Source organism: Acanthopagrus latus, chromosome 1 (assembly GCF_904848185.1).
Source record: "Acanthopagrus latus isolate v.2019 chromosome 1, fAcaLat1.1, whole genome shotgun sequence".
Taxonomy (NCBI): Eukaryota; Metazoa; Chordata; class Actinopteri; order Spariformes; family Sparidae; genus Acanthopagrus; species Acanthopagrus latus.
Window position 1 is genome coordinate 32,286,742 of NC_051039.1, and position 144,179 is coordinate 32,430,920.

General features: G+C 41.7%; 6 protein-coding genes and 1 long non-coding RNA gene across 14 annotated transcripts in view; 2 read left to right on the top strand and 5 right to left on the bottom strand.

The window, feature by feature from the left end:
* Positions 1 to 6,070: 6,070 nt before the first annotated feature.
* Positions 6,071 to 49,893, bottom strand: wdr17 (WD repeat domain 17). 2 transcript variants are annotated; one of them, XM_037092645.1, is made up of 32 exons: positions 49,195 to 49,889; positions 32,028 to 32,156; positions 28,298 to 28,481; positions 27,954 to 28,184; positions 27,625 to 27,735; positions 26,984 to 27,124; positions 25,668 to 25,790; positions 25,122 to 25,309; positions 24,810 to 24,978; positions 24,015 to 24,106; positions 23,614 to 23,696; positions 23,393 to 23,479; positions 23,119 to 23,283; positions 21,863 to 21,978; positions 18,566 to 18,652; positions 18,195 to 18,344; positions 17,978 to 18,108; positions 16,599 to 16,724; positions 15,216 to 15,371; positions 14,539 to 14,603; positions 13,905 to 14,037; positions 13,587 to 13,675; positions 13,301 to 13,400; positions 13,022 to 13,161; positions 12,035 to 12,146; positions 11,771 to 11,912; positions 10,914 to 11,016; positions 10,658 to 10,759; positions 9,701 to 9,799; positions 8,170 to 8,237; positions 6,830 to 6,927; positions 6,071 to 6,743 (listed from the first exon to the last, which is right to left on the bottom strand). In XM_037092645.1, exons 2-32 carry the CDS (start codon positions 32,148 to 32,150, stop codon positions 6,624 to 6,626), a joined length of 3,834 nt encoding a protein of 1,277 aa, XP_036948540.1. In that variant the 5' UTR covers positions 32,151 to 32,156; positions 49,195 to 49,889; the 3' UTR covers positions 6,071 to 6,623. The 2 variants fall into 2 exon arrangements, with proteins under 2 accessions (XP_036948540.1, XP_036948545.1); XM_037092650.1 differs by lacking the exons at positions 6,071 to 6,743; positions 6,830 to 6,927; positions 8,170 to 8,237; positions 9,701 to 9,799; positions 10,658 to 10,759 and having other exon boundaries at positions 11,771 to 11,893; positions 49,195 to 49,893.
* Positions 49,894 to 52,371: 2,478 nt separating this feature from the next.
* hmgb2a (high mobility group box 2a) lies at positions 52,372 to 55,166 on the bottom strand. The gene is made up of 5 exons (XM_037092813.1): positions 55,011 to 55,166; positions 54,125 to 54,284; positions 53,584 to 53,732; positions 53,327 to 53,501; positions 52,372 to 53,116 (listed from the first exon to the last, which is right to left on the bottom strand). Exons 2-5 carry the CDS (start codon positions 54,269 to 54,271, stop codon positions 52,931 to 52,933), a joined length of 657 nt encoding a protein of 218 aa, XP_036948708.1. The 5' UTR covers positions 54,272 to 54,284; positions 55,011 to 55,166; the 3' UTR covers positions 52,372 to 52,930.
* A 3,710-nt stretch (positions 55,167 to 58,876) lies between these two features.
* pmm2 (phosphomannomutase 2) lies at positions 58,877 to 66,658 on the top strand. The gene is made up of 8 exons (XM_037092799.1): positions 58,877 to 59,203; positions 62,234 to 62,345; positions 62,445 to 62,521; positions 62,732 to 62,823; positions 62,991 to 63,090; positions 63,798 to 63,873; positions 64,056 to 64,171; positions 65,931 to 66,658. The coding sequence occupies exons 1-8, from the start codon at positions 59,129 to 59,131 to the stop codon at positions 66,033 to 66,035; spliced, it is 753 nt and encodes a 250-aa protein (XP_036948694.1). The 5' UTR covers positions 58,877 to 59,128; the 3' UTR covers positions 66,036 to 66,658.
* On the bottom strand, positions 66,267 to 82,964 carry LOC119016654 (myotubularin-related protein 7-like). 2 transcript variants are annotated; one of them, XM_037092707.1, is made up of 14 exons: positions 82,709 to 82,964; positions 81,571 to 81,696; positions 79,989 to 80,151; positions 79,651 to 79,808; positions 78,286 to 78,414; positions 77,869 to 78,003; positions 77,347 to 77,479; positions 77,137 to 77,246; positions 74,734 to 74,859; positions 74,550 to 74,599; positions 73,819 to 74,019; positions 72,896 to 73,030; positions 72,317 to 72,443; positions 66,267 to 70,239 (listed from the first exon to the last, which is right to left on the bottom strand). In XM_037092707.1, exons 1-14 carry the CDS (start codon positions 82,730 to 82,732, stop codon positions 69,865 to 69,867), a joined length of 1,992 nt encoding a protein of 663 aa, XP_036948602.1. In that variant the 5' UTR covers positions 82,733 to 82,964; the 3' UTR covers positions 66,267 to 69,864. The 2 variants fall into 2 exon arrangements, with proteins under 2 accessions (XP_036948602.1, XP_036948612.1); XM_037092717.1 differs by having other exon boundaries at positions 70,025 to 70,239; positions 72,271 to 72,443.
* A 10,021-nt stretch (positions 82,965 to 92,985) lies between these two features.
* LOC119016612 (microtubule-associated tumor suppressor 1 homolog) overlaps positions 92,986 to 144,179 on the top strand; it is a 106,465-nt gene continuing 55,271 nt past the window's right edge. For 3 of the 5 annotated variants that reach the window (XM_037092630.1, XM_037092590.1, XM_037092611.1), the window contains exons 1-2: positions 134,061 to 134,232; positions 143,998 to 144,179. The exon at positions 143,998 to 144,179 is cut by the window's right edge. The gene's annotated coding sequence lies outside the window, so the exon portion shown is untranslated. Of the gene's footprint in view, positions 93,128 to 134,060; positions 134,233 to 143,997 lie in introns of those variants that run through there. The other 2 variants (XM_037092601.1, XM_037092621.1) reach the window with 2 other exon arrangements.
* On the bottom strand, positions 108,681 to 111,349 carry LOC119016674. 2 transcript variants are annotated; one of them, XM_037092780.1, is made up of 3 exons: positions 110,805 to 111,349; positions 110,145 to 110,774; positions 108,681 to 109,999 (listed from the first exon to the last, which is right to left on the bottom strand). In XM_037092780.1, exons 2-3 carry the CDS (start codon positions 110,424 to 110,426, stop codon positions 109,346 to 109,348), a joined length of 936 nt encoding a protein of 311 aa, XP_036948675.1. In that variant the 5' UTR covers positions 110,427 to 110,774; positions 110,805 to 111,349; the 3' UTR covers positions 108,681 to 109,345. The 2 variants fall into 2 exon arrangements, with proteins under 2 accessions (XP_036948675.1, XP_036948683.1); XM_037092788.1 differs by having other exon boundaries at positions 110,145 to 110,756; positions 110,787 to 111,349.
* LOC119016700 lies at positions 132,267 to 133,559 on the bottom strand. Its single transcript, XR_005074237.1, has 2 exons — positions 132,705 to 133,559; positions 132,267 to 132,458 (listed from the first exon to the last, which is right to left on the bottom strand). It is a non-coding gene; the product is annotated as an uncharacterized LOC119016700 (long non-coding RNA).

Here is a 144,179-nt window from a genome sequence, read left to right on the forward strand (position 1 = left end):
TTGCTGGCATTTATGCATAGGTGGTTCAGTTCACACCAGGCAACAAAGTTGGGGATGACCTTCCTGTACTCCAGATCGTTCCCCACTGTCACACGTGCAATGATGGCTGTATCCTCAGAGAACTTCTGGAGATGGCAGTTGTCAGTGTTATAGCGGAAGTCTGATATATAGAGTGTAAAGAGGACAGGAAAGAGCACTGTTCCCTGTGGAGCTCCCGTGCTGCAGACTACCACACCAGACACATTGTCGCGGAGCCTCACATACTACTGCCTTGGTCCTCCTCAGCTCCCTCACCACTTGATCAGCTGCTATGGAGAGGCTGAGTGTGCTAGTGGGACCATGGAGTGACTCCTGTTGAGAGAGGTCGGGGGTGGGGTGTGTGGACAGAGGTGTACTGGGGGGAGAGGCGGGTGGTGGTGTGACAGCACAGTAAGGTATGAGCTCTGGTGGGTGGGGGAGGGAGATGTGGCACAGTCAAATCTGTTAAAAAAACAGATTCAACTCATTTGCCCAGGCCTGGTCTCCAGATTGAGGGCCCCTCCCGCTGTCCTTTGTGTGGCCAGAGATGGATTTCAGGCCTCTCCAGACCTCTCTGGTGTTGTTTCCTGTGAGGCGCTTCTCCATCTTCCTCCTGTAGTTGTCTTTGCCTCTCCTTATCCCCTTTTTCAGGTCCTTCTGCACTCCTCAGCTCTTCCTTGTCCCCAGATTTGAAAACCCTCTTCTTCTCCTTAAGCAGGGCTTTTAGCTCTGGGGTCACCTAGGATTTATTGTTGGGGAAGCACTGCACCTTCCTGGTAGGCACTGTGTTTTCCAGGCAGAAGTTAATGTAGTCTGTGATGCAGGTTGTCAGGCTGTCGATGTCACCCCCGTGAGGTTCACACAACACATCTCCAGTCTGTGGTGTTGAGACAGTCCCTCAGTGTAATACTGGTCTCCTTACATACTTTTTGCTGGGTGGTTGTTTGTTCACCATAGGTATGTAATCAGGGGACAGATGAACCAAGTTGTGGTCAGAAAGGCTCAGTGGGGGGAGGAGTGAAGAGATGTATGCGTGTGTGGCCTCGTTAATATGGTAGTTTTACAGTCTTTCTTGGTCCCGGTGCTGCTTTGAAGAGTTGTAAAAACTGTCGGATGGTCGCGTATATGTTATCAATTAGTGTAGCACCATGTGTTGTAATTCTAGTAGGTCTTGTGATTGAGGGATATAGACTCGCATTGTACATTTTGTTGATGGATTCTGCTGTTGGATTATTTTCAAATGTGTTAAACAGATCAATATTGAACAACAAACAACAAAAAGCATTTTCTTATTATTCATGTCAGCATACAGTTCCAGTAGAATATTGTGTATTCTTTATACACAGCTTACAGATTATCTATAGCAATTGATGTTTTACTCACTAATGTACTATTATAATTTCTGTCAATGTATTGAGCTACTCCACCACACTTTTTCTTATTCCTTCTTATTGATGCAAAACATTATCATATCCCTCAAGCTCAGCCATAGCTGCTTGCACCTCATCAGTGGTGGGCCAAGGTGTTTAATCAGAGCACTGCTACATTGTATTGCCAAGTATTTGTTTATCTTTTTAACATAGGAATCACATATCAATGACGCAAAAAAAATTATGGCAGAAAGCAGTATTTTATGGACACACTGTACTATGAATTGTAATGACACTGCTTTGCAAATGACCTGAACAAGAACAACTTTTCTACATCCAAAACCTGATGGTGCAGTACTTGATCCACATGGATCCACTTGCTGTCCCTCTGTTCTTCTCTCTGTCCCTGTATGTTTTCTTCCTCCTCACCCTCTTCTTCCTCCTCACCCTCTGGAATATCCCTCTCTGTGTCAGTGCTCTCACTTTCATCACCTGCCTTCTCTCCAACCTCCACCAACTCCTCTGACTCTCCCTCTTCCTGCTCCTCAGCTCTCTAAACACCTTATATATTTCTCTCACTTATTTATTTACTGGGGCAAAAAAGGCTGCAATGTTGAGCAGATTACGCCGACAGGAAGTCAGAGACACAGGAAAGGCATAGAGCATCCGGTCAATTTTCAAAATAAAACACCCTGTACAGACTCCTGATTGCATTATAACAAAAAAATGACCAAATCAACAAAAGTTTTCTATTTATGTTCTAAAACCAAAATGTTACTTTTTGTTAGCATTTCTAAATATGTCTCTTCAGAACATGGTGGCTTACGTTATGTCGCCATTTTGTCATTTTTGTTCTGGTTTATAGTTTAACCATTACTGCTTGTAGTGTATTGTGAGAAACATGAGAAAAACCTTCCTGAATAAACTTAGTCCACAACTACAATTTAAAGGTGTATTTACTCATTACTTTAATACAGTTATAAAAACACAATTGTAATAGGGAGAGAAGGAAGACAACTGGATAAAATAGAATTGTAGAATAAGAAATGTCACAGTTATGGTTAGGGTGTCCTGCAACAATATCATTTGGGAGGTGTACATAGGTGTGTCAGGCCAGGATGGTGCTCCCATATTATTATTATTATTATTATTATTATTATTATTATTATTATTATTATTATTATTATTATTATTATTATAACTGTAGAGCCTCAACAATGCAAAGATTTTAAAAAAGCTTATATTTAATGCTAAAGATATACACTTATTTACATGTATTATTTTTATGTTGAAAAGTGACAAATGTTTTTTTTAAAAAAAACACCAACAATTAAAGAATTAGGAAAAAAACAATAAAACCTCAGATTACAAATGTGATTTTATACATCCAAATAATTATGAAACAAAAAAAAAAGTTTTTCCCCTATGACCATATCCTCAACACTGATGATCGTTGCACCCCAAACTGTCCCACTGTTCATGTCATGCATCAATATATTTTTGTCAGGTGACGAAGGCTGCTGTTGGTTGTTCCAACATCATCTGCTGAAGCTGAGAGCAGTTTCAGCGCACTGAGGATGTTAAAGACCTGGCTTCGCAACTGCATGAAGCAGAAACGCCTGGACAATGTGGCAGTTTGTCACATACACCAAGAAAGGGTTGACACCTTGGACAGGAAGAAAGTCTGCTAGGAATTTATCTCTGCCAATGATCGAAGACAACATGTGTTTGGAAGCTGTGGATGAGTTGAATATGTTGACCCTTCTGTGGTCATTGGGTCAAATTGACCCTTGCTCACTTTGCAGTTACATCCAAAATAGGATTTTCTTGATTGATTACTTGACTACTTACACTGAATTATGGACATTATATTCAATTTCTTCCCACCTATGATATTCCTGCCAGTTTGACCTGCCCACCACTGGGCGGTGCTATGTAAATGAGGTCTGTTTACCGTATATTCCAAAAATAAGTGTAAAATAGGTGGTACTGAATTGGAGTGAAGTTGACGAACAAGGTGAAACACAGAATTGGGTGATCATGTTTTGTTACATGCTTTACAACCAGTCAAACCAAAAAAGGGAACAATAAACTTAAAAGTAGCAATAGAAAATTAGAAGAACTACTTGAAAACACAGTGAACTGAAAGAGTTAGATTTTTATTAAAAATACTTGCATCCCTCCACCTTGCTTATGCCTCTTCTGGTGATCCGTTCAGCTTTATGTAGATTTGCAGTTTGCTGTCCATGTAGATTGGATCCTCTTCTGTTTCCTCAAGAAACGTGCTGTTTTGGCAATGTGCGCATTGATTTTTGTCAGGTGTTTGTTGAGATAAACGTCTGACCCATTTTTGTGCTTTATGTTCATGAAGCGCATTCTTATGGCCGGTTTATCTGTCTTGTTTTTTTTTTTATTTTTCGGGGAAAAGGATGACATGCTTCTATGCTGTTATTGTCCTCTTCAATCCCCTTAGACTGAAGCAAAGTTGTCACCTGTTGCTCCATGGAGAATAGGTCTTGTTCCATGATTTCCTCACTGTTTATCATCCGCGTCACTGCTCGGGCATAGCGCCCGAGGTTTTATGTTCAGTCTGGAGACAATGATATCATTCATCCTCGTGTAATGCTCCAAATCAGCCAAACTATTTGACTGATCGCATAATGGAAGAGATTCTTCAATTCAACTAAAATGCAGCTGGAGCAATTTATATATATATATTTATATATATATAGGTCTATGCCTAGTGGAAATATTTGTACCAAGATTATTTAGTTTCTAAATTAAATTGATAGGAGTGTTCATTTGAAAATAAAGAAGGATGAATTATGTGCCTTCTGAAGCAAGATTATGCAATGTTTTTACTCTAAATTATTTATTATTTTGATGGTTCAGTGTCTTGTTATAGGGTGAATGGTGTCCCTGGAGTTTAGCTGAATGTTTAATAAACACATTCATTTAAGAAAGCCGCATTTAACTAAACCAAGCACAAAAAGTAAGGAAATTTGTGTTGGGTAGATTATTTCTTTGTTCCAACAATGCTTCATGCAACATTTGATGGGTCTGGATAGGGCCTGTAAAATGGTACAACTCCAGCTGGTGTTCCGCAAAACAAAGTTGCAGTATTATTTGGAGTGAGCCCTAGTACAGCACTGTATCAAATCCACATCAACATGTCAAATGTAGTGTTTCTTTACACAAATTCTGATGAACTATGAGCTGTGATACAATGTCAGTCAGCCTAAGCCCTTCAGTCAGTGTTGACATTCCTCATAACTCCATGGCTCTTTCCCAAACCAGTCTCTCTCCAGGAAGCAGTGTGACCTCTACAGCAACATTTCAGGTGCATGACTACAATAATAGTTTTCATGAACGTAACGAAAATTTTGTTTGACATTTGCTTAACAGAGATTAAAGTTTTGCATGTCATCAGGGATGCACACCTCCTTTCATTTACTGATAATTGATTTTGAGCAGGGCAGTGCGGAGGTGCAGTGTTCAGCACTGCTGGCTCATAGCAGGAAGGTCCTCTGTTGGAGAGCTTGCATCTTCTTCCCATGCCCACGTGGGTTCTCTCTGGGTACTTCTGCTTCCTCCCACGGTCCAGAGCAAGTGAGGGTATTTGGTCATAGGTGTGAATGTGTGTGTGAATGGTTGCTTGTCATTATATGTCAGCCCAGTGATGAACTGACATCTTGTCCATGGTACCCTGCAGCTCACCCCATGACAGCTGGGATTGGCTCCCGCCCCCCGCAATCTTACAAAAGATAAGCGGTTGCCAGTAACAATTGAATGAATTTGAACATAGAAAAATCCTATTGTCACAGAAATATTTTTACATTAGACTATGGTATAAAGGCATGTAGGTATTGGTGCCACCCACCAGGCCTGTGCTCCACCAGAAAGAAGCCAAAAGCCAGCTAGATATATGCTTCTGCGAGACATATTAGTATAATGTGTTGATAGTTTTAATTTGACTCATATTATCATATGTGATGCTGCTGTGAAGGTCTCATCCACCTGGATACACATGCAAAATCCAAACAGAAATGGGAATTCAACAGTGTGCTTAAAGGAAATGTTCAACTAAATATCAAAATGTTTATTATTTTCTCATCACATCACTTCAGACGTGGGTGTCTAAAGTTTAGCAGCTACAGTGAAGATCTGAGTTTTAAGAAGGGTGTAAATAACTTATTTAACAAGTAAAAAGTTTCAGCACCCTGTAAACCACACATTGTATCTTTTTGTGTACAAATGAAAAAAAAACAAGATGCAGTGTGCTACACAGTGAGCTTATGAACTTTGAACAGTAAAGCCATGCCAGCTGTTTGCCCTGTTTACAGTCTTTAAACTGACCTAAGCCAATCCTCTGCTGGCTCCAGTGTCCTATTTAGCTTACAAATATAAGATTGGTTTCAATCTTTTATCTAACAAGTTAATAAATAGGCATAGTCCCTAAAAGGCCGGACTGCTCCTTTAATCAATACACTGTTTCACATATAACAATATTAGCTGAAGCTAATAAAGTTACTTTATTTGGGTTTGCCACTCATGAAAACATGAATACTGCTGACTGTAAGTAGCTGTTATTGAAGCATATTAGCACTGTATGCATCTGCAATGTAGCATTTATGTTGCTACTGTTTTGTAGCAATATGGGTGGAACACAGTCAAGTCTCCAATAAATCTGCAGTGATTGCTTTATTCCAGTATCTTCTGTTTTTACAACAAGACAAGAAAGTCATTCAGATTTATACCCTGTATATACATGCTCATACTTTGAGAAATTGTTCCTGGAGAAAAGAGGGAATCCTACCAAACAAATCACAGACCTCATTCAATACAAATCCCTCTTCAAAAAATAAGCATGAAGTTGATGTTGCTCATTTCTCATCACGTAACAACTAAGCTAACCAATGTCAAAAGCTACCAAAACAATGAGCTGTTTTGAAACTAAATCATCCTCACCGAATTACAAATATTGTATATTTGATGTCTGCACATCTGTTGGCTCAGTAAATTATAAAAAGTTTACTGATGAACAAAAATGTAATTTGCAGCCCAGTTTTCTTTTACTTTTCCATTACGACACTTCACTCTCTGGCTTTAGTTTCTTCCTTCCTTCCTTCCGTCCTTGCAATATGTGAACCCTTCCCTTGGAATGTCCTCATTCTTTGTGTGTGTGTGTGTGTGTGTGTGTGTGTGTGTGTGTGTGTGTGTGTGTGTGTGTGTGTGTTAGAAGGGGTTGATGCGGAGTCCTGTTCCCAGAGGGGAGAAAGGGTTGACTTTTGCCCACATCAGAGCATCATTAAGAGAGATTGCTGATTTGCCGTCCTCCAGCAAAAACACTGGACCCTGCACATTAAATGAAGGAAAGTCACAAGTAGTCCCAATTTTATCAGTTTAGATACACACAAACTAATTAAAATCAAAACACACACCTGTATTCTGTGTCCAGTGAAACAGGACAGCTGAACATCCGAGTGGCTTGGCAGATTAGAGCCTGTCACATAATCAGCACCACATAAGACTAAGGCAGCTGAGAGAGAGAAAGAAAGTATGTTTAATGATGGAAAATTATTAGGGCTGTCAGTTTAACGCGTTAATTAGATTAATTAATTACATTGCAAATTAACACGTTATAAAAATTAACGCAATTAATTTTGAGATTCTGAGTGGCAATTCAATGAGCAAGCATTTTAAATCTGGCCCACTGAATGTCCCGTAGGCTACTTGGCAGAGGCACGTCACGGTACCTCTAGCACCGAGGAACTTGTCCGGACGTGTTTGTCACTTCCCGCCTGCGTCGCTAGTCAAAGCAGGGTGACAACAGACATGAGCCGTTTTTAGACAGAGCACCAAGCTGCCATGTTGCCCGTCCTTTTGGCGGCTCGGTCCGTGGTTTTAGACAGAGGGCAGCAAATTGGGGGTCTGTTTTGATTTTCCGCCTCGGAGGGTACACTTATTTCTGCCTCGCCTGCTGTCTAAAAACAAGGGGGAAATGTGCTGGCCTCTGCGTGAGGTGGGCTGAGGTGACTTTGACCTGCACTGCTGTGTGACCCACAACTGAGGAAATTGTACATCTGTTGTATAAAATAACACAACAAACGTGTGTAGTCTCACTGTGTACGACAATAGAATGTGGCGTGTGCTCTACACATCTGCAGTTACAACAAAGAGTCACTAGATGGCAGGTAACCCTCAATGACTTCTCTTCTTTTATTTACAGTTAGTTTCCAATTGACTGGTGAAACAAGTTATTGTTGTGTTTATATTGTTAAGAAACTATTTAATTAAAATAAATAATAATATAATGTAACACAATATAATATAAATAATATATGATAATATAAATAATATAATATAATATGATATAATATAATATAATATGATATAATTAAAATACAATAAGGCATCAGTGTGGTATGCTGCAAATAATGGAGATTATATCACTCACTACAACGGGTAGACCATATTTTAAAATAACAATTAAACCTTGACCTTAAAATCATTCAAATCAAAATCAAATCAAGGATTTGGGGAATCATGCCACCCCTAGCAGTCACTCACTAATCAATACTGATTTACTCTTTATCATCCAAAGCACCTGGGGCTCACTGCCTCCAACTCCTGATGCTGATTCCATCACTAACTCAATATCTCAGTCAGTCTCAGTTGCTGATGGATTAAATATACACCAAACGTTACTATATGCTTCATGAGCAGTGTTTGATGTCCATAAATTTCCAAGATAAACTGTGTTTACAACTGTTGTATTTACCGGCATCTGTTGGTTGGACTCTCCTCTCTAGGCAGCTGAACTCCTCTCTTTGACACTCTGATGGAGGACTGTTGACAACAGACAGAGATACAATGTAGAGATATAGTAGTGATGACAATAGTTACTGTCACTTGAGTTATGCCAGTCATATAGACATATAATAGTATGCACACAGATGTAAATCTATGCTCAATGTGTGAGTGTACAGCATATTTCTGACAAGAAAAGAAGTGGTCAGCAGCAAAGACAATGCCTATATCTGGTCCCATTGATCCCCTGGGCCACTTTCTATACTTCTTTGGGAAAGGATGTAGATCTGCTGCTCAGAGCCTCAAGCTCTGGAGGAGGGAGTTGGTGCAGATCCAGACCTTCTAGAGGAATAAACACCTGGAGTCACATCAGATTCTGCTCTGATTCAGAGCCATTTAACAATGCAAAGAAAGCTCAGAGATTACTTTTTTACTTTTGGTTTTAAAGGGTGGATTTATCTTCAGTCCTGTTTATCAATATGACTGCAGCATTGAATCCACGGAGGTGACCTCCATTGTCGAGTGTTTATGTCCTGTAATATTGACCTGCAGGTAGACGGGACATGTACTTTAGTATAACCAGAGGTTGACATTAAATTCACATTGGTGTGGTCCCGTTCTCTGACTTCCTTTCTCACTGTCTGACTCTCTCCTGGAAGTAATAACAACAGGCGAACAAATTAAATGCATTGTTACTTTAACTAAACTTGTGGATTTGTCTGGATTGTTGGAAACATTTAGGATAATATGAGAACAGAACTCAAGAAACTACATTGGGTGCAGTTGTTGTTAGACATTTTAATGCAGAAATATGTTTAACTCTGGCCATTTTTAGTTTGTTTCCTACACAGACATAAAGTCTGATGGCTCTCTGGCAAGATACTCTAGCTTCTCTGTCTTGACTGATTTTAACATATCTCCAAAGCTCTCGATCCAGTCTCTCCTCATCAACAAGTCATTGATACCTAAAAGAGGTTATCTTCAGTCACCACACCTGTCAGTCAGGCAGCAACATCACTCAGAACGACATATCTGTCTCCCCAGAGGTGATTAAGCTACACTTCACGTATCTCTAGTCAGCTTGACTCTCTCCTCTCCTGTGTTGCCATGGTAACAGGCCTCGTTGTGGCCGTAGCTTTTGGCTCTACTGGTCAGCTGAGACTGAGCATGATGATAAAGCAGACAGTCGTGACAGTGACAGCATCCTCTCCTCCAGCTGCCTCTTTAGTATCATTGAATCATTTACAGTAAATAGATGAAGAGGAAGTTCAGTTACGTCACCATCTTCCTTATTTCTTATTAAATCTCTTATCACAGCGGTTAGTGTTCATTTGTCTGTTTTTTTTTTTTTTACACTGTTGTACTTAATGATGTTATAATTAACATTCAGTTGTAACAATATAATATTGGTGTGTGTGTGTGTGTGTGTGTGTGTGTGTGTGTGTGTGTGTGTGTGTGTGTGTGTGTGTGTGTGTGTGTGTGTGTGTGTGTGTGTGACCTACTTGCTGTTACTTTGTGTGCAGGCCCTCCAGGCATCCAACTCCACAGACAGCTGCTCAATCTTAAGAGGAACACACACCTCCCTCCTCTTCAACAACTGACTGAGAAACACAGTAGTTAGAATGACTCACAAATTATTAATCCAATGTCAAACTGACTATGGCAACTACCCAAGTGCAAAACCGTTGAAGGAGCAGATTGTCATCAGGCATCAGATTATCATTGAAAATACAGAGCCCTACATTAAATAATCCTCCTTCAACACTAACCCTATTTCAATCATAGAGCAACGGTCGACTCGTCCTTGCAGACTCATTATCTATTTAATCACACTAATGCACTGTAAGGTGATGTTAATGTTAATTTCAACTGATATTTGACATTTCACTAACAAAGTCTCAAAACAGCAAAAATAAAGATAGGACTGTCTGTCTGTCTGTTCTTCACACATCTGGAGAACCATCCATCCAACATCTATATCTATTTGGATGTTACATTTCAACTTTGGTGCACAGTGATTAAAAGTCATAGAACTTAAGTATCTACTAATCATTAAGTTGATCTGATGGCTAATGTGTGTACAACACCATGTGCATTAAACTGGTTACACAGGTAAGAGGAAAGCGACACATCATCTGACAAAGTTACAGCTGTACCTTACATGGTATGTTATTCTTACTGCATACATATGATAAACAGTAGAATAAAAATATAATACAATAAAATAGAAATATTGATGATCTGTCTTTAGATATGTAGTCACAGTCATCTGATCAGTCCTATGCGATTAGAATAAACTACTCATAAACTTGGTGACAGACCACAGACCAATCTGAAGAAAATATACTGAAGGTTTTAAATTAGCACCACCTTGACACATTTAAAACACCTCAGAGATGCTGTATTTCAGAGTTTAAGTTTAGTTCATGTAAAAAAAATTAGCACACCAAGTTGCCCACCTGGTGTATTCGTAGAGTGCAGGTACGATGCTGGAGTACTGTCTTCTAATGGCCAGCAGACCTCCAATATAACCACACAGGATCAACAGCTCACTGCGACTTCTACACACACACACACACACACACACACACACACACACACACACACACACACACACACACACACACACACACACACACACACAGTGTATGGAAGCTTAATGGGGAAGGATAAAATGAGTATTAATATTAATCCTAAAGTCAGAATTTTTCTTACTCAGTCAACTTGGCCATGATAAGGCGGTCAGTTCTAATGTAACTCATCAGGTCAAGGATTGGCTGAACACTATCCACCGTCCAATCAGATCCAGTCAGCTGTTCTGGTGAGCAGGAAAATGAAAGAGCGTTTTACGAAGCTTTGAGGAATTTGGCAAATGTTTATGTTGTTGACACAGTTTGCAGTGCACATGTAAGCAGTAGGAAGTTGTTTTTCTTTTTTTTATCATAAAAGATGTATACCTGTGTAGTGTATGTATGAATGTTTTGAATGTAATACATTGCATTTTTACATCTTATTGATTTAAAAGTGCATTTTGAAATGTAGCTCACAGATTCATGCTTTAACTGCACTCGTGTCTATGGCTAAATTGTATAATACTGATAAAAAATTTAACAAAAAAGTATATTTTAAGAATCTAATTTGATAACCGTGTTAGAAAAATCTTGTTTTTAATCACACCAACACTGACAGGGTGTCAGAATGTTAACAGTCATGATGTACATTCATTGTGGGGTGAGCACAGGCACAATTTGCATTGGTTCAGGGAGCTCACTGAACTTCCTGGTGACCATAGCCAAAAATGCATGTAGGGTTTACAAATGAGATCAATATTTCTATAATAATGCAGAACTAAAAATCTATTGTAATGCCTTAGTGTTAATCAATAAAGGGTAACTCTTATTATATTAAGTGTTTATGACTGTGACAGAGGAATCTCTCCAGAGGAAACAGAATCAAAACGTTTAGTTTTCGAAATATTTTTTTGCTAAGGATTGATGGGGATCAATAACTTACTTAAATGTGCAGATATTACTTTAGCTAACCACACACAGACACAATGAAGTTGTCACTACCTTTGACGTGATCGATCCCTATCTGCAGGGAGTTCTCGGGTTCAGAGCTCAGCAGGTGGAATTTAACTGCTGAAAACAAATCTCCTTCACACATGGCTGCTTCTGCCAGGGCCTTACACTCCTCTAATGAAGGGAGACCACACTTGGATGACAAACAACACGTAATCATTGTCACTACAATCATCGTAATTGATAATATCATCAACATCATACATAGTTTTACCAGTCCATGTCTTAGATTTAACTTAATGATAACCTACTCACCCTTTCATGTAACTGGTTGATATCCGCTGTACTTCCTGGGTAAAATGCACACAGCTTAGCCAATAAAATGTGGTTGTCAGGAATCATTTGCAGTAGGTCAGCTGAGAGCTCCCTAAATGTAGACATGGTAAAGATATAAGTGCTTTGCACAGACAACACCTCAAGCAGCCACTGTAGATGTATAGCTGTGCACTTAAACCCTAGCTCCTCTTTAATAGTAGCTCCTCGCTCATCTGCAGTCACTTAAGTGATGAAGTAAAACAACAAAGAATATGAGTTGGCAACAGTGTTTCACCCTAAAGTTTGAGAAAAGAAACTTAAGCAGTGGTTGCAGTATTTGCCAAAGCAGACTGTGGACCTGCTAAGGTTCTTTCAGCCTAGATGAGACATTTTCAGTGACAAGTTATAACATCCCAGAAAATACACCGGTATCAGTGTTATAGTGCATTTGGCAAAAGATTATGAGCCTGCTGAGATTCACATGCACCACTTTCCACAATCATGTGCCATGATGCAAAGTCAAAAATAGTTCGTAAATATATCTCTACAGTCACCAACACCAAACCAAATGATGGCAGTCTCAGTTAACTTATCATATCAAGCTGATTATCAGCCAGCTTTACATTTACATTTAGCAGACTCTTTTATCCAAAGCAACTTACAGTAATTCAAACATGCATCATACACATACATGCAGACCAGGGGAATCAAACCAGCGACCATCCGATAACAAGAAGACGCTGGCTGTACCCTGAGCTACAGCCACCCATGTTCCCAATGTACATGTGCCCACTGTACATGAGCACATTTATAGTAGGGTTTGCAACATGAAGAGATCAGAATCAAAGTAATTAAAACTAGGAAAAGCAAGTTTTTAAAGTAAAAAATAGAAGCCAAAATTCGACCTGTGTTAGGTGATTTACTTTCAAAGTTTCCAAAACAATAATAGAATATTCCCTGACTGGATGTTCATGGACGGAAACATACCATGTAGGTGTGGTCATGTACTTCTTTGCCAAAAGTTCAAGGCAGTATGTGGTGCTCTGACTGGCTGCCTCTCCTAGGACGAGACCCACACAGGCAGCCAACTCCAGCTCATTACCTCGGATCAGACTAGACATGGCTAACTAAAACATAACATGCACATACACACTTGAATTAGGTCATTTTTTCTTCTTCTTATTATCATTAATGAACAGTAATGACAAAGTGGAGACATCTGAGACTATTGTGCATAACTAACGATGACGTGTGTGTGGTGTGTACCTTAATGTTGTCCACAGCTAGGTGGCAGCATGCTGCCAGGACAGAGTATCCTTCCTGAAAGTACCACTCAGCCAGTTCCTTACACACCTTATGGAGGAGACTGGACAGAAGAAGAGCAGATAGAGCCAGGGACTGTGAACAAATACATCAACTCACCAATATTCTGGGATTCACTAGAAAAAGGAGCAACATGAACCTAAAATGTGTGTGTGTGTGTGCGCACGCGTGCGTGCGTGTGTGTGTGTGCGTGTGTGTGTGTGTGTGTGTGTGTGTGTGTGTGCTCAACCTCTGGTATCTTTGTCTGTTATCCACATCATTTGTCATGTGGTTGACTGGAGAACTTTGAGGTGCACGAATGTTGCCTTCACATGCTCCCTAAAACAAAAGAATATTAGAATCATTTTTTATATTTTTGATCAATATTATCACAACCATCAACAATATTCAAGTACTTCTCTCTGCCTTTGCCTCCTGTTACATATTCCTTCACCCCTCCTCCTCATGCACACATCATGTAACTATTCATTCAAAATGTAGCATCCATCTGCCCCTAAAGAAAGCTTCTGTGACTCCATCAGTGTATGTCCCCTGTCAAAGTGTGTACCTGTGCTATTATTAAGGCTTCCAGCAGTTGTCCTCTGCCAGTGAAGAAAGTTACAAGTTTTTTTATGTCTCCTGTGGCGACACAGTATGGGATAGCATCATCATTGTCCTCAGCCATTAGCTGGTCAGCTCTCCTGCAACATGAGCATATTTACATTACATATTCCATTCAATATTTGTATTTCTATATTCATCATATGATAATTATTATACTTTCATACTAGAACGTTAAACATTAAACTTAAGCTATGTAAGAACCAGTCGTGGAGTGCAACTTAATTTACTGACGTCATGTGAGCACATTTTTAATCAAAACATTCCATTAACAGTTGGAAAACATCATGATTATGATGATTAGAAACATTCTGAATATGAATATCGGAGCCAATAATTAACAACCAAATTCTGATACTCCAGTACATTTATTGTCACATAATTACTTTTGAAACTTGATTACATTTATACTTAAAAACTTTTACTGATGTTCTATGTGCGTGGTTGACTTTCACTTTCACTAAAGTTATATTGTAACACCATATCTTTACTTTTACTAAGTATGACTTTCACAACACTGGTAATAATTCTCGATCTGTGAAGTGTAGTATGGTTTGGTTCAGCTCTTCAACATGACTTACCTCTGCATGAGTTTCTCCCAGTACTTCATGGACACTCCTGGTGCTACAGATAATGCTTTCTCCCACTGAAAGAGAGAGATCCATTCACTATTAATCTAATGACATTATCAATATATAATCTTTTATTAATTTCATAACCACTGTTTTCTTAGAATCATTGGAACCACAACTGTGACCACATGTCACATGTATGCAGCTGTCTGTCTGCCCCTGCTGTAACCCTCTGTGAGCAATCCACAATAACAGACCATTGTCATCTTTTCATCTTCTTTCACTTCCAGCTGCCACTTGCAGGTACCTGGGTTTCCATTGTGACAAGCATAGCATTTTGCTGGTTTCATTGGCTCCATGATTACTGAGACAAAACAAAGGCCCAGACATCAGAAACAACAGTGTTTTAATGACTGCTAGGAGACCAGCCTTTGTGCATTTGTTTTTCCTTTGCTCAGTTTTTTCCTTGCATAGTAAGAGCAAAAAGGGACTAAGGTGGAGCCTGCCAATGTCACACTTGTGATATTTTAAACCACATGACCATGAGAGTCAATCATTAAAGAACATGTTAAATATTGAATTAGCCACAGACAGGATCGCTAGTATTGAGTCATGCACTTTCTTGCTAGAAAAATTAGTATTAAAACAAACACACATGCATACACACACACACACACTCTCTGCACCTGTCCCAGCTCCACCATTAGTTCACAGTAACGTTGAATCTGTCCCAGTCTCAGATGGATGTCTGCTGCTTCTTTCAGCCTCTCCTCTTTACTTGGAGCTCCAATACCCCCTCCAAATTTAGACATCTTGACTATAGTGAGCTCCTGTGCTTCAGACTGAAAGAAATAGAACAAGAGGATGAAATAAAAGTGAGGGCAAATATTCAAAATGGACTTTGGTTGAATAGAACTAGTTAGTCTGTGAAAAAGGGTTGACTAGAAAGCCATATTCCACCTGCAGTTGGTGGGTAGGTGGTATAACAACCAGCAGTCAGCATGTTTGTTGTAGAGGTGGACATGAACAGTATCAGCATAGTTTTTAATCAGTGTGGGCCGAATGTAGTAATGTACACATCTACGTCATTCTGTGTGACAACGTAAGGAATATGAAAAATAACAATGGATGACGGCCCGCATACTTCAGCTGGCTGTACTCGAGGATCTGCTGACACAGTGCAGTGTCACAGACTCACCTGCTAACACAAGGAAGGTGGTAAGCCAATGTTGCAACAGCATATACAGAATAAGAAAGAGCCATATGAAATATTTTGTTTCAACAAAATAAAAAACCTATTAAGGAAGAGCTTGGATGCAGGTGCTTTTTTCCAAATGCAGCTGGATTATCCAGGAAAATATTAGTTAAGGCTACGCATCGGACCAGGACTCCGTATCGGCATTTACTAAATATTAAAGGACTCAGATCAGGATCGGGGCAAAAAAACCTGATCGAGACATCCCCCAAAAATACTTTAAAAACATATATTTTGCAACATGCTTGTTCTTATTTCTGGCCAGATTACTCTGCAGAGGTTTGTCAGGGTCAGGGTTAGGGTCTTTTGTTTTTTCATCTTTACTGCTGAAAACAAGTATACCTATGACAGAATTTAATCTAACAACACTGGAGAAGAAAGCAGCAGACTTTGAGATGATCACTGCTCATGGCACCTTTCAACACCTCTGAGAGGAGAAGAAAGAGATTTGAGATGGAAGCCATGCTAATCCAGCTTGGTTTGAGGCTGCTCATGGCTAATGTTTAGTCCCAGGAGAAGGAAATGGAGAAAATGGGACTCCAGCTGGCCAGACCTGTCCCCTCCACAACATCCAGGATCAAGCTGTGTTCAGAGCCGACAGAGCGCAGGATTACGGCTGGATGAGGTGGGGTGGACTCTGTGTTTGTAACATCACTGCTTGATGCTCACACTAAAGTCAGGTTATTTGCAAATGTATGCACTGCTCCTTAAGTGAAATACAGAACTCTGAAATACACTTCTTTGCCTCAGTGTCTGCTGCAAACCTTAGTTCACAGTGAGCTCTCTCATGATGATCTGTATAAGAGCTACGTACCGTTTTAAACTTGAGCAGGTGTTTCATGTGCATCACTCCTTTGCTGTAGCTGGCTGGTAGCAGTGAGTCATCCTGGCCATTGATGACTGACACCAAGTCCCACACGTTACTGCTGCCTCCTGGAGGCTGGTGCAGGATAAGGCATACACAGATGTATTCAGAAACAAACAGAGAACACACAGGATCTGAGTTAGACCCATTAAACTGATCTACAACATGCAATACCTTGTTAAAGGCTCTGTTATTGTTGCTGTGGATGCAGTGTTCCACCACATGCAGCGATCAATGTTGACAAAGATTTAAAGACATAAAGTGATCTAGGAGAGATGGTTGGGAATGCACTTGTACACATTGTGTTGAGCATTTCTAGTTCAAATCAAACCTAAAAATTCAATGGGTGGATCCATCCACCCGCAACGTATTGTGAGGATGGATGGTGGTGTAACACAATACAGTTCTATCAACAGAATGATTTCTACATGTCGTTTTAGTGGAGAGGAACTGTATCTGTTGTTTCAAAAGTGTTGGAGCTTCTTAAAAATTATGTTCACTGCCATTTCTCATTCAAGCCGATCATATTTACTGATTTAAACACGGAAAAACTGTTACAAGCAAGGAAAAACAACAACAGCGACATAAAAGTACAAGGTGAAAAAAGAAACGAGAAAAACAGATCCGTTACTTAGCAACAATAACATTCTTTTTTAGCAACTAATGTCTAAACGCTACACTGGCAGAAGACAACACAACACATTCATAGTTCAAAATAAAAGCATTTGTTATTGTAACCTATTATCCTATTCATCAGAAAAAATATTTACAGCAGTATCAAGCTTTATCTTTTCTCTTCTAATCTCTGTGTTTAATGTACATTTCCTTTAAACAAACGCGAACTAGTGTGCAGGAGAGAGCCATCTGCTGAATCACCTTTAAATGACATTCAGAAGTTAAACATTTAACGTGAGCCGCATGCAGAATCAACAGAGCTGCACTTGTGGTTGAACTCTAGGCTAGGGACAATGTGTAATATTACTGCAGTAATGTCAGTTAACCTCAATCTCACAATTGATACACATACAGTTTGTTCTTAGCTATGAGAGCGCCTTTCAAGTGAACATTAAGAAAGCTGCATTGCTAATATATCGGAGACATGTAAGCTTAAAAATGCCTTATCTATTATTACTTATTAACAATTTTATATGCTCTGAGATTTTACAAGAAAATAAAAGCCTGAAGTTGTGACATTTGCCACAAGAGAGAAACCACGACATATTACCGTCGATGGAGCAAAACATGGACATCACTCGATGCAGAAAGGCAGTAGTAGTAGATGCCCTTTAACATCAGCAATAATAAATGATAATTCAGAACATAGTTACCGAAAAGCATTCAGAAAACCAGCGCAGTTTCTTGGCCCTGATGTCTATGCTCAGTTTATCCAACTCCTGCTTGATGTCTCGGGACACTTTCCCACAGAGCAGCGGCGGTGAGCCAGGAACCATCGCTGTGTCTGCAGAAAGCACATAGCCAGCATGCTTTAAATGAGGTTTCAGAACAGAGTACTATGAAATACAAGACATGAGGAGTGGTTCTCACCTGTGTTTCCTATGATCTTTTCCCAAGGCTGCTCAGTGAGGATGTTCAGCAGCAGTGGAGAGATGAGGGGTGTGAGAGACCACAGCCTCACTGTGCTGTCTCTGCTACAGCTGGCCATGGTGAACGGACGACTCTGATGACATGTCAAACCTACAGACACGTACACAGACTTGTAAGTACAGCATTTAGAGGGCTCAGGTACATAAAACAAAATGTGTTTACTGTATGTTAAATTTGACTGTACAACACTTCATGGAACATTTTGTTGCCTTTTTACAAGGCCATTCATCACACACTGTAGGTGACCACCCGACATATATCAGCAGTAATGATAGTTTCATAGTTTGTTTGGTTCTATGACTCTGTGTTACCATAGACATCAGCTCCGTGGTCATAGACTGTATCTAGACATGTTCCATCTCTTGTGTCCCACACTCGGATTGTATAATCCCAAGAACCTACAAAAACACAACATTTTACAACGTCAATGCAACATAGTCTGACAGTACAGCCCCATCACTTTAATGTGCAGTCTATTCTACACCATAAACCTGCCAAAGGGCCAGCAACCTAAAGTACAATACCATACATCACATATAGAACTGGACTGTGAATCAAAAAACGGAAAAATGGCCTTTCTTAAGTGCCATCAAATTTGTATTATTGTTTTAATGTTACAATTATTTGTATTATTATCAGCTCTATGCTAATCTACGGAGCCCCAGACATGACATGGTCAAAATTAAATTAAATTGTGGTCACAATATAGCTATAACGTGCGCACGAAATACTAATGTGTGGCCACAAAGTAGGTATAATGTGCACACAAAATACTGATTAATAATATTAAAATGATTCCTGGACAGCTGGGTAAGCAAATCAAGTGCACCTTCTCTAGAACCTGCAATAGCCTACATGATGTCCTTAAGGTGAGGGTCTTTTCTTATTCTGTTCTAGTCAATATCTTGTTATCCCGCAATTAAGCAGTAATTTAATTAGGGCAATGATTGATACTTTGTTACACGAGGTAGCCTATCTGCTGACATCTCACCTGACTTTCTATCCTCATCCTTTGTTTTGTTGTGCTAATCTGTAGTAAACTCATAAACTCATTTGTGTTTGCAGGAGCTGCTGCACACAAATGAGTTTACTACAGAATAAGAAAAGACACTCACCTTATGGACATTACGTAGGCCATTGCAGTTTCTAGAGAAGGTGCGCTCGATTAGTATTACAACAGTATTACAGTATTACAAAGTATTACAAATTATTTTTTCGTGGCCAAGAATTGGTATTTTGTGCGCACATTAAGCTATATTGTGGCCACAATTTTTTTTTGACCATGTCATGCCAGGGGCTCCACACTAATCATTTTTTATATAAACTCAACTGAAAACAGTACAAAGACAATATATCTGTTTAATGTTTTATCTCAACAACTTTAGAGATTTTTTTTTACTCTAAATTTGATAAGGCAACATGTTTCAAATATGTTGAAAGACGAGCAACAACAGAAGAAAAAATAACAGAAGTTGTGGAATGCTCCAAAAACACTTGTTTGGAACATTCCACAGGTTCATTGGTGACAGGTGATATTATCATGTTTGGGTACAAACGGAGCATCCTCAAAAGGCTCAGTCATGCAAAAACAAGGTTCAACACATGATTAAGTAAAGGCGATGACTACCTGTAATCCAAATCACTTTGTAGTGCTGTAGTCAGTCAAGACAGTTCTTGAATGATTACATCCTGTTTAATTTTAATTTCTTTTTTCACACAGTATTTAACCTTTTTTATACCATGGTCTGGGGAATACTCGATTCTGATTGGCTGCAGGGTGTCCATTAACCCCTGATATATGGACACCTACTAAGTAGTTCCAGTCAAAGTGACTGTTCACCGCTGTAAATCAATGTGATAGCTGGCATATCAAATCTGAATATTTTATTTCCAACACTGAGTGCAGTCGTCAGTCCTTCAGTATCCTCTGAAAACCACAGGCTGGCTACTGTAATACACAATGTGCAGAAAGTACACTTCCCCTCTAAACTTACGTGAATAAGCTCACATCCCGTTCGCTGTTCAGCGCTCTACTTAAGGCTGAGGCCACAGTAACGTTACACACGGCCAATCATTTATTCGTGAAAATCTTGATATTGATTTGTGGACCATGACATGACTGGTTAGCTAGCTGGTTTTGTTAGCTAGCATGCTGTCAATTATATTTACTGTTTGTTAACCATACTAAATATTATTGACTTTGAATCTTGCTAGCATAGCGTTAGCTTTCTGGGTCATCGCTCAGCAGACTAGAATATCTCCCGTTGCCAAGTTGTATCTATGGTCCATCCTATTTACTGGAGGGGTGAACACCGCTTCCGTTGCATAAGAACCTTACGGGAGGTAAATGATTGTTCCAGGTTCTAGTCAAACCATCAGGCGTCTTAATTTATTTTCTTTGGCAAGTGACCATGGTATAAGCGGGATAATGCCCTTCGAGGTGTCCATAAACAGGAGTTAATGGACGACACAGAGACCTAAGAACCGGTTGCCTCCGCGAAGACCCTCGTCAGGCATTATCCCTTACTTAAACTAGGGCTGTACAAACATCCACAAATTCTGTAGCTGTGCCTTCTCTTGTCATCAGTCTCAAATCAGGTTAAAAAGGAGGTAAGTACATCCATGAAATGCTGTATGTGAAGCCCAGTATCTCTAGCTGTGACCAGTTTGATTACCATGTCTCTGAAAGAATTTGTATGCAGTAAGGTGTGGACTAGTGTTATGATGTAAGATACATGTAGGAAACACTGCTATAATGTGGGGGTAAAGGTCTCCCAAGAATCCCTTTTTGAGTATAATTTGCTGTTAACACTAATGATTACAGAGAAGTCGTTGCAGTTTCCTACAGCTGTCATTAGATGTTACTAAAGAGGGACAGACAGTGGGAGCAATAAGAGTTCGGTTCCATTCCGTTTTCTTTCTGCTGATGGCAGCCACCGCCATCATTAAGGGTCCTGCGATGAGCTGGTGACTCATCCAGGATGTACCCTGGCCTACGCCCATCGAGTGAACTGGATTTGGCCCCAGTAAGCCCCGCAACTCCTTAGGGGGAAAAAAGTGGCAACATCCCGCGACCCTCACAGCAATAAGAGTGTAACTTTTAAATCACTGTAAGTCATTACTTAGTAATTTCTTTATCAAATGTTACATTGCATTTTATAGAGGTTATCAAAGAGTACTGATATGTATAACAACATTTCAGATGTAGGCACCTTCTTTCTTAGCATCAGGCAACTGTGATAAAATCACTGACAGCAGAGCTACTGGCTTTCTAGTTCCCTTCATGCAGCTCTCTTATACAATTTTAGAGAGCCAGTCGGTACTACAGATAAACCTCAAACCCATCCACATCATAGACATGGAGGTCACTTTCTCTGTGCTCTGTTACTTTGCGAGGCATTGTAAAAATGATGACAGCTGTTATGTCACTGGAAATCAAAGATGTCAGTGTACAGTATATTCACACAACAGCAGTTTTTCAATTATCCGTTGGCCTGTGTGGAATTCATTGGATAGACAAACAAGAGCACAACAGTGTTGCTCAACAGTATAGACAATGATGAGGTGCTGATCACAAAGATGTCAAACAGTACATGTTGTGGCATTACCTGAAATGAGCAGGTAGGGAACCTCTGTGTTCCACATCAAGCCTCTGACTGGAGCTTTATGACCACCCAGCACATTGATACATGCATCCTGTGTGTAGTCCCATATACGAACGGTACTGTACAGGCAGACACACAGAATATTTTTTTAATTAATTTGAAATGATGACCTCAAGGACAAATGCATGTTTTTTTTAAACCATATAATCTGCATGTATATTAAACCAGCTACAAGGAACTTTCATTTGTTGTTTATTCTGGCACCCCCTGCACCTTATTCTCCTGCAACTTACCTCAGCATTTTATTGCATTTACCTCAGTATTTTATCTAGTTTTTTAACTCTTACACATTTTACTGTATATAGTACTTTATTGTTTTTTGCATATTGTATATAGTACTTTATTGTTTCTTATTGTTTCTATCTTTGCCCGTATATTTTGATTGTATGTGCTGCTATGATGACCTAATTTCCCCTCAGGGATTAATACAGTCATCTATATATCTATCTAAGAGCACCACCACCTCATATCATAATGGTCTTGATCTAGCTAGCATGTGCACATGTTGTCCTCAAAAAACTGAACACTGATTTACAGTAGCAATGAAAAGAGACTTAGGATCTTTCTCATCACGAAATGTTCCAAACTCACTGCAGAGTTCCAATCCATTAAGTCTTTGAGAAGATATACATTACATGCTTCATAAATGCCAATAAATTCCTACAGGCTGTTAAAACACAATGGGCCTCATTCACCAATATCTTTTTAAAAATCTTCTTAGATTGTTTCTTAAGAGATTCCTTAAGAAAACCCTACGTCAGATTCATCAACGCGTTCGTAAGCCTCAGAATTGTTAGCAGCTGTGTTCCTACATTGATGAATGCCACCTCCTCATAAATTGAGAGTGCGTGCCAGGTTACTAATTGATGGATTGATTTCCAATTGACTTGATTAATGTTAAATCAGTGGCACATTTAATTTATTTCAAAATTTTAAATTCTCTGTAAATTACCAAAAATATGAAATGAATAAATAAATGACAGAATTATCACTGTAATATTGTATTTCATTGAACTGCACAAGAGAAAAAAACACAACCATGCCAACATGTCGGCAGTGAAATGTGCATTCGAGTACTCCTGAGTGTTCGTAGGATTACGAGTACATATTTGTTTGTAAGAATGGCACATGAATGAGGCCCAATGTCCATCTCATCTTGACCAGCCTGCATTGCTCTAGCCCTCTGTGTCTGCACTCACCCGTCATCTGATCCAGAACATAGTATCCCCTCTCTGAGAGGAGACCAGCGAACATGGAATACTTTAGCCAAGTGCCCACTGAAGACCTTCAGAGGCTGATCAGAGCTGGTGGCCAGGTAGTACACACGGACATTCTTATCCTCACAGCCTGTCGCGATCATATCCCTACAGGGAACGAGAAAGGCAGGAGGTTATGCATAAAACTGTGGCCATGTGTGAGCAACTACCAGATGACACAACACTTTTATTTTGTGTGTTTGTGTTGAGGTCTTACTTGTTGTTTTGGCTCCAGTCACATCCAAATACAGCAGCAGGATGTTTGTACTTGTGAAGAATTTTACCATCAATGGTCCGGATGATACTGTTGTCAGTACAATAAAAAATTTTTTTTAAAATAAATTAAAAAAATCCAAGACTCTCTATAAAGAACACATATTGTGTTTTCCTTTAAAATAGAACAAACTCAATTACAAAGTAGAGAAGATGAGAGCTTACCAGAATCCATCTCCACTACAGGTAGCAATCCTCTTGGAATCTTTATGGCTCCACGATATACAGAATATACCATTCTTACCATGCTGGGGGATGACAGAGAGGTGCACATTTTTAGAGTCACCCAAAAATTTTAATTATTATGAAAATTATCTCCTCCCCCCTTGTAGATGAAAAGTCAGGTGAAGTTTCGTAGTCCACAAAACATTTTGGAGAAACACTTAAAGGCCCCGTTTCTCTAATTGGTATGAAAACAACAATTTGATTATTTTAAACTGACAGTATAAAAAACATAGTGACAACAGCTACATTTTAGCTCATACTCTGATTGAGCTCAGTGCTACACTGGTGATTTTCACAAAGATTTAGTGTAACAGAGAGTTTGGACTGATGGTCAAAGTAACCTCATTAAAGCGAGTGATGATCTTTCCTTTCCTGACGTCCCAGATGAACGCTCCATTACGAGATGTCGCCCCTGCAATGCAGTTCAGGTCTCCTTCAAAACACAAACCGACAGACAGGTCAAGTTTCACATGATGATACACTTTACTGAGATGTTGTTGCTGGGATGGGACGCATTTTTTACAATGTACCTGACCAGGTTGTGTCACAATAAAAGATGTTTTAAGTATTTTCAAGCATTTCCAGCACCTTAAGATGAGGGTTAGGGTTAGCCTACAATACATTTTGCAATTTAAACCTGCATTTTGAATTCTAAAAATATCATAAATATACATCGCTCATTTTTTGGGCGGCCCCCTAAAAGTTCTCATCTTAGTTTTCTTTCCCTAGCTGTTACAGAAACGAAGGGGAGTGTGAGGCCTTTTCAGTCTGCTGGTTGCATTTATTTGCTTTTTTATTTCTTTATTTAAAAGTTGAACTATTCAGTCAGGTGGTGATTTTTTTATGAAAGTAATGCATTTAAAATTTTTAAGCAGTTTCAAGTACTCTTTCAAAAATCCAACCACTTTTCAGACCTTTTAAACACCCCATTAAAATTAAGTCTTTCAAGGATTTCCAGCCCAAGTATGAAGCCTGAGTTCTTGTCTTTTGTGGGTTGGAGTGTTAAGGCTGCGTTCATGGTTGTAATGCATATTAGTCATTCCACAATTCTTGGTTGCAAAGGTTTCGCACACCATTTTTGCATGTGCTGTATGCTTGCATGAGCTTTTGTGTGTGGATGTGTGGAGTGAATGTACCTGGAGCCCAGGACAGGGAGTATACCACTCCTTCATTCCCAGGGGAGGTGTAAACAGCTGTTAGTGTGTTTGTGTCCCAGATTTTGATGGTTCCATCAAAACTAGCAGTGGCCAGCAGGTTGGGATCATCTGGCTTAAATTTACAGTCGAATATAGTCTCTACATGACCCTAGAAACAAGATAAAACACAGAATGACATTCCTGAAATCACAAGTTAAGTTACCACAAAGCAAGATATGTTCTGTTATTGGTTTATCCATTCAGTCATGTGAGAGCAGGTGTTGTGACTTTAGAAAGGATATTATAGAATACCAAGTCTCGTAGAAAGTCCCACTTTTTGGCGCCCATGTCATAGAGTCCCACCCCTCCGTCCATGAAACAGCACACAGCATGGCCAGGAGGCAGAGAGAAGGTTCGGCTCTGTGACAGGGTTGGTGGAGGTACTGCCTCACTGGTGGAGCTAGTGTGCTGACTTTTACTGGGAGAACAGGAACTCTGTGCTGTAGAGAGAAAAAAATATTGTAGAAATCTTAAAAGAGTGAATCCTTACATTTCTTAACAGCCAGTTTCAAGCTTATTTCAGGTACAGTGTGATGCTGAGCTCTTTAAATGAAGACAAGTACTTCTGGTCTCTAACCCACACAGCTTACATTCAAGAAGAAAAAACACAAGCATATTCAAATTTCTTCTGTTATGTTCTGGAGGCTGACACACACACGCACACACGCGCGCGCACACACACACACACACACACACACACACACACACACACACACACACACACACACACACACACACGCACACACACACACACACACTCTGGAGATGTGGATGTTGTGTAAATCATCTTGGTTTTACCTTTCTTGGCAAGAGGGGAGTTAAAGACATGCAAAGCATGAAATCCAGTCTTTTTCAGTTTAAAGCTGTCCAAAGGAGTGGAGCGAGACACATTCCACACCCTCAACACTCCAACCTGAGAATCTGACAGACAGACAAACACGAACAACTGAAAACACATCAAGGTCTCTTCCATAATGCAAATGTGATGAATATTTTTCTTGGTTATTAAAACTTTTCCTCTCAAAACACATGGGTGGTATTACTATGAACTCCATGTGCTATCTTAAAACACAATATTTCCGCTGTTAGGGTTTCCTGGTCAAATCAGAACAAAGGACATTTGATGAATGTTGTGTGGGGTGCGCCAAGCAGAGCTTAAAACTCGAAATATGCCTTTTTGAGGCAAATATGTCACAGTGCAACTGTGGCAGTCTGGATGTTTTTCTGTTTTCTGAGTTCAGGTCTCCTTATCTGCCTTCCCCCCTCCTTTCTCCCTCACCTGCTCCTTCCCTGTGTGTGTGTGTGTGTGTCTGTGGGCATGGCAGCAGCAGCAGAGTAGCACCTCTGTATTGGATCAACTCATCAGCCTCCGACTTTACCCACCTGGTCTCTCCACCAGTTTTTCAAGACACTGAGTATTTCATGTTTTTGGTATTTTTGCCAATTGCACTAATACCCTTGTCATTGGCTCCAGCTTCCTGCTTGCCTGCTCTCCTGAGTTTCTCCTTTGTTCTCTGCATTTGGGTCCTAACAAAAACCCACCGTAACAGAATAAACACATGCACAAGCAACGGCAATTAACACAGATGATCTCGTGGTCAAATTGGCATGAGAAATGCCACGCTTGTAGTAAACACACTATTAAACAACCACCACTGCCAGTGAGATCTATTAATGTGACTCAAGCACGAATGTTTAGACAAGTTAGTGTTTTAAAGTTTTCTCCACATTACGTGTAGTCTCATTCTCTGTCTCACTTCCTCATTCACACTCTGACTCTCTGAGTCTTACGCATTACCTTGGGTAAACTTGTGGATTTCTCTGGTTTTAACATTTTCGGACACATCTGGAATAATTTGAGAAGACAACTCAACAAAGTAAAGAACAAAGTTAGAGTTGTTTTTGGCATTTTAATGCATAAATCTTACATAGTCATATAATACAAAGTATTGTGGTTTTAAGGTGCCAAATGTACTCTTTAATATGCCAGTTAGAATCCATCTATACACAGAGGGCATTGTGGCAGCCATATGTCTCACATACCAGCAGGTCCAACCTGTAGTGTTAAACATATGATGATCACACATCCTCCACAGAATAAACACAGACTTTACCTCCGGTGATGAACATGCCTGGTGCAGAGGGGACCCAGGCCAGACACTGAACTGATGCAGCAGCTGAGGGGAAGCAGAAGGACGTGATACAAGCCAAGGCCTCACTGTCCACCAGCCTGATACCATTATGGAGGTTAGACACTGTGAGAGAGAGTTCATTTAGTTATTATAGTCACACAGATTGTTAGAACCAGCAACTGAATGAGTTACATAAATAGACAGGATTCAGTGTTTTGAAGTGCAAAAATGACATGTGAATGCAGCATGTGGTGGCTGTCGTGGAGTTAAAGTATCCTGATAGAGTGGTGGGACTGTGCTTTCTGTTGTCACCAGCAAAATTCATCGCAAAGGAATGGGAACATTTTTTTTTTTTTGTCTTCTTCGTTTACTGTTTTACCAGCATTTACTGTATGTCAGAGTGGTTAAAGTGGTATTTCAGGACAATTTGGAAACTGTTGAGTCTGAGCCCTGACTTTTGACATTGAAAGAATTGTCTCACATCTCATCTGTGAGATTTTTACATGATATCCATTTACGAACATGTACATGCTGGAAATAATCTGTGTGTTCTGGTGAATGAGTTATGAAAAGAGTAACATTAATTGCATCAATTGGTTCAAAGGATAAATAGTTTGTCCAACCTAATAAATAGTCTGTCGACAAAAGGTCCCACTCCAGAGCACTGACTGGGTCCTCTTCATCCGTCCCCTCTAATGCTTCTGGACGCAGCACATGCTTTTGGCTTTTGCTCCCTAAACAAGACAGGACAGACAAATTCATGAAGATGTGTGTGTGTACATGCTCACGTAACCTGAAGAGAAAAACAGTCACATGAATCTTATAGTTAGGAGTTTATGCTGCCCAGAAATTACTGTTATTCAAAAAAAGTGTTCCACCAAATATACAAATGTACGAGTAAGAATGTGTTTGAATTAAATAGAATTGAATGAGCTGAGGAAAAAATCCACACCTGGCTGGAAAATAGACAAACTTCCATCTGTGTGTCCAAACACCAGTTTGCCCTTTTTGGTAGGGTGCCATCTGAAGAGACAGATATCAGATAGGAAGGAGTGTGCGTCTTTATGCACTGTGACCCCGGGGTCGGGACCTCCATAGACCCAGATATATAGTGGACCACGCTGGGAGACAAATGCCACCCCGTCAGCTGAGTTCCAGCACCAACTGACTGACGTGGGGACACCTGAGAGAGAAGAGGAGACGCTGTGATACTCGACAGGAGGTGAGGTCATTACAGTAATTTAACCTAAACCACTCAAGTGTGCCAATAAAACCTGGTGTAGATCATCCATCCACCTTTAGTATTGTCCAGTCTTGCTACAGCCTTTTGTTCTGCTACGTTCCATACGATGAGCAGGTTATCAGCAGAGGCTGACGCAAACAGATCAGGGTTGTCAGGACACCAGCTGATGGCTGTAATGGTCTTCTTGTGTTCTGACATGATGGATCGCAACTTAAATTCATTATACTGCTGGTCCAACTACAACAAAGAGACAGAGAAAATGACAAGAAACTTAACAAAGGAAGATAAACAGCTCTGATTTGGTCCTGCGGTTGGTTAAACATACATTTTGTTGGGACATGATTTTATGAAACCTCTCAGCAGTTATTACAAAGACTGCAGCATAATATCTGTGGGGTCTCTAGTCTATCAAAACAAAACAGAACATGTGTGCCAAGTGTTTTATGGGGAGGGCTAGCCGGGGAAAGTGACACACATACCAGCTGTGCGTGCTAGTTTACAGATTATGTACATGAGAATAAATGGTCAGCTGCAAATATGGTTTGACCCTGAAAAAATTCTAACAAAAGGTTTCTCAGTGGTTTACAGTAGTATCAGATGTACTTAAAAACATACTAAAAGTTTACCAAAGTTTGACTCCAAGAAAGGCCCCATTTTCAAAATGGTGTCAGGTCCTTAAATGACCGTTACTCCTTTTTATTCCTCCTAGACCAGGAACACTGGTGCCTGATACATGTTTTACCCATGTAATATTCTAATTAGCATATTTGCATGATAGATAAGTGATTATAAGTACAGTTATTATGTTACTGTCAAAAGAGGATTTTACAACTTATATGAAGGCTCATTTAGAAACCTTTTCTGAGGTGCACCAAAGCAGTGCAATGTGCCCATTAATAATATGGGACACACTGAAGGTTTATGTTAGAGGATGTGTAATTGCCTTTTCCTCATCTTTAAAAAAGGAAACAACAAATGAGATGAATTCCATTGAACAAGACATAGTTAATTTGGAAAGGCAACACTATTTAACCAAGGACCCTAATTTACTAATGCAGATAGATGATCTTAAATTGAAATATAACCCCATTAATACATGCGCTAGCGAATTGGTATTGAAGAAATCAAGTTATCTTATTTAGAACAAGGGGAAATGGCAGGCAAATTACTAGCTAGACAGATAAAAAAGGAATCAGAAGATACAATTATTAAAATTATTAAAAAAAAGATGGGTCCATCACAGTGGACCATCCTCAAATGAATGGTGTCTTCAAATCATATTATCTGAATTGTATACCTCTACATCATAATCTGAGCCGGATGAGTGTAAATCCTTCTTGGATAATATTTTGCTATCTATTTTAACACAAGTTGATAGACAAAGTTTAGAAAAAGATATATCTTCAGAAAAACTCCTATCTGCTATGGCAATACTTCAAAAAGGCGAACCACCAGGTTTAGATGGCCTGCCAATTGAGTTTTATAGTCAATTTTCAAATGATTTATTGCTTCGTTTTCAATGCCTGTTTTAGGAGAGGATGTCTCCTTTAGTCTTTATGTTTGACATCTATAACCCTTCTCTTAAGGAAAGATAAAGATCCTCTCCATTGTGTCTCTTATAGGCCAATTTCAGTTATTAATGTAGATTACAAAATTGTTGCCAAGGTTCAAGCACTATGGATGGAAAAGGTTTTACCTAGTATTATTCATCTAGATCAAACTGGGTTTGTTAATGGTTGAACCTCTACTGACAATTTACGCAGGTATTTTAATATTCTTTACCATACAAATGAATTAAATTCTCAAAATGTTGTTCTTTTTGTCAATGCTGAAAAAGCATTTGACAGAGTTGAATGGAAATATCTTATGTTTGTCCTTGGAAGGTTTAATTTTGGTCCTAAGTTTTGGCACTGGACATTAACTCTTTATAGTTTTCTTATGGCCATTGTAAAGACAAACACCAACTATTCTAAACCATTTCTGCTCTCAAGGGGCACCAGACAAGGTTGCCCGATGTCCCCTGCATTGTTTGTCATTGCTATTGAGCCATGAGCTGCAATGATCAGCTCTCATGATCATATTAAAGGTATTATGATTGGGAGGGATCAACATCTCATATCTCTGTTTGCTGATGACATTTTGTTACATCTCCATGACCCCTTAAATTCTATGCCATTTATGTAGTATCTATTTGAAACATTTAGGAAGTTAACATGCTACAAGGTTAATTGGGATGAAACAGAGATAATGCCAATTTCCAATTTCGGCCAAACTTTATCGCGGAACCATCTTAATTGGAAATGGTCTACTAAATGTATTACGTATTTGGGTATGTTTATTACGAGAAAACCGGAAGACTCCTTTAGTTTGAATTATCTTCCATTAGTTAATAAAATATCAGAGGAATTAAAGAGAATCCATCATCTCCAATTTCTCTGATTGGTAGAGTTAACATAGTTAAAATGGCTGTGTTGCCTATGTTTTTAAATTCATTTCAGAATCTTCCGACTATTCCAACACAATCTTTTTTTAAAAAAGTACATAGTTTAGTGTCTCCCTTTATATGGGATAATAAAACCCCACAAATTCGTATGTCAGTGTTACATTTGCCATATGAGTCTGGTGGCCTGAAGCTTCCCAACTTTTACAACTCCAATTTAAGTTACTTTTGGGTGCAATAACTTTTACATTGAATGTCAAGTATGTGTTTTATAAAAAAAAACAAAAACAAAAAAAAAGCCAAAAACTACTGAGCAGGAGTTACATGACATAGGCTAAATTGTTTACATCTCTGGTTCACCCCAAACAAAGATAAAGCTTTACAGTAATCTCGCAAAATCATGTATTCAATAAGTATGTAATCATGTCAGTGCAATTTAGACAAGTCCAATGGATTCATAGACCCAAAAAGCATGGGGCTGGACACCAAGATTACATGGCTAGGTCAAATAATGAAGGACTTAGGATATTTTAAGGGCTTCCTGCCCATCTTGGACACCATCTGGAAAATGACACCTTTCTAGTGGTCAAACTTTGGTAAACTTTTAGGATATTATTAAGGACACCCAATACTACAAAAAACAGCTGTGAAAACTTTTGTTAGAATTTTTTCAGGGTTAGATGTTTTTTTTTCACATATGCAGCCGCCTAAAAGGCTGTTGGGGCAAATAAACATTTGCACACGTAATCTAAAGTAAATAATCACCTTACGAGTGGAGATCACACTCTTAAACAACCACCATTGCCAAAGAATATCTATCAACTTGATGTTTGCAGACATGGTAATGTTTTAAAGTCTGCATATTCAGGAGCGGTTGAGGCTCAGGATGTAGAGCGGGTCGTCCAGTGATCAGAGGGTCACTCACTCAACTCAGCTTCCCTGGCTGCACACAAAAGTATCCCTGAGCCAGATACAAATTGCCGCTGATGAGCAGCACCTTGCATGGCAGCTGTGCAAGTGTGAATTTCTCTGGGTCTAGGTTGTTTTTAGACATCTTAATGCAGAATAGTTTGTTATTTATATCAAAGGATTTTAGTTCAATTATTCAGTTCTGTCCTGAACTGTGGACACTACAAACAAAAGGACTAAACCAAGAAAACAATTACATTGAACTAAAAGGTTGCAGTGCACTGTGTGTTAAAGTTTTAGAAATTCTGCTTGAAGATTGGGGTTCATCACATTGTTTTATGAACACATTGTGTCGGGTTTACAGTATCCAGAAAACATGTATCTTGTTCTTACTGCTGGCACACAATGCACAAGTACACATACACAGAGTTTACCTGGTAGATGTATATAGCCAAAGTAGCACAGTAGGCGAAGCGGTCTCCACTAGCAGCACACACATCTTTATTCCAGGGCTGACATCCTGCTGCCAGCAAGCCCACCTGCTTCACCTTGGCCATCCTCACCTAGAGACACACAAGCACATTCTTCAATTTACTTTAAAAAAAAAAAATTACCAGTACAATTTTCAGGTAGTTTACTTGAGTATGTCCATTCCCTGCTATTTTAGACTTCCTCTCCACTACATTTATTTGGTACATTTAGTCAGTAGTTACTTTACAGATTCAGATTATTCACTGCTGTTAGGCCATTAATTGTGACATGTTACCATTCAGTTAGTGTTGTGGTTGGAACATTGTGTGAGAGGAAGCATACCAGCAGCACAAGTAGTACATTTTTATATCAGTTTATTCAATCTTACCAGCCGCCCAGGTCAGCCAAATGGGGGGCAGTATTTCCCCCTTACTAAAGGTAAACCCTTTTTGCCATTTATCTTATATATTTAATTGTGTCCATGCAAATTCATTGCAAGTTGTTAATATGGTTAAGACTGAAATAATGACCACTATGTTTATGTAGCCATACAGTATATTCACCATTGCTTAATTGCATTGGTCTGTAACTGCCACAGGAAGTTGGATCTTTGTCCTTCATGAGATGAAGCACTATTTTTTAAAGAAAAAGTATAACTAAGTCTTCCATGGGCAATCAAAATGGCGACCCCTCATCTTTTTTTCACAGGGACCAGCAACTCGAACTTCAAAGCCCCTATATCAACTGTAAGCTCTGCCTACAGAGAGGGGGACTGAGCAATAGTACTGAGAGAGGCCCTGGTTAAGGCTTGTTCACCAGGCCACATTTGTGACTGGGTTGTAGTGCGGCCTTTGCTGCTCTTCCCAGAAATTCTTACTTAATACAACGATGAACAGATTCAAAAAACCAAAAACAATATGAAGCATGATATGGCTAAAAATAGAGTTAAATATGTGCTTAGAATAGTCATGGATTGGTACATTTCACAGAACTTGGTCCTTATAAAAGATAAAGACAAAGCCGAAATAAGAGGTAGATACAAGAAAGAAATACGCGTACTTAACTGAGAGGGCTAATTGAAGGGAGAGGTGCTAAAAAAGTAGGGGTGGGAATCTCTTGGCACCTCACGATTTGATTCCGATTCAGAGGTCAATGATTCGATTCTAAAACGATTAATCTCGATTTTTTTTTTTTTTTTTTTAATGTACATTTCCATGTGTGATTTTAAATTTTGTGAGATAACACACATACATACATATATATATACACACACACACACACACACACACACACACACACATTTTAGTTTGGTCCATCCATCCATCCATCTTCTACCGCTTTATCCGTTACCGGGTCGCGGGGGCAGCTGTCTGAGCAGGGACGCCCAGACTTCCCTCACCCCGGACACTTCCTCCAGCTCTTCTGGGAGGATCCCAAGGCGTTCCCAGGCCAGCTGGGCGACATAGTCGCTCCAGCGTGTCCTGGGTCTTCCCCGGGGTCTCCTCCCAGTGGGACATGCCAGGAACACCTCCCGTGGAAGGCGTCCCGGGGGCATCCGAAACAGATGCCCGAGCCACCTCAACTGGCTCCTCTCAATGTGGAAGAGCAGCGGCTCTACTCCGAGCTCCTCCCGGGTGACAGAGCTCCTCACCCTATCTCTAAGGGAGCGCCCCGCCACCCTGCGGAGGAAACTCATTTCAGCCGCTTGTATCCGGGATCTTATTCTTTCGGTCATTCTGTCCATGAAAGTAATGAACAGAACCGGTGACAAAGGGCAGCCCTGCCGGAGTCCAACATGTACCGGGAACAGGTCTGACTTACTGCCGGCAATGCGAACCAAGCTCCTGCTCCGCTCGTACAGGGACTGTACGGCCCTTAACAGGGGGCCCCCGACCCCGTACTCCCGGATCACCTCCCACAGAATGCCACGAGGGACACAGTCGAATGCCTTCTCCAAGTCCACAAAACACATGTGGACTGGTTGGGCAAACTCCCATGAACCCTCGAGCACCCTGCGGAGGGTATGGAGCTGGTCCAGTGTTCCGCGGCCCGGACGAAAACCGCATTGTTCCTCCTGGATCCGAGGTTCGACTATCGGCCGAATTCTCCTCTCCAGTACCCTGGAATAGACTTTCCCAGGGAGGCTGAGGAGTGTGATCCCCCGATAGTTGGAGCACACCCTCCGGTCCCCCTTTTTAAATAGGGGGACCACCACCCCGGTCTGCCAGTCCAGAGGCACTGTCCCTGACTGCCATGCAATGCTGCAGAGACGTGTCAACCAAGACAGCCCTACAACATCCAGAGACTTGAGGTACTCAGGGCGGATCTCATCCACCCCCGCTGCTCTGCCACCGAGGAGCTTCCCAACTACCTCAGTGACTTCGGCTTGGGTGATGAATAAGTCAACCTCCTAGTCCCCAGCCTCTGCTTCCTCTATGGAAGACATGTCAGCGGGATTGAGGAGATCCTCGAAGTATTCCTTCCACCGCCCGACAATATCCCCAGTGGAGGTCAACAGCTCCCCACCCCCACCGTAAACAGTGTTGGTGGAGAACTGCTTCCCCCTCCTGAGGCACCGGATGGTTTGCCAGAATTTCTTCGAGGCTGACCGATAGTCCTCCTCCATGGCCTCTCCGAACTTTTCCCAGACCCGAGTTTTTGCTTCCGCGACTGCCCGCGCCGCCGCCCGCCTGGCCTGCCGGTACCCGTCAGCTGCTTCAGGAGTCCCCCAGGCCAACCAGGCTCGGTAGGACTCCTTCTTCAGCTTGACAGCATCCCTTACTTCCGGCGTCCACCACCGGGTTCGGGGATTGCCGCCACGACAGGCACCGGAGACCCTACGGCCACAGCTCCGGACAGCCGCGTCAACAATAGAAGTGGAGAACATGGTCCATTCGGACTCAATGTCCCCAGCCTCCCTCGGGATCAGGTCCAAGCTCTCCCGGAGGTGGGAGTTAAAGACCTCTTTGACAGAGGGTTCTGCCAGACGTTCCCAGCAGACCCTCACAATACGTTTGGGTCTGCCAGGTCTGTCCAGCTTCCTCCCCTGCCAACGGATCCGACTCACCACCAGGTGGTGATCAGTTGACAGCTCAGCCCCTCTCTTCACCCGAGTGTCGAAGACATATGGCCGGAGGCCAGATGACACGACCACAAAGTCGATCATTGACCTCCGGCCTAGGGTGTCCTGGTGCCATGTGCACATATGGACACCCTTATGCTTAAACATGGTGTTCATTATGGACAAACTGTGACTAGCACAGAAGTCCAGTAACAGAACACCACTCTGATTCAGATCGGGGAGGCCGTTCCTCCCAATCACACCCCTCCAGGTAACACTGTCGTTGCCCACGTGAGCGTTGAAGTCCCCCAGAAGAACGACGGAGTCCCCGGTTGGAGCACTCTCCAGTACCCCTCCCAGGGACTCCAAGAAGGCCGGGTACTCTACACTGCTGTTCGGCCCATAAGCCAAAACAACAGTGAGATACCTATCCCCGACCCGAAGGCGCAGGGAAACGACCCTCTCGTTCACTGAGGTAAACCCCAACACAAAGCGGCTGAGCCGAGGAGCTATAAGCAAGCCCACACCAGCTCGCCGCCTCTCACCGCGGGCAACTCCAGAATAGAAGAGAGTCCAGCCTCTCTCAAGGAGTTCGGTTCCAGAGCCCAGACTGTGCGTAGAGGAGAGCCCGACTATCTCTAGTCGGTACCGCTCAACCTCTCACACCAGCTCAGGCTCTTTCCCCCCCAGTGAGGTGACATTCCATGTCCCCATGGCTAGAGTCACCATCCGGGGATTGGGTCGCCGGGGCCCCCGCCCACGACCGCCACCCAGATCCTACTGCACCCGCCCCCTCTGAACCCTCCCGTGAGTGGTGAGCCCACAGGAGGGCGGGCCCACGTCGCTCCTTCGGGCTGCGCCCGGCCGGGTCCCGTGGGCAAAGACCCAGCCACCAGGCGCTCGCCTGCGAGCCCCAACCCCAGGCCTGGCTCCAGGGTGGGGCCCCGGTAACGCCAATCCGGGCGACGTAAACTTCCTTGATCTTGGTTCTGTCATCAGGGGCATTTTAGTTTGGTCAGATTCTTAAATATGAGTTTGCTACTCAGAATTTGCAAATCACTTCCTACTATTGTGTTGATTATTAGAGAAAGAAAAACAGATGAATTACCTTCTCTTTTTTTATTAGAGAAAAAGCTTTTCATTGTCACAAGGGTCACAATTATGACTTTGTATGAACAGTGCAATAATCAATTCAGCTTGCATTTCAACACATTGTGGTATAAAAGTAAACAGAAATAGCATAACAGTGCTAAATGAAATCATGGCAGTGCAACACAGTAAAGGTGCTGAATACTATGCACTGTAATTTAAGAGAAAGCTGCTCTTAGTCAATGATAAGAATAAGACATCAAACACAAACTCCTCCTGTAAAGCTTTTCTTGGTCACAAACATGACTTCCTATGAACAGTGCAATGACCAATGCAGCTTGCACTTCAAAACAATATGGAAGTATGTAAAAATGATAATAAACAGATTTGTTTTTCTTTTAATGTCATTAAAGAAAAAGCTGTTTTTAGACCGAATAAGCCTTAAAAACTTAAAATCCTCCTCTTATGAGGTAATAAGCAACATGTCCCTGAGACAGAACAAAACAACAACTTTATGCTACACAGTGCTACCCTACTTTATGCAGCTTGCATTTCAACACATTGTGGTAGAAAAGTAAACACAAATAACATAACAGTGCAAAATTAAATCATGGCAGTGTACCATGGAAGAGCAACATAGTAAAGGTGCTTGTTTTCCAGTTAATAAGTGGTGGATGCTCATGGAATGTGCAAGTTCCTGGGCAGTCACAATATCCCCTGCAGTAGAGAAGACTCTTTCTGCAGAGACACTGGTAGGTAAAAACAACAAGAACACATCACCACAGCAGCCTCACTTTACAGTGCCACCTCAACTGGCTCCTCTCAATGTGGAAGAGCAGCGGCTCTACTCCGAGCTCCTCCCGGGTGACAGAGCTCCTCACCCTATCTCTAAGGGAGCGCCCCGCCACCCTGCGGAGGAAACTCATTTCAGCCGCTTGTATCCGGGATCTTATTCTTTCGGTCATTCTGTCCATGAAAGTAATGAACAGAACCGGTGACAAAGGGCAGCCCTGCCGGAGTCCAACATGTACCGGGAACAGGTCTGACTTACTGCCGGCAATGCGAACCAAGCTCCTGCTCCGCTCGTACAGGGACCGTACGGCCCTTAACAGGGGGCCCCCGACCCCGTACTCCCGGAGCACCTCCCACAGAATGCCACGAGGGACACAGTCGAATGCCTTCTCCAAGTCCACAAAACACATGTGGACTGGTTGGGCAAACTCCCATGAACCCTCGAGCACCCTGCGGAGGGTATGGAGCTGGTCCAGTGTTCCGCGGCCCGGACGAAAACCGCATTGTTCCTCCTGGATCCGAGGTTCGACTATCGGCCGAATTCTCCTCTCCAGTACCCTGGAATAGACTTTCCCAGGGAGGCTGAGGAGTGTGATCCCCCGATAGTTGGAGCACACCCTCCGGTCCCCCTTTTTAAATAGGGGGACCACCACCCCGGTCTGCCAGTCCAGAGGCACTGTCCCTGACTGCCATGCAATGCTGCAGAGACGTGTCAACCAAGACAGCCCTACAACATCCAGAGACTTGAGGTACTCAGGGCGGATCTCATCCACCCCCGCTGCTCTGCCACCGAGGAGCTTCCCAACTACCTCAGTGACTTCGGCTTGGGTGATGAATGAGTCAACCTCCGAGTCCCCAGCCTCTGCTTCCTCTATGGAAGACATGTCAGCGGGATTGAGGAGATCCTCGAAGTATTCCTTCCACCGCCCGACAATATCCCCAGTGGAGGTCAACAGCTCCCCACCCCCACCGTAAACAGTGTTGGTGGAGAACTGCTTCCCCCTCCTGAGGCACCGGATGGTTTGCCAGAATTTCTTCGAGGCTGACCGATAGTCCTCCTCCATGGCCTCTCCGAACTTTTCCCAGACCCGAGTTTTTGCTTCCGCGACTGCCCGCGCCGCCGCCCGCCTGGCCTGCCGGTACCCGTCAGCTGCTTCAGGAGTCCCCCAGGCCAACCAGGCTCGGTAGGACTCCTTCTTCAGCTTGACAGCATCCCTTACTTCCGGCGTCCACCACCGGGTTCGGGGATTGCCGCCACGACAGGCACCGGAGACCCTACGGCCACAGCTCCGGACAGCCGCGTCAACAATAGAAGTGGAGAACATGGTCCATTCGGACTCAATGTCCCCAGCCTCCCTCGGGATCAGGTCCAAGCTCTCCCGGAGGTGGGAGTTAAAGACCTCTTTGACAGAGGGTTCTGCCAGACGTCTCTGCAGCATTGCATGGCAGTCAGGGACAGTGCCTCACTTTACAGTGCCATATAATGTCAATATCTCTAATCCTAACCACATAAGAATTGATAAATTTAAATAAAACAAATCAAACCATAGATTAAGCTACCTATCTGTTCAATATTGTGTTGTATTATGCATTAATTGTGTGTTCTGCTGTCAAATGTATCAATTCAACAAAGCAAGTCAGTGAGCCTAAAATCTTGTTACATACAATGTTACATACAATAAAATAACATTTACCCCAAGTGATGCAGCTTCAGCAGCACCTCTTCCGAATGGTTCCACTTTATCCTCCTCAGAAAGGAAAGGCAGTCCCTTGAATCTCGGGTCTAGAGCAGAAGCTTAGCGAAGTGTTCTTCTCTCTAGGTCAGAGGTGTACCTTTTGTAGTCGATGACTCTGCAATGTTGTCCGTCATTTCCTACCATGTTAGCAGCATTGTCTGTGACTAAAATTAATCTTGCAATGGACTTAGTAATCCGTTTTGCCCTCTCCGAGTTCGGTGGCAGCTGTACTGCCTGATCAGTTGTCCTCTGGCTGGCATCAGGAACGGGTCCCCTTTTTTCTGTCAACTCTGGATGGTATCGCGAAATGTGGCTTCGCAAATTCTTTGTATTTCCGAAGTATTTGATTTGAATTTCACAGACCTTACAAACGCTGTAAGTCTTGTCCATCTTGCCTTCAACCATACGGCAGCTTTCAAAGAAGCCAGCCGGTGCAGGTCGTATGAGTCTGGCCCTCGCCATGGCAGCCATTTTATCGCCGCTTAAACTTTTTTGCATGTAAACAACTCGCACGTGTGTTAAGTGCGCATGCGTGTAGAGCAGAGACTCAGCAGGCCAGAGAGTAGAGTTTTCTGTTGAGCTATGAACTTATTTGAAGCGAGACATAATCGTTCAAGATAGAATCGAAATCCATCGGAGAATCGATTTTTTTTCCCACCCCTATAAAAAAGAGACCCATATTCTATTATGCGTGTCAGGTTTTCTCCTGACATTGTACAGCATTTTCTCTGGAGTGCAGTAGGATGAAAGTTCGTTCAGCCAATGCCTTTCTGAGGGTAGATTTTCTGATTTTCAGTTCACTAGTATGATTTTTTTCCCAGCTGTGCTAGCTAGCAACACAACATATTTCTTATGTTTGGTTACCTTAAGCATGTTGACATTTCCCAAGAGCCAAATTTTTGGGTCTTCTGGGATTTCAGTCTCAATAACGTCTGAAACAGTGGCTACAACGAACGTGGCTACAAGTCCAGCACATATGGAGTAACTTTCCCTCCTTCACCTTACATCTCTGGCACATGACAGAGACATTCCTATTGATCTGATGGAGTCTGTGTGGGGTGAGATGAAAGATATTAAATTGCATTTGTCTGTGTTTAGTGGAAATTAGTACTGTTTGGGATCTTTCCAGTATGTTTTGCCAGTCGACATCTTCTTAGTTACAACCTAGGTCTGCCTGCCACTTGTTTTTAATCGATAGTCTATCATAAATTGGTAGGTTTCTGATCAAAATGTTGTATATAGAGGAAATCAGTCCTCTTGTGGAGGAGAGTCGTGTATCAAGCAGGTGTTTCTCAAAGGGAGATTCATCTGGCAAATTTGGAAAGTCAACAGAGTTATCTTGGAGCCAATGTCTAATTTGCAGGAACTTAAAGTGGTTGTTCTGTGGTAGTCTGAATTTAGAGGATAGCTGCTGGAAGCTTGATAGTGTTTTGTTACAATATAAGTCACTAACTGTTTCGATCCCTTTCCTTGACAATTTCTGTAGAGTTCCGTCTGCTACAGGGTAAGGGATCTTGGGATTATTCCACAAGGGGGTCTTTCTCAATAAAGAGATATCTAGTCCCAACAGTGTGTGAGCTTCTTGCCAAACCTGAAAAGTGCTCAAGATTATGGGTTCTTTTGTTATTAAAGAAAGGGTTTTCTTTGATCCCAAGAAAGGGATATTTTTTAATGGAGTAGCTTTCAATATATGTTTCTCTATAGAGAGCCATCTGATGTCACTACTCTCAGAGTGTAACCAACTCCATATTGGATGAAACTGAGAAGCCAGATAGTAGCATTTAAAATTAGGAAGGTTTAAGCCTGGAATATCCAAATCCTGTGTGTTTAAGGGCCGGACTTCGCTTTTTTAAAAATTTATTTTGTATCCTGATGCTAAACTATACTCTTGAAGACAGTGGAAGAGTGATGGGACTGAGTCGGCCGGGTCCGTTGAGTGGATCAAGATGTCACCTGCGTATAGAGAGATTTTATGCTCAGAGGTACCAAATTTGACGGCGGAGATGGCAGCATTAATTCGGATGTCATGAGCAAATGGCAAGGGAGAATAATAACGGAGAGACACAACAGCCCTGCCGGACCCCTCTAGATAGTGAGAAGGTGCTCTACAGGACTCCATTAATTAATATTTGTGATTTAGGTGACTTGAAAAGTGTTTTAATATAGTGAATGAATTTTACACCAAAATTCATAGCTGCAAGTATTTGAAATAAAAAGGTAGGTTTGATCCTGTCAAACGCCTTCTCTGCGTCCATTGATATTATCAGCATAGGCTCCTTTGTCATCTGTGCAGAATCAATCATATGAAATAAACGGTGGACATTATCTGACCCTTGCCTATTCCTGATGAACCCAGTTTGATCTGGGTGTATTATTTTTGGGATAATGTCCTCTAATCTAGTAGCAAGCAATTTAGAGATAACCTTGTAATCAGCGTTTAGAAGACTCAAGGGCCTGTAGGAGCTACATTTTTGTCTGTCCTTGTCAGGTTTTGGTAATAGTATGATGGTAGCTAATTCTAGAGAGCCAGGCAGAGTCTGATTATCCACAGCTTCCTTGACCATGTTTGTAAGTGGTGACAGCAGCCTACCTGAAAAGGTCTGGCCTTGTTGTTTTGCAGAGATTTCATGGCCAGGAGAACCTCTTTCTCAGTTGTATCAGCCTCTAACCAGCTTTTATCTGCAGTATTAATCTGTGGGAGATCAAGACGTTCCAGAAATCGCTCTGCTGCAATGTTATTGGTGTTATATTCTGATTTGTATAGTGTTTCATAAAAATTTTGAAATTCTGCATTGATCTCCAATGATTCAGTCAGAGACCTGCCATCATCAGTAATTATTGAATGAACAATTTTATCCGAATCTTCCTTCTTGATTTGCCATGCTAGTAATTTGCCAGTTTTATTGCCATACTCATAACAGTGGTAGTTGGTCCTAGCCAAAGCTGCTTCGGCCTTGGTAGTGCATAAATTATTATACTGAATTTGTTTCACAGTCAAAGAATTTAAAATATCCAATCTTTTGGTTTCAGAGTGTTTTTGTTCAAGTAATCTAATTTCTTCATCTAATTTTGTCAATTCTTTTCTCCTTTCTTTTGATTTATATGTACTGTAGGACAAAATACAACCCCTCATGAACACCTTAAGGGCATCCCACATAATTGAGTTAGAGGCAGAATTCACATTGGTTTCGAGGAACAGATCAATTTGAGCATTCATATATGTTATGAATTTTGGGTCTTTCAGCATAAATGTTTTAAATCTCCATCTTTGCGGGGATGGCTGTACGATTAACAAGGTCATCTTGAGGGGAATATGATCTGAAAGTGCAGCAGCCAAGTATGTACAATCCTTTATCCTGTTAATTATCTGTTGAGGGGCTAAAAACATATCTATTCTGGAATAGGATTTATGATCATTAGAGTAAAAGGAGAAATCTTTCTTATTAGGATTGAGAGTGTGTCAGATATCTCATAGCCCCAGCTCCTTTATGCCATGGTTCAGAAACACGGCTGCCTTTGTTGGCGTGGGAGATTTAGGCAAGGAACGACCCATAGTTGGATTAAATACCAAATTAAAATCACCACCAACAAGGCAGTGTCCCTGACCTGCAGCAATCTTTAGGAGTAGTTCATTAAAAAAAGGAGGATCATCATGATTGGGGCCGTAAACATTTACTAATGTCACCCTATTTGCATTCAAAACACAGTCAATGAGCAAGAATCTGCCCGATTTGTCTTTTTCAACTGAGTTCAATTTCAGCCTTATGTTCTTATTTATAAGCACGGCGACCCCTCTAGCATTAGATGTAAATGAAGAAAAAAAGACATGACCGACCCAGTCCGTCCTAAGTTTCAAGTGTCTCTCCATTGGAGAGATGTGTTTCCTGAATGAATGCAATACTGGTGGATAATTTCTTTAAATAAGTAAGATTTTCCATGTATGTGTGCGATTATTTAAAGTTAAATGCTGATCATATGGTACAGGCCTATGTGTTACGTAACCTGGATAAATTGGAGAGCAAATGCGTTCAGTGTACCAATCCATCCCCCCAAAAAAACAGCCTATCAACTAACAAAAATGAGAACATGAACCTCCATTATGTTAGAATTACCAGGCCAGGGAGCTGAAAAACATGTATAGCTCCTAATAATGAGCGAGAGAGGACATAAAAAAAAATAATAAAAAAAGACAGACGGTGACAAATAGTCAACAAAGCAGTCCCATAACTTAGCAGATGTGGCTGAGCTACAAGCCATTGTTTCACATCAGAAGTAAATAGTCCAAATAAAATAAAAATAAAGTAAAATAAAATATGCCATCCTTAAATATTGGAAGTTATTATATGGAGCATTAAATGAGATCAGAGGATGGCAATGACTTACTCAGTTGCTCCATTAAATAAAGCACAAGTCCCGTGGCCTGAATTTCCAGAAAATTATCCAGTAAATGCAGTGACAGCACATCGACATCTATTTCTCCAGTTGGTGCAGCAAGTCCATAACCTCAGCAGGTGAAGTAAACCACTTGACGGCTTCCTCGTGAGAGATGCGAAGCCTGGCTGGATGGTGCAGACTGTACTCGAAGCCCTTCTCCCCGCAGCATCTTTTTCACTGGCTTGAATGCGTCCTTTTTCCGCTGTGTCTCAGCGCTGCAGTCGGCATAGATGTAGATCCTTCTGTTTTCGAGGAAGATTTCCTTCATTTCCCTGGCCCGACGAAGCACCTTTTCTTTGTTTTTAAAGTTGAAGAATCTAGCTATCAGTGATCTGGTTTTGTCCGTGGGTTTACCGACTCGGTGACATCTTTTGATGACAACAAGTGTGTCAAAGGTAATGGGATGAAGGATCTGTGGGATAATCCGCTGGAGGAAACCAGTGGCATCCCAGCCCTCAGATTTTTCCAGTATGTTGAAGATTCGTATATTATTTCTCCTGCTCCTGTCCTCGAGATCGTCCAATTTGTCTTTTACATATCGCAGCTCTTTCTCTGATTTATTCAGCCGCTTGAGAGCGTCACTCACGATGTCCTCGTTAGCCGCGATCCGTCCTTCCATCTCCTCAACTTGCTCCGACAAAGATGAAAGTGATGTTTCAATCTTCAAGAGCGTGTTTTGGATATTAGTGGTCTTGGCGTCAATCTGCTTGGACAAGTCCTCTTTGCTTTCTCTAACTGCCATCATCACGGTTTCAAGCGAGAGGCTTTTGTCTTTTCCGGCTGCCTTTATCGAAAGAGACTGTTTGGACCCATCGAGATTTTCCAGTCAAAGTAGCTTTCTCCCGCGAAGTTTGTACTGTCCCCAGCACACCAGCATTTTATCTGCAGTCTGACAGAAAAATCCTTAAGCGATAGTCGGAAAATGCTGAATATCGGCCCTGATATAGGTGTTAGGTGCACCAACTGCACTAATCAAAATGAAATCAATTTGTTTTTCATTTCAGTTAGCTAATAATAATAATAGCTTTAAACCAAAATAACCCAAAAGGATCTTAAGCTTCATTAAACCAATTCATTATAACTGCATTTAAGTAAGATGCTCTGAGAGATGTTAATAGATTTATGGGCATCTCTGACCCATCCAAAGGGATGAAGAGTGTCTTAAGTCTACAAACCAGCACAAAGAACTGGGACCTTGGGAACTTGCTGTAGTTGATTCCATGTCACTTTTTTGGCTTTCATTAAAAGACTTTTTGAGACCAAATGACTGATTACCTCTAATGGGCTCGTTCACCCAAACAGAGAAACAGGGGAGCGGGGATTTTCAATCAAGGCTTATCTTCAAAAAGGTATTGACCAGTTAGCCTGTAACCTCTTCCTGTTAGATGCAAATGGTCTCATTTACATATAAATTTCTCCCCAGCGCTCTCTTTATGATCAAATAATGATGCGACCAACTAAACAGTAATGATGTGCAATTTTCACAGTAATGACTACACAGCACTTTGATCGAGGAAAGTTATGCAGCAAGTGGACTTCACTGGGTAGCCAATAATCACATTTTTCTTGTAGCCTTTGAACCAAGATGAAGGTTAATTTTCTCTAATGTCACAATGTGCCACATCTTGATTTTTTCATTTCTTTTGCCTGCTTCTTGTAGCGTTTGGATGTAGATCTTCTTTCAAGAGAATTTATGAGGCTGAAGAGATGTCTCACACAGGACTGTTCACTTGATGACAACACATGCATTATTGTTCCTACTTATGAAGCTTTAATGAACAGCCACCACTTGATTTGAAGCTGAAAGGCAGCATTAAACTACAACCAGAGTGATTGAATCAATTTAAAAATGTTTACTCATACTTGTGTTTGCTTCAGTTGGTGTGTTACTCTGTGATAACAACTGAACTTAATATGGTTGTTCAATCAGTGATTTGTCTATTGAATGGACTATTATTAAATTTTGTACCCACATTCATGTCCCCCTCAGAAAATCTCTTAAACGTATAGAGCCTGTACAATATATCAGTTTGCCTATATTTTTACTTGATAATGGCCCAGAGATTATAATACTGAAAAAATATGCTTGGAATAATTCATTACAATAATTCCCAGTGACATTTACTGATGTTATTTTAGACAATCAAGTTTATTGTTTAACTGTAAAGGATCCTGCCTCTGGTTAATATCTTTGTCAATGACTGATAACCACATTTGCAGGATCATTGCAAAAAAAGAAAATGTGTCAACCAATATATTGATATTGGACATTTTTACTTCCTAGTATCAGAATCAGTCCCCTAACTGATTTTTGGTCAGCCTCTACTTCAGTAACTCCTTTACTTTCTCTAGTGCCATCATCAGATCAAACCTTTAATTTGTCCAGCATTTTGGTTTATGACAAAGCACAATCAGGATGAGAGAGCAGAGGAGTGCAATGTCCTGAACAGGATGAAAGTACACATGCACACGGGCATATTCGTACCTATGATGCAAAAAAGATACTTTAATGAATAACCAACATTCCTCGTAATAGTCATCAAGGTACTGAGGGACAAAACAGCTCACAGGACTCTGATAGCACACAGGCGTGCTCTATCATATCCTAAATTACATTTACCTATTGCAGGAGGAGCAAATAGCCATCTTATTCATATCTAATTAAATAGTCTTAAAGTCTTAAGTCTTCAAAAGGTCAGCAGCTAAAGTTATACAGTATCAGTGTATCAGTGTACAGTGTATCAAAGAACAACATCCCTAAAAACAGTCAACCACCATTCTTCATATTAATGACAAATAAATCCAAACTATTACTTGATTATTATAACTGATGGTACACATAGCTGCTTAGCACTGACTTCAGGAAAAATCACCCCTACAAAGCAGTTCATCAAATCCAAAAGTGTGTATCTGTTTGTGTCTCTTCAAGGTTTAATCTCCAACAGTGTCAGGTGTCAGCACAGTATAAGTCTTGTAAGACTGATTGGCTAAAATCTCTCAAAGAATTCAGTAATGCACTGTGTGATATGAATAAACACAAACACACACACACACAACCATACAATGTGCCTTGGACATAGGTGTGCTGCGAAAAAAATGTTTTCCTGACGCTAATCAGATGATTAGCGTCAGGAAAAAAAACGTTTTCGCAGCAATATCAAGCAATGTTTTACATCCAGAACTGGTGGGCTCAATTCATTTCCTCATCTTTAAAAATGCATTGTTTGACAGCAAACATGCTGACTTACTGCAGCAGGAAGGCATAGGTAGAACCACAGACATATATATATATATATAGACGCCTCATCGAGCGCTGGACCATACGTCGACGTCGACGCCATCTTGGAGGAGGCAGATCCACCCCGTGAACTAATACAAGTCAATGGAGTGAACTTTATAAAGCTCACTTCTACAAAGTGCCATAAGTTAATGCCTCTCATTTACACATTCACACATGTACGGATATATTCAGGAAACAGATATGAACCAAAAACAACATCTGTACGTTCTCTGATCATTATAAACATGAACTACTCCTTATATGTTCGGTGTAAAGGCCTGCACCAAACCATTTTATAATGTTTTTACGAGTGTTTATAGCTGCTAATGTATGTAACGCTGTTACTGTGATGATACATGACAGTTAAATATTTAATCTGTGTCCGCAATAACCAGATCCTGACATGTATCTGTCGACCATAATGTCAACTTGTTTCATTAAATTTAAGTTTTAATATGGAAAACTGACTTCATAACATATGAATCAGAATCAAAAATACTTTATTGATGCCCGATGAGGAATAGCAGAGTTACAGAGACTCCCGTTCAAAGCCAAGAATATGCAGAAAAATAGTGCTACTACCAATAATAATAATAATAATAATAATATTTTTTTTTTACTACCATTAAATATTATTGTATACATTATCATATGTTATAATGTTCTGTCATGGAGTATATCTCTATACTGCTGAAAAAAAGAAAGCAGGCTCAATGCTGCCTCTGTTTCTTATCTTGATTTGCAGACTTTGTTAATTTTTTTGTCACCATGATTTTTATTATTAGTACTTAGATCATCAGAAATCACTGTATTTATTAAAGCAACATTGGTGCATTTTATTCACACAGATGTCACGTTTACATGTCAGGATCTGGTTATTATGGAAGGATTCAATATCTAACTGTCATGTATCATCACAGTAACATCGTTACATATGAACGTTACAGATGTTGTTTTTGGTTCCTCTCTGTTTCCTGAATATATCCGTACGTATGTGAATGTGTAAATAAGAGACATTAACTTATAGCACTTTGTAGAAGGAGCTTTATAAAGTTCACACCACTGACCTGTATTAGTTCACAGGGCGGAGCTGCCTCCTCCAATATGGCGGCGACGTTGACGTATCGCAGCAGCGGGCCACGAGGCATCTATGTATATATGTCTATGGGTAGAACCACTAACTAGGTGACAAAGGGCATGGCTTCTTCAGGGCTGATTATTAATTTGCAGTAAGCTAAAACTGAAATGCTTTGGGTCAAAGTTTCAAACAACCAGTGATGGACTGAACCTAAGTAAAATTCAGTCAAGTACTGGCCTCAAATTAAGTTTTCTGTTACTTTACCTGAGTACGTCCATTCCCCGCTACTTTAGACTTCCTCTCCACTACATTTATTTGATACATTTAGTTAGTAGTTACTTTACAGATTCAGATTATTCACTGTTTACAGGCTATTAATTGTGACATGTTACAATTCAGTTAGCGTTGTGGTTTGAACGTTGTGTGAGAGGAAGCTGCATCAGAGCCAAAGTAGAACATTTTAAATTGGTTTATTTCAACAGCAGTCTGACAGAAAAATGACTGATAGCGATATTTGGAAAAATGCTTAAAGTCTGCCTAGGTCAATAATCTACCAGGTCAACCCTAACCCTAACCCTAACCCTACCAACATTAACAGTGACTCTGTTTCCATGGTCCACTCAGCCTGCATGCACAACAGCACGACTCTGGTCCTGGCTCACCTAGCCTTGGTTAATATTATAAATCACACCAGTGTTTTCCCTGCCTTGACATGTCAGACAAGCTGTCTGTTCTGAGACAGGTCGGTTAGAGCTAAATGTTTTCCTAGGAAAACAGGATTTCCTTCAGGACTTCCTCTTTAAAAGGAAATATTCCCTATACAATAAATTATCCCACAATCAGCCAGTGCACAGGCGGTATTTTGCTATTTTCAAATAATTGAGCTGTCCCTTAAAAGTGTAGATCTGAGTAACGGGGCTGTCCAGCTCCTTCAACATGGCCGGTCATCGTTAGACTCGGGTCCTCTCCTCGGGCAGTGGTCCGTTCAGCTCGGTTCGGGTCATTTTCAAGTGAGACAACTGTCGAAGGTAACACACGAAGTCTAAAACCTGACTGACATGTTGAAGTTGTGTTACAGGTCTTTAGCAAACCTGCATTTCACCTGCACTTATTTGAAATCTTGGAGCTCATAAAGGACCGGTTTTAACCCAGACAACAGACGTATTTTTCACATGCAAATCACTAAGACTCTGCCGTTGGTGTGGCCAACAGTGGACCGAGCAAGAACCTGGCTGACAAAAAAAAACCTGATTTTACACATGACAATAAACAAGATATAAACTAGCCTAAAATAACTACTCGCCTGGTGCCCTGTTGAATAAATAGGCTAATCCTGACTGTAACCTGCTAGCTGTGTCAACCCCAGATTGTGCCACCACCCGTCGCTGGACGCGTCATTTCTCTCGGTCCCCTCTTGTGTCTCGCTGGTATGTAGACGGCATCAACAGGTTTCAGCTGCATAAACTAATCCGTGTGCAGACTGACTGTTTTTGAGACACTTGAGTGTCGCGGTTCCGTCGGAATACCACAGAGCGACAGGTCGCTGATACCGAGCCATTAGCGGGATTCACACGTATGTCTTGTGTGTGCTGTTGCTGTAGTGTCGTGTTAATGTTACAGCACTAACAGGCATGGTGTGTCTGTGCTTTTTCCCTCTTACCGTCGGTGGTCAGTTGGCTCGTGTTCAACGGACAGCTCCCAGGTGCTGAAATGCTCCCAGCTTAGTGTCGCCCTGCGTGAGACGGGACGGAACGGCGGCTGTGATTGGTCCGTGGGAATAATCATTGTGATCAGCTATTGGCCATGCAAGATGTCAGTAGGACCGTTTCTGCGTAAATTCAGGGGAATGTGGACAAGAAGCTCCTCTCTGTACAGTGTGGTGCTGTGTGTGATGATCCAGGGTTCACACGGTGCTGCACGAGAACAATCTGCTGCTCGGCGCCAGCTAAACCAAGGAGAACCGAGGAGAAATAAGGGATGTCTCAGATGTCTGTGGGGCTTCTGACCTCGTCCTCAAAAACATATTCGCTAAAATAGATGAAGCGTGAGCGTAGGCGGCTGTAGCTCGGGGATAGAGCCAACGTCTTGTTATCAGAAGGTCGCTGGTTCGATTTCCTTGTACTGCAATGTTGAAATTCGCTTGAGTAAGTTACGAAAACTTAAAATGCGCCTGGTGGTGTTACCACGTGATTGACATTATATTAACCTCATACCTTGTATTTGCCTGGGTCAAGATTGTGCTTTCATGTGAAAGTAAAAGCGTTATTAGCACAATGCACTGAGTGTGTTGTGTGGAGTTTTAAGTTAAGAACAACGACAACAACAACAACAAAACAGAAGGATTGTTTACATTGAGTGTTATGTCACTCAAACACACACACACACACACATTCCTGAGGTCTAACAAATGTGAGGAGATGATTTCCTCCCTGGTGTTTATAGAGCCATTTTAAAGGATATATCTTGTTTAACTATGCTGCATATCTAGGCATGTCACCACCTGCCAATTGAAATGGTGTGACATGATAGACCATATTCACACTTTGGCCATATTCCTCTGTGGACATTAGGGTGGTAAACTCAAGTCTGATACTGCCATGTTCCAAGTCTAATAAGCATAGGCAGAAGTACAAAATGTTAGCATTTCATGCTCCCTGATTGATCAGCAACTAAAAGGGCAATAGATCAGAGGGGCCATATTTCAAGATTAAACCGCATAATTGATAACCCACAACCTTGCATTAAAAAATAATTAAACAATTAAACGATGGTAAACATTAACTTTGATATTTTTACATGAGAGATGAGAAAAGTGTAAAATATCAGTACACAACTTGTGTAGTGAAGTGTTTTAATTCTGACATTAGCTAATGGGTTAGCCTAAAAAACATGTTTTATCTTTAGCTATGGCCATCTGTCCCTCCAGACTGTCACTATCCATCCATCCTTGAGGCTAACTAAAGTAAAACCACCAGTTATGACTCCTTTTAGAGAGGTACTTATGTTATAGTCAGTGGACAATTTGAGGAGGGATGCTATGCAGTACCCCATTTCAGCAAAATAACTCTAAAATGTATCCCCCTGGTTAACCTGCTATGCCTCCTCTCCATCCCATAGTAGCAGAGAGAGTGTGGGGACAGTTGAATATGTTAGTCTAGTCTGCCTGACTCATTGATGATCTATGGCCCTAACCATGGCTTTGAAACCAAAAGAAGCCAACAACTTGATTGGATTTTAACAGCTTTACAAAGTATTGAGCTGATTAACCAAAAACAACAGTCTCGTGATCTAATTGTGAAGACAGCTATTCATTATTTTTGCAGTGCAGTCAGAACACAGTATTTCAACCAGTTTTTAATTTGAATGATCATCTTCAGGATGTTAAGAAAAGTTCGAAATTAGCGTGTTAAGTCTTAAAATGCCTTGAAACAAGCTATGTCTGCTGACATTAAGCCCAGCTGGGTCATGATATAATGACATCTGACAGCAGACATTAGGTAATTAGAAAATGTGTCACAATCATTTTCTTGTAATTAAATATGGCCTGTGTCCCAGGAATTTTTTATTTGACCAACGACAGAAAAACTATAGTCAGTACACATAAAAAGAACAGACTACACATCTCGACATGTCCCAAAACACACCAGTGGGCCTCAGCACACCATTTGGGAACGTCTGAGCTATGGTATATTTTCTAATTAGTCTTTAGCTTTTACATATCGAAATGCTGGCTTTGGTAATAAGTACATTTAATAAATAAGGCAATTTGAATTGCATTCATACCAGCAATGGTAAACTACAATAGTAGCCACAGCTGCCCTAGGGCAGACTGACAGAAGCATGGCTGCAATCCAGCACCTCCAGCCCCTCCGACTACCACCTCAAACATGCAGCAGTCAGACACATTCACACGAGGCAAGGTGGGTGAAGTATCTTGCCCAAGGACACTACAGCCATGACATAAGTGGCAAGGGCGGGATTGAACCACCACCCCTCCCAACACTGGCCAACCCCCCATTCAGGCCAGTAATATTGTGGAGGAGTTGTATTTGTTTCACTTCTTTAGACCACGTTCTGAGTTACAACTGCCCATTAGTTCCAATGATAGCCCATAATATGGGGGTATATTTGTCAGTTTGTAGAATGCAGCACACCGCTATACAGGAGTCAACAGGCACCACACTTTGTATTTCTGATTGTGTTATCTTTTGGGGTTAGGGTATGAAGCATCAGTGTTAAACTAACACACAGAAAATAACAAAGACCAAACATATTTAGATTTTAAATGCAGGTGTGGGTGCACCTTTGAAAAGACTCAAATGGTTCATATGGAGCATGTAGTGAGTGAGTGGTGACAAGGGGGATGAAGAGACAGGTGCAAGTCTGGACAAGATATATGGATTATGAATTAGACATCAACTTTAGCTTTGTAAATCTATTTTCTGATTAATTCTTACCTAGTCTGCTCATTAAGTGCATATATTTGAAAGTGTGGTGATGATAAAAATGAGTAACCCTATTTGACTGACTACTTAATGTAGTGGGACAAGGACAAGTTATGTCATAGGCATGGTACCAGTGCATTCAGAACTTAAATAATGTGCACATTGATCCTGATTTGTATTGTCTCAAACAAATGTCCCACTTATTTCACCTTTAAAAAGCCACTTTGGCAACCAATTAATTTATGAAAAAATAAATGTATTGATGTGTAACCATGTCTGCCTAAAACAAAAAGGGGAAAGTAAAAAAAGGCTGCCCGTATTCTAGAATACTCCAGAATTATACTCCAGTTAAGATGCACACTTATTAGCAATTTTCTTTATGAAGAGAACACATCAATATACAAAATTTTATTACAAAATGAAAATTCGTTCTACATGAAAATTCCAAAGTTATACATTAAAATTGCTGCAAACCTCTTCAAAACTACAGAAAACCCCTGGTAGTAAAAATGACAGTGAAGAAACTGCACCACTAAACAGAAAACATAAGCAGTGCTTCCAGAAACAATACATTTTTAAAACTTTAACAATCTGCTGTTATCCACTGCCTCTACAGGAATTTAATCCCTTCGTATTATCACAGGAAGTCCACATCTGGTTGCCTATTTAGATAGCAACAAGGATCAAAGATGTAATAAAGCCAAGCTGGGCATAAAAATGTTTTTCAAAAAAAAAATAAAAAAAAAATCATGGGGGACTAGGTGACAAAATAAAAACTAAATCCCTGAATTTGAAAAGGAACCTGTTGATATCTAATAGAGGCAGGCCAATGGGGACAGTAGGCTACACCTGTTGGAATCATCCACACACACACAAAAAAAACAAAACACATCTGGAGTTAAGCTGAACAATGCATTGCAAAATTCACATCCTTTTAACATATATAAACGCTTAGTCATCATCTTCATCATCATCATCGTCCTCATCGTCGTCCTCCTCTTCCTCCTCATCGTCATCATCATCATCGTCGTCATCATCAACTGGTTCGGTTTTCTTGGCAGAGGGCCTGCCTGGGCCGCTCTTCTTACCCGCATCACTCTTTCCTGAACCACATTTGGCTCTATAGACAGCAACATCCTGTTGAGGAAAAGAGAAACTTTATGCAGCCTCTTTACATCAGGGTTAGGGTTAGCACAGTTGGACATTAGACAATATAAACTGTTTCTCAACCTTCCCTATTAGCATGACAGTAGCTTTAGAAAAAAAAAAAAAAAAAAAAAAACCATCAAGTTTTAGATAGACCATGTTGCCTGTTGGTGCAATGCATGAATACTAAACAACTTATACCTTGTCATATTTTTCCTTCAGTTTGGCAGCCTTGGCAGTATATGGAGCCTTGTCTTTGGGACTCTGTGTAGACCACAACTCGCCGAGCTTCTTGGCAATATCACCAATAGAGATGCCAGGGTTCTCCTCCTTGATCCTGGGACGGTGGTCAGAGCAGAACACAAAGAAAGCAGATCTGGAGAGACAGGGGCTGTGTTAGTTACAAAAATTCAATATCCCCCCCCCCCCCCTTTTTTTTTAAAGTCATCAAGACTTACGGTGGCCTTTTGGGTGCATTGGGGTCCTTCTTCTTCTTCTTGCCCTTCTCACCTTTAGGTGGGACGTATGATTTCATCTCTTGGTCATAGCGAATCTTGTCGTTCTTCGCCATGTCCTCGAACTTAACCTTCTCCTTGGGTGACATGGTCTACAAAAACAGAAACCATAAATTTATTGTCCTAAAGAGACAGACTGTGAGAAGACTTTCTATTCAGAAGACATCTGGAATGATGTCTGCAGCTCAAGTTGCATTTATGAGACAACCTATGCAAAACTGAGTCCTTATGAGGGTGCCTGCACATAACATTTACAAGTTTTCATCTCCCTACTATCAAATTATGGACATGGAAAATGACTGATTCACATCAAGTTAATATCCGTGTCTGTTGCACTTTTGTTGGCCAACTGCCTCGCTTTACCGATTCACCTTTATTTAATTAAATAATAAGGAAGCCCATCACAAAAAAATTGAAACAATTCAAAAGCTGTCAGTAGCCTTCATGACACTTTTTCGTAGTCGCGAGGCTGATGTCAACTTACCTTCCATCTCTCGGAGCATTTCTTGGAGAACTCGGTGAAGGCTACAGCAGCACCAGGGTGTTTCTTCTTGTGCTCCTCGCGGCAGGTCGCCACAAAGTAAGCATAAGAGGTCATCTTGCCTCTTGGTTTTTTGGGGTCCTTTCTCATGGTTCCGATTGATCTACAAACGTTCCAAAAATAAAATAAATGCCAATATACGTTCAACCTTTAGTTTAGCCTGACATTAATATCACTTAAATATGTAACTTTTCGTCGTAGTTCTAGTATCGCAATAACATTACTGGGACACAAACCGGGCAAGCAGACGCCAAGGGGTGTTTTAAGGCTCTAATCGGATTTCTACTTCACCGGGACAAAAAGACTGGCCACCATTTTGTATCTTCCCGCCGAAACTAAATGCGCCTAGCGATTCTCCAACAAAGTTACAGAAGGCCTTTACTTTGATTATATCCGATCGCTATTCTGTCTTAACTAGAGTAGAGCTGACGATGATAGTGAATTTAAACCAAATGGCTATTCGTTTCAAACTTGTGGAAGCATGCGGGAGCTATCGTCGTGTAGCAGGCTGAGTTACCAGACCAAATGGCGTTGTAACGTTAACGGCATGCTGCGCATATTGTGAGACACTCTCGGGTCACTTTAACGCTATCGAAACAGACATCACGGTTTAGAGCACTACTGTGGGCAAACCAAACTCCGACAGTTTTCTTCTAGCCGACTTTTAAAGAAAGTTGTGATTTACGATTAACGACAGAATAGGCTTTACCGGTAAAATATATGCATAATTATGACATTTTGCCTTCGCCAACAAAAACGCCTATGAGCACACCACTGACTTTTACTGGCAAAATCAGTTCAGTACAACAGCAAATCAACCAAAGCTTACCTGTTCTCAGCAACACAACCCGTCAACGACTAAATGAGGAAGAAGGCGCAACTGTTTTGTCAGTGTCTGAGAGGCCGAACTAACTTAACTACAAGTACTCTCACAACTCCTCCCCTCAGTCAGCGGATTGGTCAGATTTATTGGGCATTTATGTTTGAATTACGTGTGCCGGAAAGACACAGCGTGGTGATTGGTTGCAGTAATTGCCATCAAGGCATCAAGTTTGTCTGCATTAATAGTCTCCTGATTGGTTGGATTGGGCTTTTAAACATAGGGCGCGAAAGGGCCTTTGTTTGCTACGAGTCAAAATATGTTTATCAGTTGGTGTGTGGCCGGGAATTCGTGTGTGTTTGTCGTGCTTGTTGTATAGATGAGACTGTCAGCAGCACTTTAACAACCATAGGACCCCCACCCCCACCTTTTTTTTTTTCATTTTTCAAAAAACACAACTCAAACTGTACTTCTTTGTTCAACTTAAACGTCCTCATTTGTTTACTGCATAGATGACTGGCTGCTAAACTGAGATGAGCTCCTGATGTGGAATTTCCCTTCCATTTACAACAATGATCAAAAGTGCAAAGTCGAACTAATTATGAGTACTACTATGAATTTTTTGCATTTCTGAATATACATAACTCACAATATATTGAAAACCAATAATCAATATTATGAAGTCCAATGATAGATAGTGTGATCTACAATCTTTTGGGGAAAATGTAGACCTTTTCATATTGAGACAGCCTGTATTAAAAGACAGCAAGTTCTTAGTATTGTTTCTTTGCTGCAAATTATTGATTTGAGAGTTTGAAGATCTCTGGGCTTTGGATTGTTTCTGTGTTAAAATGAAGAGACTCTTGTAAATGGAGGAATTACTCACTTTAGCTCAATTACATCATGGTTACAGTTGTGACTATGCACCACACATGAGGAAAGGTGCATTCTGGATCAGCAGTAAACTGAGTTTAGTCTCATGTTCATGGCTTGAAAACTGTATTGCATAATTGATGTGGTGTCTTCTACCCAAATCTGTCCTAACTGATAAATCAATCACCCAGATATAATGAATCATAAATATGAATCCATGAACAACAGCAACAGTGTTTGTTTTTTTCATCATTGATATGACATAATAATGCAACAACAATTAAAGTGTTCACAGCTGTTGCACACATTCTGATTTCCATTGCAATAAAAATACAGATTTGCAAAAACACTACAGCTCCTGTGTGTTGGTAGGGTAATAATGATTTATATCTACTGTCATCAGCATGAATATAGACTGTGCCATGTCAGTTGTGCTGAGTGACTGGATGTGCCAGAATGGTTGAGGATAGACGTATTCACTGGGGCTGCTTGGCAATACAGCCTGAATATTATGACTCATGTACCTTCAGACTTGGGCTCGGATAGAATTGAAACCTCCAAGCGTTTGTCGGCAGGGAGAGCAAAACATCCGGGATAGAGTCTTTTTTAACGGGGGTCCGGGAAATTTTGAAAATTGGACTGTTAAAGATGCAAATTCAATGTAGGAAAGGAAGGCCAAGCGTTGGGGTCCTTTTGGTCATATTTTAACCACATACAAAACTAGTATTCCCTCACTATAGGCCTACAGAGAATGTTTGCGTTAAAGATATTATAGCCCGTAATAAGACCTGTGCTGCGTGCATAGGCTATTAGAGCAGGTAGAACATTCCCTATTATAATTTCTTTGCCTCATTGTCTATCTGCATTAGGCCTATTGTAGGCTTTGTAGGGTATTAAGAGAAAATAAATAATCATTTAACAGAGACTACACACCTAGACTACACCAACGACCACAATTCTGATTTGATTTACCACATGCACCTACTCTGTGTCAAGGTGACCTAGAGGTTGAATTCACGGCGGGACTGCTGAATCTGGGCAAGCAAGCTAGCCCTGCTCCTCCTCAGGGTTTGGGGGAGATGATGTCTCACTCTCCACGCCTTCTTGTTCTGGGTGCAACTTTTTTTTTTCCAAAGAACCTCTGTATATCCATAATAACTAACTACTATAAACGCTGCAATGGTACTAAACAGTAGGCTAATAGACATTATATATAAAACTATGGTTAAACAGTTGTGGGTGGTGTTGTGAATAGTAACTACAGGCTGTTGTAGTCGCGGCAGGTGTCGTCATCAAGAGGCGTACGCGGGAGCACAGCGACGCATGTGTTGGGGGTTAAGCTCTACTAGAGTCATCGGCAAGTGCAATGAGCCCCGATCTTACATCATGAAGACAGGCAACGGTGCAGTGCTGCGACGCAATAGAAGACATCTGCAGGCAGTTCTGGAGTCTGCTGATCATCCAGACCAGCAGCAGCTGCCGCCTGAGGAACCTCTGCTGTAGCTGCCCAGCAGCCCTCCTTCTGCGGCTAGACCCAGCCACAGAGACCCTGCTTATGTCCAGAGACTGAGAGATCCACCCGTGGTGTGTTCACCTCCCCAGTCACCCCCACACAGGGCTGTGACACTCGCCTTCACACTGTTCCCTGTTTCCTAAGTAATTCTGTTGTGAGAGATAAGTGGAAAAAAAAGAGTAACATTATATTATGTTCCTTGGTTAAAGTTATGATCCACATGAATAGAGTGTTATGTTTTGGGTAAAATCTGATAATTGACAGGATGAATAAGAATTGTATAAGCGCCTGAAATCACAAAAAAGGTAGTGCTGATGTAACACATCGACCACCCAGAGACTGCTCTGCAAACTGTTCACACTTATTATAGGAACAGCAACTGTTGAACACAGAATAATCCCCACGTTGCTGCGGACGGAGGGCAGTCTACCAACAAAGTCCAAGAGTGGAACTGTTACGTTCATGTTTATCTTTAGTTGATGTGCTGTACATCTTGTTTAATTGTTGAGTTTCAACCTTTTGAAAGGGGGAGATGTTGTGAATAGTAACTACAGGCTGCTGTAGTTGTGGCAGGTGATCATCAAGAAGCGTACGCGGGAGGACGGCGACGCATGTGTTAGGGTTAAGCTCTGCTAGCTGTAACAAAAGTAATGTCAGTTAATAAACCAGCTCATTCTCAGTAAGACGGCTCAGGTCCTTCTCTTTTCAACATTGACACATGACAGGTAGTTTCAAATTTAGAGCGATTCAGGGTTTGATATTGGATTAGGCTTAATTTAATCAAAAGGGGACTGGTGGGAGGTACATGCTTTACTGTGCCATGCTAGTTTGCAAGTTTTTCATTAAAGTTTTTTATGTTGCCCTAAATTTCACAGTATCCCTGTGATGGAATGTAACTAAATAGTACTGTACTGTAAGTACTGTACTTGCATACATTTTGAGGTACTTGCAGTTGACTATTTCTATTTTATGCTACTTTATACTTCCACTCCACTACATTTTGGAGGCAAGTACTGTAATTTTAACTTCACTGCATTATTTAATAACTTCAGTAACTGGTTACTTTACAGCTTACATGCTGCATCAGAGCCAAAGTAGCACATATTCAAATTAGTTTATCAAGAAAAAGAGATTTGGAAAATCTGAGACATTCTGAATATTTAATCTGTGTACAGTGTGTGGTATATGGCTTATATATACACATATACATACATGTATCATTTACATATAACCTTATTTTGATACTGAAGTAAGCCTACATTTAATGTCAAATAGCTTCCTGAAATACTTTTACTTAAGTACTAGGCTATCCGTATGCATTACTTTCAGTTTGCCAAAGTAACATTTTACCACGGTTTCTGCTGTTTTACTCAAGTATGACTTTTGGGTACTTTCTCCAACACTGCCATGTCCTCAGCTGACACTTTGTGCAAACCATTGTGCTGCAGAAGAGGGAGAGGCTCTCTGTGGCCTCACCACGCTCCGGTGCAGCAGGTGGCGGCATGAACCTCACGTTTTTGCGTCCACTGGTACACGATGCGGACGAAGAAGACAGTGTACTTTGGTAGTAGTAGTTGGCCAGTTGCTGTTCTCAGCGGTTGTGCTGCATAGACGAGTACTGGGAGAAAGAGGGGCAGACTTTGGACACACGCCGGGTGATCAGTGCTCACTGGAAAGAAAGAGGGACTGTGTCCACAGCGAGGGACAGTGAGACGGCAGCATAGAGACACAGACGGACAGGATGACTGACTTCACTGTGGACACGAGCACGCTCTGTCTTTTTGATGTTGACGGCACGCTCACTGCCGCGAGACAGGTACTGAATGTGTGTGTGTGTGTGTATGTGTGTGTGTGTGTCTAACGTTACACCTAACTCCATTCATACTTGCAACTAGCAACATCCGGTTCCACGTTGTTATTGTAGTCCTTCCGAGTGATACTGTATTCCGCTGAAACTTTTACTGAGAGTGGTTCCGCCCTGACGCATGCGTGTTGTTACTTGTCAGGTGACGGTCTGAGCGCTCACTTGAAGAGATGACAGTCACACATGTTAGCTATGCGAGCTCACTACTTTGGTCGCCTTTCACACTCGAAACGGGAAGTGCCCTGCTGAACGAAAAGCTTTTTAGTAACTAGATTTAACAGTTTGTTTGGTTTTGCTGTTAATATTCATGTTTACTATAGATCAGTGGCGGCTGGTGACTGAAAAAATTGGGGAGGACAGGAGGAAAACCAGTCCACGGTGTCATGTTATTAAGTCAACAACTTATCCCTACTTTTTTTTTTATAGTCAATGAAAATTAAGCAATAAAACAATGACTTTCAAGACTTCTTTAAAAACATTTTATTAAATGGCAAAAGGCTGCTGACATCAGGACCATGAGATGTACACCGGGCCTGTGTGGCAGGTAACTGCTCTACCCACTGTGCTACTGCAGCTACTCAATATACATACTTGTATAGCTGCATGAATCTGATAAACAGCATCCAGTGATGACAGGCAGTGGCTGAGTTGCATTGTGGGTAATGTAGACACCATGTTTTGAAAATGACAAATAATGTGTGGAATGAAAAGGGGACATTTCTGGTTCGGATGTATTGATTTTAATCTTTTGTTTTAAAACTGTCCATAATGAGTCCAACAGTGTTATTAAACTTGCAGACCACGTTATCCACAATGCAATGTAGCTAGTCAGTGGCATCACTGGAGGCAGTTTATCAGATTACATTCAGCTCCCTCTGGAGCCACAAAAGGTTTTTTAATACTTCCTTCAAACGTGGTAATACTCCCTAAGACCTGTAAATACAGTGTAATGTGTGAACTGGTTACCCACTGATCTTGTGTCCCTTGGTTCTGCCTATCAGTACAATCAGCTTCACATATATTCATTTTAAGTTTTGTCTTGCCTGAACTGTGATCATTACAGCAAAGTTGTACTTATTACATTGAAATCTGCAAGCGAAGATTTGAACGGGTATCATGACTGATATGTTGCAAAGTTTACATTGCAGTGTAATTCGTAACTACTAAATTTAATTTATTGATGACAGTTGGAGTAAAAGAAATAGAATGATGTTGATGTGTTAATAATATTATAGTAGTGTCAAAAATAGAATGTGTCATTAATTAATTACATTTTACTGCAACAAATTATCCTGTCAGTGTTAGTCAGTGACTGCTTATTAATTAGGACCCAACAGACCACATTTTATCCTCCTGTGCTGATGTGTGTTTTCTGAGTTGGGGATAGTGTGATTGTGCATTACTACAATATGTGTTACTATGTTGGGAGCATTATTACGAAAAAAAAATGCACATTGCATCACAAGAGGGTTTAGTAAGCATAATTGTGCAACAGGTGAAAAACAGAATGACCACACAGGTGATTGTACTATGGCTAATGCAGGGGGGAACACACGTAAGGATTTTCTAAATCTTAAGAGATATTTTATCTGTAAAGCCCCCACACACGAAGATCTAGAATCTAGTCCTCCGAGCCAGAAATATCGCGTGATCAAACGTGATCTACAGTAACCAATAGCAACAGTCCCTCCGGGCTCTTCATTAACGGAAAAGAGTATAGACTGTATATATGAAAAGAGTAAATAAATGTTTTAAAACATGAAAGATATGGAAGATATAGAAGAGGGAATGTGAGCTTTTCTGACAACACACAATACTTGCATTAACCATCAGTATGACAGTTGACATTAGCGCTGACGCTAAACCCATTAGAAACATTAAAATGGCTGATTCAAACACCCCCATAGGAAAAGTTAGATCTCGCCTCTGTTTTTATTTACGTCTGCTTCCGTGTTCCTCAGTCAGCTGGTTGGCTACGTTGCGTTCCACGTCACATTTCACAGAGTAGTGACTCAGGAGTCGTCGGCTTCACCACACAAAGATTTTACGTCGTAAATATCAAACAAGTTTAACATTTACGATTGTCGGCCGCCACCCGTTTCCGAGCAAATTATGGGGACAAATTGCCTCTGAACACACCACAGACCTCAGGATAATCATATAGGATAATCTTGTGAGACAGAATATAATCTTCCGTGGTCAGGAAGGGGTCAAATCGGAGCCTGATTATCGTTATCGTGTGAACCCCCCTAGTCAACTGTGAAAGGCTGAAGAATAAAGTGAGCACAGGTTTTTATTTAAGTGGGAAATTGAAAGAATGAAAAGCATTCTGACTGGAAAATCATAAAGTAGTGTGGTTCATCAGGACAGGAAGGCTCTACAGCAGGTGATTCAAACCACCAGAACATCACTGGTACCATCCACAGAGCATCAGTGACACCAGTGAAGTGAGATGTCTGCACAGAGCCCAAAGATACTGAAAGACAACACCCACCTAGACACAGTCTGTTCACCCAAAGATACAGAAGTATCTGCTGCCATCCAACCAGACAAATTATTATTATTTTTTTTTGTGATTTAGCATGAAGGGACTATTTCTTACAATTCACTGGACAACATTGTGTCGTAGAACAAATTAACCTTGGATTATATGTGACAGCTGTCATGAATGCAGGAAACTGAAATGCATGCAGACTTTTGAGTTAAATAGTCTTGTGCTAGGTTCACCATACAAAAGCTGATTGACTGTTCTGATGATGACTGGAGACTGTGATACAATAGTCTTGTTTCTGTCATTGCTGTTGTTTATCCCATTATGTTGGTAAATGTAAATGGTGACTGGAGAGGATGTAGGAGAGCTGTATCCCTTCATGAAAGAGCGATTTAAGCGAACAAGTGGAGGGTGGTAAACACTGTCCTGGTTCCATAAACTGCATATCTGGCTCTGAGATGGTGTGTGTGTGTGCATGTGTGTATTTACAGCGTGTGACTCCAGAGATGACGGAGTTCCTTCAGAAGCTGAGGACTCGTGTTCGAGTCGGCGTGGTGGGAGGTTCAGACCTCAGCAAGATCAGAGAGCAGCTGGGAGACGATGGTGAGACACATCTGTAACCCTGCAGTAGACCAGTTATACATCCACCCTCAAGTTTAAATCAGGTAGACTCTCTGGTCTTCTGTTTGTTCATGTGTGCAGTGATCCAGAGAGTGGACTATGTGTTTGCTGAGAATGGCCTTGAAGCCTATAGGAATGGACAGTTTCTCTCTGTCCAGGTAAGACTTACTTGATGGGTCCAAAGCACACAATTTTTTGCAAAAGCTTTAATAAATATAAGCTGTTATATCAAAGTTTTTGTCATAGTTTTGTCAAGTTTTTATCATAATCTAATACACAAACAAAACCAAATACAAATACCTGAACATGAGGATGTTACCTCCTGTGACCGACCCCGGAAGTTTACAGTGTCTGCCTGCTGTTGTCAGTCCATCCAGGCGCACATGGGGGAAGAGCTACTGCAAGATTTTATCAACTTCTGTCTCAACTACATGGCCAAGATCAAACTGCCCAAGAAGAGGTACAGACATGTCAGAGTCCTGATCTCAATGTCAAAATGTATTTGATTATTAGAATTATAGTATTGTGGTTCTGATGTATTGGGCATTTAGGAGTACTGAAGCTGTAAGAGTTGTGCTGCATTTGAAAGTTGAACGAGACTAAACTGTCATGTGTAATGTTTTACAGGGGGACATTCATTGAATTCCGTAATGGCATGTTGAACGTCTCCCCCATTGGACGCAGCTGTACACAAGAAGAGAGGAAAGAGTTCTATGAGCTCGATCAGGTAGCGCTCACACATTCATATTAAGAAGTGATGACACCATGGAGAACTGTCCCCTAACTCAACAGTTCCCAGCAGCTTTCTGGACCGTCTTTCAGCTCACCAACTGTATTTGTTAATTTCCACTGCTTTCAGCTGCAAACGCTCTGATTAACCCACTGCCTGCTACCTGCTCACTACCGAACATCAGTCAGAGGCTACCTGGTAAACAGAGTGGCACATTTAGCAGCTCAAGTTTCAGATGTTTTTTTCAGAATTGATGGAGACCAAAACTGAGATAAAAGGAGAGGTGAAATTCCATTTGTCTGGTGGCCAGAGGTGCAAAACCAGAAACTCCATACAATGTATCTTTTAATATGATAATATATAAAATGTCTTTTCTGCTTGTGATGCTGCTACCCAAAGGCCAAAAATGAAGTACTGCCGCTTTTACAGGGGCTCTGTTGAACCTGTGTGTTGTGTTCAAAGTCAGCCATTAAGGTTCACTTTAGTAGACTCCATTTCTGTTTAAACGTTAGCCACTGTTGCTCTCTGTTGGCGGAGTGAAATTGTTACATTGTTAGCAGAGAGAAAGATTGTGATTGAACGCACATGTAAAATTGTACTTTTCTCTATTTAGCATTGCCTCTATCATTGCCAGCTTGAGGCAACGCTGAGAATGACTGAAATCTACAGGGCTGGAATTTTATTCTTTTGTTTGCTTCATACAGAAAGAGAAAATCAGAGAGAAGTTTGTGTCCATATTGAAGGAGGAGTTCAAAGGAAAAGGACTGTCTTTTTCAATCGGTGAGTAAACTGCAGTCATGGCAGTTATACAGATTTCAGTCTGCTGTGTCACTGCATCAGGAGCTGCTTCACACTTGTGTGCTGTTACAACTCGTCAGGTCACTTGAGTGTGTTTCTGTGTCTGTGTGATGTAAATCCTCCACGTCATCTCTCCATGCCTCTGGGCTTTTGTTTCTCTGCAGGAGGTCAGATCAGCTTTGACGTGTTTCCTGATGGTTGGGATAAAAGATTCTGTCTGGGCATTGTTGAGAAGGACAACTACTCAACCATTCACTTCTTTGGAGACAAGACCAAAGCTGTGAGTATGCTAACTACTGCAGGACAGCACAACGATGCCTGAGTACATGTAGATTGTTCCAAAGACAGAATACGAATAGAGCTGCCGGATTCAACCAGTGGAAAAAAGACCAGAGCACATGCTTCATGCAGTATGATATGTGTTTGGTGCTTTGGTTAATACCTACAGCATCTACGGCCTTTAATCATTATGCTGCTGCACACCAACCCGGCTACATTTCAAAGCCCAGCCCTTTCCCTCAGTTGTTGTCACCTGCCTCGCTGAGCTCTAACTGGTTTGTCCAGTCTGAACTTCTGAAATGTTTGCTTTGGTTGTGAGCCACTTTGAACAAGACCAAGATGGCTAAGAAGTAGTGTTGTGAATTCAGCCACAGTGTATCACATGTCGTAAATATACCTGCCTCACACTGTAGTTGGGATATTCAGCTGTTTTCTTGTTGTTTTGTTTCTTGTCGATAGGATCTGTGTGAAAAAAACCTGAAAACATATTTTCTCATACACACGAACACTATTTGTAAAGCTTAGTGTGGAGTTTAAAGTGGTTGTAAAGGTAATTACATTTCTCCAGTTAGTTTATCATACACTCTCCATGTCTTCAATGTGGTTTAAAGGCACACTTCATTAGTTTCTTTTTTACTAGAGAATGTCCATGGCTGTTTCATAAAAAATAGCATTAACTCTACATTTTGGCCTTTCAAAGTTTTGGAAAACCTGTTACAAAGTGATCTTTCGGATAATTTAAAGTATGCCTGGATGGGTTAGTGTGTGTTGTGTATGCGTTGACAGAATAGATGTTATATAGTGCATATTTAGAAAGACAAACACAGAAAGAAAGACACAAGGGCCCAAATCGTTATAGTATTTTCTGTAACCAGGCTACCCACCAGAGTGTACATCCTGCCTCCTGACACCAGCACACGTATGTTCAGTGTATGTAAACAGCCGTGTGATAGGGGTTTATTTATAAGTGCGTTACGCACAGAGACGATGAAACCTTCATAAACCCTTGTCTGAATGCCATCTTTCTTTGAAAACGTTGTCTCCAGAAATACCTGAAGCCCAGAGACTGGAGAGTCTCGGCTCATTCCTGATGGTTTAAAACTGTTCAAAAACATTGTGGGATTTTTGAAGTCTAAGTGTATCCTGTTAAATAATCAGGGTGTTAAACTGTGAGTTAACGCCCAGGTCAATACAAGACTGATTCAGTTCCAGAGCACATGATTATTGTTCGCACTCTGTGCTGCTGTGAAAGTGATCACTCCACTTGGTGGGTTGTTGGGACCTGATGAGGGATCACTCTGGCTGATGACCATCCCTATTCAAAAACATCTCCCTTTTCATCCAGTGCAGTCACAGTAGACTGCTGCGAGTACAAACAGAATATCCATGATGTGACTTCAAAATTCAGAATAGCGTCATTCTCAGTTCTCCAGCACTCCTTTCGTGACTATTCATCAACGGCACAAAAACGTATTCTGTCCTTGTTGTGGTAGCGACTGAAAACAGCAGTGATTGAGAAAATGATGCAAGGCAAGAAGGGTATCCTTGTTACGCACAGTCACAATGAAAGATTTGAAAAAATAAGGTTTTATCTGATCGGCGGAGGCAGCAGGCCCAGGGGACACTTACTAAGACTATTCTTTGGAGATTATGTTGGTCAAGCAGAGACTTTCAGATAGTGCTGATTTAGATCATCTAAGTTTAGGTAAGCTAATCTTTGTGTGTGTGTGTGTGTGTCTGTCTGTCTGTCTGTTTTCCAGGGAGGAAACGACTATGAGATCTATTCCGACCCTCGGACCGTCGGCCATGAAGTCTCCTGCCCGGAGGAAACACAACGACTTTGTGAGCAGCTTTTCTTCTCATGAGAGGACTCAACTCACAGATGTCACTGTTATGATCTCGTCACTTTTACAAGACAAAGAGGAGAAGACGTCTAATAGGCTTCATCTGTTCCATTCTGACCTTGAGGTTTAATAAATTGTCACGGTGTCTTTGGTAATGTCGAATGAAAGAGAGATCTCTGGTTATTTGTCATTTGGTTTTGATCTTTAGGGGGCTTTAAATGTGACAGTAAGGTGATGGTTTAAAGTTAACTCTTTTTTTTTTTTTTTCGGTCAAATGTGGCCAGGCCATGGCGTCCAGTTTTTTGCATTGATCTTAAAGTCTTTGCAGGTTGTAGTCTGTTTGTTTATACTCACTGCTCTGAACAAACTGGAACCAGAGCACACATCACTTGCATTCTCCTAGATGCTATGGAACGACATATATGAAGAAGTTTCATAAACAGTCTTGTGGCTGTCAGTGGAACACAGCAAAACATGAGTCACAGCAGCAGACAGAATCTCTCCTTTAAAAGGTCACAAGGAATTGAACTCGGCCACTATAGTTCCTTATGGTAAACGTGAGAATGTGTCTGAGAAGTACTGTGTACAAAATTGTGTGATGTTCCCAACACACTGACTTGAATGAAATATCAACTTGTATGAAGGTTCTGCTGTCTGGCTCTTTTGTATATTATGATGTATTAAAAAAAAACACATTGAAAAAGATCATGTATGAAATGAATACAAGCTCTGTTATGAATCCCACTGACACTGATCTTTTTAAGACCCATATTCAGATTTGAAAATCTAAAATTACAGTAAGATTTTGGCTTTTTAAAAACTTAACTGTATAACAAAAATAATCCCTGCAAAGGATGCTTTGAACGTGTTTATTCAACAATTGTAGCCAAGATACAGTATGTCCCAAGCAGGACGTGTTGTCAGCGCTCCCTGATGGACAGACGTTGAGAGTTCTCTTTAAGAAGAAGCATCCATGTTGTAGTCTTACACAGAAGTATTCTGTTGGCAATGGCTGAATGAGTAACATGCATTTAAAATTCAGGCATTTTAAAATTGTGAAATAATATGTGTGTGTTGAGCTACGGAGCTACGAAGATTAAATCATATCCTGGTGTACAGAACAGGATGACAACATCAGTACACAACGGACCAAACCATTACACACTATGACTTACAAACATCCTGAATCCCAAAAAAAAAGGCTCAACAGGTATCACACAGATAGAAAAGCTTGAAGTCAACACAGAACAAATATCTTCTGATGAAATAAACCATTGAATGTGATGCTACAGACAGTGAAGTGAAGTGTAACAATGACTTGTACTGTAACATTACATGTTTAACATTCTCTGTGTCTGCAGTGATTGTTAAAATCAATGAAAATAATCATATAATTGAATGTTAAATCTATTTAATAAGATTTGCGGCACCCGGTTTTTATAAAGGACCAGATAATTTCTAGATGTGAGCTCTAAATTAATACTACACAGAATCAACATTATGTGGCGATAAAGTAAAGAGTAGTGTGGATATGAATATTAGACAATGAAATATTCTTCATTTGGGCAAAGAAATATTGTTACTAATGCGACTGCCTTAAATATTCAGTAACAACTATTCAGGTGAATTCATGTTGTAAATGATGAGAATCCCAGCCCAAGCCTGTGAAAAAGACGCGATTGGTAAAGTTCAGAATATACATACAAAGAATCACGAAAATTATTAAATTTGATTCAAAAGAGAAAATGCAGCATGTGAAACACATTTGGAGCACAGGCATATCATTTTGCATAGTCTCATGAATTTAATATACGTTTTTGGATTTATTTTCTAAAAGGAGTCATGACATGAGCAGGAAAAGGTTTTAATGGCATGGAATGACCCAATTATGTTTGCAATGATCTAAACCAATAAAATAACTCTAAATATTATAATGTTCAAACAATTCAAACTGCCTTTCATGTGGTGTGTTGAAGAATAAGTCAGACTCAGTATGCTGCAGATCCTTCCCTTTAACAGTGCATTTATTGATACATCATTCACATCAATGGATACAGGACACACTCATGTACACACACCACAGGCTATAGTGAAATGTACAAGTTGAGAGGGAGAGGAGAACCCGGAACTTTCAACTCATTAGATTCACTCTGTTGTGGCACACAGCAAGCAGCATGGTGACATTTATCATGCTCTTCTGTTACCTTCTTCCATATGCCACACTGCTCGACAGCTGCAAATATGAAATCTACCAACGTGGAAAAAGACAAAACCTTTTTTTCTTTTCTTTTCACTTGCTCAAATGAATGTCAGGAGTATACATGATTTCCGGGACACTGTTGTTCAAAACAGTGGTTAAATATTGGGCTACATGACACTATGCCCTCCAGTATTTGGTCACATATATCAGTCCCACAGATTGCTCTAACTGCAGTGAACATGATAGTGGGTGGCTTTAAGATGCACAGCTCAATCAGTGTGTGTTTCTGTCCACACGTTTAAGTACAAGGAGCCACAGGAGGTGCTCACTGTATGATTTAAATACACCAACATCAAAATATACCTCCACACAGAGAGACCCCTCTGGACAATGCAGAGACCATGAAACAAACTAAGACATCTGTTCTTGCTGTTGGTAATTCATCAAACTGGAAGGACACAAACTATAAACTCTCAAGTTGTTAAAGCGCACGTTGGTCAAACATAGTGTATATACTGATATTCAACATTAACTTCACTGGATTTCATGATAAACACTTTCTCATCTGAATGATTTTTAAATCTGTGTGGATATCAGGTCTTTACTGAAGGGTGTACAGTAGAGTAAAACCTAAAAAATAAATGGCTTTAAACCAATATATTGCACACAGACAAAAGAAAATGCTGTGTTGCAGTATTTGTTGTAAACACAAATATTTTTGTTCACAATTTGATTCCTGCTCCTCATAATCTGATCTAATAACCAAATGTTTTAACTAGGTCAGCCTGCCAATCTTTTGTCTTCTTCTCATACTTTTATAGCTGAGAGTGCATCTTGTATTTTTTAAAAGAGCCTTTGGAGGATCCACATTAACGTTGGACTCTCTGGGCTCTTCAAACGGTTCAAACCCGAATACTGACCCCTAGTGGCTGATTGGTGTTTAAAGGAGAAATATGTTTTTTGAGGAGACCAGGACAAGTTGGAAGAAATAATGATAATAGTGTTAATAATAATAATAATAATAATAATAATAATAATAATAATAATAATAATAATAACAGGTGGTGGTGACTTTAAGTTAAGGTATCTGCTGGCTCTACAAAGAAGTACCTCGGACAAGATGCTATTACTACTAGCATTATGCATATTAATTTATACTGAGGAAGGAAGACTGGATGTCAATGAATGATTCAGTAAATCCTCCACCATGTAGTAAGGTATCTGACAAGATAAACATGGACTGAGTGTGTTTGCTCTGTCTGAAAATCTACAAGTGTTTCAGACTGTTTTACTCCCCTCATCAAGCCTGTGGCACACATCATCAGGCTGCTTTCATTAACATTTGTCTACCTCACAGTAGTAACAGTGTGTACAAATGACAGTTATTGAGCCTATCTAAAAACATCCCTGAAAAAAAGGAGCCTCTCTGGCCTGCTGCAATGCAATAATAAATAAAAATACAGTCAAATGAAAACATTAAAATGGTGTCTTTCAGTGCCTTCATCTAAAAGCTGAACTGTTAACCAGCCATTGATGTATCTCCCTTAAGATCTCTAGGAAACAAAACATAAAATCCCTCTACCTGTCAGTCTGTCAGCAGCCATCTTTTTTCTCACCTTCCAGCCAAATGGCAGCATTACCTTTTTCAACTCAGGCGGTAGTAAAGACAGCCTCATCTGAGTCCAGGTCCTTTCTGTCTTCCCCGCCACTGGACGAGCGGCTGCTGAGGTCAGCCACGCCTGACTCCAGGTCACTGCAGGTGGAGAGGTCATCAGGGTCGTGACTCTTCAGATGGCTGTGCAGCCCTAGAGGCAGGTTAAGGGCGGGATCCTTGATCTGAGCCTGGTGATTGGCTGCTACAGAGAAGTCTGCCTGACTCTTGTCCTGTGCAGGGCTGGTAATTGAGTCTGTGTAAGTGGTGGGCGGGTCCGGCCCACAGTGTCTCTGCCACAGGTGACTAGTCCTCCTCCTCGGAACTGTGATCTTCTCCCATGTGATTGGTTGTCCTGTCAGGGCTGCTATCCTCTGCGGACAGAGAGAACACATGCATGCACTTTCTTTAATTAGCTGAGACATCGCCCAGTCATTTGTCAGCAGCATTAACAAAGAAATAATGTCCTAGAATTGTGTTGCTGAGCCATTGACTGAAGTTAGCATGCTAACCAGTTAGCCGTGGACTCTACTAGTCCTGCTCCCGCACTTGCAATGTGAACACCAACACTCCCCTGCTGGAAAAAACAGCATAAACCAGCACCAAAACACAACGTATGCTAGTCTTGCTGGTGACCAGCATTCGTTGTGTTTTAGTGCTGGTTTTAGTGCCTGTCTATGCTGGTTTTTCCAGCAGGCTCCCCTGGTCCAGACTAGTTGCACAGCTACCTTAGCTAAGTTGCTAACAGCAGCTACAGTTAGCAGTTTCTATTCATTTCTATGCTGCCCTCTATTTGTTTTGAGTATGAATTTGACAGTCAGCCAATTCCTACATAATGCACATTTACATACACTTTATTAGCCATCTACTGAAGTGTTCAAGAGCCTTTCTTTGGGAATACAGTGAGATATAAAAATAATTTGTTTTAATTTGTTGTTTCCAGTAAAATATGAGTTGAATATTCTTAGAAATTACATTCTCTTGCCAATACTTCAGAGGTTAAACTGCAGGATTGAGGATGTTTCTTAATCCTTCATACTCAGTCGATGTGCGCAAACTAGTTGTGAGGTCACAACTGTGGCTCATACATACATGTGTCAAACTCTATTTACACACACAGGAAAAAGAATGTGAAAATCGCCTTCTGCTGCACACTTACTTAGGGGTCATCCACATGGAAACAGTTTTTTGTGTAAACGCACATGTTTTGCATCATTTTGGCTGATCATCCAAATGGATCCTGTAAATGCACTTTTTTTGAAACCTGGTCTCAGGGTGAAAACATTTTGAAACGGCACTCTTGGGTTCTCTCTTGGACAGCGAATCCACATTCTTTGCGTATCGATGATGCCATCGCCCCACCCCTCGACCTCTATCCTTAACCCCACTACCTCTCGTAACAACAACAACAATGGCGGACTACATTCTTGTGTTTGTGCTGCAGAAGATACTGAGCCTATTAGGGTTACAAGGGCAAAAATATTATGCTGCTCTGCCACTACACTGAGCAAAAAAGGATTATGGACAACCGCATACGCCACATCATTTTAGATCCATCGCGAAGGGCTTTCTCTTTCTACTGTCTGTTTGTATACAGCGCACAAGATTTATGCGCAGGCTCCATCTCTTCTTCTCCATTTTGGTGAATTTCAAGCGCCATCTATAGGCCTGGAATATGAACTAAAGTGTGTTGAGTCATTAACAATGGATCCATTTGGAATATAATATTCTTCAAACGATGCCAAGGAAGACGGGGGGGGGGGGTGGACATGGCCTTAAACTTGTACTTAAACATACAAATGAATTACCAGTTAGCAAATCAGGTGTTCCCTGAACACTAAGCCAGAAATGTCATCTGAATAATCTTACAAACCCACACTATGTACTGGAAGCGGTTAATTTGCCATTTGGTTGCATAAAACAATTTTACTGTCATCAGATTTGTGAAATACTGTCAAAAGTTAGGCGGTGTTAAACTTGCATCAGATGTATGTGGAGTACATTTTTCCTTTTGTTCTGATTGAGCTGTACATACATTTTGAAGTTTTGTTTGTTTTTAAAAAAAGTTAGAGAAGCCCAGTTGGAATTTGGGAATTTCTAACATAAATACATGCAAATACTGAAGGATGAGTTTACAGTCCTGATCATCTGCTTGTCTTCATGTACTGTGCATGGTTTACAGTTGTATTGTTTTGCTGTGATGAGGGCAAAAATGGCATCAGAGACAAAAGATTTCAGATGCCTTCAATTGCCTAAATAACAAACTGGGACAAATATATATTTTTTTTAATTGAATTGAATTGATTTAAAAAACTATGAGAGATCGTTGGATTGTTTGGAGAAAAGGATGGTGAATTAGGGTGATGGTGGTGTCGGAACAGGGGGTGTCTTTGTGTGTTGTATGCCTTGTCTGGAGCCCGGGTGGTGGTGGGCGGTTCCTCCTGGCGGTACCTCCTGGTGATTGGTCAGCTCCTCCTCCAACTGCTGGGATTCCTCCCTCACAGCAGACAGGAAGTCGGCAGGTGACTGGCGAGGAGGCGATGATTTCTCCATGTGGTTGTAGAGACCCTTCCACATTCTGAAGATGAGGAGAAAGGCAAGGAATTATACTTATTTATTTTTATTTTTCCCTCTTCTTGTAGATTAAGTCTGAGGGACAAAGAGCAGGAACACATCCTGTTTTGATATGGAGGAAAGAAAAGAACAATGATTTCTGCTGTATGAATCCATGCGATGCTGTCTGGAGTAATGTAATATAATAAAATATTAAGTAATAATATGATCAAATATATTAATATAACTAATATAATATAATCCAGACACATATTATATTAATATATTGGTTGTATATTCTCGTTGTATATTGTTTATTTTGTCCAACGGTCAAATGACATGACTCAACCAAAATGTCATGATTTTACATTAAATGTACCACTACATATTGATCATATATTGGTAAATAGCTTTAGCAGTCTGCAGCAGAGCACAGTGATGTGATGTCAGTGCTTGTATCTTGCTGCAGTGACTCACTTGAAACAATAGGGGGTGGTGTTTGGTCTCAGGACCCCCTGAGTCTGGCTCATCTCGGCCTTGTACAGAGGGTTGGTGTACTCGGCTCTGTCCTTCCACATCTGAGGCCACACAGAATGACTCCGCTCACGAAGCCTGTAGTCAGACAAAGCACACACCATCCCACAACGCAATCAACATCCGTGTAAGATGCACTGGGATTCAAAAAGTGTCTAGAGAGACTGGCGTTGTTTTTCTACACATGTATTCTTTAAACACATACTTGTCTGGCAAACAGAAATCATACACATTAAGTTGAGAAGATTGTGCATCTCAGTGTATTCACTGTTACAACGTGATTTATAGCTCTGCAGTACTAATGCCCACAGCTAATATCTAAATATCTTATATCTAAATATGTAACAGATTCTGAATCACTAGGGAATATTTTTATGTGAGTACATTTTCAGTATTGGACACAGTACAGGTCATCACCCTATCATCTTCTCTTTATCAGCTGCAGAAGTTCACTCAGGACAGGACAACCATGATGCATAAATGAACTGATTATATGAATGTTACTGTCCCGCGTCATTAAGTAATTTACACACTGCTGTTTTCTGTACCTTCCTAACTGAACTGCAGTAGGACTGGAAAGTTATAATGTTCAATCTTTTATGGTTATAAACTGTGACATTTTTTACAAATTAAAAAAGAGCTGCAGAATTTAGCTGCTGAGCTAAACAAAACCAGACCAGAGATGAAAACAGTGTCAGAGTGGAAATAAAACCAGCAGTTCTGTAAATATCAGACTCAGTAGCATAAGGTGCATATGTGCATGTTCATGTGCATGAATCTTTACTTACTATACTTATTTCTGATCACATAGATTCAACAAGTCTCTTCAGATCATCCAATGTGTCTACTGTATGTATGAGTCCCACCTCATATCCCTGCGCTCCTTCTGGCAGTTTCCCAGGAAGTTTCCAAAATGGCAGGAGTAGACGTGTGTGTGTATGGCGATGAGGAAGCGCTCGTTGAACTCAAAGGCACAGGGGAACTGCTCGGACAGCTGCCACACACACTCCAGGAACTGATCGATGACGGGAGACACCTCTTTAGGATCTCCATCAAGGTGAGCATACCTGAAGGGACACAGCTCTGTCTTAACTGTCCACCACACCACACACTCTTTAGAATCATTCATTCAATTCTGAACTCAATTCCAAGATGTGGCAAACACAGCATCAGTGGAAAAAAAATCAACTAAAAAGCAGTAAATAATGTACAAATTCATAGATAGATTAATTCAAGAACAGGTTTTATACCTTAACAACTTCTCTCTATGTTAAGTTGTACAGAAAAGGAACTCAGTCAGTTAGGGAAAACATACTGACCCAAATGTGTTGACCTAAGACCTATTTTTCTGTCTTCTATTCTCTCTGTCTTCTATTTTCTCTGCCTCCCTGCCTGTCACACACTCACTTCATCTACAGAGACCAACCACCAAAAGGGAAATCCAACTTTTTCATAGGATAAGGATAAGATATGATTTTAACTGGCAAACTCATCTTTTGTTTCCATACTACCTTTCATATTTCATCATAAAACGCATGCAAAATAAGCAGCCGCTGGGTCAGCTGTTGGAGAATAATGGTTGGCCTAACTTACTGACCTGTGAGAGAACTTGTGTCCAAAGGAAACCCAGTCTCTCTCTATCAGCACCTAGAAGAGAGGAGAGGAAGAGGAGGAAATGGTAAGTAGGGCAATACAACAAAGGAGCAGAGGAAGAAGAGGATTTGATAAGAAGCAAAGAAGTCTCAGAATAAGAATGAGTGTTCATCAGTGCTGTGTGTTACCATGAGTCCTTTGGTGGTTCTATAGAATGGGTCCAACAGTATACTGGCGACGGAGCAGGCCTGGGCCGTCCTGTCCCAGCCGTCTGAACAGTGAACCAACACACTGATGCCTTCATCAGCAACCGCCTGGAAAGAGAGAGACACAGAGGGGGTTACTGTCAGCCATGGGCCCTGTCAATTAACCCAACAATGACCAAACCAATAACGTCTATCTGAAAATCCAGGTGTCGGGAAAACAAATGTGATATTACAATTTGAACACAAAAAAATAGAAAAGTGGAATACAAGTATCAATGCCTGAAAAGAAATAAGTTCCACTGGAAGGTTCGATCCTGCAGTCAATGAAGTGAGTGAGCCAGCTCGCAGGGTGTTTTATACAAACACATGACACATTCACATTTAGGCTCCATTTTCAATTTGGCTCAGAATACTTAATACAATAATGGCTTTTCATCTGTCATTTAACACAGTCTTTTTCTCACGAATCTTTATATCTGTCTTGAGAAAAACACATCTGATGTACACAATAGGGAAAGTATTGTGATGTGTAAGATGTATAGTGAATACCAGTCTGTGCTTTCTCTTTATATTTCAGATTGCTGAAAAATTGATTTTCAAATGCATGTTCCATCATGACAATTTGAATTGTGTTTGTGTGAATATTTCCATAATACTACTGACATGAGCTGCTGTGGCTCAGGAGTAGAGCCAGCGTCTTGTTATCCGAAGGTAGCTGGTCCGAGCCCCCTGGTCTGCATGTCGAAGTGTCCTTGGGCAAGATACTGAACCCCAAACTCCTCCTGATGTGCTGGTTGGCACCTTGCATGGCAGCCACCACCATCAGTGTATGAATGTACGGATAACTGTAAGTCACTTTGGACAAGAGCATCTGATAAATACCCTAAAATGTAAATGAGGCATTCAATTGGTTTTGTGTACCTCCAGAAGTGATTAGGGTGAGAATATCTCTTCTTCTTCTATCTTCTTTGCTATATTTACTCCTGGAATGTATTATTAACCTGTCAAGAGTGTTTTGTCCATCTCAGGGAAGCAGCAATTTGCCAATGTCACTATTAAATTCAATTTAAAACATCATGGATTTGTAAATGTAAAGGCTTAGGAGCATTGACTGTGTTTTCACTCTCCAAAAAGGTTATTAAGGTGGTACATTATTTTCCACAGAACAGTGGTTGTTCAGTGAGGAGAATTAAACACAGTGTCTCCCATACAAAGGCTCTACGATCTAGACAATGTAATTTTACAGTGCACACAGACCGTCTGCCCTGAAGTTATATACTCCAATACAGGTGACGGTCTGCCAGTAAAACCAATGTATGCACCCCACCCCTATCAGTGCAAAGTACATGCAGCAAAGCAGGTAAAGGAGCGTTACACTGAATATAACTCAACAATCAGCAAATCAACATGTAATCTCAAAGGCATTACACCTGCAGAGATATTTTTAATTAATTTCTTTCATTTTTTCCAAAACTTTTACATTATTAAGTTACTACATTAGACCTGCTTCTGTTTGGAAAGGCAGCAACCATTAAACAGACCTGCACCACCTTCTTGTGCACTTCTGTTTGACAGTGTGCCTGCAATGCATGGCTGCCCTTGATTGCATAGTTAATAGCCGTTTTTCTACTGGGCAGCAAGCCGCCAATTTGGCCACCCTTTTTGTGGCCTGGTCCACGGATTTAGGCAGAGGGCAGTAAATGTTGGTCTGTTTTGGTCCGACAATTCGCCACCTCGGAGAGTACACTTTTTTTCCAACTCCACCGCAATCTAAATCCGAGATGTCGATATGCCGGAAATTGCGTGAGATGGGCGGAGGTGTCGATGACCTGCACTGTTATTTCACAAATTTTAAAACTAGGAAACAGCTGATCATAGCAGGCAGTTGATCACTTCATTCGTGGACATCAAGATGAGCAACTAGACAGCTGCTGAGATCCAGGAGATGCAGCGTCTCCTCGGTCTCTGGAGCTGCCTTCGTCATCCGCTTGTTGTTTTAACGACAAGCTACTAACAGTCGCTGCTTTCAAATTAAAAGCCCCTCGCTAAGGTGCGATGTAAAGCTTTTATTTTGAAGACAAATTCGTTGTCTTTCTGACAGAATGCAACATACTTCACCTTCAGCCTCCAATCAGTCCCCTCACCTCAGCATCATCCACATGTCTTGAAAATGAGTTGTAGAGATTTAGAAAAGTTGTTTTTATCGAATTCAAGGCTCCCTTCAGGCGTGCACATGTTCGCAGTTCACTGATAATCTCTGGTACACACCCATGTCCCATCCATATAACCCCCCCCCCTACGCACGCACACAAAAAAAAAAAATCCCCAGTTCTACGCGATTCACGTGAATGACCCAATTGATGAAGTGTGTGTGTGTATACACACCCTGGATATGAAGACCCCGGCGTCCAGTATGGCTTTAATGTGTTTGAGCCAACCAGAGTTCTCAAGACCCCACAGGAAGTCAGTCATGGACTGAGATCTCATCTCGCCCACTGCATGGAAGAGAGAGACACTCAAAGTTTACAAACACACACACACACACACACACACACACACACACACACACACACACACACACACACTTCCTCTTACCGTCAATGATTTTCTGCTGACTGCTTCTCATTACATGAATGTTTTCAATGCCAATGAACTGCAGCTTGATGTTGGTGTAGTGGTCCTCGTTCTCGTAGCCTTTACCTGCTGCCCGATTCGCCATTGCATTCAGCTGGAGACACACACACACAGAATTTTGTATGAGAATAGCATTGCTCATTGTATACTGGCAATGTTCACTGTGCCTGAGGAAGTGTGCATATAAATGGTAAACAGCCTTAATTTATATAGCAATGCTGAAGCAGTTTACATCACAAGACAGCATTCAAGCATTCACATACACAAAGTGGTTGGTGGCAGAGGCTACCTGCTCATTAGGAGCAATAACTATTCATACAAACAAGTAAGTTGAGGTTTAGTATCTTGCCTAAGGACAAAGGCAGACTGCAGAGGTTGGGACTGAACCACTGAGCCATTGTCACCAAGGCGTGTGCATGCGCGCATGCCTCTGTGCGTGTTTGCGTATATGTGTGTTTATGTGTGAGTGTGTGCGTGTGTTACCTTGGGCCGGGTGTCAACCACATAAATATAGTCACTGCCAGGGTTAGACTTCATCACAGCCTGCAGCATCATCTCGTCCTCCTGACAGCGTCCACTAAAGCCTGACAGTGGCTGACTACACCGGCACACTGCTGCCTGTATCAATCAATCACCATCATCGTCACCATCATCAACATCTTCACCATCATCATCATCATCATCATTATCACCATCACCACCATCATCATCATCATCATCAGAGCTTGCTGAGATCCTCTCTCTTTTCATTCATTTATTTCCACCATGTGATTAGATGATGTGGATAATGTATAATGTTGTCTCTTCAACTCTTATTTAAAGGGAAAGTTCACAGTCTGAGAAACATTTATTCATCTAATAGTTCCTCTATGTGTGTGTGTGTGCGCGCATCACACTGACCAATGTGTCCTGGTGGAAATAGGCCAGAGCAGGAAACCGTCCTCGACTCCTGAACCTTGAGCTGCCAACAATGATGGCAGGGGTGGCCGACTTTGGAACAAACAGCTCTGAGGGATACGTATCGCACACCTGGGGAGGGCACACACATGTTACCTACAAATGAGTTCACAGTTAACAAAATTGTTGTTTTGAGTTCCTGTGCATGCATTTGAGGTGGTAAAGCAGAAAAGAGTAACATCTAGTATAAGAATAAAGCTGACAAGGAACATATCACCCAGTATGACACTGTGGCTCACTGACTTATTTGTGATACAACAATAGAGGTCTAAGACACTGAGGAATTAGATCTACAAGACTTTTGAACACATACCGGTACATTAACTGTTGGCAGGATCTCAATACATGGTTGATTTCGGTCAGAGGCATACGATTTTCCATATACACCAAATTGCTCATATATGTAGAGGGTGTTGCCCTCAGTATGTCTATGCATCAATACTGTATCATATCAATAGCACCACCCACTGTACACAGGAAGTAAGCCTCAATTAATCACACTTCCTACATGCACATACATGAATGAAATTCAGTATGTTAATTGATTAATAAACCTTACTAGACATTCTTACAAACGTCAGTCTGCTGCTTAATGTTTTCTTCCTGATATATTTACCACCATCACCTGCACCAAATGACAGGCCTCTGAGTAAGGTAATGCATCAGTTCTGTGGTGTCCTGTACATGTTTTTTTGATAAGCTTTGACTATCAAAGATATTTCCAGCTAGGTTCGAGGTCTTCTGCGTTATTTGAACCCTCGAACCCTTGAAAGGCACATTTTCTTTGAGACAGCCAGGACATTTGACAATGAAAGTTCATGTCAGATTCCAAAATTTCATGAACTGACCATGCACTGCAGACACTTATGTCAGGAAAAGTACATGGGTTTAATGCACTTTCTGTAATAAACCATCTAAAAGTTAAAGTCTTATGAGATGGGAGACCAAATATTATCAAATGTGAGTTAAAAGTTGACTGTATGGTCTCCACATGTAAGAGGGGGTAGCTGCTGATTAAAAGTCAGACTGGCTGACAGGAGGCTTGTGCTATCTTATCTATAACCTTGTAAATGTCCGCAGTACAAGGCATACTCCTGCACTTAACGAGAAACCTTTAGCTACAGACCACAGAGTTTATTACAGAAATGTAACGTAGGAAGTATCTTTATTTTCCAACACTAATTTCAGGCATACGGTGACCACCACCCCCCCCCCCCGCCCGCCAACTCTATAAAAATAATGTAAGGATAACAACGGACCAGACACATTTATAGCTGAATCTTACTTTTACACACGCACAAGACTGACCCTGTATTCACTGTTGGCTGCTGTTGTGACCCACAGGTTATTAGGAACTCCCATCCTCTTGTAGTCTGCCATGAGGTCTATGAACTTCCATGACTCTTCTCTCTCCTCTTTGTTCACACTGGGGTTAAAGGACAGGCAGTACAATTCACTGTATTTCTCTGAAATATGAGGGAAGAGAAGAGAAGAGAAGAGAAGAGAAGAGAAGAGAAGAGAAGAGAAGACTCACTTTAAATTAGCTTAACATACTGCAAAAGCTATATGACATGACACCAACACACATTTAACCACACACACACACACACACACACACACACACACACACACACACACACACAGACCTGGTCGTGACAACCTGACCAATGAGGTGTGGACATCCATACAGTCTCTGTCCTGTGGAATGAGGATGTGGAAGACCCGGAAGTCCTTACAGCGCAAGATCAGCTGACTTCCTGCAGGAATGGTGGGTGGCCTTTCCACACTGCTCACCATACTGTGCAGCACCTGAGACACACACACATCTCATTATCCTGCTCATTCTTTACCCATGCATTATGCTCTCTCTGGTCTCTCAGGTCCTTTTGTATAAATACTTGGAAAGATATGAAGATCAAGATGTCACTGTGCTTGATTCAAAATTAACTTAAGCTAAAAAATAACCGCATTCCAAGAAACCTGTCACCATCCTCCTCCAAATGTAATAACACAAATGAGAAGAAGCTGCAAAATGTCATATTGTAGCTGTAAGGCCAAAGGCTACCACTGAGGCCAGTGTGCATCACTGTGATAGGTTTATGTCTTCAACTGCTTCTGTCATGTGTTTCACCTTTTGTTCTGCAATTACTAACTATGAGGCTATAGTATGTAACATTTCAGCATTGAAAAGTCTAAAAATGACTTGATCTTTGTTACATATTTTGTTGAGTTGTGTTCTTATAAAATATCCAGAACAGTTCCAACAGAGAAATCTATCATTTTATTCAATGTAACAGTGAGTTTCATTTGGTCTCCTGTTCCTACAACTTCAAGGAGAGTCAGAGAGTGAAGAGGGAAGTCAGACAAACAAGACTACACATAACATAAATAAAACTTTAAAACATTACATTCCATGATCCCATGACTGTCTCTAGCAGCACAAATTACACATAGTGTGTTTAAAATTTTTTTTTCATATACCGATGACCTTTTTATTTTCTATCTGAGTAATAAACAAATGTATTTCCTGAAATACAGAACATTTTTCAGAATCAAAATCAGGGTTATTTATTGTCCCACAAATGGGGAAATTTCTTTGCCACAGCACCAAGAGGACAGTAATATTACAATAAACAGAAATAATAGTAAAAAAAAAACCAAACACTAGGATTCAAAGGTTAGAAATAGAATAGACTTGTATATACATATAAACATGATAATTTACATTTATTTTTTGGCAGTAACATCACTCTGACTGCGGCCTGATGTCTCCTGCAGCTACACTACCATGTGTATTAAGCCTTACTTCAACAGTCAAAGGATCAAAAGATCAAATTATCTTGTCTTACCTCTTGTTGTCATCTAGCATGTACTCACACAGCTCAAACAACTATGCCTGACATCTTGCTGGGAGAAACTATTTGGATATTTCTGTAACATATCAAGCCGGTTCAACTGTCAAACTGTAAACACATGTCTTCATATTCCCATTTACTTCCAGTTTTGAATCTGTCTGTAGGATGTTGTCTAAACAACTGTCAACATGAGTCAGCAAATTTAAGAAGAAGGCCAGGATTTAGTTTGGAAGAAACTATGTGAGATGTGATCGGCGATATGATGATGGATGAGGAGAAATACTATAATATGGATAATAATAATATTATTCAAATAATATATTGATTGATCTGAATAGACTGTGACATATGAAGTGTTGTAAGATTATGTTACCCATGTCTCCTTGCGTGTCTCAGGGTTGCTCTCTACAAAGATGGTGTATGTGGCAGACAGGTACAGAGTCCCAACACTGGCCTTTCTCTGGCCTGATGACCGGTCCAGTAGACGTACATTTTCAACCTGCCAGTATCATACAATCGGGAATCCGACATGGAAACAGGCAGATCAAACACAATGAACAGTTAGGAAGATAAGATATGACATTTCTCTCACTCACCAACACGTGCGCATAAACACAACACAGATTATTTAACTGAAACAACAGCCTGTCATATCCTCTGGCATGACTCAACCGATTACAATATTCACTGAGCTCAATTCAAAGTGAGTCTGAAAATCAAGGTCATTCAATAAGTCATGGTTTTGGTTTAGCCTCATCTGTCAAGTGTGGGAGCCCATGAGGACACCAGTTATGCATGTGTCATTACAGATTTTGAAATCTCTGCCTTCCCTGTTAACCCATCTATGTCCTGTATAAACAGCCAGACCACAGTGGTATAGTTACAAAGTTGGATGGGGTCCATATGAGGCCCGTGTGCCAGGATGGCAGACAGGAGGAGGAAATGGTGGTAACCAGTCCAGCGCAATGCTACGTCATGGTTGGGCAGGTGTGCAATGGCAAATTATCTCGTCTGTATGATGAATATCAACACTCCTGAATAAATAGAATAAGAACCGAACGCCCGTGGAGGCAGGAGGGAGGAGCGCGTGAGCATCATAACGGCCACATGCGCAGGTGTGTTTATAAATAGTCAGGCTCGGTGGCTGGGTCCATTATCGGACGCAGGGTGTCAGCCTCATTCAGCTTGTTCCCTGTAGGGCAGCCGTACAGCCTGAGCACACACAAGGTTTAAAGTCCATGGTGACACCACACGCTACGTCACTGCAAGCAAGAAGTCAGTAAGGGACGTGATCGTGCAGGCTGGCCCGTAATAACAGCGACTTATACTGTGGACACTGTGCGGTGAGACGGAAGCAGAGAGGTGGGATGGAGACATGGATGGAGATAGAGCTCGTAGAGGCACCGAGCGAACGTGTCACAGAGTAAAAGGTTAAACGAATGTACACAGCGAGAGCGGAGAGACAAAGACGAAGCTCAGAATGAGCTGGGCTTTAAACAGGGTGTTGTTACCTTCGGCGTCCGGATGTGCTCCATCACTGATAACCAAAATGGTGGAGATGGAGAAAGAGCAGCCCGACGTCTTTTGTGGCGTTGCCGTCAACGTTTATACTGCCTGTTTCACTCCAGTAACTGAGGTGTAATCTCCCTGACTGCTGTTCCACATTTGCCCTGGATTATTTCCCATGCTTTGAGCTCCTCTGTATCCCGGGTTTGTTCGGCTAAACTGGAGGGAAAGGACAACCCCTGGCCGCAATAACGGTACCCGAGCTCCCCCTCTCGCTGTCCCTAATAACAGCTGCGTTACTGAGTAACGACACCACTGTCGAGGTAACGAGAATTACATGCACAGCCTCCGGTTCTGCCTTTCAAAATAAAACCCAGCATATTAAGAGGGAACATTGTATTAAATTAGTTGCATTCCAATCAGAGTAGCCACCTTACAGAGCATTTCTGCATCCTTGTCTTTAAGCGTGTTTACAGCCAACCATTGTTCAGGATACCTTTGCGGAGATATTTTACTATCGACTGTTGTTTTGTATCAGTTTAAAACCTGAGTTTTATTTTGAAAATTGAGACTAAGTGTCTTATAACTTATTCTTGCACACATTACACTAGTTCACAGCTCGTGCTAAGAGCGTGCTCGTGCGATCCAAGGATCACCCTCAACTGCGCGTGCGCAATTCTACCCTCGTTACCTGACTGTCTTCAAGCGCACGAGACAGAAGAAAAATCTTCTTCACATATCTACCAAACATTATTTATTATGTTTCCAGTTTGTAATTATATTTTCCCGTCCCATTTTGTGTCATGTTGGTTGTCACTTTTTTGTCACTGCTTTATGAATGTTTCTTTTCACTTTGTTTTTTTATTGGCAGTAAGACACTTCATGAACAGTCTTGTAAGTTCAGTCACAGTTCAGATCACTACTGCTTCCTGGTTGTTTCAAGGAAACATTCTACAGCAAGATTAAGTGATTAAAAAAAAATAATATTTAATAGTGATGCATGATGCAGATTAATTTTTTTAGCCAATACTAATAACTGATAATTACCTGCATCTCATGGCTGATACCAACAAGATAACCAATAATTTGCCATTTTTGTATTTTAAAAAGAAGCTCCTAAGCTGCAGTTTATTCCTGATTGACTGCAAGAAAGGCCAAAATCTATTCAAATTGTAACTGTTGCTATTTTTATTTTCATATTCATGTAAGATTTCTTTTCATTTTGTATAAGAAACTCATTTTGAGAATTATTAGATTTTTGTCATTTTTCCATGCTTTTATTATGAAAGTCAAGGGTACTTTTATTTTGACACCTACGTTGCTGCTAGGCTGCCTGTAGCGTTTGTCTGACGGCAGAGAGTTGTGAACATGGTCACTTTGTGTGAACAGCTAAGATGTGATAGACAAGTTGATATCAAAAGAACATAGCATAAACTACAGTGAAGACTGAAGATAGAAGACCTACAGATTTCCTTTCATAGCATGCAGCCAACGAGGTATTTATTTGTCTTTATTTTCGTTATGAATCTTTGTACTTGAGACTTTAAAGTTTGCTAATGTGAACTGTAATACTGTGTATTGCCAGTTTCACGGTTTGCGGAGGTCCTTGGATGGTTGTGGAGAGTTGGAGAGACGACGGAGACTTCAATAAACCCGTAAAAGGAACACTTGCGTCTGCACATGCTTGGGAGGGAGTCATAGTGAAACTCGGGCTGTTCACCGACGCCAGTGAAGCTCGGAACGTTCGCCGACGGCGGTGAAGCAGCAAGTTGAAGAGCAAGCTAACTTCAACCCGGTGGCTAGCAAATGAGTGTGCATTGAACACGTGGTCGATCAAGCCATAAGAACGTGGACATTAACGTTAAGAGTGTGCTAAGCATTAGCCTTAAGAGTTGTTTTAAAGGTTCATGGATAAGATGGCTGGTTGATCTAATGTGTTATTGTAATGCATTTGCCCAGAAAACACTGAATTGAGGCTTGCTAAGTTAAAAGTTTAAGGTTTAAATTTAAAAGTGAATACTTTTCAAGGTGCATGATAAATGCTTAAAAGTTAAAGGTGAAAATATTTCGTTTTGAATTTCACAATTTAAAGTGTGTTTTGGTAATGTAAAGTGAAGGCTACTTGCTGATATTACTGATTACTGATATTTAAGTTTCAGAGGTGTTCTAAGAGAACCATTTATTTAAGCTACATTTTCAGTTTGTAAATACTTTCTGAGCTACTTGAGCATATTGCTACCTAAAAGTATAGTTCATAACATTTCAACATAAGGACATTTAACAGACTTTTAAATTTGATAAGGCATTGAAGTTAATGCAAACTTTATTTACATTTTACATTTTGATATTGACATTCACTTAGTTTAACTCAGTCACTTAATTATGGCAGAGCCAAGTGAGTCCACTACTCAGGTAGAGGATAGTGTTAGGGAAAGTGAGAATCTTCAAGGCCCTTCCGAAGATGAAGCAGGTGATGCTGAGCCTCAGCAGGAGGAAGCGCAGCAGCCCAGACGTGGTGAACGAATCCGTACACTAACAGAGAAGGGTCAAGCACTGCAAGACGAGAAAATTAAAGGACTTCAACAAAAGTTTGACTACATTTACAGAAAATGGAGAACGCTTGTTAAATTCTCTAAGCAGTCATTAACAAAGTCAACACAGTTATCAGAGAGTGTGCTTAATGATATCCTCGGAGATGTCAGTGGCCTTTCTGCTGATGTGCAGCGCATCTATGACGATCTACGCAGAGTCTCAACGCCAGACCAAGAAGTGCGGCGAAAGGTAGACCTGTGTGTAGAGGTTTCGGGCTTCATCCTCTCTAGAGCTTCAAGTCGCCTGGATGGAAAGATTCCAGAAGAAGAAGAGCAAGATTGGCCAGAAGCAGGCTCACTTTGGAATTCAAGTAAAAGTGAATTCGACTCAGTTACCTCCATCTTGAAGGGTCCCTCAGAGCACTCAAGAGCGTCTTCCGTGAAGCGCCAAGAAGCCGCTGCGGATGCTGCAGCAAGCCAAGCTGTTCTACAAGTGTTACAAGAACAAGAAAGAGAACAATTGGAAATACAGCGCCTAGAGGCAGAGGCTAAAAGGAAGATAGCGGCTCAGGAGGCAGCGGCCATAAAGCGTCGCTTAGAGCAAGAAGAAGAGGAGGTGAAGAGGAGGATAAAGAGAGAAGAAGAGGAAGCCAAAATGAAAGCTCAACAAGAGGAGGAGCACACAGCTCTACAGATAACTTTAGACGAAAAACGAAGAAAATTAAAGCAATTAGAAGCAGTGAAGGAGCTTACTGCAGCACGTGCAAGAATGCAGGTGTATGATCAAGGTCTTGGCATAAAGGAAGAATCTAAAGGCATTCCATGTCATGAGACAGTAGCAGACATTAAGCCACCATGTCCTACAAGTTGTCTGCCCTCGTCCATACCTTCTGCCCCACAACCTGTGATCAGCTCTTCAAATCAGAGCACAGTAGAGCTCATAAAGGTACTCGCAGATGCTTTAAACAACAATAGAATTCCAGTCCCTGAGCCTTCAATATTCAGCGGGGATCCGTTAAAGTACAGTGATTGGAAGCTGTCGTTTAAAACTCTGATCGACCAAAAGAACATTCAAGACAAAGAGAAGATATACTATCTTCGCAAATATGTGAGCGGACAAGCTAAGAATGCACTGGATGGCTACTTCCTACTCGGAACCGAGTCTGCCTATGCTGCGGCATGGGAGATTTTGGAGGAGAGATACGGAAATCCATTCACCGTTGCAAAGGCATATAGAGACAAGCTTCAAGCATGGGCCAAGATTGGACCTAAAGACAGCACTGAGCTAAGAGAGTTTGTCGACTTTCTCCGGAGCTGCGAAGCCGCCATGGTCCATGTCAAGGCACTTGAGATCCTCAATGACTGTAATGAGAATAGGAGGATTCTTGCAAAGTTACCGGACTGGCTAACCGCAAGATGGAACCGGAGAGTCATGGAAATGGAGGAGCAGAGTGGCCAGTTCCCCTCCTTCAGCCAATTCATGAAGTTTCTGATAAGAGAAGCGAAAATAGCCTGTAACCCAGTTACATCGTTGCAAGCGCTAAAGCAAGGTGAAACTGAAAAGCCAAAGCAACAAAGACAACAAAATGTTAAAGCAAAGACATTGACTACATCTTCTAATGAAGAGACTGTGAAAACGTGTGTCTTCTGTAAGAAGAATGGGCATACCTTGCACATATGCAGGAAGTTTGCAGAGAAAGACGTTCCAGATAGAGTGAAGTTTGTTCAAGCTGAAAAGCTATGCTTTGGGTGCCTCAAGCCAGGTCATCTCTCAAAGAGCTGCAACAGTAGGAGTGTTTGTGACACATGCAACAAGCGGCATCCTACCTGTCTGCACGAGGAGAGAGATCAAGGAGAGCAAAAGGCACCACAAGTTAAGCAAAGCCAAGCTCAAGAGAAGTCAAATAACCAAAAGCAAGAAAAGAATAAACCAAAACCTCAAGCAGCACAACCTAAAGAAACTGCTACAGCTTCTACTCTACGAGTCATCCAGGATGAAGCTACTGTGCAAACAGCTGCAATAATTCCTGTCTGGCTATCGTCCGCCTCTCAGCCAGCACAAGAGGTGCTTGTATATGCACTGTTAGATTCCCAAAGCGACACAACTTTCGTGCTAAGTGAAGTAGCTGATGCTTTGGAGGCAGATAAAGAACAAGTCAAGTTGAAGCTCTCTACTATGACGTCAAGAACCACAGTAGTTAATTCTCAGCGAGTAAAGAACCTGAATGTTCGAGGCTTTTACTCCAGCAAAAGAATCAGCTTACCACCATCCTACACGCGTGACTTTATTCCAGCCAACAAAACTCACATACCAACTGGCGAAACTGCAAAGGCTTGGTCGCACCTAGAGCACCTCCAAGATGAAGTAGCCCCTCTGCAGGACTGTGAGGTAGGCTTGCTCATCGGCTACAACTGCTCAGAAGCGCTACTGCCAAGAGAAATTGTGTCTGGACAAGAAAATCAGCCCTATGCACAACGCACAGATCTCGGATGGAGTATTGTCGGCCATGGGGATCCCTGCGTAGAGTATGGAGATGCAATTGGAATTAGTCACCGCATAGTAGTGAGACAAGTGACGCCAAGAGTCGACTCTTCTCTCAATCTGAAGACAGAAGTTCATTATGTGAACAGATCCAAAGTCAAGGAAATTACCCCTTCAGACATCATTAAAGTCCTTGAATTAGACTTCTCAGAAAGAGCTAGAGAAGAGGATATTGTGTCTCAAGATGATCTTAAGTTCCTGTCTAAATTGAGAGAAAACATAAGACAGAAAGACGATGGTCACCTTGAAATGCCATTGCCGTTCAGAGAAGAAAGACCAAAGCTACCCAACAATAAAATATGTGCAGTACATCGCTTACAGTGTCTTGAAAGGAAGTTAAGAAAAAATGAAGCATACTACAAAGACTATGTGAATTTTATGACTGACATCATTTCACGTGGTGATGCAGAGAAGGTCCCGGAAGAAGAAATTGAGAACAGTCCCGCTTGGTATATTCCGCACCACGGAGTTTATCATCCACACAAACCGGGGAGAATACGGGTGGTATTTGACTGTTCAGCCAAGTTTCAAGAAACATGTCTCAATGACCATCTGCTCACTGGACCTGACCTGACGAATACACTGGTGGGTGTCTTGTGCAGATTTCGAAAGGGCTTAGTCGCAGTGATGTGCGACATTGAAAGGATGTTTCATCAATTTCACGTGAAAGTCGAAGACCAAGATTACCTACGATTCCTTTGGTGGGAGAGCGGTAACTTGGAAAGCAAGCCATCTACCTACAGAATGAAGGTCCACCTGTTTGGTGCGGCTTCGTCCCCTGGTTGTGCCAACTTTGGCCTGAAACACCTGGCAGCTCAAGGGCAGGGTCAGTACGGCGAAGACACCATACGCTTCATTCAAAGAAATTTCTATGTAGATGATGGGCTCGCGAGCGTTCCCACAGAAAAGGAGGCCATTCATCTTGTGAAGGAATCAAGCGAACTTTGCCAAGCAGGCAAGTTAAGACTACACAAGTTTGTTTCTAACAATGAGAAAGTGATGGAATCCATTCCAGAAGAGGAATGTGCTGTAATCAAAGATCAAGACATGGCTTTGAGTCTGCCTCACATGGAAAGAGCGCTAGGAGTAGAGTGGTGCATCACGTCCGATTCGTTCAAGTTCAGAATTCAAGTAAAGTCCAATCCATCGACAAGAAGAGGTGTGCTCTCTACTGTAGCCTCAGTCTATGACCCGTTGGGATTCATGGCGCCCTTCGTCCTCCTTGGAAAGCAGATTCTCCAGCAGATGTGCAGAGAAAAGATCGGCTGGGACGAAGAGCTGCCAGAAAGCCTAAGACCTCAGTGGGAGTCTTGGATTAGAGATCTACCCAACTTAGCTGACATGGAAGTCAGAAGATGTTACTTACCTACGAATTTCGGGAACATCAAGAAGTATGAACTTCACCACTTCTGTGACGCAAGTACCTCAGGATATGGTGTATGTACTTACCTTCGAGCTGTTGACGAATCCGATGAAGTCCATTGCAGTTTAGTGATGGGAAAGTCACGAGTTTCGCCAACCAAAGTCATGACGATACCAAGACTTGAGCTGTCTGCGGCAGTAGTTGCAGTTCGAGCCAGCGACATGCTTCGAAGCGAGCTGGAAATCCAAGACCTGAAGGAATACTTCTGGACGGATTCCACAGTCGTTCTTGGCTACATAAACAATAACGCCAAAAGATTCCAAGTATTCGTAGCCAATCGAATACAGAGAATCAAGTCAAGCACAAAGCCTGAGCAATGGGCCTATGTTGCATCTGAGGACAATCCGGCAGATCATGCTTCGCGAGGGTTGACTGCAGAGCAACTTAAGACATCCAACTGGTTCTCTGGACCGAAGTTTCTTTGGCACAAAGAATTACCTGTCCGAGAATGCAAGGTGGGAGAAGTTAAAGATGATGATCCTGAGCTTCGTAAGGCTGTAGTGTTTAACACTAAGGCAAAAGAAGACCGATCGTTACTGGACCGCCTTGAGAAGTTTTCCGACTGGTCAAGGGTAGTACAAGCAGTTGCCAGATTGAAACGACGAGTCAAAGAACACAAAGGTGTGAAACAAAGAACGAATGAGAGTACAAGTTTAGAAGAAAGGAAGGAAGCAGAAATTGCTATCATCAAGCTAGTCCAAGAGGAAGCGTTCCCAGATGAGATAAAGAGCTTGAAAGTAAGGGAAGTTATAGCCAAGACCAAGTACAGCAACCTGAACAAGTTAAGTCCAGTGGTGGATGAAGACGAAGTGCTAAGAGTGGGAGGACGCTTAAGTCAAGCCGCGTTACATCCACACATAAAGCATCCAGCTATACTTCCGAAGAACAGCCACATATCAGCTCTACTTATCAAGCATTTCCACGAAAAGGTTCATCATCAGGGACGTGGACTGACTTTGAACGAACTGCGAGCTAACGGATGGTGGATCCTGGGAAGTAGTAGCGTAGTATCGTCACACATCTTCAAATGTGTCAAGTGTCGAAAGTACAGAAGATGTACTGAGGAACAAAAGATGGGTAACTTACCTCAAGACAGAATGGAAACGACCCCTCCGTTCACCTACACCGGCATAGATTGCTTCGGCCCTATCTATGTAAAAGACGGGAGAAAAGAGGTTAAAAGATATGGACTTTTATTCACCTGTCTATGTTCAAGAGCTATTCACATAGAAGTGCTCGACGACATGACCACTGATGCGTTCATCAATGCTCTAAGAGCGTTCATTGCCATAAGAGGAAATGTTCGTCAACTTAGAAGCGATCAAGGAACCAACTTCATCGGCGCAAGGAGAGAGTTCACAGAACTCATGAAAGGAATGGAAGGAGAAAGAGTCAAGGCTCTAGGATGTGAATTTCTAATGAATCCCCCAGCGGCAAGCCACATGGGTGGCGTCTGGGAAAGACAAATCAGAACAATAAGGAGTGTTCTCACTGCCATTCTCGACGAGTCAGCACAAAGATTGGACAGCTCCTCTCTAAGAACTTTCTTATATGAAGTGATGGCAGTTGTCAATAGCAGACCACTCACCGTTGAACATTTGAATGACCCATCTGCACCCGAACCTTTGACCCCGAACCACATTCTCACGATGAAGTCCACTATTATCCTTCCTCCACCTGGACAGTTCGTCAAAGAAGACCTGTATCTTCAAAAGAGGTGGCGCAAAGTTCAATATTTGGCCAATGAATTTTGGATTCGTTGGAAAAAAGAATACCTACTAAGTTTACAACCAAGACAAAAATGGCAGAAGAACAGAAGAAACATGAAAGTGAACGACATCGTGCTTTTGCAAGATGAGCAAGCACCACGAAACGAATGGAAGCTGGCCAAAATAGCAGAAGTCTATCCAGAGTCAGATGATAGGGTGAGAAAAGTCAGATTGCTGGTTAGTGACACCACATTCGATGGCAAGGGTAAACCCACAACTAAAACAGTGTTTCTTGATAGACCCATACACAAGCTTGTGACCTTAATTGAAGCAGATTAAGATGCTTAATGTTTCCATCATTCCTTGTTGAGTGGTAAAGTTTGATAATGTTTAAGAGTGACTTGCAACAGTCTTTAAGTATTGAGAAATCCCACAGTAAGATTGGTGCGATTTGATGGGAGTGTAACTGTTGCTATTTTTATTTTCATATTCATGTAAGATTTCTTTTCATTTTGTATAAGAAACTCATTTTGAGAATTATTAGATTTTTGTCATTTTTCCATGCTTTTATTATGAAAGTCAAGGGTACTTTTATTTTGACACCTACGTTGCTGCTAGGCTGCCTGTAGCGTTTGTCTGACGGCAGAGAGTTGTGAACATGGTCACTTTGTGTGAACAGCTAAGATGTGATAGACAAGTTGATATCAAAAGAACATAGCATAAACTACAGTGAAGACTGAAGATAGAAGACCTACAGATTTCCTTTCATAGCATGCAGCCAACGAGGTATTTATTTGTCTTTATTTTCGTTATGAATCTTTGTACTTGAGACTTTAAAGTTTGCTAATGTGAACTGTAATACTGTGTATTGCCAGTTTCACGGTTTGCGGAGGTCCTTGGATGGTTGTGGAGAGTTGGAGAGACGACGGAGACTTCAATAAACCCGTAAAAGGAACACTTGCGTCTGCACATGCTTGGGAGGGAGTCATACAAATGTTTGTATGATTTAATAATCCAATGCTCTAATAAGATTTGCTGGTAAAACTCACAGACTCTTTGTTGTTAATTAAGTCAATGAAAGCAATTTTGCCTCATATTACTGGCTCTGCTCATGATTTATATATTATATATTTCACTGTCAGGTTGATAATTTATCAGTCCAGTATTCATTTTGCATACCCAATATTTAATCAAGTTAGAATTTCAGTTTCACACAATGTTTGTTTTTATTCATTATGTATTCATATTGTATTTTATTAATTTGTGTTCTATATTCTTGCAATTGTAAAAATTGTATAATCTGTGTTTTTAGTAATCGGTTCCTTACTTTCATTGTGTGTGTATCTGAATTTCTTATCTGTAAATGGTTAACTTCCTGAACTGTTACATGACTAACAATGACACTCTTTAACACTTTAAGATTGTTAGTGAGACACTTTTTTTTATGACAACAATATCAACTAATTTTTACATCATTATATGAACCAGTTTCCCATTCCGCTGTTTGCATGTGTCTTTTTTGGACCACTAGCTGGCAATGTTAGAAATAAAACTATCAATTGTTAGGCAGGTTAGGTAGAGTGATCTGTTTTGAATGTGTAAAACATCTGCAGTATAGTTAAGCACCTTATCATCCAGTACCAGCTGCTGTCAGTAAAAATGAATTGACATTAAATAACAAATATTCATGTTGGAATCAAAAAAAAATTTAATAATATACCTTATAATACATGTTCAAATGTTTGTAGGGTATAACAGCCTTAGGCTACAACATCAGCATCAGGAGTTCATTGATTCATTGCTTACATCAAAATAAAACGTTACCAAACTTTATTCTTCTACCTACCAACATAGTCCCTGAATCTGTGAGTAGGCTGAGGTGTGTGGTAATTAATTAGACCATTAACCGCTATTCATCAGAGGTGTGTGTGTGTGTGTGTGTGTGTGTGTGTGTGTGTGTGTGTGTGTGTGTGTGTGTGTGTGTGTGTGTGTGTTGTGAGTTGTGGGGGGGGCTCCGTGTGACTCAGCTGATCAGACAGGATTGCAGCGCTCACTCATCTAGAGAGGATTTAGCCAGTAGCGTTTCCGGACCAAAAGAAATCAGGATATTTGACGGAATTTGGAGAATCTGCGTCAGACATGTGATGTAAACGCGTCCTCCTGTGGTCGCTGTGGATCCAGGTACAGCTGCAGTCAGGAGGTTGCCAATGGGCACGACGGTAAGTCACAGTTTAATCCACTGACACATTTTTGTGCGTTAGTTCCTTCACACTGGTGCCCTAGCTGTCCCGATGAACGACTGTCGGAGAACTAACCTGGTGTTTTAGCAATTTCAGCAATAACTGCTAAAAGTGCTGCTTTATTGTATTGACATCATGATGAGAGAAACTGCAGCGCAGTTTAAAGTCTGCTCTACCATACAGTGAACTACGTATTTCGAGGAATGGTACTGATTTCCTCTAAATCTCCAGGGAACAAGTTGACACAAAGAATATTATTATTATTATTATTATTATTATTATTATTATTATTATTATTATTATTAGGGATTTTAAATAATTATATGTTTCCTAGGCTCTGCATGTCTGTGTGCCCAGGTGCAGTTGATGGTTCAGGTGTGTGTCTTGCTGTTGAGGCTATGCTTTACTGATGCCCATGCCCGCCTGCTGCAGCTGTTTCTGAGTGGCATTGTGCAGTTATGTCCGTGGTACTGCTTGTGGCATTGTGTGTCCATGCAGTTAAGTGTGCCTGCCTGTAATGGACATTTGTGCTGCAGCAGCATTCTGAGTGTTACATAACAGGTTGTCCTCCACATCATCCTGTAGGCAGGGCTGCCCAGGATTAAATAAAGACTCAGTGCTTCTCCTTGGCATGGTCGAGCGCTTTGTGTGCGGGATACAAGCAGGAACTTCCACTTCTTTGTCACATACTCTGAGCCCTGTGCTGAATGCTTTTTTCAACAGAACATGCTGATTTCTGCCTTTCAGAAAGCAAAAAGTTTTAGACCATTTTAGGTTGAGTAATTAACATTTCCTATTGAGCCAAAAGACAAAGTGGCAATATTTATTTCCAGTATTTAGTCAGGCTGCAATTAACCATCATTTTCATTATGAATTAATCTTCTGATTATTTCCAGAATAAATCCGTGAATTGTCAAATTGTGAGCACTTCCCAAAGCCCAAAGTGATGTCTTGAGATTTTGTCTTTTGTCCACCTGGCAGCCCAAAATCCAAATAGACTTTCAGTGTTCAGTCATAAATTCCTTACCTATAAGAATGTGGAACCAGTCAAATGTTTTATATTTTTGTCTAAAAAATGATTTAAGGATCAGTCAATTATCAAAATTGTTGCCAACTAAGTTTCCTTTTATCCACTAGTGGATGATCATTGCAGCTCGAGTCTTCAGTATGGTGATTTCCTTCTCAGTCTTCTTGCGATCTATTTCTGTCCTTGAAAAATTATAGTACACTTTACCACAGCAGTTCCTGATGCTGGTGCATCTCTTGAATTGCTTATTACTGCAGCTGATACTACTGCAGTGCATGTCTTCACTAGGTTAGACTGGGAGTTAGGTGTTGATGGATATAAGCAACTTTAAAGAGAGATATTAAGTCTACATCAGCTTTGAGTCTAGGAAGAAATGCCCCAACCAAGCAGTATCAAGTTCATAGTTAAACTATCTTATTAAACTTAAGGTTTTTATACTGAATTCCTTTTAGTGAACAAAGTAGATCCACTAGTATTAGTCACAGGATATATTTTATTGCCTAGAATTAATCGTCACATCTTCTGATTTCAGTCTCACACTGAATGACACTGCTTAAAGAGCATCTATGTGGCTGGGACGACGCGTCGACATAGTCGACTAGTCAACGTATTCAACAACATAAATTCGTTGACATGAATAATTTGCATTGACGCATCATCCCAGAGACGCCACATTCACGCCGCAGCAGTTCCAATTCTTCGCCATTGGTCTTTAGAGCCAAGCACCGCTGGAGTAAAGGCGACCTGCTGTGTAATTCACACAGAAAGCTGACGCTGCGGTTCCTAAAGTGGCGTGATGGTACACATCATGATGACGTCTGTGTGTCCTGACCCAACAAACATCCTGGAAAGTGAAAGGCTTACGTTTTTCACTCTAAATTACATAATTAAATCAAAGCTGCAAGCAGCGATGAATGGGCCCTCCCAGTCCACGCATGTGGGGCATGCTGCCGTTGAGGTATGATGCGTAGATGTATTCAGGGGAAGACCCTCTACATGTTTGAGAAATTTGCAGTAGATGGCAAATTGTTTGTGGAAGTTACACTAAGTTGATGGTTTTATGGCGAAGCATCAAAATGGAGCATGCCACCAGGTGTGACGTAAGTGAACGCTTTTACGCAGCGCCTTAGTGGCTCATGGGGAAGTAGTCACCTGAGTTTCATGTCATTTGGACAGACTAACGTGGAGATATGCAACACTTTGTGTTTTGAGCAAAATGTACAGCAGGGGTCACCAACGTGGTGCCCGCGGGCACCAGGGAGCCCCCAAGGACCACATGAGTAGCCCTCAGGCCTGTTCTAAAAATGAAAACTGAATATTGATATTATTTGTCTCCCAGGTTGTTAAGTCATTGTTGATAATTATTGTGAGAAATCATTAGCGTGATCTGTGTCTTCACATAGATGAGTATCATTAATCATTAATAATCATATGTAACAAAAGGCAAACTGAGCAAATTTGTTATTTCAGAAGAGTGTATCAAACTGGTAGCCCTTCGTATGACTCGGTAGCCATGAAGTAGCTCTCAGTTTCAAAAAGGTTGGTGATCCCTGATGTACAGGAAGTTGTTATTTAATAACTTAAGTATTGTTTGGCATATCAAAATTCTTTTAATAACTCTTTGTCACAAGAGTCCACAGATGCTGTGAGAAAAGTTTGGTGGAAAATGGTAAAATCGCCTGGGAGGAGTACGAAAAAGTAGGTTTGCAACATTTTGCGAATTTGCGGAAAAAAGCTATAAGCGGAAATAGGCGCGGCCTATAATGACGAGATTCAGCACAATTCAGTGAACGCCTGGATATAACGTTTTTGAATGTGCGACAAAGTATATGTGAGTTATAAGCCAAAACGCACTTTCCTTGATTATCGCGCCACCTAGTGGTGGAAATGGAGGATGACAATAGATTATGAAATTTTTTGGCAGGGCTAAAAAGAAGGTCCATAGTGTAACCTAAAGCCCCCCACACACCGCCCAGACTTCCATCTGCCTTATCCGACCACTCTCCAACCACTCCGTTGCCTCTTGTCTGACCCGTTCGGGAGAAAAGTTGTATTGAAAACACACCGCTTCGACGTGCCGCCTTCTCCACAGTAGTGTGTACGTTCTGCGCTTGCGCAAGATGCAATAAGTGGGTGGCAGTCGTGTTGTAAGTTGTAAATGAGAGGCTTATGCACGCAACTCACTTTACTTTCGATCAAAACAAAACTGAATTATTTCAGATAAAAAGAGCTGCATACTAAACATGCAGCAAGCCCAAATTAATTCGTCCTGAACGGACATAACAACTAGTCTCGTGCCAGTACTGCAAAACATGAAAACGTGAAAACAAGAAATGACAGAACAGAGTGCATAGAAAAACAAAGCCCACACGTTATTCCACCCCTCCCACACACTGCGCTGATTCGCTCGCACACTGCCAATCAGAATGGCCATTCAACTGGCACACAACCAATCAGAGAATCCAATGGCACAGACGTCTGATGGCCCTCCTCCTCAGACTTTGCATGCTCAATCGGAGCCAACAACATCCGCCCAGCTCTGAAAGCTTCCAACGCAGCTGAACACACCAAACATATTTGTTCCCGACCTTGTCCGAGTCTCTCCAAACCCTTCAGACATCCAACGGTTGGGCCGGTGTGTTCCTGCCTTAACAGGCAGGCGCTTAATGGTGGACCTCCTACCTGTAAGGTTGCACTCGGGGATCGACATTTTTGTCTGCTATGATGGTGGCACACAGGAGATTCAGCTCCCATAGTGAGTAGTTCAAAAACATTTTTAGTAAACTCTGCGTACACAAACAATGTTATCAATACTCATGTTCATGTTTAGAGACCCTGGTGCCACTACAAGCAAAGATTCATATTGTGATGAGCCTTTTTGGTGTTTTAAAAATAGAGAGTTTGATGCTAGTGTGCCACTGCCTCATGCACTCCATTGAAAATTAGCTTGCCCGAAAACGAAACTACGGTAAATCTTTAAAGTGCCTCATTTGTCTTTGTAAGGATGGCTGATGAAAGTTTTCAAAGAAAGTACTTTTTATTGAACAATGACAGACGAGTGTGTGTGTGTGTGTGTGTGTGTGTGTGTGTGTGTGTACAGCCACCACCGCCATCGTCAGCCGCTGAGCTGGTCAGGCAGGTCAACCCCACCCATGTTCTTTTTATAGGCATTGATCAGTGTGGGACAAGGAATGTCTCTCACAGCCCAGCGTCCAGCTCCATCCCTCACCCGTCTCTGTGCCGTCTCATCTGAAAATGCAGGATGGATGGTTGAGCACACAGACACCTCTTGTGTGTCCATCCACTTCACAAAATCGAGTGGGCCCTCTCTTTCTTTCTATGGTCTTTTTTATTATTGTCAAAGCATGAATAAGACAGTCACTGCACAGGAAGATCATTTTTGATTTTTTTTGTCTAACATCCACCCATGACACAACATAAACCGAACATGGACATACTCATACAGCCACTGAGAAAAAAATAAATGAATAAATAGAAATAGAAAAGAAAAGAAAATGTGAATAGACAGAATAAAAATAGTAAAAAAGATTATCAGCCATACTTAGAAAGAAAGGGGGGAGAAAAAAAAGTGAGGGGGAGGGGGGCCTACTCCATAACTGTTGTCGAAGGTTTCTCATAGAATACCAAGAAGGGGCGCCATATATTGTAGAATGTTTTTCTCTGATCCCCGAATAATGTGTCTAATCTTCTCTAGATTCATACAGGATGTCATGTCTCTGAGCCAGTGTGAGTAGGAAGGAGGTGCTGAGTCCCTCCACTTAAGTGAAATAGTTCGTTGAGCTAGTAATGAGGCAAAAGCCAGAAAGTTGAGCATAGCTTTAGGTAAGTCCAAATCTGGAGCAATGCCAAAAATACCAGTCAAGGGATTCGGTTCAATTTGGTGTTGAAGGGTTTCTGATAATGCACGGAAGACCGATGACCAAAAGTTACTTAAAGAGGGACAAGTCCAATACATGTGGTGGAGTGAAGCAGTTGCACCTTTACATGTATGGTCACATGTAGGGTCGACATCAGGATTCATTTGCGCTAGTTTGGTCTTGGAAATGTGGATATGATGCACTACTTTAAACTGCAAAAGTGCATGACGAGTGCACATAGAAGAGGAGTGTACCCGGTCCAGCACCGAGTCCCATACATCCTCTGTAAAGGTATAGTTTAGGTCTCATTCCCATGCAGTTTGTATAGCTGCCATTGAAGAGCAGTCCAGTTTGGAAATAAGGTTATAAGGTTATAATACCTTTGGAAGCTAACAGAGGGAAATATATCAGTAGGGTTGACTGGGGGTTTATAAGGAAATTGGATCATTAAGTGCTGTATGAAATCCCTAATTTGTAGAAATCTAAAAAAGTGGGTTTTGGCAATGCCAAAAGTTTCAGTTAATTGAGAAAAGCTAAGAAAACAATTATCAATGTATAGATCGTCAAAGCATTTCAAACCTTTTCTGTGCCAAATCTTAAATGCACCGTCAGACATTGAGGGGGCAAATAAATGGTTAGCAGCAATTGGGCTTTTAAGTGAAAAAAGCTGTAGTCCAAAACTTTTCCTAAATTGACCCCAGATTAGCAAGGAATGCTTAACTACTGGGTTGCTCTTGGGAATATCCGAAGTGAGTGGAAGTGCGGCGCCTAAGAGGGTAGGTAAGGAAACAGGGTTGCTAGCACAAACCTCCATTGTCACCCAAGCCGGAGAAGAGGGTTCAAGATGGAAATGCTTCCAGTATAACAAACTCCTAATATTTGCTGCCCAGAAGTGTTACTGGAAATTAGGCAGAGCCATTCGCCCTGTCTGCTTGGGTCTTTGGAGAAATGCTTTCCGCAAACAAGGGTGTTTACCATTCCAAATATAAGATGTCATTAATGAATCAAGAGCTTTGAAAAAAGATTTGGGGATGAGAATGGGAAGACACTGAAATAAGTAGAGGAACTTTGGGAGCAAAGTCATTGTAATTGAGTTTATTCTTCCAATAAGGGACAGAGACAAAGGAGACCACTTGGATAAAATCTGTTTGGCCTGATCAAATAAAGTGAGGAAAATTGGATTTTGCAGTCAAATAGGCATGACTTTCCCATTTCTCACAACTCATGACCAACCATAAAAACAACCCACGGTTCCTCTACCTTAGATATTCTAACAGGTTCTAACTCCCACAGATGATCATTGCGAGAACTTTGCAGACCACTTCAGAACAAAAATCAAGGACATCAGATCCTGCCTCTTATCCCATCAAGTTTTATCTATTAACACACCTGAACTGTTGTCCTTGCCTGAGGAAACACTGGACAGTTTTGCCCTGGTTGATGCAAGGACACTTGGTAGAGTATTCTCCCAAGTAAACCCAACAATCTGCCTTTTAGATCCAATTCCCACATCACTCTTAAAATTGTTTTATGGATTCTTTGAGGAACAGTTTTTAAACACCATGAACTGCTCTCTTTAGACGGGTGTCTTTCCCACCGCCTTCAAAACGGCGGTGGTGAAGCCCCTTCTTAAGAAGAGCAACTTAGACCCCAGTGTTTTTAATAACTACTGACCCGTATCCAACTTACCATTTTTAAGTTAATTAATTTTTTTTAAACAGAAACAACATCTTAGAGAAACATCAGTCTGGTTTTAGGAGAAAACACAGTACCAAGTATTCTTTTACACTTGCATACATATACACAAACATCATGGTATAATATCATGCTATTTAAGTTGCATACACAACCCATTTTTCCCAGCGTTCAGTACATTTATCCAACTGAAGTCTTAAAACAAAATTAAGTCTCTCCATGCAATCAATTTCTTGAACGATCCCATGCCATTGGGCCAGTGTTGGAGAGTCTGGTTGCAACCATTTTCTATTTATAGCTTTTCTGCCACTTGCCAGAAGATTTTTCAATAAGTGTTTGTCCTTATGTGGGACTGTTTCTGGGCTTTTACAGAGATATAAATTAATAAAGGAGAAACCTAAATCCACCCCCATTATTTTATTTATCTCAGTTGACACCCCCCTCCAGAATGATTGGATTTTTGGACAGGCCCAAAAAACATGAAAGTGGTTAGCCATAGAGGTTCCACATTGTCTCCAACAGAGGCCTCGGCTCTGTGAGCCTGTTTGCAGTGCTGTTATCTTAGGAGTTATGAAAAATCTCACTACATTCTTCCAGCCAAATTCTCTTAACGATCTTGAGTTTGCAGTTGTTGCTTGTGTCTCACATATTTCCAACCAGGCCTCCTCTGATATTTGCATTTCTGACTCCCTCTCCCATTTTTGCTTTATGGATGTTGTAGAATGCTTTTTAGAAGTTTGTATACTTTTGTATATTCTCGAGATCAACTTTTTGTTATCTTTTTTTTGTACGCTTCATGAAATATAGAGATCAAGTTGCATTCCTTCTCCTCCCTGATTTTTATTGATCTATGAAAGTCCTGCTTCACCAGTCCAAATCTGACTGAAATGAGAGAGCAAAAGGATGTGATACCTCTCCCAACCCACTGCTTAAAGCCCCCACCCAAATTAGCAGGATCAAACTCCGGGTCGTATGCCACCCAATTCAAGACTCTAGCCTGTTTCTCTATTTGTAATTTCCCCAGAACTTTAAACCATAGTTTAAAAGTAAATACAGTCCATTCATTCATAATATTTTTCAGCTTGGTTTTTACTTCCTATTAAAGATTGTATTGGAATGTTTATCTGCGATTTCCAAGCATTTCCATTTAGATTCATAATTTGGGGAACACCAGTATACTAAGGGTTTCAGTTGAGCAGCATAATAGTGATCCTGTAAGCATGGTAAAGCTCTTCCTCCCTTCTCTTTTTTTCAGCTGAAGAGTCTTAAATTGAACCCTAGGTATTCTACTGTTCCAAATGAACCCTGAGATCCAGGCATTCCACTCGTCGAATTGTTTTTGGGGTACCTCTAGAGGCAACGATTGGAAGAGATAAAGAAGCCGTGGCAACACATTCATTTTAATTATTTCTATTCTATTACTCATATCAAGTGGGAGAAGGGATCATCTCGAAATGTCAGATTTGATCTCTCTATTGATGAGGCTGTAGTTGTTTTCAAAAAGTTTTGACATATCTTTAGTGAGGTTTATCCCTAAATATTTTATTTGGGGCGAGTCCCATTTAAAATTATATTTTCCTTTAATATCTAGGTTGGGAGTATAGTTAAATGTGAGGGTTTGGGTTTTTTGAATATTTAACTTATATCCTGAATATGAATTATATTTTTTTAGCAGGGACATCAATTCAGGGATGCTTGAGTCAGGGCTGGTAATGAAGAGCAGGACATCATCTGCAAACATACAGGTCTTGAGTTCTTCTTCTCTAATATTAATTCCCTTTATCTCAGAGTCCTCTCTAATCGCTTGAGCTAGAGGTTCAATAAACAACGCGAATAGGGTCAGGCTCAGGGGACAGCCTTGGCGTGTCCCTCTTTCCAGGTTAATAGTTTGTGACAAATGTCCATTCACCCTGATCCTGGCTGTTGGAGAGGAGTATAACGCTCTAATACATGTAATAAAACCATCTTTGAAGCCAAGTCTTGCAAGCACCCTATTTAGATATTCCCAACATTGCACTGATGTTTTCTGATGTAATGTGACTCATCACCTGTAGTGTTCTCCTTAAATTATCCTATGTCTGTCTGTTTAATACAAAGCCTGTTTGATCAAAATCCACCAGCTCCGGGACAATGGACTCCAGTCTCTTAGATAGGATTGAAGCGAATAATTTATAGTCTACATTCAAGACTGATATTGGTCTGTATGAGCTGCATTCATTTTTATCTTTTCCTCCTTTCGGGATAATGGAGATAACTGCTTCCTTCCATGATTGGGGGGCTTCCCCTGTTTTCAATGTATGATTGAAACAATTAAGCAGGACCGATGTCATCTGTAACTTAAATGTTTTGTACCACTCAGATGGGTATCCATCCGAACCAGGAGCTTTATTAGCTTTCAATCTTGAAATGGCTCTATGCAGTTCTTCCACTGTTATCTCAGCCATAATTTCTTTATTTTGTTGTTCTCCTATAGACGGTAGGTCTAGAGAACTTAGAAAAGTCTCTATGATGGTAGTTTCTGCCATGGCTGGTTGGGTATACATTTCTTTATAGTATTGTTCAAAAGAATGTTGGATATCCTCTGAATCGCTGCAGATCTTTTGCGTCTTTGGATTTCTAATCTTATAAATGGTGTTCTTTACACGTTGTTTTCGTATCCTCCAGGAAAGTAATTTCATCGCCCTATGCCCCGTCTCGTAATACCTTTGTTTGGTGAATTTAAGTTGTTTTTCAATTTCCTCATCATATATACCATTTATATCTTGTTTAATTTTGTTTATTCTAGTTAATATCTGACAGTCTCCTTGTTCCATGTGTCTAATTTTTAATAGCTTCGTTTCCTCTTGTAGTACAACAAGTCTTCTTTGTTTTTCCTTTTTCCGAAAAGCTGTGAGGGCATTAATGTTGCCTCGAATAACTGCCTTTGCTGCATCCCATAAAGTGATTGGAGAAACCTCTCCATTATCATTATCCTGTAAATACGTATCCTGTAAATACGTATCGAATCTGTTTCTGTACTGTTTTGTCATTTAGGATACTCGTGTTAAGTCTCCAAAGTGTATTTTTCCGTTGATTAGTCAGGTGCAGGGTGAGGTAGACCCCTGAGTGATCAGATACGTCCCTAATCCCTATCTTACACTCCCTCACCTTGTGCCAATCTGTTTTTTACATAAATAAATGATCAATTCATGACTATACAGAGCGGCATGAGGAATAGCAGGTGAACTGTTTTTTCCCGGGATGAGACTCTCTCCACACATCAGGCCCAGCTCTGCAAACATCCGCTGGACTAACATGGCGTTTGGACTTTTCTTTTGGCGCTGGTTAGATGTATCTACCTTGGGTTGAAGTTGAATATTAAAATCACCACCACAAATTAGAGTTCCCTGTGTTTCTAGGACTATCAAGTCAAATAGTTTCTTAAAGAACATTTTTTTGCTCCCTGGGGGGGCATATACATTAAGTAAAGTTACTTCTTGATTGTCTAATTTACCCTTTATTATTATAGCTATGGTCTAAGTAAGAGATGTCTGCCAACTAGTGGTGAGGAGTATGAATGACATGTAACCCCCCTTTAGGAGAAAACAGCTGTTTTGTTGAGTACAGTGGGGTGTCGCAAAATTGTGACTTTGGCGCCTAAAGGGTTAAGAATGGGGGACCATACTGGGGGGATTAGACCCCGATCACATGATGATATTTCAATTAAAAGTCACTGAGTTTGTCTTCTCCGGTCACTCACCCCATCATATGTGGTGATAGTTACCCTGAAGCGTTTCATTCGCCACTAACAGATGCTCCCTGTGGAGCATGCTGAAAGCTTCGCAGTCTGTCTCTTATCCGCCCCTGATCCACCATCTGTCTGCGACGATCTGCACCCGTCTTCTCCCATGTTGCAGTTTTCCGCAGCTTCGGCGCTGCGGAGTCTAGCTCTTTAGAATTTTCCAAAGGAAATCCTCTCTTCTTCGGATCTTTAGCGGCCTCTGCTGCGCTCTCGTAGACCTGGGTGCCACTGTCAAAAAACACTCCCAGCTTAGCTGGATGTGGCGTTTGGAAACGGGTGCCTTTGGCTTTTAGCTCTCTCAGTATCCCCACATATGCCTTTCTTTAGTATCTCGGGAGGATAGTCTTGGTCGAAATATATCATTTTCCCCTCATAGCAAACATCTTTCTTTCTCCACGCAGTACGCAGTACCTGTTCTTTCACTCTGAACTCGAAGAAGCAAATCACCAGTGATCTAGGCGGTGCATCTTGGGGAGGCTTTGGGGCGAGAGCCTGGTGGCAGCACCGTATTCCGAGGTCCATGTCCACGACCGGGAGGCCGACTTCTGATTGTATTAACTTTGTCACAAACTCCGATAGGTTGGACCCCTCCGATTCCTCTGGCACTCCGTATATGCGGAGATTGTTCCGACGTGAGCGTGCTTCTAGCTCGGTTAGCTTAGCCTGTAGTGCCTCTTGGTTCTCTTGTGCCTGGGTGAGAGCCTCCTTCGCTGCCGTGTCCCATTCTTCGATGTCGGATATGTTTGGCCTCCGCCACTCTTGCTGTGGTAGTCTGTAGCTCACCTGTAGCTTTATGGAGTTTCCTGTTGATTTCTCCTCTGAACTTGTTCAATTCTTTCCTCATGTCGTCCCGAAGGGAAAGTCGAAATTCATTCATTTCACTTTTGAGATCCAACCTAAGTGCACGAATCTCGTTGAAAATGGACTGCATGAAGGGGCTAACGTTAGCTTCTTCCTCATCTGCGTCGCCATTGTCCTCATAATTTTCCTCCTCGCCGTGTGTTTCTTCGTCAGTCTCTCCTCTATCATGGCTTGAGCCTTGTTTATCTTTATTCTTTTTTTGTCCACCCCCTTCCATGTTAAGTTTCAGTGCAGTTGTTTCCCTTTTAATGTTCTTCAAAGGGGATGGAAATCCGACCGGTTGGGAGCGGAGTTTTCAGGCTGCCATTCACTTCAGTGCCACCGGAAGTCCCCCATCAGATGGAATTTAGATAACAAAAAGCTCACAGTGTTGGTTCCACTGGATCTAAGCACCACTTTTGATACAGCAGACCATCACACATCACTTTATTAAACCGACTCAGCCATCTGGTCGGCCTCTCTGGTACTGTCCTCTTCTGGTTTTGTTCCTATCTCACAGACCGATGTTTTTATGTAAGTATGGATACATGTTCCTCAGGAACCCATGAAATTGGATGTGGGGTTCCCCAAGGGTCAATTTTAGGTCCACTTCTTTTTAATCTTTACATGCCTCCTCTTGGGGATGTCATAAGGAGACACGGCATTTTTGTCTGTCTTCCTTAAAGCCTTCAAAGTGTCTCACCCAGGCCCCTATCTGTGGCCTTGGGTGAGCTGTGGCTGCACCTGTTGCTCCCCCACTCCAGCCTTGTTATTATAAAGGGAGCATCAAACCTCTACTGTCTCTACTGTTCCCTGGTCACAGTAAGAACACAACCTCTCCTTTCTGGGCAGCCAGGTCCATCTGTGCCGGCCTACTTCCACTGCCAGATTGTGCTCACTCAGTCAGTACTTAGTCAGTGTTCTCCTCAGTCTGGTGTCAGACACTGTGGTCAGGTAGGCTGCCACAGTGTACGGATTGGGGAAAAATGAAAGTGAGTGATTTAACAAACAGACCAGATCTGTCTGAAAACCAGCAGGAGGAGTTGTGTGCCCTGCTGCTAAAGTGGGAAAAAGTTTTTGCCAAGCATGATGAGGACTTTGGCTGGACAGACGTTGTGTCAGGCTCAGACAAGCACCGTCTTACTTTCCTTGACTGATTTGACTTGGCTGACATGAAACGTCGGATGAACTCTTAGGGACCGGGGCAGACAAAGTCTTACAGCAGCGGGCCCGACGATCTTAGTAATGGGGAAGGGACCCACAAACCGAGGAGCCAACTTCTTGGAGGGAACCTTAAGGTTGAGGTCTTTCGCCGAAAGCCACACTCTCTGGCCTTGTTGATAATCTGGGGCTGGGTGCCTTTTTCGATCCGCTGTTCTCTTGACCCGATCTCCCTGTCGAATCAGTATTTGTCGAGCAGCGGCCCAAATGTGTCTGCAGCGTCGAACCATGGCATAGGCAGAGGGAACCGACACTTCCCCTTCATTGTCTGGAAACAGTGGGGGTTGGTATCCTGTGGGAGCTCCCTCTGTCCAGGATTCAGGGTTGCATCCACCAAGGCCACTTTAATAGCTCCATCCTCCTCCAAGGACAAGCTCAGGTCACGAGGTCCGTGCACATCAATATCATCTATGTGGCACAGCTTCCCCAGTTTCTCGTACCGACCTATAGACAGACTGTACGGGTGGGGGTTACAGAGTCGCACAGGGACTCTGCCATTCCTTACCACCGGCCATGCCTACATTACTGGCATCTGGTAGTGCTTCCGCCATGATGCAGTAGTCTGCTCCTCATGGGCCCATCTGAACCCGGCACCACACTATCACTTCGTTCTCAGGGGGACCCTTATGTTGCTCTGGCGAGCTGGCCGCATATATCCAAGCAACCCATCCTCCACCGTTGTAACCTCAACGTGTTGGCAGGTTGCAAAGGTGTCCTTACATACTCTCTGCTTCTGCAACTGCGATGGGGAAGAAACAGACTCTCCGGGCCATTTAAACAGGGTATTCCAACAGGCAGTCACAACATTCATACTTATAATGAGCAGGTGTGTGCAGTGTTCATCCTTCACAACAACAACTCCCCGCCCAGGTATGCTAATGCCCTCCACCTCAAAATCTAACGCTGCGTAGCCAGTGTAGGGGATCTCTAAACCATTAGCTGCTCTCAATCAAAAAAACACAGGGGTCATTCCAAGTTTAACTTGGGTGAAATATTCTTCCAGAAAACTCTCTTGCATTAGGGTAACTTGTGATCCCGTGTCTAGTAACCGCTGAAGCTTAACTCCTTTATTGGCTACACCTATGGTGGGGCTTTGTCCAATAAATGTTGGCCCTTCTGGTAGCGAATGAGCAACCCCTGCTCCCCGGACCTCAGCAGCAGAGATGGCTAGTTTAAAGCCGGCTGTGGAGCATTTGGCTTAATACAAAACCTGGCTATGTGTCCTGCATGTTTGTACCAGTGGCAGATAGGTCTACCTTGTTCGTCCCGGTCATTGGCGTACGAAGTTAGCCACCGCCTCTCTCTCTCTCAGACCTTCTGGAGGGCTGTGGGACAACTGCAGCTGGTTGGAGAAGTGGTTTGATCTCCCTCATTAGTTCCTGGTTGAGTCCTCTCATCTGTGCTTTCACATCCTCCATGATCTCCTGTTTCAGAGTCTCCTTCCAGTCAGATCCCTGTGATGGTTTAGGGGCAACACGTGAATTATTAACAAACGAGCATGTTACCTCGGTCTGTGTGTTCCCATACTCTGCGTCCAGTAGTAGTGCCTCCTGGTGGATTGCAGCAAAGTTTTCCTCAGGGTTACGGCGAGCATAAACCTTCAAGGCCTGAGCCAGGGAGCACTCTTGCGGCCCAAGCAACAGCTGATCTCGTAGGGCAGCATCGGGGGGAGTTGTCTGGGTCATGCTGCCGCAGCCTGCAATATAACTCACGCAATCTCAGAATAAATGAGGGCACAGTCTCACTTGGTCCCTGTGTGCTACTAAAAAACTATGATCTTAAAACTGAGACAGGGGTGAGATCTCCATATAAAGAGTTCAAATAGAGGAAAATTTTGCGAACCCGCTCTTCTTCCCCCTCTTCCAAAACATTAATCTAATGCTTAGCTTCCCTCGCTAGTGCTCCCAGCACAATCTCAACTTTTTTCAACTCAGTAAATTCCTGTGATCCTAGTAACCCTGATATCTGCTTCTTCCAATCACAATATTTCAAATTATCCCCAGGCCCTTTAAACTTAGGCAGCCACGAGGCACCTGGGTACACAGGCATCATCACAATTTCTGTTTCTTGGCTCACACAGCTGCTCTCGAGGCCTGACCCTGCCAACAATGCCAAATTTGTAACACAGAAGTGTTAAAAAGTACAAATGATTAAAAAGGTGTGTGGTTAAAATTGATTGTGAAGTTTAAAATCAGGCGAGAGAGCAGTTGTTTAAAACCACACCACAGATATACACTGATATTTATTCGCAGAATAAAACTGGGTTGAAACCACAGATGAAAGTCCATAAAAAAATGATAAGACCTGGGAGCTAGTATAAGGGGCGCTGAAAGGCTAAAATGAGGGAAGCTAAAACCAAGGGGCAATAAAAGTCCAATAAAACAGTTTGGGTGCTTATCTGCAGGGGGAAGGTGGCAGCACATGTCCAGTACATCGGCGGGGATGGCTCGGTCATCGATGGAAAGAGAGCCACATGTCCTTTATTCGGTCCCTGGTCTCCTGGTTCTGCCACTCTGCACTGTTGACCTCTACTGGCATGGTCTCAAGCTACTGTAGGCAAGACGGCAGTCATTGCACTTTTACACAAGCAGCTATCTTGAGTTGCGCTTTATCATTCAAGGCCGCTACTCACACTGTTTCACTCTTCCCGCCTCTTCATGGAACCTGCCGTCAATTAGCCACCTAGCTCCTCCGTCCACTGGGTGCTCTGGCGTGGGTCCTGCGGTCAGTGTTCTCCCTAGTTAGCATCGCAGCTTCCTGCTCCTTCACCCCCAATTTCCACTGGATACGTCTCCACTGCGTTGCATCTCCGCCACGCCGGTGGAGGAGATACGTTTCACTTTAGTCAATGTGTCAATCCCCACCAAGTCCGCTACACTGCGTATCAGCTCCATCCCAGCTCCGGCAGTCCGGAGCCCTCCGGAGCAGATACGCAGGACTTCTATTTCTGGTGGATGCCGGACCACGACTCAGCAATTCAGCACAGAGCAAATATAGCGAAACAGGAGGTTGTGTAAATACTCAACAATAAAACATCCGGTTACTTTTCAAAATAAAACACTCATGTTAATAAAACCTCTTGACGACAGCTCATATTTCACTTACAGTTTTTTTCAGTCGCTAACAAGCACTCACCCATACTTCTGATACTTTTTCTAAACTCTTAACACAGACTCACACCTACAAAGCACAATTGGCCAAATGGATAATTTTCTTCTCAAAAACACATATTGTTAAATATATACTAACTCTTCATTTCAAAATAGAACACACCTTTCTCTGTACAAACTAACTTTACCAAAACACTGGAAATCTGACCCACAATGAGATTATGTTGTCAAAGAATAACACTTGTTTTCACTTCAGAAGGTACATGCAGTCAGTCAAAGTACACCAGGCTTCAAAACACTGGCTATTGTTGATATTACTGCATAGACTTGTGTTTGTTTCAGTTTTACAGATATTTGCATGTAAAACATGCAATACAACATTTCTACACTAAATTTCCTGGTTGGGAACTGTATGTAAAAGCATTCCACTAAAAACCAAATCATTTTTTTATTCATTTACTGTTTACTACAAGAGGTACAGTAGATATAGGTACTGTTTACAGTGGGATAGAACAGAACACTTTTACAGTACTGCTTACAGTAAAGTGAACAAAATATCCATGAAACACAAAAGAACATTCTGAAAAAGAAAAAAAATGCAAAAAGCTCAAAATAATAAAAGCACAACATTTCTAAAGTAATTATCTAATCTCTGCGGTCTTCAGGGTTAGGCCACATGTTTTCATCAACATCGCATCTGATATTATCCAAGGCAATGCACCTGGGATAAAAGCGTTTAGTATGACGGATCCACCCTTGGCAGTTATCAGCTGTGATTTCCCTGCAGCCAGCATCCATGGCTTCAAGGAGGGACATCTGGTCATGTGGCTGATGGTCATAAACCTTCCACCTCCAAGCAGAAAAGAACTCCTCTATGGGGTTGAGGAAAGGTGAATAGGGTGGAAGGAACAGACGCAGTAGTCTTGGGTGGGCTTCAAACCATGCTGTAATTGCTTGGGAATGATGGAATGCCACATTGTCCCAGATGATCACAAAGGTCCTCATGTTTTCACCTTCTTGATTCTGCTGTGGGATGAGGTGATGGTGGAGATCATCAAGAAAGGCAAGGAGGCGCTCTGTATTGTAGGGTCCAACCTGACATCTGTGAAGCAGCAATCCTGCGTTTGAAATCGCCGCACACATTGTTATGTTTGCCCCTCTCTGTCCTGGCACATCAGCTGTGGCCCTTTGTCCAATAACATTTCGTCCACGACGACGCCTTTTGGCCAGATTGAATCCCACCTCATCAAGGTAGATGAACTCATGAGGTGCCTGGTTGGCCTCCAATTCCATAACTCTCTGAAACAAAGTTTCAAATGCAAATCATGTCATTACTGTACACCATACTATGCTGTAACCAATTACAGTGCTGTACTGTCTAGGTTACCTGCTTGCAAAGTGCAAAGCTTTTAGAATTGAAGATTGAATTGAATATTCACTATACCTGGATGTATTGTTGCCGTAGCTCTTTGACTCTTTCACTATTCCTCTCAAAGGGAACAGTGTAGAGCTGCTTCATCCGCACTCTGTGTTTGGATAATGTCCGTGCAATTGTTGTGAGGCTGATACTGTCAACATTTTCAAACATGTCATTGTCTTCTACAATCCGAGTTTGCAGTTCATGGAGTTTTATTGCATTATTTGCAACTACCATTTCCACAATGGCAAGCTCTTGATCATTATTGAGGAGCTTTCCTCTTCCCCCAGAGGGAGGAAGACGTTGCATCCTTTAGAGGGACAAAAAATTCTATGTTAGCGTTTCTGTATGGCCTTACTGTATTGACATGTCAAGTGAGAATACAAATAATCCATGTAAAATGCAATACATACCTGTTGGTTTGTCGAAAAATGCGTACAATGGAGGCAACTGTTGACCGCCTCACATTGGGCTGCACTCTTTCACCAGCCTCTCTTAGTGAAAGACCATGGTTGATGACATGGTCAATGATAGTGGCACGAATTTCATCACTGACTACCGTTCTTGTAGCCCTTGGAATGCCACCACCACGCATTCTTATACCCCTACCTTGCCCTCTCCTTGGGCCTGCTCCTACACCTGCCCCCCTCACTACACCTCTCACTGCACCTGCCCCCCTCACTACACCTCTCACTACACCTGCACCTCTCCTTCGTACTCTTCCTCGTCCAGACATTACAATGTTTTTCTTTTTACTGCTTCCAAGAGAAATCACTCCTCAAAGTCCTCCTTTTATAGTTATCAATGCAGCTGAAATCATTGGAATCAGCTGTAGTTGGCCCAATTTACCCCACATAAATCAGCTGTGTGTCAATTATTCAATTGCTAGTTCATTATCAGCTGAGATATATTGTTTTTTAACTTATATCAGTGCAGAAGTAGAGGATTTTATACTGTATCTAAGGTTTGGAGTATTGTTTTTGCTATTGTGGCATGTTGTGTGTTAACATTTGTAAATAATACAAAAACAATCCATAATTTTGTTGGGAGGTATCGCGTGTCTCTTAAGAAAATGTAAGCATTGTGGAAATGTGTTCACTGACTGCATATTGTGTGAAAACGACATGAAATGTGTGAATGGTATGGCCACAGAAGTCCGATGCTGTGCTAATTGTGTTTAGAGCTTCGAAAATGTGTTAACTGATTGGACAAACGCTTGTTAGTCACTGAAAAAAACTGTAACTACATCACCAAAACGTCAGAACAGGCAGGGCCGGAGTCAACAGGTCAGAGGTTTTTCAGAGGTCAATGAAGAGACCATGGACGAGGAGAAGCTCATCCTGGAAGTGGAGAGCCACAAAATAATTTATGATGTCACCAATCCGTTTTATAAGGATGCTCATAAGAAGGAGGCTGCGTGGAATGCCATATCAGCAGCTTTGGGTGTGGATGGTGAGTTGATAATAACTGGCTTAAGTACTGATGTAATGCAAACTGTGTAATCATGTAATTAGATTGAGCATTCAAGCTATTATGTTATACAATTTGAAAACCCATTAAAAAGTGTTAAGTAACCCAACATATCAGGGCAGTGGTGTTATTTTGTGATAATGAAAAATTATATAGACAAATATATTGCAAGTATTTTATGTGATGATATAAAGTTCCATGATATGTAATTTAAACATATATTTGTGATGCTGCTTGACATTAGTTAAAGTGAATAAAGTCACAGACATTCAACTGCTTTGCTAAATTTTAAGTTTAAGTTTCTGTAGAGTGGTTTCTGTTGGGGGATGGTCTTGTACTTTACCTTGCCTTTGTCTTGACCCCTTTCCACAGGAGGTGTTACTTTCACACTGACAAGAATTCCTCACACAGTTTTTCTTAAAAACCTTTTATTTTAAGAACTAATCACACACATTTTTACAATTATTTGCATTCTCAACAAACACACAAACTCCAAACATGACAAAACAACAGTAGTTACAGTTGTCCAAAGGTCTTTAAACTTATTACACTATCCTGTCCTGCCACGACACACTGTCTTCGGAGGAGGTGAAGAAAGTTGCAAAGCACTCTCTCACAGCACAGGTCTCCCTTGAAGCCCTGTCCCCCCCCCCCCCCCCCCCCAAGCCTCTTCCAACAGCCTCACATTTTCAGAAGGGGAAAGTAGGAAATTGTGCAAGATGCAGGTAGTCGTCACGAGCGTGTCCACATTTTGGGGGTGCAGGTTAATACTGCGATGGAAAATCCTCCACCAGGATGCCAGAATGCCAAAAGCATTCTCAACCACCATCCTCGCCCTAGAGAGTCTGTAGTTGATAAACCTTTTTTTTTTGAGAGGGAGATTGTGTTTGGGGTAGGGTCAGGATCAGGTAGGGCTACAGGAGGAATGCTGCGTCAGCCACCATGGCATAAGGCATATCCCCGAGGTGAGCAGCATCAAGCAGAGAGGTATTTTGTGGGACATGCAGTGTCTTGCTCTCCATTCCTCTTCCCATGTCCGATCCTGCGTACACCCTGCCATCACTTGTTCTCCCGAAGTCTTCCATCTAAATGCACCTGAATCTGTAGTCAGCATCCACAAGTGCCAAAAGCACAATAGAGAATGTCTTTTTGTAATTGAAATATTGGCTACCAGACAGTGGTGTGCTTGGAGGATGACAAGTTTGCCGTCAAGTGCTCCCAGGCAGTTTGGGAAGTTACATTTTTCCCAGAACCTTTGTGCAACCTCCTTCCAGGTGTCTGGTGTTGGCCTGGGTAGGAACTTCTCGATCATTCCCTTTTCAATAGCTGCACAAACCATATGGACCGAGTTGGCAGCTGTTGTGTAACCCAGGCAGTAACTGAAAGCAAGGCTGAGTCATCTGAAGCCAAGTACCTGATTAGGGAATAACAACAACAAAACCAAATTACATGGGAGATAATTTTATTAACCTGTCTCTTTACTTTGTTTCAGCTGATGCTTGCAAATCAAGTGGAGGACTCTCAGGGACGGTTTTGTGAAAAGCTGAAAAAAGGTTCTAGCAAGTGGCTCTGCGGGCAGTCCAGCTAAAGACAGGAAGTATAAGGACATCATGTCCTTTCTTTTGCCGTAACTGCAACCAAGAAGGTCTGTATGACATGATGTAACAGTGATAACAGTATTGATGATCAACAGTATAAACATTTCAAATAAACTGATCATCAAATCCCTAAGCAAATAATAAGAATCAGAATTAGTATTCTTTTAATGTAATATTTTTACTATTACATAAATTAACTTTAGCCTTGTTTTTTTTTCTTTATAGTACAAAAAGTTACCTCTGCTGCTGTGGAGGAGAGGTCTGCGACACCACTGTCTTTTTGTGGTTCAGATGAACAGGCCAGCACCAGCATACAACCACCAGCATCTGGGACAGCAGAACCTCAACCCTCCACTTCTGGGGAGAGGGCCCAAAGGTCCAAGAGTAGCACTTGGCCACTATCTACAGACACTGAAGAGCATCTTATTGCGGCCCTTCGACAGCCAGATCCCAAACCTGAAACAGGGCTTGATGAATCATATTATTTCGCCCCAAGCCTCATCCCGGTCCTTAAAGGGATATTCCGGTGTAAGTTTAATCCATGGTCCAACACACCATGACACCAAAAAGGACCCCCCACCTCAAGAGATAAAGTTTGCGGACCCCTAGCTTATGTAGTTTCGGCATCCTCAGAAATGACCGCACAACAATACACTGCTGTGAATGGGTCAAAGTATAAATCGCCATCAAAAAGCCACAAATAATTCTTGGGAGCTTTGTTGTGGTCAATGATTTATTGTCTGTAACATGTAAAACTCACCTCAGTGCAACAGCCAGTCTCTGCTTGGGTTCTACGGCTGCTCTGTAGTTGGTAGACTGCCTGGTGAGTTCAGGTCCGATGAATGATAGGAGCTCATCCATTTGCTCTGCAGTCATGCAGAAATACTGGTGATGGCGTTGACTGTCCAGCCGCAGTTCAGCCACAAGATGATGAAAATCCCCTTGTTGATGCCTGCGCTGGTTCAGTGGATGGACCCAATGCAGACTCCTTCTCCTTCCACCCCTCCTCTGTAGTCTTGCAAGTAGGAGCAGGAGAGCTATTGTTCTCCTCTTAAAAGCAGACACTGAAATATACAGAATAATTTTGAGAATTACTACATTATTATTGTGTAAAAACTAAATCACATTCACTAAATTGTTTCCTCTTATAACTTTACTGTAAACTGCAACAACTTTGATCTAGTTAATATTTGACTGGTGCAGTTTTATCTCTTCTCTGTTGGCTGCAGCTAAAAAAGGTGGCTGGGACAACAACAACTAAAGGTAAACTTTATCAATAAAGCAGTTTCTAGACAGATAGAAAATCTAAAAGAAACACAAAATAAATTAAGAGCATTTACATATAAAACAGGCTACTTAACCATAGTGGAGAGACAAATCCAGAATGTCCGCCCTTCTTGTACTCCTTCATTGGGAACACTGACCTTTATCTCTTGGTTGTTGTGTTTATAACACATACCTTTAACTGCGGTCTCGCGCGATTACGTAATTATCGCAAGAACTCCTTGGTCTTGCAACGTCACAGTTGTCCTACCGTACTGCGCTGTGGCGGACTCAAACTGCGACCGGTGGGGATTGCCGGACGGTGGACCAAAACTGGATCGGAGACACAACTCAGCGGAGACGTATCCAGTGGAAATTGTTGTCACCTGCTCCGTGCAACTAGTCTCTGCTGCAGCTTTCCCTGCTTGCCTTCTGCCAATCTCTCTCAGGTGCGGTGACTTGGTTTAGGGGTGTCACAACTAGGATAAGGTTTTCAAAATAAAAGCACACACTCCCAGTGTACGAGACATTCAATAAAAACACACAATTAAAAACACACACTGAAAAGCAAACAGCATAACAAAAGTTAAAAACACTGGGAGTTTAAAATACACACAATAAAAACCACTACCTTACACATGTGACATATCAGCCCCATGTTATGGTCCATGATGAAATCATGTACCTGCTACAAGAAGACTGCTCCTCCCTGGATAGACCCAACACCGTTGTCCAAGTCATTTTCTTGGACTTCTCCAGCGCCTTCAACACCATCCAAGCCCAGGCTGCTGAGGGCCAAACTGGAGAACATGCAGGTGGAATCCCCCCTCATTACATGGGTCGATGACTATCTTACAGGCAGACCACCATTGTGAGATTACAAGACTGTGCGTCTGACCATCTGATCAGCATCATTGGTGCCCTCCAAGGAGCTGTGCTGTCTCCCTTCCTCTTCACCACCTACACTGCAGTACCATTCTGAGTCGTGTCATCTGCAGAAATTCTCTGATGACACAGCCATTGTGGGGCTTGTAGGGAGGGAGGATGAGTATAGAGTAGTAGGCAATTTTGTTAAGTGGTGTGAGGAGAACCATCTGCAGCTGAAACATAACAAAGACGGAAGAGATGGTGTTGGGCTTAAGGAGGAACTACCCCGGCCTCTCTAGTCTGCATTGGTGGGACAGACGTTGACATTGTGAATTCATACATATACATATATATATATATATATATATATATATATACAGTCATGGAAAAAATTATTAGACCACCCTTGTTTTCTTCAATTTCTTGTTCATTTTAATACCTGGTACCACTAAAGGTATAATACAATGAACACGGCAAAAAATGCAGCTGATCACATAATACTTTATGTCCTATTTGACATTCTTAAGCTTAATTGTATTCCCAGGGTATATAAGAGGCCATTTCATGTCATAAGCAGCACTGCACATGCAAAGGCTTAGAGTGGTTTCCTGCTTACATTCAAGCCATAGCACAACTCAGAAGTTGTCAGCTCTCACATAATGCCTAAAACAAAAGAATTATGTGAAGCCACAAAGGCAGCAATCTTGGCACTGCTGGAAATTGGCATGAGTGAGAGACAGGTAGCAAAAAAACTAAAGATCTCCAAGACAGCTCTTCATTACAACAAGAAAAAACAAGCCGAACACGGCACTACCAAATTGCTACCTGGCCGCGGCAGGAAACGTCTCTCTACCCCACGAGATGACCGTGCACTCGTCCGTTCCTGTGTCAGGAATCGTCGTCAGACCTCCAGGGACCTTCAAAATGAGTGGGCACTGTCGAGAAATGTGACTTGTTCGGCAAGGACAGTTCGAAACCGACTTGTTGAAGCTGGTCTGAAGTCACACAGAGCACGGAAGAAGCCCTTCATCAACGAAAGGCACAGGAAGGCCCGGTTACTCTTTGCTAGGGATCACAAGGATTGGACTGTTGATGATTGGGCTAAGGTTCTCTTCAGTGATGAATCCAATTTTGAATTGATGCCCACTCCAGCTAACTTACTGGTTAGGAGGAGGCCTGGAGAAGCCTACAAACCAGACTGTCTTGCCCCTACAGTAAAACATGGGGGTGGATCAGTGATGATCTGGGGTTGTTTCAGTATGAGTGGAACAGGGCAAATGCAATTGTGTGAAGGGCGAATGAACCAGGTCATGTACAGGGCTACTCTTGAAAACAGTCTTCTTCCATCAGCTGGAAAACACTTTCCTGCCTCGAATGACTGGATTTTCCAACAAGACAATGCCCCTTGCCACACAGCAAGGTCAGTTAAAGCCTGGATGGAGAACCACAACATTCGCACCATGCCTTGGCCTGCTCAATCACCAGATCTGAATCCAGTTGAAAACCTATGGAAAATCATCAAACTCAAAATGGAGAACCACAAGCCCAAAAATAAAGCAAATTTGTTTGAATTTGTGCAACAGGAATGGGCTGCTGTGACAGCAGAACAATGTCAGAAGCTGGTGGAGAGCATGCCAAGACGCATGGCTTCAGTCATCAAAAACAATGGTTACGCAATCAAGTACTAACTCCTGTGTGTATCATGTGTTTAAAGCAAACAGAAAAGAAAACATGGAATGCTTAAAAGCAGTGTTTTTGGCAGTACAGTGCCATAGCTATTGATGTAAGAACTTAAGTGATTTTGGTTACTATCAAGAAAACCATGGAAAATGGCTAGATATCAGCTCTTAAATTAAACTCTTACGAGCTATTTTTGTTGTTATCATTATATTTGTCCAAACAAATGTGCCTTTAGTTGAACCAGGCATTAAAATGAACAAGAAATTGAAGAAAACAAGGGTGGTCTAATAATTTTTTCCATGACTGTATATATATATATATATATATATATATATATATATATATATATATATATGAGAATAAAAACCCTCCTTATCTGTCGGATGCTGCAGATGCCATATTTCAACCATAATCCTTGTTTCAGCTAAATCACTCAGAACAACCACTGAAGCTATAGTGGGAGGTGGTTTTGTAGAAAAATTTGGGACTAGATAACAATTAAAGTCACCTCCAATAATAACATTCGAGGTGAAGTCCAGTATCAAATCAAATGCTTTACGGAAGAAATCAGGATTATCAATATTTGGACAATAAATATTAAACATCGTTATTGGAAGGGAGTTTATGTGTCCAGATATCATCAAATACCTACCATATGCGTCTGCTGTCATACGATCAAGACTAAATGGTATATTTTTTCAGAAAAGAATTCCCCCCTAGACTTGCGGGTAAAAGGTGCTTGATAAACTTGGGAAATCTGATTTGCTCTCAACCTGCGCTGCTCATTTACACCAATGTGTGTTTCCTGAAGAAAAATTATGTCTGGTTTTAATGACTTGAGATGCAAGAAGACGCGACCTCTTTTAATCACATGGCCCAATCCCTTTACATTCCATGAGACCAATGTAAATTTATCATTTATGCTGCTACGTGTTACATTAACTGATACTGACATTATCCCTGTAATAAAAGCAATCTGGTATCCTCTCAAAAGTGCACAAAATATAATAAAACAAGACACACAAAGAACATTCATTGTAACCTGAGGTAGCATCCTCAAACAAACCTATGAACCTGAACATGTCCCCTAACTGCCCGCAAGCACTTCCCTAAACGAAGCACAGACTTCCCTTCATGCTCGGGGCTGCTACACGCACAGCCTGAAACACGCTTTCAAGCCTAACTCACTATAAAAGCTGTGATAGCTAATTTAGCCCAGGTTTGCTGCCAAACATGATTGACCCGAATCAGAAGAATTAGATTGAGAGTCTCTCAGTGTGTTGAACACAGTTATCTGAATGAGAGATGTAGCACCAGTCTTTAGCTAAATTCTTTAAGTCAGTGTTGATAAAAGTCACTGCCTCACTCGGTGTACTGAAGACCTTTAACCGCTCCTTGTGCTTTATCCGGAGCCTCGCTGGGAAAAGTAGGCTGTGCTCCACCTTTAGCTCCCGTAGCATCCGCTGGGCCTCGGTGTATTCACGCCGCTGCCGCATCACCTCAGGTGTGTAATCCGGGAAAATAAGCACTTTGTTGCCTTTGTACTCTAGTTGTCGTTCCCTCCAGAGGTGAAGTATGAGCTCCTTCTCCCGATAGAAGTGAATCCTGGTGATGATGGCATGAGGCTTAGCTCCAGCTGTGGGCGGTGGCCGCAGGGTCCGGTGCGCCTGGTCGATAACCACCGGTGACTGAAAACTGTCTTTGCTGAAAAGCTTCGGGATTAATGCCTCGATGAATTCGGTTGGTTTACCGCCCTCTTCCTGCTCAGGAATGCCAATAATCTTAATATTATTGTGACGCGACCGGCCTTCGAGGTCATCCACTTTTAACCGAGCATGTTGCTCTCATCCTTCAGGCCAGAGACTGTCTTCTCCAAGCAGGTTATGCAGCTCTCATGGTCCAGCATACCCTGCTTGTTTGCTCTAATTTATCAAACCTGTTGTTCATGTGTCCCCAGGATCTTGCTGTAAATTTTCTTCCAGATTAATGGCAACAACTCCGTGTTGCTGTCGCTGGAGTCATGATCTGGCTGGCTAGCACTGTTAGCATCAGCGTTAGCAGAGGATGGTCGAGGCCACTCTATGTTTTTTGACGACTTCCTCTGCATGTCGTTGCATAAACTTAACTGGTTAGGCCCCAAATGTGTACAGTTCTTCCCGAGGCTGGTAGAATTATGTGCGAGACTGTCAAAATAATAATTTTACATATTGGAAACTAAATTGAATTGAAATAGGAAACTAAAACTAAAATTTATAAAGTGTAAATAGTGCAAGCAGAGCCTGACCAAGTATGTCACTGACAACTTGTTGCAACTACACAGCCATGTTCTTTTTTTTAAAAATATCAGCATGTCCACACTCTCTGGCAGCAGTTGGGATCTTTGTGCATTGACTGTCTCCTGCAGTTGAAAAGATGCGCTCACTTGGAACGGAGGTAGCAGGGAATGAAAGGCAAGCTTTAGCAAGGTTAGACAGCAGAGGATATTGGGAGCTGTGTTCTTGCCACCACTTCAGAGGGCAGCCACTGAGAGGGATAGGAAAAGATAAACAAATCTCACCTCTCCAGCTGCAGGCTCGTTGTGGGGAAGCCCCGTGAGTCGATTACCGAGTGCAGTAGAGTTCGGCAGCTCAGTGAATATCATTACTGCGGGACTCCACTGCACTCGGTAATTGACTTGCAGGGCTTCCCCACAACAAGGAAGCTTCTCCGTTGGTGAGATTTGTTTATCTTTTCCGACAAAGCCGGCAACGATATCAAATGTTTGATGCGTTGAAATATGTGCTGGGACCCTGTTTCCTATGTTTATGAAATTTGGTGCTGTTCTGAGCATTATTTGTGGCTTTTTGATGGTTATTTATACTTGGATCCATTTGCTGCAGTGTATTGTTGGTGTGCGGTCGTTTCTGAGGATGCTAAAACTACATAAGCTAGTGGTCTGCAAACTTTATCTCTCAAAGGGTGGGTCATACTCGGTGTCAAGGTGTATTAGAACATGGATTAAATTTACACTGGAATATCCCTTAAGCCTGATCTATTTATACCAGAGATTTGCTTAAAATGAAGTTAATTCCTTTTAGAAAAAGGTCACCTGGGGTAAGACTCCCCCCTGCTACTCTGATTTGCATTTGTATAGCTTCCAGCAGTTTCATTTACATGTTAAAGCCTCCCCTAGAATTAGGGGGAGGAGGGTCATGGGAGGACAACTGCCAAGCAAGGGCCACATCAATTTTCAACAATTCACGGCAGTTTTCGGTGTTGCCTGCAAATTGCCGTGTGCAGTCGTAAACCTGAACTTCCACGACAATCTACAGTGCCACTTACTTATGAAAATCCCACTTATCATGCAGCGTATTTTTCTTCTGTTGGGGATTTGGAAGGGGTACCATATATGTATAACTTGTAAACAAATATACAGTATATTTTTATTCTTTACAATATTGTGTTATTCTTTTATGTAGGTACCTACATATACGTTTGTGTCATTGTATTGTATTTGATACCTGTGTCGAGAAAGAAAAAAAGAAAGAAAGAAAGCGAATCATGTGCCCATTCTCCTCATCGTAGTCTGTGTGAAAGTTTCAGATGCAACTCTTCGTCACATTTCTACCCAGAAAAACAGCTTCCGTCCCTGCCAGCAGAGCCAGGTTTCTCCCACAGTTTAATGACAAAACCTTTAACTCACCATGTGTCTGTCACTTCCACTGCTCATGTAAGCTTCATTTGTAAGTAAGTTAGCGTTATTTGTACAGCGCCTTTCACATACCAGGGTCACAAAGCGCTTTACAATTACCACAAGTAATACACTCATGTTGTTGTAGTTTGTGTCAACTAACTACAACAACAACATGTGTTTCCACTATGATGATTACAAGTGAAAATACACACATATACGCTCTCCCAGGAAAAATGAGGTCTGAATTGGATAGAATGTATTGCGTGATTCAATTTCATCTGAAGCTATGACTTTGTAAAAACTTGTTGGCAGTTCTTTTATTAAAAGCCTTCTTGCTGTTTATTTTGTGGTACTGGTTTTGAAGCCAAAGATGAGCAATATGCCGCAGCCTTTAACATTAGAAATGTAGAGATGATGCTTATTATATACATGATGAAGCAGTATGAAAAACTCAGATTTTAAATCCTGATGCTGATTTTTAGCTTCATGTTTAATGTTGTGTGTCAGAACCTTTCCTACTGAAAACGGAGTGCCAGTAATCACTTATGAATGCAGTACAAGTCAGAGAGATGAACCATAAGCCTATATAGTGGTATTGGTCTCTCCATGTGTCTTTTGGTGTTGTTGTAGTTGGTGTAAACTCAGTCTATTGCCTCTTGAGGTACGATGCTGTATTTCAAAGACTGGATATGATTGTCTCTTGAAGTTAATGAGCTAACCAGGTAGTGCAAGCCTAGCCAGTCCTTGTAATACAACATCATACCTCAAGAAGCAATAGACTGATAATAAGACAAAACGGACATATACACAGATAATAATGTATGATAAAATTATGGAAAGACACAAAAACAGGTGCTGACAATGATTTGCTGACAAATTCCCCAAGAAGATTCAGTGAAGAGCAGTCATGTTACCTGCCTAGTTTATTGTCAATTCTGTAATTAAGCAACTGACCACAGAACACGATCTGGTTTACAATGGCAAGTGCATGCCCAATGTAGATAAATGTCCATAAAAGCAGTGATTTCAGGTGTGTTGTATGAACAGAGATTGTTTCTGAGATAGTGCTTAAATGCCCATCTGAGTGGAGATTTATTTTTTTTCTACCGGTTTCCATAAATCCTGCATTTGTGCTCCGAAATGCCAGTCATCCAGCTTTAATTGTATTCAGTTGTGGTGATCACTTGATACGTTTGTAGCAGCTAGAGTACAAAGCAGCAGACATGAGAATCCAGATCCACCTGAGAAAAGAGATGTAGTGTGTGAGAGCAGCCGGCGGAGCTAGTGCTCTCAACAAGACTGTTTATCATGACAGCAAGACACACACTCAACTTTCCCTTCACACTTCCTGTGTCAGACAGGCAGGAACTGATTAGACTATCTATTTTAGTCAGAGTTCCACAAAGACCAATGGCTGGGAGATAATGTTTTCTTCTGCCATCCCTGCCAGCTTCACAGTAGTCACTTCTTTGTTTAAACACATTGCTGTCTTGGAGCGGTCCAGTTATAGGCTTGCTAAATGTTTGGCGCCACAACAACACTGATGACCAGGTGCTGCATCTAAAATGCTTCATAGGTTGTGTGTTTTCACGTACATAACCAAGATCTCACACAGTATACAAAACACATGTGCAGAAACATGTCCATCTTTAGCCTATCAATAAAAATGCGTGTGCGCGCACATGCATGTTTTTGTTCTCACATGACTGTCCCATGAGCCTTTACATGCTTTGAAAGCTTAAATATTCAGCCCATGTGATCCTGTTGGCTTCACTTGTGGCGTACTTCAAGCCTTTTGAAGATACAAAGTTAATCAGATTATTGTGTTAGTTCGTTCCAGTCTACACTGCTGTGTGAGACCATGTGGAGAAATGTTTAGATTCATAATGTAAAGTCCTATGGTGTGATACGTACAGACAGTTTGAAGGACACTGGACATTTTGAGCAATTGGAACACAAACTTTTTGTATTTGTGGTCACAATGCAATTAAACCTGCCCTGCATGTACATGTTAAGCCTACACAGTTACTGTTGTCTATTCACATGCACAGTCAAGTTGAAAGTGTTCAGTGTTTTGTTCTATAAACTCTACGTAATGACTGCTCAGATTTAACTTATCTCTACATTTTCCTCACAACTCTGACACACACTTGGCCCTGTCCCATATTTCACTGTACAATCATGGTTACATTGTAGTCATCGAATTTTGACATGTAGCCAGAGACACGAGAAAGACCATGGAGAGTTGATTACAGAACAAGCAAAAACAGTGCATTTTTACATAAATTGATTTTATCTGCAACCAGACCCAAAAACCAAAACACAAAAAGGAGCTGCTCACTTTAATGTGCCTTATTTTTTCATGCCACAACTTTACCAAAATATGAAGGCTAAAAATGAGGTTGAGAAGAGAATACTACTGCCAGGGGTGTAGTGTGAACCCAGCCCTAGTCCATTTTCATATGAAGGTAGAATTTGACACTGAGATGACTACATCCCCCAGGATATTATTCCTGACTGGATTTCTATTATAGAAGGATCAGTTGGTCTGCCAGATACAGTAGGTAATTGCAGCTGTAATGATTACAAGTGAAAATACTCACATATACACTCTGGGTTTAATAAACTGACAATTGCAGTTAATATTAAAATCACCCGCCTGTCCGCAGGAGGTCTGAACTGGTCTTTAGTGAGAATTTGTCAAGTGATTAAATTTCAGCTGAAGATGTGACTTTGTAGAAACTTGTTGGCAGTTCTTTTATTAAAAGCCTTCTTGCTGTTTATTTTGTGGTGCTGCATGTTTGGAAGTCAAAGATTAGTGATGTGCCACATCCTTTGACATTATAAATGTAGAGATGATGCTTATTGTATATATCATGAAGCAGTATGAAAAACGCAGACGTGAAGATGATATGGATATTGATGAAAAGTAGATTTTAAATCCTGATGCTGACTTTTATCTTCATGTTTAACGTTGTGTTTCAGCACCTTGCCCACTGAAAACGGAGTGCCAGTTATCACTTATGAATGCAGTACAAGTCAGAGCGAGGAATCATAAGCCTATTTAGTGGTATTTAAAAAATAAGAAAATGGCTGGTTTAGGGCATCACTGGACCATGACTGTGTAGCCTAGCAAATAAATTACATTTACACTTTTCATAATTCATCTTTCTCAAATAGTTTTCATGAAATGTATTCATTCAGCAGTTTTTTTAAAAATCGAATCCCTAAAGGGTCAATGAGCTGCACTGTGGCTGTCTCATATATTTTTCGTAATGTTTATTTTTCGTAGTGTTGGTGAGCAAGTGGAGATAGACATCAAGCTAATATGTGCCATTATCACTAACCCTAGCTTTAATGCATAGAGTTCTGGTTAAAGTCTTGCTATCATAGATCTGTACAAGTTCCGAGAAAGCGCAGCAGGCCTCGCATAACGACCCACCCGCACTCTCCAATGCTCCACCGAAGTGGGGAGCGCTGGGGGGATTGAAACAGAACTCAATCTGCTGTTCTGCCAACTGTTCCTTCAGGTGAGGGACCATAGCCTCAAAGGCCTCACGTAGCTCTCAGGCTCCACCAACAAAATTTGTTCCGTTATCGGACAAGAGCTCGAAGGTTTTGCCTCTTCCGGCAATGAAACGTCGTAGGGACATCAGAAAGGCATACACAATGGGTTGTCATGCACTTGAAGACAATGCCCCAACACTTCTCTGTTTGACGTCCGATCTTCACTGTGAAGGGGCAAAAACAACCAACTCCAGTCGAATCGCAGGGTGGCTTATAGAGACATAGATGAGCGGGTGGCAAATACGCCATCTTGGGGATAGAAGGATTGGTGCGCCATGCCTGGCGCTGCATATAGCGACTCTGATACCTCTTGACTGCTTCCCTCCCCCGCAGGATCCAGAACCGACGCCACAGTTCACCCAGCACTCTTTCGGGTCCAGGATGCACCCCCCTGACATTCACCCTCCCCCCACATCTGACACTCAGCCCTCCTGCTCCACTCTGTCCCTCTCGTCTCTCCAGGTGAGAAATGAGCTGAGGAAGATGAAGGTGAAAAAGGCTACGGGTCCAAATGGGATCAGCTCCAGGCTCCCCAAGTCCTGTGCAGACGAGCTGTGCAGGATTGTGATTGTGATTGGAGATTCTCAGCTTTGACGCAGTCAGCTGCTTCACTGGGCAAGTCAGGGGTTGAATCAGCTGCCCCATGAAGGAACTTTGCTGTTGTTTGCATTAGATCCTTCCATGTGGAGAACTGGCTGAGGTCAGGTAGTTGCGGCTAGGTGGCGAACAGTCACCTGTCCGCAGAAGGAGGATTTCTTCAGCTTGCTATCATCTGCCTCTGGATGGGATGATGGGTCGTTCAGCCAGTGTTCCTCTGCACAATGTAGGAAATCAGGGCCTTAGTGCCAACGATGTGGTCGGGACAGCTCCTTCAGGGTCTTGCCCAGAGTGATGTCATCAGCAGGGTTGTTCGTACTATCCATGACCTCCTGTTGTTCACCTCCGTAAGACTTTGGATCTCTGCCACACGTGTCCCCACAAAGACCTTATAGTGGCAAGATTCTGACCTGATCCAGTGTAGAACTGTAGTAGAGTCGGCCCAGAGAGTGATCTTCCTGATGGGTAAGGTGAGCTGGGTCTAAAGGAAGCTGGCTAGCTGAACACCAGTTAGTGCAGCACTCAGCTCTAGCCATGGCATGGACAGCTGCTTCTTTGGCGCCACACGGGACCTGGCTAGGACAAATGAGACATAACTTAGGTAAGCAACAGACCCATAAGTCCTTGCTGAAGCGTCGCAGAAGACATGCAGATATCTGCTGGAGACTGTGGATGCTGGTGCATAACATCTGGGGATTTCCATCTGAATGAGGTCTGGAATCTCCCGTTCCCAGTCAAGCCATCTGTCACAAAGGCTCTGTGACTGGATTGGGTCATCCCAGCTGATTTGTTCCTTCCAAATATCCTGGACTAGAATCTTGGCTTTGGTGGTAAATGGTACAATATAACCTAGCAGATCATATTGACAGGCGAGTACCTTGTAGACACTCCTCAATGTGGGTCCAGTTCTCTCCACCGGCATATGTTTGTACTTCAGGGAGTCACGAAGACAATCCCATTGTAGCCCAAGAGTTGGCTCACGAATGTCCGTGCTGGATTGGGAGAGCCATAGCTCACTGCTCTCGGATCTGGTGTCAGATGGAAGATGTTCAATGACTGGCGTATCTCAAAGCCCCCAGTGTGAAGTAGCTGGCGTAGACCATTGACAAGATCCTTAGCTTCCTCCTTTGAGGGGGTGCTGTGGAGACATTTATCCACATAGAACGACTGCTCAACGCAATCAATGAGATGGCTGTTGGAATCACTCGCGTGCCGCTGCAGGGCATTGATGGCGCAGCAAGGGCTGCACGTTGTGCCAAATGGCAGAACTTGCCATTGATAGATCTTTGGCTCTTCTGTCCTTTTCATATCTCTCCAGATGAAATGCAGTACTGGTTTGTCGGCTGGCAGAAGACATATCTCGTGGAACATACCTTTGATATCACCACTCACTGCAACTGGGTACTGCCAAAACCGAATGAGGACTCCTAGCAGTGATGGGCCAAAGGCAGATCCGGGGATGTCATTGAGAGACTTTCCTTCATACTGAAAGAAGCAGTTAAAGACAATCCTGTCCTTGTTGTTGCGCCACACCATATGGTGAGGTATAAACCAGGATTCTGGAGTTGACATCACTACCTCGGGTGACAGCACTGCTACGTATCCCATCTTCTCTAGTTTCTGGATCTCTTGACAATAGACTGCAGCGCGCTGTGGGTCTTTGGCGAGTCTCCTCTCAGTGCTGCCAAGACTTGGCAACACTGCTTCCATAGGAGCTTGAAGGGTGGTGGAGTTGGCCCGTCGAAGCAGCGGTGTAGCATATCTTTGGACCCCATCAACATTGACTCTGACAGTGGATGTCTGGAGCAGGTTTAAGGGTTGCTGATCTTGCTTTGATCGGGTCACTTGCTTCTCGCTCATATAAGGCAGTGTATCAATCTGCCAAAGACGTTTAACGTTCTTGAAGAGCTCAGACATAGGTGAGACTGTCGGTTTGAACAGGCACTGTTGAGTGGATGTTGGAACTTGGTCGATACAGGTGGGACCTTGAAGTGACCAGCCGAGCTTGGTGTGGACTGCAATGGGTCCCCCTAAAGAGCCCAACTGCACTGGCTCTATGGGTGTCAGGAGACAAGGCATGTCGGATCCAATGAGCAGCAGGGGTTGAGCGTGGTCTACAGGAGGCAAAGGTAGGTTGCGGAGGTGCTTATATCTCCATTGGAGAGTTCTCACTGGATAAGAATGTTCTGAGAGTCCAAGGCTGTCGGCGGTGAATGCCTGATGTATGTGATACTTCTCTTCAGGTTTGGGCAGGGAAGACACATAGAAGGCGACTCATGCATCGTGAAGCTGCACCACCTCTTGGTGAACAGTTCAATGGGTAAGGGTTTCAGACTGTGCGGGAAGGTTCAGGTGATGCACAGCGCTTGGCAACATGATGCTTTGCTCCGAGCCATCATCTAGTACTGCATGGGTCTCTTGTACTCTGTCTTGATTATGAAGTAAGACTTTCACAACCTTCAGCATCACCTTGGGGGATCTGTTTGGTCTATCCAGGTACACCTTTACAGTTGGAGCGGTCACCATGAGCACACTCTGCTGGGTTTGCTGGACTGCATCATACTGTTAGATGTTGCTCCTTACAAGTATTGCGTCGTTTGAGGGTGCAGACATCGGGCTTGTTAGATTGCCCACACTTCCAACACTGCTGTCCATCCACTATCCACCACATGATCTGGTTTGTGTTTGGATGAGGGCTTTGGTTGGGCAGACCCTGGCCTTCCAAGTTCGCCGGAGATGTCTGAACAGTTGGTCGAGATCGACGATCCTGCCTGAAGCTTGGTTGTCAGTCACTCTGCAGCTTAGGGGATTTCCCTTTGGTCCGCTTTGGGGCATAGACCCACACCAAGTCCTCCGCTTTGAAGTGAGTCCCTCTTGTATGCAGGTCATAGGCTCTCTTTTGTCGGGCCCCTGCAGTCTCAGCTTGTTCCCGCGCAAACTCATGTGCTTGCTCCAGCCTCTGTCTTAGCTGGGTAGCATGGGTATATCACCCCGCCTTCACCTGGTTTCTCTTCTGCTGAGCTGTAGCCATGGAAGCTGGGGAGGCACCAGTCATAGCTTCAGTGAGTGCTTGTGTGAGGGCAGTGGGTTCAGCTGTGTGAAATTGATGAAAAACAGCATAAAATGGGACCTTTAACAATATTTAACATTGTAGGTCCCAGTGCTGGCCATAGTTCTTTAAACAGTTTTGCCGGAAAGGGGTCCAGGACACAGGTAGTTGGTTTTGAGGATGATACAATTTTAGACAATATCTCAAGGGATGTATTTTCAAAAGTGTTCAGAGCTGAAGCTAACTGAGAATCAGCAGCAGGATAACAATTTTTGATGAGGAAGCTAGAGATGATTAATTAATTTTGATTCTGATCTCACCAATTTTATTGCAAAAAAATCTAAGAATTCACTTGCATTTAAGGGTGCACAGCTCACTGACTGTGGTTTTTGAGTAAGTTTCACCACGGTGTTGAGAAATCTAGGATTGTGTTTGTCATTGTTTATTAGGCTAGAGAAATATGCTGTTCTAGCAGTATTTAGAGCATGCTTATGGTTTAGTACACTATCATGCCAAGCAAGATAAAAAAAAACGTCCAATTTAGATTCACGCCATGCTCGTTCCATTTTCCTGCAGGCCTGATTGAGATATGCTGTTCTAGCAGTATTTAGAGCATGCTTATGGTTTAGTACACTATCATGCCAAGCAAGATAAAAAAAACGTCCAATTTAGATTCACGCCATGCTCGTTCCATTTTCCTGCAGGCCTGATTGAGATCTTGGGTTTTGTCAGTAAACCAGGGAGTATATTTCTTTGATCATCTTGTCTTGGTAGAGACCGTGCCACAGAATCGAGGAGTGAAACAGTTACTGAGCTCACTTTATTTGTAAGGCTTTCCACAGGTTTCGCCAAAGTCACAAATGGAGCCAGGACCCCAGGCACTTTATCACTAAGCGTCACTATGATTGCTGGGCTGATATGACGAGAAGTAAAAACATTTGTGTCACTGACATAGGGGCAGGCTAATGACACTTCAAATGTGATGAGACAGTGGTCTGACACAGCAGAAAACGGAAGCAATGTTCAGGGCTGACGCATCTTGTCCATGGGAAATTATCATATCCAGAGTGTTTCCACTGGAATGAGTGGGTTCATGGACAAGCTGAATAAAGCTGTAAGCATTTAAGTGGATACTGAAATCCCCAATAATTAGGATTTTATCTGAGCGAGTCACAAGATCTGCAATAAATTCAAAGAATTCTTCCAGGAATTGAGAGTAAGATCCTGGAGGTCTGTACAGTACACTCAGGTGAAAGCCTGTTCCCTGGACAAGGCTGTTACTATTTGATGAGGATGGTTTTAAAGCCAGAGCCTTCAAATGAAGTAAATTTAATATCCTGGTTGGAATTCAGACTGAAAATAGATTTGTAGATTAGAGCAACACCTCCCCCCTGTTTACATGCCCAAACAACATGGGCGTAGTTATAGTCAGGAGAGGAGGCTTCATTTAATGGCAGAGAGGTATTAGGTTTCAGCCATGTTTCACATAAGCCAATCATGTCCAGCTTATGCTCAGTAATCAAATCATTTATCAGTAAGGCTTTGGTTGACAGTGATCTAATATTAACTAGAACTGCAAGCAGTTATGAACGGGGGCCAAGCCCCCACGCATCTAGGACCCTGCGGACCACAGAGCCCATGGAAGTTTGCCACAAAGGATGATGGGCTCGGGGCAAAAGTGAGCCATGGTATTCGCTGTAATGGGAAGTGCACTGGAAATGCAAAATGCTAAATGTGTGCCGATTTGGATTTGTTGTACTAAATCATGCATTCATGTTGATTAGTGTGTGGTGACTTAACAAAGGAAAAGTGCAGCAGAAGTCGGCGGGGCTATGACAGAAAACCGACCTCTATTTGGGAAAAACATGTATATGATGTTTATGAATGTGTGCTTTGAAATGTAGGAACAAGGAACAACTGACTTTAACTTGATGTTGAAAACATTTAGTTTGACTGAAATATGAAACAATATGTGTTTTTTAACTAGCAAAAAAAGATTGTTTGGTCATAATTAGCACATTTTTTGGAGTTTTCATCAGACACATCTGGAGATGCTATGTGCAAAGTTTCAGGCAGATGGTGCTTAAATGGTAGAAGGAGTTTGAAAAAGTTTTGCATAAGTTAGCAAACGAAATGTGCTGCAGAAGTGGGTGTGTCCTATGTCAGAAAACCTAGCTCTACTCAGGGAACATATGGATATGAGGTTTGTGAATGTGTTATTTAAAATGTGGAAGTTACAGGCAAAAACGCGATTGCATCTATTATAGTGCCACCTAGTGGAGTACATGTGCAATTTTTGGTATGGGAGAACTGTGTCCTAGTCTATATGTACCATATAAATTTCAAAGCTCAAATTAATATTTGTTGTTTATCTTGTTTGGCTGGATCTAGAGCTGATATAGGCCTTATTAAAATTATGGGTTTTTAAGTCTCTATTGAAAGTCTCGAGAGAGGTCTGTTTGCAGATTTCAGCTGGGAGAGTGTTCCAGAGAGGTAGGGCTGCCAAACAGAAGGCTCTGCACACACACACCTACATACACATCCCTGGTAATATACACATGTAAGCTTATGAGCGATCGGTTTGAAACTTAGAGTGAATCACCTCACTATAACACAAGACACGTGTCTAGCAATATTCCCTTTATTGACTTCAAAGGCTATTGGCTCCTCTACGGTAGCCAGACTACCTTTTTGAAACTATGGGCATTATCCCTCCACCTTCACCTCATGTGCAATCAAAATGCAAATGAAGCCAAAGATGACGTAACCGTCATCGTCGTTCAAACTTGGCGGGCACGTGTAGCAATCGCCTTGGGTTGACGCATTCACTGCTGCCATTTTTGAATTCCAGGTATATGATTCAGTTAGATAGGAATCATCACTTCAGAATTTGCGTTCTCATGTGACTTCAGCGAACATGACTTCCCAAGCCACTTAATGATTTTATCACAGTTAATCCTTTCACATCAACCAGATGGCTTTTTTATTGGTCTCAGTCACTCACTCAGATCACAGTAAATGACATGAAGTTGTGTTATTGGCCTCACTGGGCCAGTGGATTGTTCAATCACCCATGTTGGAACCAGTCATTTTCGAAGGGAAGTTCTGCTGCAGGTCTCAGCGAGAGTGCCCACTTTAATTACACAACCAGTGCATTGAATCACAGTTTGGCTGTCCAAAGGTTAAGGATTATTGATTTCTTATGTATACAAATGCAGTGACGCCTGGTTTTACAGTATAATACTGTTCTCTTTCAATAAGACAGATAACATATGTATGAGATATGATACACATATGAGAGACTTGGGCTTTTATTGTTCACTTGCCAGGCTCCCTCACTTTCCCCTAGTGTGGAACAAAAACTCCTCATGACTCTTCCAACTCCTCCACCACCCACACTGTGCTGAAACTCAAGACTGCTCAGTGATGGAGGCAGGTGCTACAACTGTCACATTTTAGCTACAAAGACCATAACACCTCAAGCATTTCTTCCACATCTTTTAAACTGGTGACCTTCTTTTCACCATTATAAACATGTGAATACTCTTTATAAACTCAAATAGAATAGATGGCTTGGGCCTGGTGTGATAGACCTGTAGAAGACAAAGGTTATGTTTCTTCATCACAGACTGATCAGATGATGCCAGTTTTCATTAAGTAGTAAATTTTTTCTCAGATTCTGGAGGTCTGAGTTAACCAAACAATAAAAGTGTGTGTGAGTGTGTATGAGAGATACAACACTGAAATGTTCACATTAAATAGTCCCAGAAACAGGCCAAACTTTTGCTTCCCATCCATTTCCGTTTACACCCATGCTAGAGTTCTCAAAGGGTCCGAGCCGGGCCGACCCGTTGAGAACTCTAGCATGGGTGTTTGGGCCGAAAATATATGTAAATGAGCCGGGTCGGGTCAGGCCTCGGGCTTCCTTTTTTATAAAACACATTTCAAAGATCACATTTCTTGCAGGTTGTGAATTGTATATGGTTTGTTGTGAATCATCGCTGTTCAGGTGTGGTGAAGAGTAAGTCTGGCTGCTGCTTCATGGGGAGGGGCAGATGCAGACCTGATGCTGCTGTGTAAAGTTACAATAACAAATGTATGAGGAAAAAAATGTGGGCACTCAGGGGGTCGGGTTTGGGCCGGGTTCGGGCAGACAGTTCATGCTGGTGTGTCGAGCTACGTCGGGTTCAGGCTTAAAAACCTGCGGGCTGGGTTGGGTCGGGTCGTAATTTTCAGGCCCGTTGAGAACTCTAACCCATGCCAACAAAAAGCCCCCAGCCTACATGTGTAATGGGTGGGAGCTGCCCATGTTGGCTCCCTCCTTTGGTTGCTACTCAGAGGAACAGACTAAACCCGCCCCAAATATGTTCGACACAAGGTAGGTATAAAGTAGAAAAATTAACTTCCTTTATTAATACAAAAATAGGTATGGGGGGTGAAAAGCAAAAGGCAGGTCCAGTCGTCCAGGCAGGAGATGTAGAGTCCAGTCTGCTTTCTCTTGGTCACTGCTTTAGGACTCCATTGTGGCCCAGAGTCAGCCGGAGGTTGCTACGGCCCGCCTGCACAATGATGGCATCCTATTAGGGCAACAGCACACAAAAATTCCAACGCTGGTAAAAGCAGGCAAACACACACAAAAAACCCAGGTAAGGCAAATCACACCCCACATGGTGGTGGTATCAGGAAAAAAATACCACTATCACACTTATGGTCGGGTCCTGCAACACTCCACTAGGCGGCTGGGGTAACAGAGTGGGCACAACAGTTCATTCTCATGAGCAGTGAATAATATGGCTGAGAGAGAGAGGCACTTAGCTCCGTACTGATCCGTCAACGCCGTCCTGCTTCGGTTCCTCCAGGCTCCACCACAGTCCCCTCCACAACCAGCTCTTCTCCCAGTCTATTCTGTCATGTGCCAAAAAAACCTTGCCAGTCCAATACCTGAAGGTATATAAAACACACCTACACACAGCTTGTGGCCCAATTGCCACACAGTCCAGTCACTGCAAACCTACAGCACATCAGGTTTGATGGGTGCTTGTGTATTGATTGCAGCAGCAGGCAGCCATCTTGGTGCACCAAGTAAGTTCTCCCCTGGGACCCTGGAGGCAGCCATCATGGTACACCAGGTAAGTCCTCCCCTGGAAACCCCCCCCCATACTTTGGTTCTCCCATAGTCACCCCGTGACACAGCCACCAATTGTCAAGGGTGAAAAAAGTTAATTTGTGACCAGACTTCTTTTCACAGAATAAATTCTTCAGATAGCTCCTCACACTATTAGAGTGACAGGCTTAGTACAGGAAACCATGTGTGTGTGTGTGTCAGTGTCCTTGTAAAAACCTGTCTCGAGTTTTAGCTGGTAAAACTAAAGACAGTTTAGCTGTAGATTGTTAGGATAACATTTGCATGCAGTCATTATTACTGTAAAAAAAAGTCCACCAATAGGAGTGCAGTGTTTGGATCCAAGCCTTTGCCAATCCACTGGTTTTATTCTACATTCTACTGGCAGGAAAAAATGACCAACTTGAAGTCTTATTTGGATTGCGGCTTTCATTGGCTCACCAGTGCATTCTCTACCCCACCCTCTCCTCTCCATCAGATAGCATGGGTTACTTTTCCATTCCTCTCATCGCCCCTTTCCTCTTCATTCCAAAACCGTCCTCTCTGTTTCCCCCTCACACTCCTGCAGCCATTAACTGGGAGGGGGCCCAGTGCAGATTCGCAACAGCCAACCCTTGGACCGACCACATCTGGCCCTTCCTACTTTTTTGGGGGTTGGAGGGAGGATCAGGGTAAGGTTACCTGGCACATGCACAAGCACACACACACACACCACTCTATATAAACAGACATGGGACTAACAATCCCCTCCCACACTAGTCCTTGAGGGAGGTGTGTGTTTGTGTTAAAGAATGTTTCTCTTTTGCCATATTCGTGTGCCAGAATCAGCAGTTTATCTTTCACAGTCACACATGAGCACACACGCACATGCACTCTCAAACACAGTTCTTGTTACTGCAGCACTGAGCGGCACGCTCATGTTTCAGAACCAAAAAGGGAAGGTGTATCTCCCTGTCACCCTCCCTCCCTCGACCCGTTTCTCCCCTCCCTTCCTCGGTCATCGTCACAGCCTGCGTAGTCTTCCCTCGCTTGTGCTCACACACACACGTGAGGGGATAAGATACAACGCACGAACGTGCAGTGCAGTGCAGCGAGGGGTATGTAACTGTGTGTGAGGAGGAGGATCGAGTGTGTATTGTGTGAGGACAGCCAGCCAAATGCATGTTAGTCTGAAGAACGAAGTGTGAGCGAGCTGAAGGAGCGGCAGTGCAGCCTGAGGAGACAGAACAGTAAGTCATGACCGTGGCACCCATTATGCATGGAATCAACGTGTGTGTGTGTGTGTGTGTGTGTCTGTATTGGGTCATAAGTCCATGTAAGGCTATCATTTAACATTAGCTTGTGTTATGGTAGATAATTTCCAGACACTTGGCTTAAACCTATTCTCTTTTATAGTCTAATAAGTCGAATTATAAGGGAATTACTACACTGTAGTAGTTACCCATGTTGTAAAGGACTACATTTGGAAGTTGATTTTTCAAGTTTTCAAACTTTTGCCTATAGTAAAGACTTACAATGTTTCAGAATGTGCTTCAGACATGGACAAACTCTTGCACGTTTTATCACAGAAAACAATTTGGTTTTTAATTAAAATAACAACAAGCTGATGCCAGAGTGATGGTTCTGTTATAAAGATACAAAGCAGTCCTACAGTCTTTCTCTGTAGTCTTTGAAGATGGAGGGTTTGATGGTTTCCAGATGGTTTGTTGAGATGATTGCAATGTAACTAAATCCCTCACAATATATTTTCAGTCCAAGCATTGTTTCACTGAACTGCATGTGGTGGGATTGTAGCTTTCATTGTTTAAGTGTAGTTTAATATAGAGGCCCACACAGAGCTGAATTAAACACTTTTAATAATACGTTTACAATTATTTATGAAGTCCTCATCATGAAGAGATGTTTGAGAGCTAAGACAACCATTTAGCAAACTGACCTGTCTTTTTGGCAATAAAATGCATTTTAATGTTGAAGTAGTACCAACAAGGCATACATTTAACTTGGAAAATGTATGTATCATGTGATTGTATGAAACAATTGAGTGTCAAATGGACAGCAGTCACAATGACCTTGAGTATACTATGGGACAAAGAAGCTTCTGAAACCTTGCTCACTCTAACATTAGTTAGTTGCTTCAGATCCTTGGTGGAGCCATTTGTAACCAGTGATGGATTAATAACATGGAAGATGACATAACCTGCTGAGGATGAAGTTTAGCAGCTGGAGCCGAGGCATCACTGTTTGCAGAGGAGGCTCAGTCTGTATAAACAGGATCCTTCACCTTTTGAAAAGCAGTGATATATATCTAACAAGTCACACAGAGGCAGAGAGAAGCCTCACAGGAGCAGTGTAGAAACACTGAAATATGAATGATGATTGGATGATATATCTTATACACAGCAAAAACTGTCTTCAAACCAAAAACCTTTTTTCAAGGGGCTGCCAGTTGAGGTTGAGCAACTCAATTGACAGGTGATGATGTTCTACAGAACATTATTGCATTTGACAGAAAGTTTGGGTCACAAACTAATGCCATGGTATATCTCAGACTATGTGAATGTTTTTGACCGTGTCTGGACAGATCAGGTGTTCTGATCCATGTTTTTCAATGATGGGTTTTTCACTTCACTATTTAGATAAATACATTTTGCACTGGCAAAATCAATGCTGTACATCATAATGTCCAGTTGATGGTAGTAAAGTTCAGTAGTGACGAAACAATAATCCTCTGAGGTAGCACACACAGGAAGTTGTTAAAACTTGGTACAGAAAGCAGAGTTATTGAGCACCTGGTGGCAGTGGTTTAATGGGAGAAATGGTACAGTTGTAACATTGCTTGTTTTTCTGTAGATCTATATCTGGAAGTGTGCCCCTCTAGTTGTTTTGTCCCAATATGGAGTGATGTGAAGAATGACTGACCCATCATAAGTCTGTGTTCTACTATAAATTATTGCAAGTGTTTCATTTTTTTGAGTGGTAGCTATTTCTATTCTTCTATATGAGCTGTCCTAGTTAATATACCCTCTTGTGTGTCTGTAGCAAATAGGCTACAGTCCAAATTAATCCTGATCCACTGTCATGTATCCGAGTATTGATCTGTGGTGTCAGAGCTTGAGAGAGACAGCTAGCTGCTTATATAACTGCTCGATCTACACTAAACTGATAACCTCAGTACCAGCCCTGTTTGGACTGGCAGCCAGACAACCAGCTTTGTTTCTCCATCTAGTGCCTTTTGTTGCACAGTGCACACTGCTCCGTCCCTCAGGGCCGCTCTTGTTACTCTGTAGCGCCGCGTTTGTCTTTCAACAATGACTCAACATACTTTGTTCAGTTTCTGACAATCATTGCTCTCTTTGCTCTCTATATCATTACCCTCTTGCAAGCTTTCAAGCATCATAACTGTCCCAGTGCTTTCTGTTGCATCTTCAGCTGCTTTATTGAAATAAGGGAGCATCAAAATGTGAAATGCAAAAGAGAATAAAATGACTTTAATGACTTATTTTTGTGTCTTTTACCAACTCAGTTCCTCTACCATCCTCACTGCATAATCATAGGGAGATAGACTGTTTGTGTGTGTGTGTGTGTGTGTGTGTGTGTGTGTGTGTGTGTGTGTGTGTGTGTGTGTGTGTGTGCGCATGTGTCTTTTACATCATCTAAACACACACAATGTCACATACCTGCTACAATCTCAATCAATGTTTATCACGTCAGAATGAATGGCAGATACATGCACACATGCTGTCATCATAAAACATGCGCACGCACACACACACACACACACACACACACACACACACACACACACACACACACACACACACACACGGCTAGTTATTAACTCACACAGTCACGTTCATCTTTCTCAGAATGACTAAGCAGTCTGTTTATTTCTATGGCAACCACTTTTGCTGCATTGGAGGTGTCCTCCAAGTGTGATGCAGTGAGAGGCTGATGGTTACTTCCACTGCTGTCTTTCAGTAGCCATGCCACTGTGTGTGTGTGTGTGTGTGTGTGTGTGTGTGTGTGCAGTGATAGTGGCTTTGTTTGTGTTTTGCTGTAATGTGATGCAGTTGCGACCCTTGCCAAGTGTCTGTATGAGGGAAAGGTGAGCCTGCTGCCTGCTACCTACTGTGAGCCCCAGTGAAACAAAAGCCATCAGCACAGACTCTGCATTCTCTTACATCGTGAATTAATCAAATAGAGTCAGATGAATTGAGCACATAGCTTCAGTGGATTTTCTTCAAAATCTGAAATGATGGACATGTGTCTGCATTGGAAAACAGAGACTCATTAGACTGTTGTAATGAATTATTAAACTGTTTTCCATTTTATTGTTTATCTCAAACAGTTGAATTGAGGTGGCTGATGTAATGTGAAACCACTTGTAATGTAAGGAGTTGTGTTTGAGGGGCTCTGGTCCCATATGGTGGATAAATGTGAAGACTGATTGGGTATTGTTGCCTCTGCCATTGCATAGCTGACAATGGTTGATGAGCTGTTTCCAATAGGACCGACACCAACAGTGATGGACCCTATTACACAATGATGGCTCACCTGAGGCCCAAGACCTGTCCTTCCTGAAACAAAATGTGCATCTTTAAACAACAGCACAAACCGAGGGTGTGTGTTTGTTTGTCTGTTTGAATTCAGGTCAGTGTCTGACTGGATCTCTCTCTTCTCTCTGTAATGTTAGAGCCATGAAGTAAAGTTTCCTCTCCAGCTCCAATCAAAAGTGTTTGGTACATTGGCTTCATTATTCAGCCCCTGAGGTTGCCACTTGGTTATACAGTAGTTTGTACTAGAGAGCACAACAAAAAATCTTTTTTCTTTGCCAACCTGAACAGGAGGATCACAAGGAAAAATCTGAGTCGCAGATCAGGAGCTAAATTGAAATTAACCTTAAATGGTTTATTTTTACAATGTGTTGTATTTTATGTATGTATTAAATATTAGTAAAACATGTGAATATCTGATAACTTGAATGACTTTCCCCAGAGAAAGTATTCTCAAATGAGGCTTTGAATAACTGTAAATTATAAAGTGATGTAGGAGGGCAGCTAAATGATTACAGAGGTTAGTAAAACAAAATGCTGTGGTCTTCAGTGGTCACCGGAGAAAGAAAAATGCTGATTAAAGTGGAAAGTTAGTGGTAAGAACAGAGGTATGATTTGTACAGAGATTAGGAGAGTGTAAGTGTAAATGAAAAAGAGAAATGAGTTTCAGGTCCTCATACTAAAATATTTGTTTATTATTCTCTCTGGACTCCATTTCCATTCCATCACCTCCATGTGTGTATCATTATGTAATAGTAGCACATGATGAGTTAACCCAGTGCTCCGCTCCCCACTTCAGCTACAAGGCTTGGTTTTCAGGTCCAGTTGAGAGTGAGGGCTCCTCCTTAATGGTACTTTTACTTTGTTTAATGATTAGCAAAAAGTGACACCATGATCTGCTGTCCCTGCAAACAAAACAAACACCCCCTTCAGAGCTTCAGAGCTACATGATGTAGTATGGTATCTCCGGGGGTATTACATGTCAGGCAGACCATTGGAGATGTTTTTTGGGAAATGTCAGTTGGAATGTTTGTGAATATTTAAAACAAACTTCTATTAACAAAGCTTTCTTTCACTCTAATGTGATCCGTCTAAAAGAACACCAAAACAACAAGCAACAGAACTGTAACTGAACAGAGCCAACTGCAACACGTAGGATTTCTGACTGACGGTGAAGACACAGCCTCCCAGACATGACTGCTGTTGCTTTCATTGAATACAGCTGAGTTAGATTCTACTCAGTTTGAGGACAACGATGTCTGTAGCTTAATCAGGAGAAAATTATGTATGCACTTTACTTAAAAGTAGTACAAGTCATTTTATGACAGTCAGTTGAATACATTTAGTTAATTTAATTATTTTATATAAGCTACTCATCTATATAGTAATTGTTAATGCCTGTCGCCTGATTGTGTTGAGGAGTGTCACGGTTTTATTTCACAAGAAATTAGGTCACTGATGGAGACTGGCTTCAGGGTAGACACGAAGAGAAGCAGGTAACTTGAGACGAACAGCCATGGAATTAATGATCTTAACCACCTCAAAAGGGCCAACAAACATACTTCCTGCCCAGGTCAACATTGGGGAGCTGGAGAGAGCCAAAGGTCTGCAAGGCATTGGCTGCGCTGAGAGGAGCAAGTTAGAGTGGCATGTGTGGCTCTCCAGACATGAGCCTAAACAGAGGATATGGCCACTTCCACCTCGTGAGTAGGGAATAGTGGGAAATGAGAACCGTTAGCTAGATGTCATACCTGTGGCTGAACTGGTGAATAAGTTATGCAAATATGCTCTCCAGAGGAGAAAGGAGCACCAGGAAGAGGGGTGTAACAAGATCACACAGCAGAGAGTGGCTTCCAAATCCTGATTGGCCCATTCTGTCCGCCCATTTGACTGGGGGTGATATCTGGACGTTACGCATTGCAGAAGGTATGAATAGGCAGTGGCCAGGATGGGGACCAGGATCTGGAGAGGAGTGCTGAGCCTCTAGAGTTTCAATCTCCCAAGTAGCACCTCCAACTACACTGGGAGTGGGCATGATGGGTTCTTGATCAGTCAGCACCGAATCAGAGGAGTAGAGTCATGAGAAGGCATCAGGTTTGTCATTGTGGGAACCAGGGCTGTAGGAAAGGGAGTAGTTAAACTACCCAAGAAAAGGAACCAGTGGGCCTGCCTTGAGTTCAGTTGCCTGGAGGAGAGCAAGTAGGAGAGATGCTTGTCATCGGACTAGATGAGGAGACGTTGCTGGGAGCCATCCAGCTAATGATGCCACTCATGGAGGGCCAAAACCACCGGCAACAATTCCTGGTTGTGTTGCTATACCAGGTGTTTCGGGGAAATTTTTTTGGTTAAATTGTAAATATCACTGGTAAATGAAGGAAGTGAATGAAAAACAATGTAAATGATCTTATCTATACATTAACCAATGGGAGATCCAGCATGTTCTCATTATATAATCTGAAGTAATGTTTTTGTCCAAGTCTGCAGCACAGAGTTGGTAAAAAATAATATGCACCCTGTAACACATCTAAATATGACTGACTAAGGATTATTTCAAAGCTTGCAAGGGACATTATTATTTGCATTTGTTAAATCAAATGGAGGTAGTCCTTATACTACTAACTAACACAACCTTATGTGTATTCACACAGAACTAGTTTTTTTCCCCAGTGTTGAGGAAATCAGTGTTTCAAGATGGATTAAAACACCCAGAATTGCAAAATGAGTGTAGAGTTAATCTAGTTAATTTACTGAGCCATTTTAAGGACCGGCTGTTATTAGGTCTCCTATTGTATTCGCTGAGCATTGCCTATTTAATCTTGTGTTCACTTGTGTCACTCTCTTCTGCTCCATGTTTTTCCTCTTCCACTTTATCCAGCTCTAGGCAGAACCTGTTTGACAAGCGTGTCTTAATGCATAACAGGGTCCAACCGCTCAACAATAATCATTAAACTTGTGGATTAGCCCAATTATTCACTTCACACTCATGCACACACACACTCAGTCACAGTGAGGCCCCTGAGGGTCAATGGTGAGACTAACAGGAATGGATGAAAGGTTTGGTTGGTAAAAGGCAGTTCAGGGCTCTGAGCCAGAGAAAGTCAGTTCAGCTGAAGAGGCTTCATGTCAGAGGACGTGGGCTGCTCACTCTGCCTGACAAGAATGTAGGACAGCCTTCCACTCAGTGCTTTTCTGTCTTTTTCTTTCAATCTCTCTACAAGATCAAAGAAATGTTGTTTGAGTGTAATTATTGAGCTGGGGTATTAGAATAAGGAGTCTATACTAGAATCACGTGTATGTGAGGGACTGTACACAGAAAAATTGCCCTGAAGAAACATAAACCAAAATGTTGATGAAGGTTCTCATCTAGGTCATGGCAATCCCAAATGCTGTATAGTAGGCACTTTCCAGACAAAATATAGATAGATAGGATAGATAGGACAGACCAGCTCACCTGGAATTGATTAATCTCTGTCGTTCCTCAGTTAGTTAGTTGTTTTGCCTGTATTTTGCCAATGTCACCTGGGCGAGTCAGGCTATTTGAACATCAGTACATTGGGCTGTTTTCAGAGGATCAGATGTGAGCTGCTTCCGTTGCATATGCAGTATTTTCTTTTTGGTTTTTTGGGGTGTGAAATTAAAAAAAATGGGGAATTGGGAGCTTGGTGAGCAGGAGGTAGGCAACTGTTGGTCAAAGCCAGTTTGTCTCCAGAGGATGATTTGCTGCACTTCCCTGTGATTGCCTGTCAGTAAACAAGCTAGATGTACCTGTGATAAATCAGATTTTTCTATTGGTGGTTCTGTATTAGTAGCAGCATCATTGTTAGTTTCTAACAAGTACATCAATGTGAACATTTTGCCCAAAGAGTGGCATAGTAATAATCATAAATCCTGGAACCATCAGTTAGCATTTTTGCACTTCTGATCCCCTGTCACAAAGTCAGAGGGTTTTTCAAAAAATTTTTTTGATTAAATGTCTGAAATAAGGTGTGTGGCTACCACAAGCTGAAGACATTTTCAAATTTTGTTTTATGACATATGATACACCATTAAATGTCCCAGTATTTAATAATAAAGCTCTTACTGTTGGGGACATTGAACGTCATCACATCGAACAGAGTCTCATCACTACACCATCATAACTTGCAAACTATTCTAACTCTAACATTACAAATAACCTGTATATTAGTTGTGTAGTAAGACGCTCAGTGGTGGTGATGTTTAAGTCATCCGATTGTGATGTCTTCTTGTATGAACACCTTCAACAGTGGTTCATCTGCAAAGATAATCTTGATGAACAATACATGTCAGTTTCCCTCTCCCATTTGAGTGTCCGGATTATAGAATACTATTTTATGCTCTTGTTGTCCTCTCAAAAATTCCACAGAGATTTAAAAAAAAAGAAAAAAAAAGTCCACAAGTACACTACATTCTACTCACAATCTCATGATTCAGTGTGTCACATTTTATGGATGCAAACATGACTGTTGTGCAATCCCACACAAAAGTAGTGAGACAGAAAGATGATATTCAGAAGGATCTTAGATCTTTGAGTGATGAGGAGGTGCCATCAGACACAATTTGCTTCCTACCTCGTCAGGAAGACGGGTGTTGCTGTGCAGCATTCATTAGTTTGAAAAGGTGATTATGAAGTAAACTGCTTGACTGCTAAACTGCTCTTAACATAATTTTCTGACTCAGTGTACCTTAACCATGTCATGTGATCTGCTACTGTGGTACACTAACAACAAATACAGGATTACTCGACCATTATTGAAAATTGCAGATGAACATTTGATACCCAAAAATTCATATCATAGACACTACCACTGACTTCCTCTGTGACATATTGGCCACAATTTAGCACATTAACTTTACATATTACCATCTAGGCTTCTGTTAGGTTTGGCCTTGACTTGTTGATACTGACTAGTGGTGTCAAGATTTCAATTCTAATAATGAATCGATCAAAATGAGAGCATAGACTAATTATTCAAGTTAAACTCAAGATCTTGTTTTCTCTCCACCTTCGCCTACTTGCACCCATCATTTTGTTTTAGTGTTTATTAGCTTGTTCCCAATTAACTGATAACATTGTAAATATATTAGTTCAATTCAACCACATGGCCTGTAGTGTAGAACATAACCCCCCAAAAATATGAGATAAATGTTGTGAATGAATCAAGTCATGTTTAAAATAATGTGACAGAGACTCGTGCTGTCTGTTCTGTGACAGGCAGGAGGTGAGGCTGACAACAGCAGCAGGCTGTGTGTAGGTTGGTCAGCGTGGAGTGACGGTGTTGATGTATATTTGATGAAGCCAGGCTGACCTCATAAATCTGATACCCGCCTGGTGAACTGCCAGTTTGTCTCAGGCATGTTTGTTTCATAGAGGATATAATCTACTTACATAGTCATACTCTCTGCTAATGTACATAAATGAGAGAAATCCTTGTGTCGTATGTACCTCCTGTGTAAACCCTGTAAATAATCCAATGGTTGAGCTAGTTGAACTCATTGAACTTTTGAACTAGTTGAGCTCATGATGTCACTGGGTTCATCTCTCTGATTTACCCCAACCCTCCTCATACATTATGCGTTGTAGGGGAGAGTCTGACTATTGTGTAAGACTGTAGCAGTATCATTGCCTCAAAATGTGACTTCAGTTCTTCTGGACCCAGATAGACGCACACAGAATGGTATGATAGTGTCTAACTTCTGAAGCTTACTCAAATGTGTATTAATGTAAATGTTGTGAGGGTGTGTATGGATGGATGGATGGAGTTCCAGGTAACTCTGCCCTCGTTTTGATATGATGTCTGTTTCAGTGAACTAATAGTAGTGTAAGGCTTTTATTGCGTCCTCTCTGTCAGTCTACCTGGAAGTGAGTCAACTCTCTGTGTGGCCCAGGGGCCCTGTCGTCATTTCTGGATAATGGAGATGGAGCAGCGTCCTCGATCTGATTGCCTTTATTTAGCCGCTCCTCTCTTTTCTCTTTGTCCCTGACCCACATACACACACACACACTTCACTGAGGATTACTGAGGCAGTGCATCAGAAACTTCTCCAAGAGACTGTTACAGCCTTGTAGTTGCAGTTATGCATCAGACTCTTATTTTAATACTGCAGATGGCAGCATTTCCTCTCTGTGGACCATCAGTGTGCACACTGGGTTGTTTCAGTGGCAACAGACTGTCAGCTCGACAGGGAAAAACTTACATACAAATAAGCTACATACAAGTAATAAATACTGAAAAATCTATGTTAAAATCATCATTGTTTTATTTTTTTTAAAAAAAGCCTGATTTAACACTTGCAGCTGATATATCTCTTAGGAGATATACTGTAGATATTTTGTAAAGCATAAAAGTGAGTACCGGAGTTTAAATGTTCTATTAAATGTCTTCCTTTGACGATGTCTTTCTTCTTCTTGCTGTTTTTCAGATGTTTTCAACAACAGCGACCTAAAAATGTGGAATCTTGTCTTCAAGTGAAATGCATGGTTCATGGACTTGAAATATATATTTGTCTAAATTACAGTTCTGTGCTTGATTGCTGGTAAATCTGCTGAATTCTTTTTGCAGTAATGAAAATATACAAGTAGATGGACTGACAATCCAGAGATA

Excerpts from the sequence above, each read along its gene's own strand:
- wdr17 (XM_037092645.1), bottom strand. The coding sequence starts at position 32,150 with ATGGCCAAGGTGAAGCAGGTGGGCTTGCTGGCAGCAGGATGTCAGCCC. Across the intron at positions 14,604-15,215 it reads TAATGGTGGAGCTGGGACAG|TGGGAGAAAGCATTATCTGT; the intron begins GTGCAGAGAGTG and ends TCTCTCTTTCAG. Across the intron at positions 13,401-13,586 it reads AACAGACAAAGATACCAGAG|TCTCCTCCATAAGGTGTGTA; the intron begins GTTGAGCACACA and ends TCTTCTGTCCAG.
- LOC119016674 (XM_037092780.1), bottom strand. The coding sequence starts at position 110,426 with ATGCAACGTCTTCCTCCCTCTGGGGGAAGAGGAAAGCTCCTCAATAAT. Across the intron at positions 110,000-110,144 it reads TACGGCAACAATACATCCAG|AGAGTTATGGAATTGGAGGC; the intron begins GTATAGTGAATA and ends ACTTTGTTTCAG.
- hmgb2a (XM_037092813.1), bottom strand. The coding sequence starts at position 54,271 with ATGAGAAAGGACCCCAAAAAACCAAGAGGCAAGATGACCTCTTATGCT. Across the intron at positions 53,502-53,583 it reads AATGCACCCAAAAGGCCACC|ATCTGCTTTCTTTGTGTTCT; the intron begins GTAAGTCTTGAT and ends CTGTCTCTCCAG. Across the intron at positions 53,117-53,326 it reads TGAAGGAAAAATATGACAAG|GATGTTGCTGTCTATAGAGC; the intron begins GTATAAGTTGTT and ends TTTCCTCAACAG.
- pmm2 (XM_037092799.1), top strand. The coding sequence starts at position 59,129 with ATGACTGACTTCACTGTGGACACGAGCACGCTCTGTCTTTTTGATGTT. Across the intron at positions 62,522-62,731 it reads GACAGTTTCTCTCTGTCCAG|TCCATCCAGGCGCACATGGG; the intron begins GTAAGACTTACT and ends TGCTGTTGTCAG. Across the intron at positions 64,172-65,930 it reads TTGGAGACAAGACCAAAGCT|GGAGGAAACGACTATGAGAT; the intron begins GTGAGTATGCTA and ends TCTGTTTTCCAG.
- LOC119016654 (XM_037092707.1), bottom strand. The coding sequence starts at position 82,732 with ATGGAGCACATCCGGACGCCGAAG. Across the intron at positions 78,004-78,285 it reads ATTTCCACCAGGACACATTG|GCAGCAGTGTGCCGGTGTAG; the intron begins GTCAGTGTGATG and ends TGATTGATACAG. Across the intron at positions 73,031-73,818 it reads AAGGAGCGCAGGGATATGAG|GCTTCGTGAGCGGAGTCATT; the intron begins GTGGGACTCATA and ends GTCTGACTACAG.